The sequence below is a fragment of the Paralichthys olivaceus genome, chromosome 15 (assembly GCF_024713975.1).
Source record: "Paralichthys olivaceus isolate ysfri-2021 chromosome 15, ASM2471397v2, whole genome shotgun sequence".
Taxonomy (NCBI): Eukaryota; Metazoa; Chordata; class Actinopteri; order Pleuronectiformes; family Paralichthyidae; genus Paralichthys; species Paralichthys olivaceus.
This window is the reverse complement of record NC_091107.1, coordinates 19,890,710-19,999,595: the sequence shown is the minus strand read 5'-3', so window position 1 is coordinate 19,999,595 and position 108,886 is coordinate 19,890,710. Positions and strand designations below refer to the sequence as shown.

The 108,886-nt window shown below is 41.2% G+C and overlaps 8 protein-coding genes across 10 annotated transcripts; 6 read left to right on the top strand and 2 right to left on the bottom strand.

The window, feature by feature from the left end:
* Positions 1 to 5,647: 5,647 nt before the first annotated feature.
* Positions 5,648 to 28,884, top strand: b3gat1b (beta-1,3-glucuronyltransferase 1 (glucuronosyltransferase P) b). Of its 2 annotated transcripts, XM_069510002.1 has the most exons (9): positions 5,648 to 5,902; positions 17,003 to 17,253; positions 22,786 to 22,865; positions 23,653 to 23,744; positions 24,834 to 24,976; positions 25,152 to 25,663; positions 25,866 to 26,162; positions 26,444 to 26,549; positions 27,414 to 28,884. In XM_069510002.1, exons 5-8 carry the CDS (start codon positions 24,865 to 24,867, stop codon positions 26,528 to 26,530), a joined length of 1,008 nt encoding a protein of 335 aa, XP_069366103.1. In that variant the 5' UTR covers positions 5,648 to 5,902; positions 17,003 to 17,253; positions 22,786 to 22,865; positions 23,653 to 23,744; positions 24,834 to 24,864; the 3' UTR covers positions 26,531 to 26,549; positions 27,414 to 28,884. The 2 variants fall into 2 exon arrangements, with proteins under 2 accessions (XP_069366103.1, XP_019940894.2); XM_020085335.2 differs by lacking the exon at positions 23,653 to 23,744 and having other exon boundaries at positions 5,649 to 5,902.
* Positions 28,885 to 28,980: 96 nt separating this feature from the next.
* Positions 28,981 to 36,982, bottom strand: LOC109628303 (beta-galactosidase-1-like protein 2). Its single transcript, XM_020085336.2, has 19 exons — positions 36,311 to 36,982; positions 35,599 to 35,784; positions 35,455 to 35,523; positions 34,957 to 35,052; positions 34,376 to 34,484; positions 34,186 to 34,278; positions 33,989 to 34,070; positions 33,825 to 33,889; positions 33,637 to 33,721; positions 32,870 to 33,007; positions 32,594 to 32,674; positions 32,405 to 32,514; positions 32,161 to 32,307; positions 31,354 to 31,425; positions 31,142 to 31,220; positions 30,950 to 31,037; positions 30,752 to 30,863; positions 30,534 to 30,650; positions 28,981 to 29,120 (listed from the first exon to the last, which is right to left on the bottom strand). Exons 1-19 carry the CDS (start codon positions 36,538 to 36,540, stop codon positions 29,034 to 29,036), a joined length of 2,046 nt encoding a protein of 681 aa, XP_019940895.2. The 5' UTR covers positions 36,541 to 36,982; the 3' UTR covers positions 28,981 to 29,033.
* Positions 36,983 to 37,605: 623 nt separating this feature from the next.
* ei24 (EI24 autophagy associated transmembrane protein) lies at positions 37,606 to 45,177 on the top strand. The gene is made up of 11 exons (XM_020086248.2): positions 37,606 to 37,744; positions 38,922 to 39,058; positions 40,197 to 40,342; positions 40,760 to 40,820; positions 41,243 to 41,309; positions 41,394 to 41,518; positions 42,097 to 42,216; positions 42,781 to 42,892; positions 42,981 to 43,092; positions 43,916 to 43,990; positions 44,068 to 45,177. Exons 2-11 carry the CDS (start codon positions 39,017 to 39,019, stop codon positions 44,228 to 44,230), a joined length of 1,023 nt encoding a protein of 340 aa, XP_019941807.2. The 5' UTR covers positions 37,606 to 37,744; positions 38,922 to 39,016; the 3' UTR covers positions 44,231 to 45,177.
* Positions 45,178 to 45,755: 578 nt separating this feature from the next.
* stt3a (STT3 oligosaccharyltransferase complex catalytic subunit A) lies at positions 45,756 to 53,903 on the top strand. Of its 2 annotated transcripts, none has more exons than XM_020085731.2 (18): positions 45,756 to 45,885; positions 46,618 to 46,738; positions 46,841 to 46,901; positions 46,994 to 47,115; positions 47,303 to 47,448; positions 48,009 to 48,099; positions 48,185 to 48,291; positions 48,568 to 48,732; positions 48,949 to 49,129; positions 49,283 to 49,438; positions 49,842 to 49,933; positions 50,023 to 50,178; positions 50,765 to 50,953; positions 51,440 to 51,556; positions 51,634 to 51,736; positions 52,145 to 52,333; positions 53,051 to 53,166; positions 53,540 to 53,903. In XM_020085731.2, exons 2-18 carry the CDS (start codon positions 46,651 to 46,653, stop codon positions 53,576 to 53,578), a joined length of 2,118 nt encoding a protein of 705 aa, XP_019941290.1. In that variant the 5' UTR covers positions 45,756 to 45,885; positions 46,618 to 46,650; the 3' UTR covers positions 53,579 to 53,903. The 2 variants fall into 2 exon arrangements, with proteins under 2 accessions (XP_019941290.1, XP_019941291.1); XM_020085732.2 differs by having other exon boundaries at positions 45,846 to 46,053.
* Positions 53,904 to 54,742: 839 nt separating this feature from the next.
* LOC109628580 (cytoskeleton-associated protein 2) lies at positions 54,743 to 57,725 on the bottom strand. The gene is made up of 7 exons (XM_020085733.2): positions 57,590 to 57,725; positions 57,209 to 57,263; positions 56,287 to 57,095; positions 55,880 to 56,201; positions 55,722 to 55,782; positions 55,378 to 55,621; positions 54,743 to 55,258 (listed from the first exon to the last, which is right to left on the bottom strand). The coding sequence occupies exons 2-7, from the start codon at positions 57,248 to 57,250 to the stop codon at positions 55,000 to 55,002; spliced, it is 1,737 nt and encodes a 578-aa protein (XP_019941292.2). The 5' UTR covers positions 57,251 to 57,263; positions 57,590 to 57,725; the 3' UTR covers positions 54,743 to 54,999.
* Positions 57,726 to 59,036: 1,311 nt separating this feature from the next.
* thap12a (THAP domain containing 12a) lies at positions 59,037 to 62,847 on the top strand. Its single transcript, XM_020086150.2, has 5 exons — positions 59,037 to 59,237; positions 59,992 to 60,109; positions 60,336 to 60,434; positions 60,546 to 60,582; positions 60,688 to 62,847. The coding sequence occupies exons 1-5, from the start codon at positions 59,152 to 59,154 to the stop codon at positions 62,502 to 62,504; spliced, it is 2,157 nt and encodes a 718-aa protein (XP_019941709.2). The 5' UTR covers positions 59,037 to 59,151; the 3' UTR covers positions 62,505 to 62,847.
* Positions 62,848 to 63,378: 531 nt separating this feature from the next.
* On the top strand, positions 63,379 to 76,261 carry LOC109628567 (uncharacterized). The gene is made up of 11 exons (XM_020085712.2): positions 63,379 to 63,742; positions 65,940 to 66,060; positions 66,988 to 67,095; positions 67,181 to 67,217; positions 67,422 to 69,211; positions 69,292 to 69,322; positions 69,634 to 71,399; positions 71,519 to 71,567; positions 71,703 to 73,501; positions 73,911 to 73,947; positions 74,091 to 76,261. The coding sequence occupies exons 1-11, from the start codon at positions 63,654 to 63,656 to the stop codon at positions 75,620 to 75,622; spliced, it is 7,359 nt and encodes a 2,452-aa protein (XP_019941271.2). The 5' UTR covers positions 63,379 to 63,653; the 3' UTR covers positions 75,623 to 76,261.
* A 6,229-nt stretch (positions 76,262 to 82,490) lies between these two features.
* wnt11 (wingless-type MMTV integration site family, member 11) lies at positions 82,491 to 91,959 on the top strand. The gene is made up of 6 exons (XM_069510106.1): positions 82,491 to 82,714; positions 84,295 to 84,490; positions 86,194 to 86,438; positions 87,917 to 88,194; positions 88,362 to 88,654; positions 90,923 to 91,959. Exons 2-6 carry the CDS (start codon positions 84,408 to 84,410, stop codon positions 91,095 to 91,097), a joined length of 1,074 nt encoding a protein of 357 aa, XP_069366207.1. The 5' UTR covers positions 82,491 to 82,714; positions 84,295 to 84,407; the 3' UTR covers positions 91,098 to 91,959.
* The last annotated feature ends 16,927 nt before the right edge of the window (positions 91,960 to 108,886 follow it).

The following is a 108,886-nucleotide window of genomic DNA, read 5'->3' as shown; positions in this document are numbered from 1 at the left end:
GACCTCAGTTTGTCCGACTGGGCAGTGTTCTGTCTGATGTGGTGATGAGTACTACAGGAGCTCGACAGGGGACTGTACTGTCACCCTTCCTCTTCATACTGTACGCCTCCAACCTTCAGTACAACTCCACTTACAGAAGTTCTCTGATGACTCTGCAGTGGTTGGGTGTATAAGTAATCGGAGGGAGGGTGAGTACACAGCTGGTGGATGGTTTTGCAGAGTGGGCCGGTAAAAATCATCTGCTAAATGTGGATCAGGGAGATGGTGGTCGACTTCAGGAGGAAGAGGACTGTTTCACAGCCACTGCGTATTCTAAGAGAGGATGTTGCGACAGTGGAGAATTACAAGTACCTGGGCGTCCACATCGACAATGGACTGAAGTGGAAAACCAACATCGATGCTGTCTCAGTCTGTTGTAGCCAGCGTATTGTATTTTGCTGTGGTCTGCTGGGCGAGCAGCATCGGAGCCGGTGACACCAACAGACTGAACAAGCTGATTAAGAAGGCTGGCTCCGTCATTGGCTGCAAAACGGACACTTTTGAAGTGGTGGTGGAGAGGAGGGTGCTGAATAAGCTGTTACCTGGAGGACAGACAGCGGAGCACTTTCTCCAACAGACTGGTTCAGCTCCACTGCTGCAAGGACAGATACAGGAAGTCTCTCCTGCCCACAGCAATAAGACTGTACAATTCCCACCTCTGATAGTACTTACTAGTAATTACTGCTGCAATAACTGTCCATTTATTTATTTATTTTGCTCATATTATATTTATACTCATTTACTACATATAGTCATATGTATTATTTAGTCATGTCAAAACAAATACTTTAATTATAAAAGAATTTCCCAACTTGGATCAATAAAGTTCATCTATCTATCTATCTATCTATCTATCTATCTATCTATCTATCTATCTATCTATCTATCTATCTATCTATCTATCTATCTATCTATCTATCTATCTATCTATCTATCTATCTATCTATCTATCTATCTATACATAAACTGTTTTTGATGGATTTTAAAATGGACCCCCACCCATCCTCACATCTTCCTAATACTTCATGATGATAGATTCATTGTCAGGACATCAACTCTATCATGCTTCACCTTTTGACTTGAAGCAGAACAATAAATGGTCAAGTTTGATAAAATGCAATGTTTTGCTGAAGGGAAATCAGGTGCTAGAAAGATGAATTACAAGTGCATGAGGAAAAAAGTAATAAAACAGTTTACAGACCAAACACAGCTCACAATAAAGAGGAACGTTCTCTTCTCAGTTGTTTCCTTCAGTTAAATATTCATTGTCTCCAGTGACTGTTCTTACTAGATTCTTCCAGAACCCTTAACCACAACACATCAACTGAGACAGTTGTCTTGCCCCTTTGTTATTGAATAATGAAGCAAGGCCATTTGGTTCATTAATAATTCATACAACAATGTGAAATAACCTTGAGCCAAGACTTGGCTCAACATATGAAAATAAAGAAACATCTGAATGCTGGAATATGATTTTACCAATGTGGAGTTTAATTCGATTGCCCAGATTTGACATTTTTATATGCGAGTATCTTCTTTGAGAGTTTATTTGAAAAAAACAGTTTAGCTTGCTCTGCTATTACAAACATATTTAAAATAAAGTGCAAGGAAATTCAGAGACCATTGGACAAGATAGTCACTTGGAGGTTGAATTTCTAATTGACATTTTATTCATTTCGTAATTCCCTAACATCTAACCCTCGATGGCTTTGTATACTGGATATAAGTGATAATATATGTTAGTGTTTCTGTGATTGTGTACGCATCATAGCTGTCTTACTTGTTTTGCATCCGTTAAGTGCATTGGTTATGCACGTCCTCAAAAATTAACACTACTAGTCTGCAAGACACAATACACACATGAACAGTCAGCAGTGTAGAGGCTAATATTTGCCATTGACAGGATGTTGTTGATTCAAGGTCCTCTCATACAATCTGCAATGGTGCCATCAATTGCTTATTCTGGCATGGTCTCAGAAGAAACCACAGGTTAACCTCCTCCTATTATAGAATGCAAATTGGGATGTCCTGTGGTGTTCCCTCACATGTGTAAAACAGGAGTAGTACAGGGCAAGTATGTAAAGACGCTCAGAAAGCATCTTGTTTTCTACGTGAACGTGTGGCTAAAAAGTATAAGTCTGACCTAACTCTGCATCATCACACAGGTGATAAAGAAATTCTGATTTGTGATTTCATAACTAAATATATTACTACTGCTTTGTTATTGTCCTTGTCCTGACAACACACCACTGCCTAAACCACGGATAGGACTCTGGATATGAATCCCTCTGATGGGACAGTTGTGTGCTTTGTACGTCCAACTCCTGGTTACTGCTGCAGGTAAATCAAGGAGTGCTTCCTTCATTGTTTATGTTTTATTGTGTTATTGTTTTTGTGGCATTTGACATTGCATGTGTGTGTCTTTTTTTGTTGTCTTATTTTACAATACCTTAATAAAATTGGCTTGGATTGTTTTGCCAATGAACACAATCAAGTCAATAACCAATTTCCCTACAAACCCGCTGTATCCCTGGGGGAGACAAGGTTGTTCACAATGCATATAGGTACAAGAGTCACCTCTCAGTAAGTGAACTACACCTTCAACTTGAATCTGTTTGTTATTCCATGCGTTGATTTCACAACACAAAGACTGGAGAATCAGCCTTAGAATACCAATTGAGCTGGGGGAAGTGATTTGTTTGCCGGTTTGGGAAAGCCTCGTTTCAAGGCTCTTTGTGAAGAATGAATTAACACACATTGTAGGCCGCCCATTTAGACACCCAGAGACAAAACCCCCGACCATTCAGCTGAGCCGTTTTATTTCTTGCGACTTCCTCTGCCTTGTTCTCCCTCCCTCAGCCACCATTGCTAAGGTTTGTGCAGCTGTTGTCTGGAAACAGTGGCAGTGAAAAGGTAGATGATGGTTTCCCATGAGCCATCGGCTGCCATAACTGTACTGTGCTTCAGACAACCTATAAACCAAATAAGTTGAAATCATCTCATCTTCATCAAGCTCTCCTTTTATTATACAGTATATACACCATATCATATTCACAGTATTCATGTCTTATTAATATACAGTGTGTGTTTACATACTGTATATACTGCATATATTCATATTCACAGTTTTATGATGCAGTAGCTGGCAGGAAGGAGACGACTTTGCAAGCTTTGCCCTAAATATTGCCTCCACCCCTCTGGAGACTAACTTCCAGGAGATCTGGAAGTCTGTCAAAAGGCGTACAGGGTCCCCAGGCGCATTGACCTACTTGTTTCTTTTGCAAGGCAAACAGTGGAGACGTAGAGCAACAGAAAACTGTTCGCAACTGTAAAGCATCCAAACATACTGCCAACACTCGGATGGAACAGAGCGATGCAACGGCGTGTTATTTAGCAAAACACGAAATTCATTCCAACAATGGAGCACATGCTGTAAAATACAACTTCCCACAGCACAGGTTATATGCTGGTCAGTTATATATTGATTTACACTTACTTGCCACTTTATTAGGAGCATCTATACACCTGCTAATTCATGCAAATATCCAACCAGTTGATTGTGAAGCAGTCGTGCAATGAATACAGTAAAATCCCACTGCTACAGTTCAAGAGCTGATGTTCACATTAAACAGCTGAACGGGAGGGACGTTTGATAACAGATACCAGAGGCTTGGTCTCTGTTGTACATCATCATCATCATCTTTGTTAATTTCTTTCTTCCTTTGTTGTTTCACAGCATGAAATCTGATGTGGTTTGTGAAATACTGTCATGACTGTAACATTGATCCTAAAGTTGAAACATTCATGCGATTCCGTTTTGTAATGTAACTGTCAGAGGTTCGTTTGCTGAGACGTCACCTGTCACTCTCGGCTCTGCTCAGTGCTTCTGAAATAGGAATCTTTTAATTAGACTTTGGACGATCTTCAAGAGTCTGTCTGGCATTTCGTTAACAACTTTAAAAATACTGACACGAATGAAGAAGCAGTTTGATATATGAAAACATCTCACTCCTGAGTGATTCAGATAGAATAGAAGACACATATTTGTCACACCAGCGGAAAGTGTATTCATCTCATCATTAAAACGAACTAAAAGCTATCATTTAAAAAACAGAAAACATTACATCTATGCAACCTCTAAACAAAACAAGGAAAAGCATAATAATGCCGGCAGTTTCACTTACATATTCATTCTTTATAATATGCAACCTTTCTCTGAAAATAAACAAATAAAAGACAGCTTACATCCAGCCCTACCTATAAATTACTGTTATGGGGGACAAAATCTAAAGGTCACCATTTAAACTTTGAAAGGCCACAGCTGCAGCACCTTCGCGTCTCATCTTGATGAAGGTAGGAGGGAGGACGCATCTCATCGCTCACTGGCTCGAGGGCGTCTGCAGCATGAAGCATATCAATACAAAAACATGTTTATTTACACAAAAACTCTGCTTACACAAGCAGGCAATCGGAATATCTGCAGACACTGATCTTTCTAGTGCATCTGACATGCAATGTGCTATATACCTTTTTCTTAGCATTTGCTTTGTGCTATTATGATGGACTATACTTAAGATAATGACATGGGCTCTTAAAAGAGACGGGTATAAAGTGCCTCCAGCCTGTGGTGTGGAGGAGCATCGGCAAACAACTGGAGCAGAAGGATTCAAAGTATGATTGATGGCTTCAGGAGGTTGTTTCACTTCATCACTACTTGGCTGAGGTGCACGTCTGACTTAAAACAACACTGTTGTCTTACCATTAATCAGTGTAGTGCATTACAGAGCCTCCTAATGTGCACACATACTGTGGCTTTACTACTGCTGAGGTGTTAGATTTTCATATATTTTTCTCATTACTGAAAGTGTCACATGATGCGTATAGCCACAATCCATTATTAAGAAAAGGTTAGGCGCAAGTGTTGTGTGTTGCCCTAAGTAGCTTAGACTCTCTTTTAAATGTCACACCTTTCAAAAACAGGAAAAGTTGCACTTAATGGTTCCTGAGGGGTGATCACTCAGTGTCAAAATCTATAATTACGGCCCCACTTGTTTGGACGGCAATTTTGTGCTTATTTAAATCAGTGGCTTATTCTTTTGGCACGCTGCATATAGATGAGAGATTTGATCATCTCTCCTTAATCTATGTGTGTGTGTAAGAGAGAGAGAGAGAGAGAAAGGAAGTCACACACATGCTAAAATCTTTCCTCCTCATCCTTTTGTACCATGGAGGTTGTCAATTCCTCTCCAGTATGGGCCAGTGGCTGCTTGTTTCCCAGAGGATGGGGGTTGGTCCTGTCCTCAAAGCAGAGACTCCCTCAGTTCCATATAAATACACTCATAGTGTCTCTCTCTCTCACACACACACACACACACACACACACACACACACACACTCCTGCTGGAATCAGACAATTAACACAAACAGCAAGCAAAAGGAAGTCGATGGAGCTCGTTTGGTGCAAGAGCCTAACAGCAGCAGAAAAAATGGTTTAAGTGGAGTAAGAGGAGAGAAAGAGTGACGGAGAGAGGAAGAGCGAAGGGAGGAGAGTAGAATAGAGGGAGGGATGGAGGGAGGGTTTAGTGCCAAATAAGCTGCCCCCTCTTCTCCCACATCTCAGTCCGTGAGCACTGGAGAACAGCCCGAGCTCTGGTGTGCATTCCCGACATGTACACCTGTAAGCTCTATTCATTCATTCATTCAGTGGTCACGCAGTGTTCAGTTGTGAGTGGCAGACACACCATTGAGACGCTGACGGCAGCAGAGAGCATTTTCCATGTGTGCTGATGAGATCAGACTGAGCTCGGAGGCAGAGGCAGCAGAGGAGGAGGAGGAGACATGCACAGTCTACATCACAATTAAGGTCTGAACCTTTTCCTCTTCTTTCTTTCAGCACATTGGAACATTCAGGAGAGACAGACATGACACATTCTCTGCCTGACTGTTTTGTGCTTTGCTGGGTTTAACATCATACTGTAGTGCACGCAGACTCAAACTCAAGCTACAACAGGGGTGAGTTTGTCCATCCTGCTCTCTGTGGCACAACTACACAGAACTTTGATGCTGATTTATAGAAAAACTAGAATTGTGGGTTTCGCAGTTATGTTTAGTATCTTTTAAGCATGAAATCTGTTCTGGTTTGTAAAATGTTGCCTGTCGTTCTTGGCTCTGCTCAGCACTATAAACATGAAAATTTTTATCAAGCCTTTGGACGTTCTTCATCTGGCATCTTGTTACCAACTTCATACATAAAAACATCTCACTACTGTGTGATGAATGGAATAAACCTAAAAACATAAACCTAAGTCTATTCATCGTAGTATTAAAATGTTTGTTTGTTTTTTCTCTTAGGTCAGGTTTTTTTATTCTGTGAAGTTTAATATATATCTATAAATCTGCATAGATAGATAGATAGATCGATCGATCGATCGATCGATCGATCGATCGATCGATAGATAGATAGATAGATAGATAGATAGATAGATAGATATTTTAATAACAATTGACAATTTGTTGACTATTTGCACAGCCTACTCAGACAAATGCTTTTAGAGCATTAATTATATTCACAATATGTTAAGTGTTATGTTATGTTTGTCTTCATTTAACTATTTCTATATATATTAATTGACTATTTGCGCAGCCTCCATAGAAACACACTTTGAGCTATGCACAATATTCTTGGTTTTGGATTGGGATCAATCCATCCATCCATCTATCCATCCATCAAATCATCCATCCAATCATCCATCCATCCATCCATCCATCCATCCATCAAATCATCCATCCAATCATCCATCCATCCAATCATCCATCAAATCATCCATCCATCCATCCATCCATCCATCCATCCACCAATCTGCAACAACAATGTACTAATACTTCATCATTACGTTGATTCAACTTAATAACATCACCCAACAGTGAGTTATTCTAGGTGATGTTGTTTCAGTGGTACAGAGTGACACTGTGCAGTTTTGTACGTGGAGCTTTCAGAGTTTAAGAGCAACATTCATTCAACTGTTGAATCCACTAAAAGTCTCGCTGTTCACTTGCATATGAAGTATGATAAGTGAGTCAGTAGAGGTACTGAGATACTGTTTCTGGTGTGAAACATGAGTCTGTGGGGGAGTCACCTCAGTGTTTGTCAGATATATAATCTTTGACTGCTCCAGGAGTAGATCATAGCTAATTTATCTTTTATAGATTGTTAATAAAGTCTAAAGGAGTTGTCTGGTAATATGTTGCTCATAAATGCTTCCTGTTAAATAGTTTTAACTAGAAAGAAAACTTGTCTTGAGATTCATCAGAGGACTATTTCATTGAGAATTTGAAATCCTTCCCAAACATTTTGATTGCACATCAGTTCCTATGGAAACCAAGTCAAATGCATCAGAAGCTCCGAAGGAGGTTCAAGAGAAAAATCATCACACTTTGGACCAGCTCTGCGCTCTTGCCAATTTTTTTATCTGCATACTCTGCTGTGCACTTGATGTATGTTACAAAAAAGTGCCTTTGAGTCAAATTGTTTGAGGTTGTTTTTTGCCCACTTGAAAGCTGGTTAGAATCAGAGGCGAGCTCTCACTTTAAACGGAAGGAAAAGCTGTGTGAGCAGATCAATACACAGAGCGCGTCCTCGCTCAACCAGCATGAGCAGAAAGAAAGAGGAGTAAAGATTACACTGCATCAATCAGCATCGCACAATACAGGAGGCTGAGTGCTCTGAAGTCAACATCAACTCTGCTGCAGATAGACCGGGCACAGTTTGGAAACGCTGCTGGCCCTGTTCTGGTTTGAAAACTCCAGGCTGCATTTTAGTCTGGATGTGCAGAAACTGAGATGTTGAAAAAGAAAACTGTTTGATTGGGTCTTTTAGGTCAAGTAGTCATCACTGATTCATCAGGCTCCTATCACGTGACTTTCTTCCAGTGGAAAACAACCTGCATTAACCTCAAGTATAGCACACAACATAGATAATAAAGCACAAGCGTTGCTGGAATAGAATGGAATAGACAGTGAGTGTAAAAGATGCACTTCATACTGAATCTGTAGCGTGTATTAAACATTACATTAAATGTAACGTGCCTCCATTTTCATTTATATCAATTGATGATGAGATGATCGCCGGACGCACATTTTCAAAGACAGTATTTGGATAAACTGTAAACGTGTAAGTGTTTTCTTCTCACCTGAAAAAATTCTTATATACTGCGATCTGGGACCCCAAGTCCACACAAGCAAGCTAATGATGTATCTGCAATGAAAGAATGACACACAGGAAACTTCTGGAAGTTTAAAATGATCCAATCTGTTAAACTGAAGTTAACTTAAACATAATATATATAAATATTTAACCAGATTGCGAAGTGTGCTTTTGTTGAACTGATTTACATGTGTTCCAATTGCCGGGTGTTTGTGTGTGAATTGGATTTGACATGTGTCAGTACTCACAACTTTACAAATCATTGTAATCATTGAATATCTTCATTTTAAGTTGTAGATCAGAATCATGAATTACTGAGTTCTCAGGGAAGCTGACAGTTTCCCAACAGTAGTCCATGTTGGGAAATCTTTTTTCAACAATCGAGAATAATGTTACATTATGTGGATCAGATGTGTTGTTGTTTTTTTTACTTTAACACAAAGTATCTCAAGAAATAAACTGTACAACACCGATAATAAATATATATATATATATGCTATGTATTTCCTGTCTTCCAAATGTAGAGGCAAAAATATTCTGTGACTTCTAGGCAAAATGAGAAGCTGCTCCATTAGCTGTAACCACTTACACAGAATTGCTGTTTCTTGCTTTGATCATGAGAATAATTGGATTAAACTAATTACATGCCCAGCAGAATATTACACTTGTGCTCAGCAATCATGTATACACTGTGATTTTTGATGGAACTGATTGTCATTTGCCTCTGGCTGAATGCAGTGGTTACAACATAGCCGCATAAGCAACTTAACATAATTATTACTTTGATTATGGTCATATTTAGTGAATTGATACCAGGGTGAGACATGAATTTTGATGAATGTTGATATCCTCAAGGGAAACAAGCACGTAATTATTTACTCCATCAACAAATCCAATATGCAAAATAACAAGAAAAGGGTTAGGGTTAGGGGAATAGACTGATAAAGTCCATGTGCATGCAGTAATTAGATTATAATGTGCCCATAACCAAATCCAGAGAATGAGAATGTGGGCAGAATGTACCCCAGGTTATTTTTCAGGGTGTACTGGTTCATTTTCTGTTCCCAAGCAGTTATCTAAGTAGAAATTAATGATGTAAGTTTGACCTAAAGTTAAAAACTTTTAAGTGTATTCAATTAGTCTCTGGTGTTTACAAGTTTCAGTTGAGCGCACAAGATGGAAAATGGTGAAACAAACAATAATAAAGTCTAAATTTAACATTTAGATGACTTGGACGATGAAAGAAGATTTTATTGCGGAGAGATTGGACTCCTCATGCATGAAGAGAGTCAGGGTAGTTCAACGTCACATTGTGTTTACTTCACATTGATTTACAGTTTTTTAAAAGTAAAGGAACTTCATGATTTTACTGACCATCACTGACTGCATAGTAATGGCTCTGTATGGGTATTAGCTCATTTGAATAAAAATACAATTAATAAAATAGTTTTGCAGTATTTTCATTTTAGAAAATAATTGATCTGTTTTATGTAAGGTTTTTCAAAATCAAACTGAGCAGGGTTTTTGTGGTCAAAATGTGTTTGCCAAAGTTTATTTTCATTAATCTTTTGAATTGTTGTACATGTCAGTGTCCAGCTGATGTAGAGGCTGGGTGGCATTTGAAGATGAGGAGGCTGACAGTCAGCACGTTCATCGTTCTCACTCTGCTTCTGCTCCCACATGAAACATCTGCTCTCACTTTTCTCCTCTGCAGTTGGATTTTATTTTTGGGCTTGGATTTTTTTGTGTGTAGCAATAGAATGACAGGTGTAGTGTTGTCCCGCCCTTGTTATGGGTGTATATGTCTTAAGCTGTTTTCAGACATGACCTGTGGATAAATCATGAAGAATTAGCTCTGGATATTTTTTAACTTTGCATCTGTCTCACGTTTGAAGCGTCATTAACCCCCCTACTCGCTCCCAGTGAGTCCAAAGGGGGTTCCGATGATGTGTATTCACATCTAATTCTTTGGACTTTCTTCTGACCTTATACTAGGGGGCCAGGCAGAGAAAGTCCACATAATCCGAGAGGCTCTCACTTGGACATCTGTATTTACACACAGAATCTCTGGATCATTCGGTGCATGTCTGAAAGCAGCTTTAAAGTCGAAAAATAAGCAAAAAACATCCACAAACATGACATTTGGGTGTACAGAAGCAGATAGAGCAGGTGGAGAAGAAAAAAAAGGACCAAAAATATCTAATGCACAGTTTAAGAACAAGCAGGGGCTATTTGAGTGTGAGCACAGGGTTTTAAAGCATTAGAAAATCTGAATAGGAAATCATCATGCTCTGGAACTGAAAGACCAGGCTCTTGGATAAAGAAAACACGAATTAAAGGACACACATCTGATGCCAAATGCTCTACAGCAATCAATACAAGCTCTATTAATGAATGTGCTTGCACAGAAACACATGCTCTATCATTTGTCTTGTTATATTCTCCGACCTTCACTTACGTTTTTACTGGTCAGAATATTTAACACATTTTAAGTTTGAACCAAGGCTATGTTAGTTTCACTTAACAGCAGCCACTGACAGTGATGGAAGAATCTATGCATTTAAATGACCGTTTAGCATTTAGCTCAAGTACTAAACCATTGCAACAGCAGTGCAAATAGGGGAGTGTGTGTTTGTTAACATTAGCTAAGATTAGCCACAATTAGCTACCAGTCACACCACAATGGCATTAACTGCAAAACCCCTGAGTACACTGATGAGCAGGGGTGTGTTTCATGATTATTACTATAACTAAGACGAACATTTATTATTTCTTTACCAAGTCTATATTCATGCTTTAAGTTGTTGTTTTAGACTAAATAAAATATCCAGCTCATCATCATCATCATCATGGTTCCACAGTTATGTTTTTTTTTAATCAAGCCATATGTACACAAGACGATCATATTACAAATGCAAAGTGGTCTGTAGGTGGGTACATTTTCCATGTGGGAGCTGTGAAATGCTTTGTTGGCACAGTGCTATCTGGTACTCATTAACACATTCACTGAAATGACTTCACACCGTCTGTACTTGTGAATATCTTCACAGTAGAAAGCTGTAATTGCATATGCCCATATATTAAAATATTTAGCTATTTTTGACTTTAATTTAGTTTTTATTTCTCACAAAATATCTCTTTAAAGTCTGTGTATGTGTATCTATGTATTAGTTATCACGTTTACTTTTAAACCAAACTTTAAGCCACTCTGTCAAACAGTCTCCTCTGCAATTCTCATTGTGTTGCACACATGGAAGGGAACACAAATTGTTGTGTACAGAGCTGCCACTGATTAAATTGATGCCCCTTGGTAAATGTTGGCTGTTGCCTCTTCCATTATAGACACTCACCTTCATCATGTAACTTTTCACTTCAAGTAACTCCAAACATTGATGGTGCTGGGTCAGGAAGTCTAATGGGGAATGACGTACTGCAGCAAGAAACCCAGAATAACGTAATGTATTGTGTGTTTCCTGTTGCAGTTTCCCTATTAGTGTGATATATATTGTGAATTTTTTTTGCACATTTTAGACACAAGTATACAAGTATAGTCAACATTCATCTTTTAGATTTTCTCTCTGGTGCCCCTTTGGATCGATGATGCCCCCTAGCATTTGTTGATACAGTGCCACTGGATGTGTACTTTCTAAAAGTGAGTTAAATTCTTGTACCTGCACAACTGACCAATCACAGTGTCATGTGGTTCTGAGTTTCAGGTTCAACAGCAGAATGGGTGGAGATCTGTTAAATTGATTGAACAGGAAATAACATTACCTTTAACATTACTGACATTTGGGAATATAGACTCATCTCATTGTTGTGTTGTGTTTGTGGTTTTAAAGCAGGTGCAGATCTGATCAGGGATCAGAATAAAGACCACAGAAGCACCTGAATGTGACCCATTCCGTTCTGTGTCCACTAAGAGTTGTGTACTCGTTCTGGTCATATGTACATGTCCACAAGTTCCATTCATAATACAGTCATGATCTTAAACGCAGGAATGTTACTTGTGCTGAAGAAAATTTGCATTGATATTAGTGTCACCTACATAACAGGTTAGAACACTTCTCGCACCACTGAACATAAACCTATGCATAGAATAACTTAAGAAGTGACAAAGATGTCACATCATAATTCAATGTCCTCAAAGATATGAGGTTGCTAAGAGATAATAAGGGCTCAAGACAACGTAGTTAAGTGTCTGACCAATCAACCCAGCTGAGAAGTATCCTGACGATCTCATCCTCAACTGGTGGCTTAGAAACGGCAGCTGGGAGTATTATAATTAGAGCAAAATGGAAGACATGGAGCCCGCTGCTGCTGTGTGGTTCACCGTACAGCAAATCCAGAGAAATGTTCAAAGGAGGAGGGCACGACCACAGAGGCTCATGGCATTAATCTCAAAGGTCATGTATATTACACTATGTTTTTCTGTGAGATGCAAAATCTTTTAGCTGCCTCAGAAACCCCTCTATCCTCATGCTCAACAAGTTGCACTTAAAATTCAGGAACTTCTAGACCTACTCACCATGTATGACCTGGTGTTAAGACAAACTTACTGTCACAGAAAAGACATAATTTATTTTGAGTGTGCAACACATTTCATTCAGCAAATTAATAGCTTTGTATTTGACTCATTTTATGAGCACCACAGGGCAAGGATGAAACATTTATTTTATAAAAACATTTTTTTACAAGCTCTTCAAACAGATCCAGAAAATGTTTGTTCTGCTGCTAAGGCAGCGTCCCTTGCCTCCTCCTTTTCAGCCAGCCAGCATGCTGCCACCGTGCTTTGGCCTTTTAGTGCGGGGCTGGGACGAGGTAGAGTCCATGGGCTCTGGCTCCTCCTCACTATCTGTGTCCAGCTGTGCAGATGTAATTGAAGAGATTTCAGCAGCACTCTGGCCATGGTTTGGCACAGAGGACGAGGCAACAAGGGTGGGAGGCTGAATGGACGGCCGTTCCCCTAGTGCCTCATGCATGGCATCAAACCATGGCCAAGAAGCTGCTGTTGCCTCACCACTGTGTGTGCATGTGCCAGTAAATTTATTTTCCAAATAAACGGCAGACGTAGCCAATGTAAGCTTCTATTCACTCTTCACCATAGTATTTGCAGTACACAACCAAACAATGTACTTTACCTTGTATTTGGTTTTGAACTTCAAGAAAGTCGCCTGCCCCTCGAGCCCCATTTTCTTAACCACCTGCCTCTAGGTCTGAATCAGCTTGATGAGAAAACAACACTAAAAGTACTAACAACACGTTAGCTCACTGATGTACTTACTCCCAACCAGAAAGACTGCATTCCTCTTCCCACCGAAGAGATGATCCAGTTTAACCCTTACCTTTATGATATATGATATATATATATATATATATATATTAATGATTTTATATATAAAATGCTCTAAATATAGATGCAACTGATCACGTTGATCATTTTACATCAGCAGCATGACATTCATTGTTTTCCTGTGGGTGTGACATACTGTTCAAAGAAAAGGTCATTCAAGAAGGTAAATAAATTCTGGTAGCTTATGATGATCTTCTTTAAATGCTGCCACCACAATGAATTGTGGGGCGGCATTTTGTCCTTTCCTTACGTAAAGGATGGTCGATTGTTTCCTATGCTAAAGGAGATAAGTTACAAAGAAGCCTCTTTCCTTATCCTTTAGAAAATTCAAACAGCTCTTATTATGGCGGCTGCTGAAATACTTCCAGGTCATTTCACTCAGTCAGGAAGATTCCTAAGCAAAATTGACTTCCCGACAGCCACCCAGCTTACATGTTCTACGTCTTCTTCTTTTCTTTTTTGCAACACAACTATGAGTACCCCATCAACTGGACTGGAAAGTGTTGAATAACAAAATATATCCTTTACCCGAAACGTCCTTAGTCTCGACTTAGGGGTCCATGTGTAACCTGGCGGACATGGGTGCGTGGCGATATTTACGTCACAAGGACCATAGTGGACGCAGACTAACTGGTGTACACAAAAACTGAACTGAACTCCTTAAAAAATGAATGCAGCATGTGTCATCTTAATGTATTAACACCATTTCCAGTCTCCTAAGCTTAAAGCAAACACTCACATGTGAACAAGATGTATCCACAAAATTAAAATAGAAAATAAGTGAGAGAAATGACACCAGCGGAGATAGAGCTGTTGCAGTGAAGCCACTAATTATCACCAGACACATCTCACTTGAAAACACACAGTGTTTTCCCGACATACAAATTATGCTGCCAGATGAAGGAACTATTAATTCAATTTGAATCTTAATGATTAGCATATCGCACCTACGCTTCTGCATGTGGCACCTTTGAAACAACATCATTAATCACCCATCTGTCAAACAGTGAATAGCATTTCTCTGAGCCTCAGCACAGAAACAGAAACAGAATATTGATGGATTGACAGAGGTGATAGGTGTGAGGACAAGAGGAGCTACCAGAGGATGATGTTAAAGTCTTTCGTAGAGGGTGCACCAGAAAATCCAAATTTTTCCAAACGTTTCCCCAAACCTCTGCGGCATTTCAAGAAGTGCTGTTGTAACAATTCTTTCAGCGTATGTGGCCAACATGAAGCGTTCAGTAAGTCAGGTGAGGACCGGGCAGCATAATGACACGTTGTTTAGAGAGTATTCCTGTTTGCGGATGCTGGAACTGAGAGCAATTCTACTTCTACTATGAGTCTATTTACAAGCACACATTATTTCAAATAGCACTGCAGATAATAAAGCAGCTAATACTCTCGGCCACGAAAGGCTGTTTATATTATTCTGCTGCATATTAACATATGCACGGGTAAACAGCAGAGAATAGATTTTCTGGAGGGAAATGAGGCCAATGCAGGTGATCAGGTGCATACATATCCAAATAGTCTTTTTTTAATTTCTAGGAAACGTTCTAGATGACTGATCTGAATTATTCACTACTGAGATAATAATAACCCAGGAGAGAGAAGTAAAATGGGAAATGAAGGTTGGGCTGGTTCATGTGTGACAGCGAGTGGAAATTGAGCAGTAGATACATATAGTTGCATTTTAAGGATGAATGCTGTTCACTTCAGTCTGTTGTCTGATCCCTTTAGAAAGAGGCAGAATGTATTGATACCATTGTGGTTTGTTTAATTTATTTTTAAATTAGACCAGATTGGTTGATTACTGTGGGGGCAGAGCAGCTCAAGAGCAATATACAAACACACGCATTCACATCTATCTCCATAATATTACAGCAGTTATGTCTGTGCAGCAGCCCCTTGGATTCTCTTCAAGGTGGGTAATCGCTTCAGTAGACCTTTCCCTAAAACATCGTCAGACCCAATTTTACAAACACATGATGCATCACTGTTGAGAGCTGTTGACTGAATATATATAAAACATGTATAATATATTTTAGCTCAGTATCAGATTAAAGAATTAAAAGGTTATTTTTACAACATCGTTAGTTTAATGCCACATGAACACATTTTATGTTATAACAAGATATGTTCATAATAATACACTTTTCATCACATAAACAAATATGAGCCTTACTTGCTTTAACAATATACTATGTAGCTTTAATGAGGTGAGCTAAAGTTGTAAATTGGCTCAATTTCACCCACCCTGCTCACAGCAGGAGTTCACCATGTCTCTGACTGAGCAGAACATTATCATAGCATATTGAGTTTATTTCTCCATTGATCTGTTTTCTCTGCACCGTTTCCCTATTCAAACACGAGTAACAATGTAGAATAAGTATAAGTTATACTGTTGAATGTTTTTTTTAAAAACAAAAAAACTCCCCAAAAAATAAGCTTGAGTATGTTGTTATAACAAGGAATGCTCATTTCTGTATTGTGATAAGTTTATATATCATCATGTAAATGTATTTATTAAAACCTAAAACCCCTTGTTTTCTTTTTCTGGTGCAGCCACAATACACTTTGAGGTGATCACACATTCCAAGATGTTTCAGCCACTTACTTTCAGTTGGTGGACCGTATATATATAAGCCATCTCTGCTTTAAAACTGTAAATCAGAAGCTGACATGAATATGTTTTACCACATGTTGGAAAGATATGAGGTGAACACAGTGTTACATCTGTGATTTTAATTGTGAAGAGCTTTTAGTGGGTGGTTGTTAAGATTCGCCATATAGTTTATTTCCTAATGTCATTACGCTGGTCCGTGTAAATAAATAAATAAGAGTCTAGATTTGATCTTAACTAACACAGTTACATGCAAACTGCATAACAAGCAGTGTCATTCAGGGCCATTGCATTTCACCATCCAGCAACCTCCTTACTGGGTGACATTGTTATTCTACCTTTCACTGCTTCTTCTGCTAGCTCTATGAATGTCTTCTGATCAAGGCATATTTTCACCCTGCCCCATTATTAGGCTTTTCAAGCATTGGGGTCCATTCAGAATGTAGGCCTTTCACATGCCTTTCAGGAAATGAAAGCAAAGTGAATAGAAATGCTCTTACAGTCTGACTAGTGGACCATGTGACTTAGTGTTTATGACTCAGATAAACAACCCCCACGTTATGCATGGCTTTCTCAATTTCTCAAATCCTGCTTCATCCCCGAGCAAGAATTCCATTTGTGGGGCTGTGACATTTTTTATGTGATTTATTCTATTGTCCTGAGTCCTCCGGCCATGGCTGCCCCTCCACCCGTCCCCTTGCCATCAGCTTTGACAATCCCAGCCTTTGTTTTTGCAATGAGAAGCAGCATTCTTCCAGAGGGATGACCTCTTCTGTCTCTACAGGGGCTGGCACTGAGGACACAACCCTACCCAAGGATTGGATAGCACCCACCGGATGCAGTGAACAAAATCCGTCAGTCATCATCCCAACTCTGCGGCTCGTATGTTCACCAACCACGTTCTCCTTCACTAGGAAGACAACATGATGGATGCCTGCGTTCCTCCCAACTGACACATCGAGGCTCAGCACCTCCATCATTAACACAGGACAAAAGTATTAGACTGATGGGGAAAGTGGAGCATCCTTCATTTCTGTGAGTAACATTTCACTATTTTGACTGTAATTAACTGAATTAACATTGTAATTTAATTAGTTAAATTGAGAGGAAGTGCTCATTGATATTGTGATTGTTAAAATGCTGTCTAAGGAAAAAGGTAAAATAAAATAAACTTTTCCGTGACCAAAAAAGCACAAATACATTTTGAGGAGCACCTGCAGGAGTAGAGGCAGACATGAGAGGTACTGAAGTGAAAAACTATTTCAGAGAGATCTCATCCCTAAAATCCCTCCTGAATTTTAAAACTCCAAACCAGCAGAGCAGGGACGCCTTGCACCAGTTGAAAGTGGTTATGCATATGTATATAAAAGTCATATGGAAACAGAAACATTAACACATTAGACACGACCTGTAGCTGTCATATACAATCACATGCACCGGTAGGAGTTTGAGTTAATGCTAACAGCTGCCAGGATTGACAGGACATTTACAACATGCAGTTTATCTATCAAAGTTTATCATAAGCTTCTTGTGCAGGGAATTTAATTGCAGCAATAAATCTTATTTCTATCTTTGACAGAACAAAAATATATTTCAAAAGTTTGGTATTTATTTATTTATTTATTCAACAGCAATGACTTAATGTGTGTTTCTTTAATTATAAAATTGTAATTATTTGAAACTAAATTAATTATCTCCTTAATTGATGCTAATGTATCTTTAAGCACAGAAATCTCAGGAGCAGCTGAGAATCCTTTATACAGTTTCTCTCACATTAATCTTGATCTGCAAACTTTAATTAGTTTGTCTTCTAAACCAGCAACTTATCTTCTAGACTCTATTCCAACCAAGCCACTCAAAGGAATTGTGCCCTTTATAAATAGTACTTGAATAGAACTGAATACAATCAGTTATCATTATCATCATCATCATCAAGTCATCATCATCATCATCATTGACATCAGGTTATGTAGCTGAATATATATATATAGCTGTAATTAAAGCTCTTTCAGAAAGAACTCCTACTACTACTACAGACTAACCTCCCCTTTCTCTTTTAAAACCTTGAGAACATTGTTGCTAAGCAGCTGCCTGGCTTTCTCCAGAACAATAATGTATATGTATAATATATAATGTGTGTAATGTATGTATATGTTGTTATTTTGTTAATGTGCTCCACTATACGTGCCATCTATCTCACTTCTGTCCATCCTTAGAAAGGGAGCCCTCATTTGTGACTCTCTCTGATGTTTCTGTTTTTTCTCGGAGTTTTTCTTTGTGTAGTTGTTCCTCGCTGTAGTCGAGGATTAAGGGCAGAGGATGTCACACCTTGTATAGTCCGGTGAGGCAAATTGTGATTTGTGAATATGGGCTAGACAAATAAAAAGTGATTTTTTATTTATTATTTAGTTCTTTGTTTATTTCTTTGTTTGTCTGTCTGTGTCCACCACCAGCCTGGATGACTGTCCTTTGTAATGAGGATTTGCGCTGGACACAGTGTCAGAACAAGGGTTGGTTGAGCATAAAGAAAAAGAATGAAAAGATGGAGTCATTAGCGTTGAAGGTCGAGCCTAATTTATTGTTTTTACATTCCACATCAAAGGCCTTACCTATCTTTGGTTCTGCGCAGTGTTCTCCAGGCTTGTTGCTCTTTAAGTGAAGCATCTTTTATCAGCCTGCCCTCAGTTTGGATCTGCCTCATAGCCCCCAGCAGCCCCTGCCATTTGACTGTCAATAGCACCAACAACATTAGTATGGAATTCCCAGCTGAGACTGGATTTAAAAGACACGTCTCTGCGAGGTTTGATATATAGAGAGACCTCAGTTTCCACCAGCCAAGTCATTTTAAACAAGCAGTAAGGAACTTTCAATCTTTTTAGGTGTAAAGTGAGGTTGGCCGCACTTTTCACTCATCCTCCCTCCATCCTGCCTCTGTGCTTCAGATCTGTCGTCCCTGAGCACTTGCTGGGAATCATTAGATCTGTAATGTATACACCTGAGTCTGTTTCCAGCATTGCAGCAAGATCTGCAAGATGTCTATCTGGGTGTTTTCGCTCACACAGTATACTGCCCGTGATTTACAGACCTACAGATGTGTTTATTTATAGCTGCTTGGTCATTTCTTATGTCTGCTGCAGTAGAAATACCACATAAACAGAAAGACACACTGTGTGCCAAAGACACCAGCTTTGAAAAGCACAATCACGGCATTGTCGCCAAGTAGACACAAGTTCACTGTGCAGTCACAGTCAAATAATGATGCACAGTTAATGTGTAGAGGTCAGTTCTGTGCCATTTCCCTCTGGGCAAACAGGTTGTTGATTGTTGTTCTCATTATTAGACGCCTGTCTTTACTTGTGCTTTGTCAGCTGATGGGATAAGATAAGAAAAAACATCTCTAAACATAAATGGAGCTTCTGTATTTTCATGTGTGACTGTTTGACAACATATTCCCCTTTCCTGTTTATGTTTGAGCAATGAAAATGGAAGGACGAGTGATAGTGACTGGTCCTGTTTCATTAGCAGATTTGATGCTTGTGGATGTGTTCAATGAGCTTCTGCCATAAAATGTCAACCAATCAAATAATTGGTGTATAAAAAGCATTGACACGTTATATCATATAAAACTCAATGTTGCAGAATATTAACCAGACACATGGCATCATTACTATGTTTTCTCCATAAATACTCTAAACAAGTAACCAAGTCACTATCATCATATAAACTGTTTTGTAATTAGAGGTTTTGATTGGAATACACTACAGGGTCATTTTCAGATGACAAGGGATGTATGGATGTACTTATTAAAACAAATATATTTTCACTGTAATTCTAACACTGAATCTACAGAGGCAGCGTCCTGTATCTCAAACACATAATTAAAATTAATAATAATTCAGTTTGTTTTAAATGTATCTTTCATTGAAGGAACTGATTATGTCTCTTTTTACACTAATCTTACAGCATGTGCCATTATACTCCAAAAAAACACATCTCATCCAGCAGCAGAGATATGGATAATCAGCCAGACAATACAGTCTGCAAAGAACAATAGACATGAAACAAAGCAAGCTACATATGCTGCAAAAGAATGAAACAGATTTGCAGATGAAGAATAATATGTGGCGTTGAGTGTTTTTTATTATCAGCATTAGTACATACCATACCGGCATCAACATGATTGTAATCATTAGCCAGTTTGATGTGTTGTGACTTTAGGTTTATTTATAAATGTGTTAGGCGACTGGATGTGAAGAGAGTCACTGGTGCCCACCAGATATTCAGACAGCCAGACGTGACCAACTGTAACAATCAGCTCCAGTCAGAAAGTTCACTGCGTTTGATTGACAGGGAAAGTGGTGCTTCACTGCAGCACATCTGTCAGGACGACAGTTTAGTTCTTGTTTTTTTCTTCATTAATTCATTCCACCAAGAAGGTTTTGTTTTTGTTCCACTTTATCCGTTTCTTTCTTTGTCTTGTTAGATCGCAGGCTTTCTGTCAGAACAGATGGAGTTTGAAAGAAAAAAATGATGAACTGTTAAATGTAGTTAGACTTTATTTTGGCTCCAGACTAACGACAGTCAGTGGATGGAGGTATTGTGTTTTCTGATCGTCCATCCATTCATGTAACAGCAGGGGATTTCTTTAAATTTTGTACAAACATTCAGTTGGACTCAAAGATTAACTGATTCGATTTTTTCAAGGTCACATGTGGTTTGGAACGTGTTATACCAGGAACACGCAAACAGGAATTTGAGTACATCTGGCACAAACATTCCCTAGGACTAAAGGATGGCCTGATTACAATTTGAGGTCAAAAGTCAAGGTCACTGTGACCTCATAGATCTCTTCTTGCCTCATGAACACCTCAAGAGAATCCTTTCAATTTGGCACAAATATTCACTTCAATTCGTTCATTCTTTTACAGTGCAATATTCCCTGGGTTCCAAAAATCAGCTTAAGCCATTATGATACTATTCATAGTATCTTTATAGTACTTTATTTATATTGTTTAATTAAACTCTCTGTATTCACCTTACGTTACCTAGCCCAATGTCCTCCTGCGGTTTGTGGTGTTTGCTCCTCTTTATTGTCTGGCCTCATATTTGTTTGTGCTGCGGTTGCTAGCAGCCACACTGCTAATTCACCTTAAAATGCTGATGAAAAGACTGAGGAGGTGGAGAACACAATGCGCATGGATAATGAGCTTGTCTACACCAATGCCATGCTGTTTAAACATGACCCTATTACACCCATCCTGATGTGTTAATTATCCCGCACAACCTTTGATCGCAGACTGAGCTTGATCCTTTTTAATCAGGGATTAATTATGTCTATAGACGTGTGATTAACCAGCAGAGGATCTGCGAAAAAGCACACAGAGTGGTTCAAGCCTGTGTCATTGTGATCACAGATGACTGGCATGTAGACTGAGCGCTGAACGGCAGGGGCGGCGAGAAACAGTTGAGCAAATAGAGAATCAGTAAGCTGAGCAGGAACATGTATGTACATGTACATTGTGTCATATGTCTGCATTTCTTTTTAAAGAACCATCCAGAGAAACGAATATACGACATAAATATCAGCTGAATCTGGTTTTGTTGCTGTAATTCTTTTTTCAAGCAAAACATTTTTATCCCTTATTACAAATACTGATGTAGAAATGGTAGAAAGGTTTAATAATTAAGATGTCAAGCCTCAGTCATGGTGAAGCCACCACAAAAGTGCATTCAAATATGTTTAACATTTGAGTTGACTGTATCAGTTTATCACCACCTCGCCCCAGTCTCATTTATCTTCCCATCAACATATGTCTTGTACTTGACATTAGTTAATTAGATAATGCTCATCACAACTAGTACTTTATAAATCACATGTGAGGACAGTCTGCATGTCTGGTTCAGCTTTTATTAAAATAAAATATACTGTGTCCAGAACAATGCCACATATATTACCTAATGTCATCATTACTAAATCTGCACAGAGGTTTTTCTTCGAAAAAAAAAATAGAAAAGGAATTATAATATATGTATGTGATGAATAATAAATTCATCACATATATACCATATATCTCGAGGCATGCAGTTATAGTATCATCAGGATACACACTTTACCTCAAACTATGCATATATAGCACATAGCATTGATACTAATATTCATTATATACTTGCCTATACTTATAACAGTTTATACATAGCATATATGTGGATACATTTATTTCAACATAACTTATACTAATGCACAAATACTTTATGCATCCTTGTATAATCATCCTGTGCCACTACACTTTAGTGAAGTATGATTCTCTACGATTAATAATATTCTTCCCCTTGTAGTGAAAGGTTTATATTGTGCACATATTCTCTGCATTTTTATTTTATTTTTTTATTTCATTCTATTGCCTATTTCATTTCTTTGTTTACCTCACTCTGACTATCTGCCGCCGTAACAAGGGGATTTCTGGCAGGTCAGATGACCAGCAGAGCAGCTTCAATAGTCTCTACACCCTGAGATACATGACAAGCTGTCTAATGGATTCTCTTCTTTCATATGTTTTCTCTCTGCAGGGAGAATCGAGTGAAGTGAAGGTGCCTTTGTACAAAGTATCGACCCCCGGAATGGCCATGTCTGCTGGGTATAAACTTAGGTAAGATGGAATGGAAATAAGACTCCATTTATACATATTACTCTAGTATTTTTATCCAAAACTTCTCTACTTTCTGTATCTCAGGTCATCACACACACACACACACACAATCACTCAGGTTATTGCAGCTATCCTATTAGTACTTTGCACTGACTTCCATAAAAAATGCATCCCGAACCTTAACCATGACCAATTCATGCATAACTACAATCCACATCTTACCCCGAACCTAACCAAGACCTCAGAAATGACATCTAGTCTCATTAGGACCAGGCTTTGGTCCTTGTGAGGTCTACTGGTTGTGACAAGTTCAGTGTTTATGCTGATCAAAGTCCTAAAGAGGTAGCAGGAGAAAATACGTACACATACACACAAACACACACCAGGCTGGTTTGACCAATGGGATAAATTTGCTGAAGGACACTTTAATATGTTGAGGACGTACTGGAGACGGAATCTGCCACCTGAGCCATAGCAAGAAAAAAACCATGACTGTCAGTAATTCATCAAGCAAGTCAGTGATGATAAGAAAACATGGAGGTGGCTGGAATCATCTGTACCCAACTGTAGCAGCTCACATGGTAAAGACATATAATGTCTCTGACCATCTTTCTTATTCCAAAAAGTTTTTCGTCTTCTACTTAATCTCCTTCATCTCTTCTTTGGTGTACTCCTGGTCGACGATAATCTACTGTCAGAACAGGTTTTTCACTAGGCCTTTTTCCGTAAAGACAATGCTGAATGTGAATATTCTGTTTTCAATTTTTTTAAATTCTAAATAATTCAGGGAAACACTGATGGAGTTCAAGCTGTGTAAATGGACTGAATTCCACATCTTTACTTGGAGGATTTAACAATAAAGCTCTGACCATCTCTGAGGTAAATAAAGCTCAGTATAGAATATATGGACGTCCTTCAAGTAGCAGGATACTTTAATCTATAAAAGTCTATGTCTGTTTCAACTATTTACATGCAGAAAAGGGCCCAACCCTTTCAACCACACTGTAGCCTTTATCCAATCATGAGCTCAAACACCAGCATGCTTTCAAATGAGACAAAAAAGAAAGCTCAGAGCACTTTCTGACCTATTTTCTGTTTAGAAGCAGCTCCAGCAGGCGGAGACTGCTTCTGGACAAAATGCCTCCTCCATTGTTGGATGAGCCTTGCAGCTACCGCATGTTGCTGTTCATAGAGGTCCTTCAACATGCAATTCACATTATTTGAAAATTCAATAAACAAGCTCATTCACAATTTTAAGATATATACTAAAAGCCTGTTCCATTTAGAGATTAAGCTCTAAATGGAGTGTGGTGCAGACTTCCTTTTATCACCCTGTATCTCTCTGTCTGAGAGCAAAAACAACATCTATTTTACATTAGTCTAAACATGGAGAAGCAGCTTTTACTCACTCTGCAGCTAAGCACTGAAACCAACCAACTGAAGGTCTTAGTAATGCTCCATTCATTGCAATTCATAAAACCATGTAGAAAACTTTTTTCCCAAATGCCTTAACTAAATCATTTTATACGGTCATGCCATCGTTCACAAATGTATTATTTAATTCTTTTTCCTCTTCTAATCTCATTACCTTCTCTTATTCAACTTTTTTTAATCTCTTTTTTACATTTGCTTGTACAGCACCTTGAATCGGCCTCTGTGTTTGAAATGTGCTTTATAAATAAAAAATGCCTTGCCTTAATATATAGACGATGAATAAAGTTCCTAAAAATGCATTCATTTAATTGATTGTATTGAGAAAATAATGAAAAATATAAAAAAATAAAGTAAGAAAACTGTAAAAGTAAAAATGTGTATACATGAAACACAGAAAAGTGTGTCCAGCTGCATTTAAAACGTGATTTCAGAAGACTGGCTTGTTCTCTTCTGGGAGATGTGAAGCTGCAGCAGCTCATTTCACAGCTCTCCTCCTTGTGATTGTGCAGCCTGTCATGTGTTCATGTCTCACAGGTAGTGACATGACTCAGGCCTGACCCTGGAGATGCCGAAGAGACGTGACATTGTCGCAATTGTGTTGATCGTGTTGCCTTGGACTCTGCTCATTACTGTGTGGCACCAGAGCAACATCACTCCTCTGCTCGCCGCTCGAAACGGTGAGAGTTTCTTCCATCAATATTCATCATGGCTGCAGGATGAAACCAGAGGCCCTTCTGTTACCTGCAGCATAAGCACGTGTTTCTTATCTTAGGGGAAAATGCCACATGACGATGAAATGCGATGTGGCCGTGTGTAATTAATTCTCGCATATGATAATTATTTTCCCACTAGATGACAGACGAGACGGTCGCTCCAACTCCAGGAATACTTTTGCTTTCAAGGAGTCCTGCTCTCTGCAGAACCGGGACATTGTGGAGGTGGTGCGCACCGAGTACGTCTACAGTCGACCTCCCCCCTGGTCCGACTTCCTGCCCACGATCCACGTCATCACTCCCACTTACAGCCGGCCGGTGCAGAAGGCGGAGCTGACACGTCTGGCCAACACCTTGCTCCACGTGCCCAACCTGCACTGGATCCTGGTGGAGGACTCTCAGAGGAGGACCCCTCTGGTCAGCCGTCTCCTCCTAGAGACAGGACTGAACTACACCCACCTCAACGTTGAGACGCCCAGGAACTACAAGGTACGTGGGGACACGAGGGACCCCAGAATACCACGTGGCACCATACAGAGGAACCTGGCCCTGCGGTGGCTCCGGGAGACCTTCAGCGTAAATAACAGCCTGTCTGGGATTGTCTACTTTGCAGATGATGACAACACGTACAGTCTGGAGCTGTTTGATGAGGTGAGGAGTCTAATGATAATAACATTTTTTATATAGCACCTTTAAAAACATGGTTTGCAAAGACATATGCTTGAGTGTTTCTTCCTCCTTTTCCTTTCTCTCTACTTGTTGTGTGTTTTAGATGAATCTACATTTATGGAGCTTAAAAAAGACTTAACATGAGTGACTTGTATTTCTCTATGTCTGTGTTTCTAACTGACAGATGCGTTCCACCCGTAAGGTGTCGGTGTGGCCCGTGGCTTTTGTGGGCGGCCTTCGGTATGAGTCCCCTAAAGTGAACTCTTTGGGCAAGGTTTACGGCTGGAAGACTGTATTCGACCCTCACCGGCCCTTCGCCATCGACATGGCCGGGTTCGCGGTGAACCTGCGCCTCATTCTGTCCAAACCTCAGGCTTATTTCAAGTTACGCGGGGTGAAGGGAGGATACCAGGAGAGCAGTTTATTAAAGGAGCTGGTGACTCTCGGCGACTTGGAGCCTAAAGCCGCAAACTGCACTAAAGTAAGGGAAGGAGTCTCTCTGTGTCTGTAACCTCTGTTACATGTGTAAATGCTGGTTGTGTATGGAGGACTTGTCTTGAGGTACCTGGCTGTCATTACAATTTGTTCTTAAAGTCAGTAAACTGTCAGCTTACAGTCAACCCTGTACCCTTACAGCTCACATTCTGCCTCCAGATATTATTTTAGCACCGCAAAACCTTTCAAACCAAAATTTCTGTCTTAGTATGTCATCACACGACTGAATTTCTTTTTGTCTCCATCCTCGTCTTCCCATACCCACAGGTATTAGTATGGCACACGCGGACAGAGAAGCCTGTGCTGGTAAATGAGGGCAAGAAAGGATTTACAGACTCTAACGTGGAGATATGACATACTTCATCTCACGCAGGTAATAACAGAGATTTAGAAATGCAAATTACAGCCTTTCCAGACTCCAGTGATTATTTTGGGATGGTTGTTCAAAGGAGAGCACACATGTGCACCATGAGATATGGACCTTACTTCAAACAGATGACTGACCTTGTATGAAATGTGAAATGAGTTTGCCATGAAAAGTTGAAGACAGAAGTGTTCGTTCGAATATTGAAACAGCTATTGGATGGATTTTCTAGTTGATGTTTTTGTAAATTTTTGAGTAAATGTTCCTGGTTCAACTTAACCTAAATCCAAGGTGCATGAGAAAGGGAAATTAATTATTGTAGTTTGTGTTTTGTGCAGATATGCACATGTTAGCCTGTTTTACAAATGTGGCTTTGCAATAGCATGTTGATATTTTCATTGTGAGCATGTTTGAAGAGCATTTAGCTCAAAGCACCCCTGAGTCGTTGCTGCATTCACATTATAATGATGGGTAAGAGTCCCATGTCTTGATACCATCAGGACTATTTTATTATTATTATTATTATTAGTAGTAGTAGTAGTAGTAGTAGTAGTAGTAGTAGTAGCAGTATTGTTATTCTAATTAATTTGTTATAATTGTTGTTGTTTGAAGATTACAATACTGTGCAAATAACACTATATCCATTCAATTTTAGTTAAATTGATTTAAAATTTAAAATAGTAATACTTGTCCTTATTTGTTTTGTGTTCAGGTACATCCATATCCAAATCCATGTTGTAATTAAGAGTTAGAGTTGACATGATTTATAATTTCAGACTTTGCAATTACGATAACTCCAATATGAAAGGAAGGGATCATTTGCACAGCCTTGTTCTTTGTTTGCACTGATTAAATGTAAACTTGTTGTTTCAGGGGACTCCAGGGGATTCTACTTGGACTCAAACCAACCTCTGAGCTCATAGGAGCTATGGCCAGAGTTGAGAATATTATCACAGCACAGTAGCTGTTGTTCAGTGCAGCCTAGAAATGGAGGATACACCCGTCCACCCCAGGAGGCAGCACAAAGCCATGTGCGTGTACCGACCAGAGTATCAAAGCACAACTGCACAAAAACAAGCCTGCCTGTTCTGTCTGGAGCACTGGCCGATGTGAGACCCCGGTGGTACTTGCCAAAAGGAGCCCAGCGAGGCCTGCCAGGACAAAGGATGTTACATGATTTAAACTTCAAGAAGAGACGGCACAACGAGCAATAAAGAGCCCTCTCAGCACAGACAACACCAGCCAACCCTCCAATCAGCATCAAACAGGGCCCTTTTGTTCCGAGGCAAGCTGGCTGTCAGGCACAGGGCTGCACAGAGGAATAAAGGGGTTTCTTGTCATAAGTGAGTCAGCACTGACTGACAGACTGCACTGGGGGATCTGAGCCCTCCCCGTTTGTACTGTACAACACTGAGCTATTTAGATAGCACCCTGAACCCAGCACTAATGAGGACTGGTACTCCTCAACATACATTAAACATGCTCAACTGCACATTATTAGCACACAGACACACATGCACTCAAAAACAAAGTGATTTATTATTGTGCAAAAACAATGCCATTCCACACAGTCTTTTTTCTTATTTTCTTTTTTCCTGATATGCTGTGGTACTACTGAGCTCTACTCATTTTAAAAGAGGTTTCAGTATTCACTATACAAGCTTTCTTAATAAGCTAATACAAAAAAGTGAACTGAATGTTTCAGTGCAGAATTATTTATTGTTTCAGGATAACTGGTACTGTTTACTTGTGAGTTGTGAGACAATGGGATATGAAGCCATTAGCCTAAAAACTGGATGTGCATCCTTTCAAATATTACAATGTATAATTATTCCCACCATGGATGGCTGGCTAACAAGTGAAGATTTCATACCCCACTGACTTGCAGCAGCACTGCTCACAAATACTAATTGTTCTCTCAGACTGACTGTTCAGTTTGGTCAGTTATCGATGTGGCGAGCATCTAAAACCTTGAGCTTGTCACTTTAAAGTAAGGGTCTGATGTCACCACATTGCTTCTTGTGTCTCATTTGAAAGCTGTTCACACCACGTCTGCCTCAACCCCATGTTGTTCCACAAACCTTTTTTGGGTTGTAGTTGTTGTTTTACAGGCTGAGATGTTTTCTGTTCAGTAACTGGTACACCACACATTCTACAGAATATTCACACAAGCAATACAAATCTAATTCTATAACATATAACAGCCATCCTCAAACAGAAACTATCACCCTTTATTGGGAATCCACAGGAAACGTGATGTCCACAGTGATTCTGCTCTATAGAATATGTCACTGGAACTTAAGGTACTGTATGTACATAGCTATAAACTGCTCCCATACAAATATGTCTCACTCTGTCTTTGATACGTGAAGTTAAATGTTTGGCTGCGTGTATATGTACATTTTAAAGTATTATATAAGAAAAAGAAGAATGACTGAAACAGTTTCGATGTTTCTGAATTGGAAGGTTCGATCATACAGGCGGTGATGACGATCACTGGATGTCTGCTGCCATGCCAAGATCAGGTGTGTCCTCAAATTGGACCTTGTAGTCTCCCTCTTGCTCCTCAAACACAATGACCTTATTTATTTGAACACAAAGTACAAAGTATGGGACAAAGGGCCTGCTGTGTTCAAACACTGATAATGTCTAATTCATCTTCTAAATCATTTTTTTTTTTAAACTTCAGAGGAATAGTTTTGCATTTTGGGTTATGCAAGATCAATATCATTTTCATGTCTGTACACAAAAAAAGCAGATAGCTTTTAGAGATAGAAATATGAACATTATTTTTCCTTGCTCAAGGACAAAATACATGAATGCATTATAGCCTATTTGGCGGTGTGAGGACTTCTCCACATTAGTGAATTATAATTCCAATTTCCTGCAGCGCCTGCTAAATGTCTGAAAAACAGTCCTTTTAAATTAAAACACTCCTGCTGACTTGAAGGATTGTTGAGGCTGCAACAAAATGTCAGTTCTGTTATTATTCCATTACTTTATAGTGATAATGGGCACAATAATAGATACACTTTGTGGCTACGATGGAGCAATAGGGCCTTAAAGGGGAAAATCTGAGATTCCAAGAATACAGGTTTAATATAACTAGAAAAAGCCATACATTTATGAGAATAAAGACGTATCATTACATTATCATAAGTATCAGGACTTGCACAAAACACCTATTCTGAAGAAACACACAGACTTGGAGGAAATTTCCTCTTCTGTGGAGGATGACATTTTTGTTGAAATGTGTTCTATTCCAAGAGATTTCCTAGTTTCTTGAGAAACAATGAGATTGGGAACTAAGATTTTAGATCCAGAAGGAGTGAAATTCCAGCCGAGCATGAGTTCTCCTTGCTGCTTAAATCCTAAAAACTGATTTGTTTTCTCATGAAAAAATTATGATTTTTTTTCTCATTAAATTACAACTTTATTCCCATCTTATTGTGTCTTTTTTCTCATTGAATGTATGACATTTTCTTGAAATATTACAACTTTATTTCTGAAATCTCAGATATGTTTTTTGCCATTAAGTGGCCCTTATGCTCTGTCATAGTGCCACACTCTCAGCAACACTAAAATATCATCATTGTTCTTTATGAGCAGATTAAAGTCATTTAAAAGTTACTTTTCCTATACTTTTGAGGCACTAATCTGTGCAGCAACTCAATTACTTAATTTTTTTTTTCTTTTCAAACTGATAATGTAACAGGGTATTTCTGAGCCTGACACAGTAACCATCGATTAAATCAATGACATAAAATATATATATAAAATGTTAATTAGTGATTTCTCAAGGTGCTGTTGCAGAGGTTTTGTTATGAGAGAGTGAGGCTGCATCTTCCCTTACGTTTCCAGTCTTTACGTCATGCTAAGCTAATGGTAACTTAATGTGTGGACATGAGAACAATATCAATCTTTTCATCTAATTGTTGTCAGGAAAGCAAATCAGTGTATTTCCGAAAAGTCAAACTGTTCCTCTAACTGTACCTGGTTGATTCCACTGTTGAGAAAGGGACTGGGGAGGTAGAGACCCTGCTGGGGTCCAATGGACCAGTATCGGCCAAGATTCAGCCCATTGATAAACACAACACCTTTCTCCCAGCCCTGTGGACCCAAAGACAAGGTCACTGCTTCACAATGCATGGATGAAGTCATTCTCATACAAACATTTACAAAAAACACCTCATGTATTTGCTGTGACTTACTGGCAGCTTCACAAAAGTGTCACTGGGATACCCGTATGCAAACATCCTCCCCATGAAAAATCCAGGGAAACTGGGATTTTCAGGAAGAGATTTCCATGGTGCCTGATAAAGACTGGAACAAGGCATATAATTCAAACAGACTATTACAATAAAATGAAAGTGATATGCAGCATGTTAGATTTAATAAAGCATACGAACCTATCAATAAAGCTGGGTTTCATATCCAGACTGTATATTGTAAAATCCCGCAAGGGGATATTGTTTAATAAAATGTCTCCCAGAAGGCCTGTAAAAAGCATGAATCAAAATTGACTTGTATACTACCCACTGAGTGCTTGAGTGGTTTAATGGCATGCAATAGCAATGAACCACATATTGTCTGTCAATCACCTTTATGTTGTTTGTCAAGGTCCCTTCCCTGGTGAACTCGTCCACAGTTCTCCACCAGTAAACTCAGGGTACGCTGCTCCTGTAGGGATTGTTTGCTTTTATGTCTTTTACAAGTTTCAACAGCCAGCATTTCAGCATCCATCACCTCTAATAAAACACTGTGAATGACGTTTATGGTACATCTGCCTTCAGTGACCAACTTGATGCCATACCTTACCATCAGGAACCGCCAGCTCCACGTGCTGGCGCTTGAAAAGGCCAATGTAGTTTCTGTCAACGAACACCTAGGAAGAAAAATATCGCTGTAGATGACATTGTTTTATAGTAAAGAACAGAAAGTCTGCTTTGATTAAATGGAATTTCTCAAGACTGGTCTTGGGCCTGCGAGATACATTTTGGCAACTGGCTGCATCATGAACGTTCATGTTTTTACGCACTTGCCTAGATGTTACTGGAGGTTCCCATAGAGGGCATGCCACAGAACTCAGACTAAAGATTGTTGGGCTCTCGGTTCTATAATCTTTGACTCAGACTGAACATTCTGCCATTACACAAACAAAGATAGCGACACTCAAGAAGATCTATATTTGGCTAATGTTAAGTTCAACACAGAAAGAGCAACGGTTGTGCATTCGTAGGTGTCACACCCCTAAATCAGACACCCTATGTATACGACAAGTTTACTTCTCTCGTTCTGCGAATGCAGCTCCACCCTTCCTGTTGCTGATGCCGTCCCTGTTGAGGACTCGCTCCAGCCCGAAACCTTTATGTTGGTATTACATCTTGCGTATGTATCACATTCATTTTCTGAGGACCTGCACAGCCTACACACCAAATGTGACACTAAGCAGCCATCATGTGCATGCCTTAACTGTTAAGGGAACATATTTTCCAACGTGTAAAACTGTTTCTTTGAATTTTGTTGCAACAGCTGCAGATATATCAATGATCATAATGTATGAAATTGCAGGCCACCACAGGCCAGTGAAATCATGCCTTCATGCACAGCGAGGACTCACTAATGCTCGGTCTCGGACGTTGTCTTCAGACCTCAAGAATCCTCCACTGGTGATGGTGGTCTCATACAGCGTGTACCCAAACGACTGGCCGTTCCCGTTGTTCACAGGGAGACTCTCCATGTTTACTGGCCCGGCTGACTTAAATGGCTGTCGAGAAAATTGAAACAATTAAGATAACTTGACGGAGAAGCAACATTCTTTTCATTACACATGTAGGCTACAGATAATCTTACATAGAACATACTCCCTCAGTGAAGCTCAGAGCATCCCATAATGACAGGTGCTGGTACATGATAGCTGGTTCATAAGCCTCTCTGTAATGCAGGGTTGGCAGGTCAGGGAAACTCTCCCCTCCTGAACAGAGAGGTCACAGACAATATCAAACAGGGGGGTGAGACACATCATCACTGTTTTCTCATCCATATCAACTTACTGTTGAAGCGATGAAGTAGATCTCTAAGGAGATGATACTTTGGAGTGTACTCCCCAGCTTCAGACAAGGGAGCATCATAATCTGGAAAACATGGTTGACAAACTGTAGATTAACTATCATGCACTGCCACCTGCTGGGTGTTGAGTGCAGCGCTGTTCTCTTGACAAGACGGAACACACGTCAGTGCTACATCAATATAATCAAATTTTTTTAACATTTGCATAAAAGACACCACTGATTTGTTTGTGACAGAGCATAGGACACAAAGGAACCCACCATAGCTGGGGACCAGTGCTTTGTAGGACGGATCAGCGAGTGCTCCGCTCATGAAGCCAAAGCTGGATCCTCCATGGAACATGTAGAGGTTGACCGACATGCCTCGTCTCAGGATTTCCCTGATGGTGGACACCATGTCTGACAACAAGTTTAACATGTACGCTGTAAACAAAGGTCCCTGCAGCAGGGAAAACGTTGCATCACATTTGTACCTTGAATAAAGTTTTGTGCTATTGAAGCCGTTCAGATCCTGGCTGTAATGATTCATGCAAACGTAAGTCAGCCCTGTTTTTATAAGCTGTACTTGTATCGTTGCCAAGTAGCTGATGTTCCATAAAGTAATGTTTACAGGAGATGAGAATGACTAGTGGTTAGGGTCAAACACAGAAAAATATCACTGGAGAATGAACAAAGGATTTAAGTGATAGCTAAGTATATCTGTTCAGGTACAGAACTGGATTCAGCTCATACATACATACATTAAAAATATGAATCTGCTGTGTAGTTTGTGTCAAAGTTTACAAGAAATCATAACAGCGTTTAGACAAATGGGTACTAATTTTGTCAATAGAATTGTTACTTGGATCAATAGATTTCAGGTTCTAAAGGTTGCAGCTGCACACGAGTCAAAATTGCACTTTAGGACTCCTCAGCAAAGACCTGATATTTAATAAAATGTTCAATGTCAATATGTCAAATCCAAACCAATAGTATTCTTGATTTTCATTTATCTTGGGTGAAATATTGTATTATGTAAAAAGTCCTACCCTCCGGAGGAAGCACATGGTGGAGGTCACCCCACCAGTCATACCAGCCAGTCCAATAGTCCATGACGATAGCAGGGCTGTTGGGCTGACAGGCAGAAAACACTCAAACCGTTAACTTACACTGCTGATTAGTCCACATTTAACTGTGTCGTGTCCTTTGTAACAATGTAGACGGGGGAGATACACACCTGGATAGCATTCAGATCCTGGATGTCTCTTTGACTTAGCTTCTGTAGCTTCACTGATCTGATGGCTACAAAATAAGAGATCACAAGTTGAGCTGTGTGTGTGTGTGTGTGTGTGTGTGTGTGTGTGCGTGCGTGTGTGCGTGCGTGTGTGTGTGTGTGTGTACCTCCAACAACACCCCCCGACTTCAATGCATTGCGGTTGTCTGACGTAAGTAGGAGCTCGCTGATCCCTCTGGACTGTAAAGCCTTTCAAAATAAAAAGGATGTCAAGCCCTGGGTTACGAACATCATCAGATGTATCCTACATGTGAGTTCATATATGACTGAAGGGTATTTTAAATAAGCCAAACTATCACATTACCTCTTTGATGAAAAGCATGTAACTTTCATCCTTTGCATAGGATCCATACTCATTTTCCACCTGCACTGCGATAATGGGACCTCCTTTCTTAAACTAAATCCAAATCGCAAGCAAATATCTTATTATAAGAATGTCAAGTGGCACAACAAAACACATATTTCTAGCACTGATTTAAAAAAAAAACATGGACCTGCAGTGGAACCACTTTTGGTATAAGTTTGTCAAAGAAAGTGTTGACAGCCTGAGTGAAGCCTGGGTAAGTGGTCCTCAGTCTCATGCTGTCGTCTTGGAGCAGCCAGCTGCAAAGAAGCAGACAAAGAGATGCTTATAGGTATGTGGAAAACCACAGAGCTGCAGGGACAATGGAGGAACAGTACATCTAGTATACTGAAGAAAGATGTGCATACTGGACCAGTCCTCCCTTTAAGCAAGATGTGACTTTTTCACCCTGGTTGCACTTAATTGGCACATTGTGGTTCAGATTAAGTTGCTTTTGTGCTGTCGGGTAAATTCCCATACAAATTTAATTCTATTTAATCGGGGACATAAAGACTTCGAAGCTCTACCAATAAAGTATTACACAAGCTTTGATTTTAAATCTGCATCATACATACATAGGGTTCATCCATTTACTTGACAGAAGGAGATACAGCAACAAAGATTCCAGGGTTGAACCTTGTGGTACATGCATTTACCATGGGACAACAGAGGCAGCAAGTCTATATACACGAATGTACTTTTTTACTCAAATATTTAGAACACAAGCATTACCTCGGCAGTCCTCCAAGGTCCAGCTCTGAGGAAATGTACGGCCCTGGACGTAAAATTACCCACAATTCCAATTCAGCAGCAAGACTGATGTAGGCTCTGCAACCAAGACAGGAAAATTAAACAAGAAGTTTATATTTACATCAATCGTTCATCAACCAGTGTGTGCTCTGCAACAGCAGCAGTATTTTGTGCCTCTTCACTCATCCCCACTGTGTGGTTGATTGCTTGACAAATTGCTGTTGCCGTGGAGATCCCACTGTTGTCAGTTGGGACTGTGGCATCTAGCTTCTCCCCAGAGCACCAGGGCAGATGATGGGAGGGAAGCGAGAGTATTCCCAATTCACCTTGGGGCAGTTAATATTGTTGTGTTCTTTCTTTCGGTCTTTCTAAGGTGAATATTTGCATCTATGAAAGTATGATCTACAGATACAGGACCAGTACGTGCTGCAGTGATGAATGTGTGCTTTGTCTTCAAGTCAGATTCAAACTACTCCTTACACCAAATCCAGCTGTGTGTGGAAGTTGAAGGCTCCTCTCTCTGGTTGGTGCAGATTCCATGGCACATACCTGCAGGGATATTATTGTTAGTGCTCAAATGTTGGCCAGACGTGTGACACAAAACACATGTAGCGGGATTCCTACGTAGTGAGTGTGTTGATGCCACAGGCCTTCATTTTCGTCAGCCGGTCCCTCCAGTAGGCCCTGGGCACACGGAAATAGTGGATGGATCCCCCGATGATCTGGAAGGGCTGTCCCCCCAGGGTGAACTGCGAGGCGTTGGCGCTCAAGCCCATTTTCCTGCTTATCCTCCATCCCCCTGCTGGCACTCTGGAGGGGGAGTTGTTGTTTATTGTAGCACAGAGGCTATTGTATGTGAACTGACCACATGACATGCTTGATAGGAATTTGTGAATGCTTGTGTTGGTAAGAAGCAGGAGAATATTGAATTTTAGTGGGAGGACACACAGCATAATTCTGTATTTGTCCCTTAATAACGGGAATATAAAAGATAATAAAATTCTTCTTTATTAATGTCCCCCAAGGCAAAAACAATGTGAGCAATATTTAGAAACAGAGTAATATTATTGCACTTAATAATAGCTTAAATAACCCATGCTGCCATATATTCCTGTCCTGTTTATAGAGATGAATTGTAGTATCTGCAGTGCTTAGTGTCGCAAAGTATTTTCATCACATTTATGGTGAAATATCACACTCTGATGTATATAATATTCTAATACTGCATTGACAAAGGAATGGGTTATCCATTCACAATAAGGTATAACATTTCCACACAATGCCTCATAACAACTCTGACTGAAACCTACTGAACAATAGTGAGAACTTTACTTACCTGAGGTATCTGTAGTACATGATGAGTCCAACAACGCACAGACAGATAAGTGCATATTTCCGTTTGTGCACATTCGTTATCCTCAGGGCAACCATGGTGTTTGACATGGACAGTGGCAGCAGGGTTAAGTTTACAGCAGCATCTGAGCACAGATGAACGCATGATGGAGGCGTGATGCACCGCCTCGTGGGAGTGACCCTGCACTGCCATAGAAATCTGATACACCTCATTAACAGGGTGCTGACTTCGTCTGTGTCTCTATCGGTTTCACAGAACTACTAACTACATCCAGTGTACACTGGTAATAATCTTGCTTTATTCAAACTTTGGCATTTCAGCTTTTTTTTTTATTTGGAAAAGTTGTCTTCAAATCAAAAATATTCTAAATCAGTCTTATAACATGGCATCATCAAAATATACATCTAATAATGGAAAGGATTTTCGCAATGTAGTGCACTTCATAATGAAATTACCCATCAGGGATTATGAAAACAAAAATCCCTGTCACATGGCAGAGCCTAAGTGATTGATAGATTTTATCAAAAAGACCTGGGGCTGTGCCCTCAGCAGAGCAACTGGAACTGATTTTATGTTCCACCTTGCTTTAAATGAAAACACCAACAACTTACTCAATCTGTGAAATTACAATGTAACTTTACCATAAAACATTAAACCTTGTGAACGATTACTCCTCTCTATTTGCTTCAGCAGTTACTAAGCTGTAAGAAACCGTTTAGGGGCCACAAAATATCTGCGGGCAAGCACACAGTTTGAGCACAAGCAGAGAAAATAAGCACAAGAGTTTGAGTGGAGGGTTTTGAGGGAAAGCATTTCAAGATCTGAGCGTGAAATCAATAAATCCTACTCTGAAACGGAAAGAGCACGCTCTTGAATCAAGTAAATGTCCTCTGTGATCCAAACGTGAATGTGGCTCTGCAGGATAACAGAGGACATTTAGTCTAAAAACATGGTGTGAAGTCAAATTTGACAACTACAGGAGCAGTACAGAGACACCTAATGTTTTTTTGAAGAGTTGGTCACCATTTACTTCAATTATATTGGATTTGGCTGAAACACTTTTTACCCCTGAAACTCCAAAAGTGTTCTGTGGACTCAAACACTTCACCCTCGGCACAGTGGTGAGTAAATAAGGTGATTTATCCATTTAACACCGGGGATCAGAGACAAACTTCACTTCCTTCTAGATCCTGATCTACTGGCTGAATTGACAACAGAGGCTTTGAGACGCTCCCCTCCATCTTTCGCTCTCCAGTCAGGAGGACTACACCTCCCATGCTCCTTAGCGCGCGGCGCTTGCGCAATATGTTTTCCACGGCCCTGGCTGCTGGTTGTAGTGTTGTTGTTGTTGTGACATTAAAGGGGCTAAAAGAAAGAACCGACGAAGTGAATCCAAGCCCGAGCCCGTCGCATGAGGTAAGAACCCCGCCGCGGGGGAGTGTGTGCTCTGCCGCAGACTCTGCTCGCTGTGCTCGGTGTTGTCCTGGAGGAACAACTGTTATTGGAGTTGTTGAGCGTTCACAGTTAGCAACACTGGTGGGCTAACACAGCACTGAGCTCACCAGCAGGCACATAATATGAGAGTGGAGGCGTTTCACTGACCAGAGCAGACACACAGTTTGAATACCACACTGTTTTTTCTAACGATACGCCCGAGTGTCCGGAGAGCTAACACAGTTTACCTCCCTGAGCTAACACTGAGTCAGCCCTGCTAACAAACAGTCCCTGAGCTGAGGCAGCTCTTCACTTCACCCTCTTATAGAACGACTGAGAGGCAGAGCTGGGGAGTTAGCATGTAAAGAACCAGTGTGTCTGTGTGAACTACACAGTAAGTATGACAATAGCAGTATTCATTAAACATACAGTTAATTAGCTTCCATGTTATCAGTTAGTTAATAACTACAGCAAATCCTGTTCGATTCACCCTCTTCAGTGTCAATGAAGTTGTTTTCTGTTTCACACACTGTTTACATCAAGAACTATTCATGTGGAGTCATGGGATTGTCTTCAATCAACATATATCCATGTGTTCCTTGTCCAGGACAAAGAAAAGACTCTTTGACATTAAAATAGATAATACTATTTTAGTAAGTAAGTAGTAAGTGACAAATCATACATTGATATGACTTTTTTTTTTACCAAACGTGGTGGGTTGATAAAGTATTCCTCAAAAATAAAGTTAAATCACACATGAATCAGCACAAATTGGCTATCAAATACTGAAAACATGTCAGAACAGCCCTGATCATTGAACTGTTTCAAAGCTTCCAAGTGTATAAAATGCCAAGATCACTGTTTTTAAAACCACACAGAGGCCTAAATAAGCCATTACACAAAGAGCTGATTTTCTAAGTAAGTGAAATCACTTGGCTGTTTTGTATAAATACAGTAAATGAATCTGATTGATAAAGCTGCTCTTGGTGGGTAACTACTGTGTATTGCAAGCAGATTCACTACAGACTGTATCCATGCATTTAGCTGCTGGTCTCTCAGCATTTCAGAGTCTAGCGGTGTCGAACTCGACTGTAATTTGCTCGCTCCACCCAATAGCTCTTGTTGTCACTTTGTTTCTGTGGTGTTTGGGTGTTCGCAGGTTACTGGGTGAGCCCCTCCCTGCCATGACAGCTGACCACCAGGTCACCAGCCCCCCCTCCTTCTGCAGTTGATGGATCTGCAGCTGGTCCAGAGATGACAGACAGCGTCAGGGCCTTCCTCCGCAATGTTGCGACGGTCAGCACAGACACACACACACACACACTCATTTCTGATATTTGTTAAAGATATTTCATTGCAAAGCTGATTTATTGTATTGCATTAGAATGAATCTAATAATTTGGTAAGGGAGTGCGGTAGGTTTGTTCAGCTGAGCAGACACATTATAATCAGGAAACACTGACATGTGATACATTCAAGGAAACAGGCGTATGTTCAGACCTCCACACGACCCAATTTCATGGTATTAATAACTCTACAGTAGATGCTGCCTTAATGGAGCCTGTAATGTATTCAGTACAAAAACATCCCACTCTCTGACTGAGATACAGTGTTGTGCAAATGTTCAAGGTGCCAGAATTAAAGTGAGGATGGCATGAATAGTTCCTATTCACTACTCAATTTATTGTGGACCCTCAGCTTCAACGTGAGCTGGCTGTACTCCTAACAAGTCCAAAGATAATATTTGTCTTTGGAATAATTCCAGGTATTTCTTTTCTGACCCCAGCAATGTTCTCTCTGCTACCTGCAAAGAAGAAACAGACTTTGCCTTTTCAATAAACAATGTACATTAACTATTGGTCAATACTATATTTATCACTTTTACTAAAAATTGGACTTCAGCATAATTGTCCTTTCATCATGCAGCCTCCATTAGCCACCTTTCATGCTGGAGGCATATAATAGAAGGTTGAACAAGGGAACATAACATTCTGGGGGAGCATTTCTCTAAATAGCTTCAGGGTTAGCATTGTTAAATTTGAGATAATAACAGCTAGTCACAAATCCAGCAAATTCTGTTAGATTCGTCCTCCTCAGTGTGTAGGAAGTTGTCTCCTGTTCTTCTTTCATGTTATACACACTTTTTTTTAAACATTAATGACCATTCATGGAGTCACAGGAGTGTTATAATATATAATATATGTGACCTGAGCATTTCACTAAATAGTTTCATGGTTAGCATTGTTTTCAACTTAAGTAAATCTAATTACTGACATAAATTTCACATGAAGATGAATATTAAACTAAAGTATTAGTTACAGTATAGACAGCTTTGTATGTCTTGTGCTCAACAGGCACTTGCTGACATATCTTCAGAGTTCCTTTCAACAGATTAGAAACATCATGTGTGTCTCTCCTGCTCTGTGCTGTCTAGGGGATCAAGGACTCCATATTGGGGATTGGAACAATCTCCAAGCTGGATGCCCGCATCCAGCAGAAAAGGGAAGAGCAGCGGAGGAGAAGGGCTAGCGGGGCCCTGGCACAGAGAAGGGCACAGAGTGAAGAGCGCAAACCAGACAAGTAAGCCTTGGCTTGAACCTCAAGAGCTTAGCTTTTTACACTGCAAAGATTCTCACAGATAAACTTTTGTTTACTTTTCCCATAAACTCTATCAATCAGTGAAAATGTGTCTACCTGAAGATAAGGGGTGTTTTGGGTTGGTACCCAACAAACTATGCAAAAAAGCTTTACACAGCTTGAAAGGAAGTGCCTCATGTCAGCAAAATCCTCCTAGCATCCATTCTGACTCTTTAGTCTTAAAAACAACATGTGGTTGGGTATTTATCATTATACGTTGATAAAAATTAAATGAGAGTAAATAGTTGCTAAAGTTTTTTTATTTAAGTGTATTAGTCAAAGTAAAATTAGTGAAACAACACTATCATTTTAATAATCTACTGTGATTGTCATTGTCATGATTTGTTATTTCTCTTTCAGTGACCCCAAAGTAGCCAGCAGGATTTTTCAATGCTGTGCCTGGAATGGAGGAGTGTTCTGGGTAAGATATATAACCTCGTGTAACAGTACAGCCTTGTCTCTAGGACATGCACTGAACTCTGGACATTTTCCTGAAATAATCTGGAGGAAATGTGTGTGAGGATGCAAATTTCAGAGTCAATTGCTCTGGAATTTTTTTTGCTCATTTTCTGCCAGCTCCCCAGTAAAAAGTTCAAGTTAACCTATGTGAGAATAGCTAAAGTGTCCTGAATGGGATTATATACATGCGAAGCTTTTATTTAAATATCCTGGTTGTTAAGTGGATTTAGACTTGTGTTCATGAACCTATGTAGTGTGAAGAAGCACTTCTCGGTTATAACTTTATATTTATATTTTTGTTGTTGCTGGACACATTGTAGTTCTCAACACAGCCTCAAATATTATGAGTGAAAGAGTAATTGTAGCTTTTTATCTCCTCTCCAGCTCAGTCTGTTTCTCTTCTACCGGGTGTTTATCCCATTGCTGCAGACTCTCACTGCAAAAATCATCGGTATGTATTGATGCTAGTTAATGTGGGGCAGGGTCTCTGTCCTGTGGTGGGAACCAGTCAGCCAACAAGCTGTTTTTTCTCTAGGTGACCCCTCCCTCCACGGCAGTGTGTGGTCCTGGTTAGAGTTCATCCTGACCTCCGTCTTCAGCGCTCTCTGGGTTCTCCCTCTGTTCGTCCTCAGCAAGATAGTCAACGCCATCTGGTTCCAGGTTAGGCCCTGTTTTGTTATGATGTCATGATGTGATGTCACATACTGATGTGTCATATTATCCAGAAAGTTATCAAAGTTGTCATCTTTTCAAGGGTCTGGAATTACTTGTTACACGCTGTCTACAGCTGCATCATATAACATATGTTGTCGTCAATGGTGTTTACATTAGAATTACAGCTACCGTTGACTTCACAATGGGCTGCTCTGCTTCTCCGATACCTTACAATGATGCTGTTATTTCACAATAATGTTTGAGGCTGATTCTTTATCAAATCATATCTTTATCTTTGATACAAATGGCTAAACAGACAGTAGTTTACTAATGTTTATGTTGGAGCATCATGGTAAAAATTGTGATATTAAAATGATTTGATTGCACAGTGTGTCTTTATTCATGGTCTCTACAAGCACAAGTTTGTTTTATTTCTTGTCATCTCATATTTCAATGCAAAGCAACAGCTAAGTGCATTCTCATTCCTAATTTTTCTATTTTTTTTGTGCTTTGCTTTATTGCAGTTTGTGTTTGTGTTTACAGGGACACAAATACACTGAGTGTGCGATTCCTTTCTTTTGCAGGATATTGCTGACCTTGCATTTGAAGTGTCCGGCTGTAAAGCTCAGCCATTCCCCAGCGTCAGTAAGATCATCGCAGACATGCTCTTTAACCTCCTCCTCCAGGCACTCTTCCTCATTCAGGTACATTTAAAACACAAACATGAAACATGATCAGAGGATTTTATTGAACGTACAGAGACACTGATACGTTGTGTTTCTTTCAAAATCCTCCCATAGTGAAGACAGACACAACTTCTGTCTCTGAGTCTCCTCTCAGTTGTAGCTGTGGTGTGTCATTGCCGGCCCAGATTCACTGAATGTTTAGACAAGTGTGCACTTTTCTGTGTGAGTCATGCTGTACAGGAACAATGTGCCAGGATGCCTAATTTCAATCTGCCCAAACATTACTGTCATTCTGAACAGCTCTTATCAGTAGCAAATTGGCCTCGAGTCAGTTCGGAGAAATTTCAAAATATAAAGAAGCTTAATGTTGTCACACATAATGAGGCTGTGTTTGTTCTAAGGATGTTTGAGTGATGAGATATGTTGTTACTTGTTTCGCACCACAACCTGATCTGCATCATTGTCGACACAAATTAGCTGAGACGTTTCTTCTTCCTAAGATGAAGCGAGTGAGAGCACAACCTGCCCTGTACGTGCAGTCACAGTGAATATAATTGTGTTGTGTTTTGTGTGGTCCTCCAGGGTATGATCGTTAGCCTCTTCCCAATCGATGCCATTGGACAGATGGTGAGCCTCCTGCACATGTCTCTGCTCTACTCCCTGTACTGCTTTGAGTATCGCTGGTTCAACCATGGTGAGATACTGACTTTATACTTCACATTCAAAAGAATTCATCTGCATTGAATGAAGATCTCAGACGTGTCTGTTTGTGTTTGTTTCAGGCATCGAGATGCACCAACGACTGTCCAACATTGAGAGGAACTGGCCCTATTACTTTGGCTTTGGTTTACCTATGGCTCTGCTGACAGCCCTGCCCTCCTCATACATCATTAGGTAAAACTGCAAACTCACTCACTAAAAAACTGCAAGGTAATAATGAAAAATCCTGTTTGCAGCACTACCTTAGTTTGCAACATGCAATTTCAACACTAGATATCAGAACATTCTACACACTGTACCTTTAAGACTGAAGGAGAAGAAATTAAGAATGACCACTGGTTCTGAAGTAACATTTTTGTTTAACAGTTATGATTCTACACATGTTGTATTTCTTTAAGGACACTCTCCAGTGGCCTGGGAGTCATCAACAAAGTCGTGCATGAGTATTTTCCATGTGTCTGACTCTGCATCACTAACTGCTCTTCAACAACACTGTAAGAAGTTACTGATGTGATGCCAGACCAAACTTTGTGGAGGTCTACATGACATTATAAACTAACTTGGCCAAGTTTAAAATATAGATATTTTGCAATTGAACTTCAACTATAACAACAACTTTATAATCAGTCCTAGGGCTGTTATTTTTTACATCGAGTATAGCAGACTGTTTAGATAAATATGGAGCTGGGATAGAGCTTTGAAAATATATAATCTTTTCTCTTTGACCGATATTAAAGGAGATATGACCATTCAAAAAGTTAGCTCATGCTTTCTTAATTAGGCAGACACTAGACAACCTACACACATGAAATTTTGGTTCCACTTTGATGATTTGACACGGAACAACCTAAGATTCCTCTGTATACGGATAAACACACAACATATGGGAATTGGTGATGAGAGAAAAAGATGAAGATGAGAAACTCATGTTGTCGGTGAATTATTCTTTCCTGCCTTTCAGTTGCGATTTATTTCTTGTTTTTTCATTTCTCCATAGTGGCTGCTTGTTCTCCATCCTTTTCCCTCTGTTCATCATCAGCGCTAATGAAGCTAAGACGCCAACTAAGCTGTAGTAAGTGAATAGTAAAACTTTTTTTGAATGGTTCCCTTTCAGTGGACGAGTCCCTGATCACATTTCCTCTCTTTCAGCCACTTCCAGCTGCGTCTCTTCTCCCTGGTCGTGCTGATCAGCAACAAGCTTTTCCACAAGACGGTCCACCTGCAGTCGTCCCTGACGTCGTCCACCTCCTCAGAGAGGCTGTCCTCCCCTCACACTTCCCCGAGCCGCCAGAGACTCGTGCCCACCCAGTGATGGAGCTACTTTGAAGGAGACGAAATGGCAAAACAGCAGAGTGGCTTCACTCAGTGTGAAGAAAAGGGATTCTTCCCGATGGATTTCCCCTGAAGATGATGATACGCGGTTTAAGACGAAGGGTTTCCATGTTTTTAATCTAATATCTGGCCCTTTGGTTTTTCATTTGAAGTAAAACCACCAGACACATTTTCAGTGTGACACCAAAATCGACTGCCCTGTGCCTCACACTCGAAACACGTAATATACCCAACTCTCGACTTTTTTCTGTGAATTTCATTGTTTTTTTGTATAATGTGCCATTTTAGTGAATCTCCTTTAATAAATTACAGCACAATAAATCACCTAGTTTTAATATGTTGGAGCAAACTTGTGACTAGAGGATTTATTTTACTTTTAATGAGCTTGTTTGCATTCAGGAGCAAAGCACACTCCTGTTTTACCTGTTGACAACTATCATTTCTTCATGTTGCGATTCACATTCCTTCCTCTCGGGTTGAATGCTTTCTTGCACATGGATCCGTGTCCCTTTGTCAAATGATGGTGTCCAAGCAGTTCCAGGAATCACTTTGTATGGTTGATGGGGAAACTGTATTTTTATCCTGTTACAGCTTTGTTCTTAGTAGAATTCACAAATCAAATCTATATCAAGTCAATCTAAAAAGAACAGATGAGTAGTATAAACCAAACTTTCTTCCTCAAACTCTTGTTGTGTGTTAACTAAAGGTTTGCCTGGTGTCTCATCCCAATGAGATTTACATTTTGCAAACGACAATGTGACACCAGCAAAGAAGAAGAAGCTGCCTCAGTGTTTTCAGTCTGTATGAATTCAGTAGATGATAGTTGAGATAAACACTGCCAAACTGCGATGTCTTTGTTTTGTTTGACCACTACAGTGCTACACTCTGTAATAAAGGAAGGAGCCTTATATCAGGTATTCAACCTTATCCTGCTTGCGTTAGTTTTTTCCCCCAGAAAACACATCCTGAATGTTCAGCCAGAAGCCCTCCACCACCACGCAGCAGCCCAGTCCCCGTGTTTTCACTCACTCATCAGAGGGAATGCTCTGATTTTAACATGATGTGCAATATTGTAATGTCTAATAATAAAAAAAAACTGGGCCATATTCAATATTTTAAACATTAGGATGGGCAATCCCCCAAAAATCTAAATTATGTGTATCATCATTACCATCAGTCTCATGTGATCACAAGGAGAAGCAGACAACACACTTCTTTTTTAAATTAAGAGCATTATTATATCGTTGTTATATATTCAGTAATAAACATATTTTATCATACTAAATTAACTGTTAATTTATTATTGTATAATTTGATATAAGTCTCTGAAACCTTTAATATATTTACTGGATTTCTGTGACAAGTAATGACACTAGTGGCATTTTCTGGTCGTGCGTGTTCTCAACCAGCAGGGGGCGACACGTGTCCTCACACTAAGGACACGTCACTACACCACAGTTACAATGCAGGGAAGAGGCTTTGAGCAGCAGGTCGAGGAGCCAATCAGATGGGCGCGGGTTTCCTGTTGACTGACGCTCGACCAATAAACGCGCCCAGTGGCGCGGCAGGGGGGGCGGGACGGTGCTGGCCGTGAAGCTTGTGTGAGAGACGCGTCGGAGTGCAGGAGCGGAGCGGGTGAGTCTGAATGAGCCTTTTCTCCTAAACAGCGCGGAGTTGTGGAGCAGCGGCCTTTAATTCAAACTGCTCCGCCGCTGACGTGTGAGATGGAGGCTCCGGGGTTTCACTGAGCACGTTCGCGACGAGACGCGGAGCAGGAGGGGTCCATTATACTGCGGCTAGCAGGTTAGCATCGCTAGCCGCTCACACATTTGTGCCTGGATGTGAGCAGCAGCAGCACGAACCGGCCTGATGCTGACGATCCGTAGCGATGCGTGTGTTTGTGTATCGTACAAGTGTGTGGGGACGTGTAGTTAGCACATGCTAGCTGCCGCTGGTGCCTTGCTCTGAGGTGCCGGGAAGCTGACAGCACTTCTAATGCCCCCTGTTTGAAAGTGCTGCCTCCAGAGTGAGCTTTAACCCCGGCTCTGTCAGTCTGAGTTGTTGGGTTTGTACATTGGAAACGGATTTATTTAAATATCAAATCTGGAGAGACGCACAGAGATACGAGTTACTGCAGAAGTTTTCCACACTGGCTGCTTCCTGGTTCCTGACGCTGGATCTAAGTGCGTGGCCTTATCTGGTTGGGCTGGACGTGGAGGTTGCCTCCTTTGAGTGGTCCTCTGAACACGCGGCTTGTTTCTTTAGGATCGTGAAAACATGTCCCCAGGACAAGTCAGTGTGGGACCACAGACGTCATTTCAGTGCTTTTGTCCACAGTTGTCACAGTGTTGGTCTTCCTCCCTGCAGGTTGTACGGTGAGCTGTCCCTAACCTCGCCAAAATGACCAAGTTGGGCTTCTTGCGTTTGTCCTACGAGAAACAGGACACGCTGCTGAAGCTGCTCATCCTGTCTATGGCTGCTGTCCTCTGTGAGTCCCCTGCTAAGTTCTGACACACATCACTGTTATCTGTCTCTGGGATGGTTAAAAATAAACATCTGGATCCACTGTGTGCTTCTCTTCCCCCCCCAGCATTCTCCACCAGGCTGTTTTCTGTCTTGAGGTTTGAAAGCGTCATCCATGAGTTTGATCCGTAAGTTCTTCTTGTATCACAGTTATCTTAAATCGTTAGATGTTGTTCCTCATAGACTGACTATCTCACTTTAATCTTTATCTCATCACAAGGTACTTCAACTACCGTACCACCCGCTTCCTGGCAGAAGAAGGATTTTATAAGTTTCACAACTGGTTTGATGACAGAGCATGGTATCCTCTGGGCAGGATCATCGGTGGTACCATCTATCCAGGTAGGAACCAGAGAAAAGTACAAGTCAACAATCAGCCTATTTTCCAAGGTTGTTTATTATCAGGTACAAAAGCTCCAAAGTTGCATGAGGTTCAGATGAAGAGATGTCATTGTTGTTCCGGACATTTGTGGCAGTGAAGCGAGTTTATTTCAATACGCCCTGTATCTCCCCTCTTCTCTCCCACCAGGACTCATGATCACTTCTGCTGTCCTGTACCATGTCCTTCATTTCTTCCACATCACCATCGACATCCGTAACGTCTGCGTCTTCCTGGCTCCCTTGTTCTCCTCTTTCACCGCCATTGTTACCTACCACTTCACCAAGGAGCTGAAGGTAAAACACATACTAAGATACAACATGAAATAAATTGTGTCAATTTATATATTCTTAATGACATATAGCTTCCCTTTTATCTGGAGCTTCATACCATAGATTCTTTGCATTGAGAGGAGTACATAGGCCTACTTTTATACAAAGAAATAAAGTAATCATACCAGATCACGCGGCACAGAGACGCAGCAAAGCAAAGCAGCTATCACGTGCTACATAGTCGGCCAGTGCGGCCCAAACACTTGGCTTATAAATATCCACATCTTTTAAACTCCACACCCCCAGTTTGTAACCCAGATTTTCCTTGAAACACTTCAGTCTCAAGCCAGATACAGCACAGCCCAAATAACTTAAGACAGCTCCCATCAGAGCCAGAGAGGACTTTATATAAGGGATTGCATTGAGTGAGTGATAATCATTGCAACAAGTAAAAATATAAAGAGTGCCCCTTTAAACTCCCATTAGTAGCCTCACTTAAAAGTGAACAGTCTAGTCTCTGCTGAGTTTCATATTTTTTTCTTTCTATAAATTTACTTCCACTGAATAGTTGCTTGTCTCTGCAGGATGCAGGTGCAGGGCTCCTGGCTGCTGCCATGATCGCCGTGGTGCCGGGTTATATCTCTCGGTCTGTTGCTGGCTCATATGATAATGAAGGTATGTGCATGACTTGCACAATAATGTTAGAAAAATATATCTGAAAAAGATTGTTAATCTAATCCCCCTGTGCTTTATTACACAGGAATTGCGATCTTCTGCATGCTGCTGACCTATTACATGTGGATCAAGGCTGTCAAAACTGGGTCAGTGTACTGGTCGTCTGTGTGTGCACTGGCCTACTTCTACATGGTGAGGAGATCTAAAAATCGACATGTTTGTAGGTTCAGTGTGTAGAATTTGGTGACATCTAGAGGTGAAGTTGCAGCTGAATACCCCTCACCCCACCCTCCAAACCAAACATGGCGGCCTCCATAACAACAGTTCTTACAATTTAAAAGATTGCACACTAGTGAAAACATCACTAGGATTATTTTATATTCAATATCACCTAAATCTTACACACTGAACCTTTAATTGAATGAATTGAAAGTAAACAAGGATCAACAAGTGTTTGTGTGTATGTAGGTTTCCTCCTGGGGTGGCTACGTGTTCCTGATCAACCTTATCCCCCTCCACGTCCTGGTGCTGATGCTCACAGGCCGATTCTCTCACCGCATATATGTAGCTTACTGCACAGTCTACTGCCTGGGCACCATCCTCTCCATGCAGATCTCTTTTGTTGGATTCCAGGTGAGGAGAAAAGAAACTTCGTCTAATGTCACATCAGTTCATCTGGTTCTTGTGCCTAAGCTTGAAGGACATCTTCAGACAAAGAAAAGAACAGAAGTTGTCCTAATCAAAACATTCAAAGAGGATAAAACAGTAACAGTTATGTGATTTGACAATGAGGTTTCCCCCTGTGTGATTCACATGGTTCACCCGTGTCTCTCCTCTCTCGTACACCAGCCGGTGCAGTCTTCAGAGCACATGGCAGCCTTCGGCGTGTTTGGGTTGTGCCAGATTCACGCCTTTGTGGACTACCTGCGCAGCAAACTCAATGCCCAGCAATTTGAGGTGCTGTTCAAGAGCGTCATCTCCCTGGTGGGCTTCATCCTGCTGTCTGTGGGCACAGTGCTCATGCTTACAGGTAAGAGTTGGGTATGGTGACATGGGGGATAGAATTAAGGATTGAAATGTTGGCTTCAGCCCGTCCCTGTGTTCTTCTTTCCCTTTTTTTGCAAAACCGATTTGTTCTCTTGATTTGGACCATGACTAACAACCTGAACTATGTTTTCCTCAGGTAAAATCTCTCCGTGGACCGGCCGTTTCTATTCCCTGCTGGACCCCTCCTATGCTAAGAACAACATCCCCATCATCGCGTCCGTCTCTGAGCATCAACCCACAACCTGGTCCTCATATTACTTTGACCTCCAGCTTCTGGTCTTCATGTTCCCAGGCAAGTGTGCACTCGGGCATAAACTGTTCACTTTATGGGAACTCGGGTCCTTTGGTACTAAGTTTTTTTGACATTAATTTATAACATCTATCTACAATTTTATGTCTCAATATTTTTGTGGGTGTTTTTTTAAACCAATTTTGATCTTTACTTCTTTTCCTCTATTTATCATACATTTTTTTATTTAATTTATTTACTTTTAAAATCAATTTTAGGAAATATGACTGTCTGCTTTTTTTGTTGTGTCAACTCTTGGCTCATCGGTCAATTGTGAAGCCTTTTGAAATGCACCTACCTTCAGGAAAGGTACAATGCAAAAGTTTGACTGATTAAAATCTATCTTGGATAAAAATGAACACAGCTTACTTTGTTTTACTGACTGTTTCCTTTGCTTTCCTCACAGTTGGTCTGTACTACTGTTTCAACAACCTGTCTGACGCCAGGATCTTCATCATCATGTATGGAGTGACCAGCATGTACTTCTCAGCTGTCATGGTGCGTCTGTACATGCTGTACATCAGAGAGCCAGTTATTTTAGTTTACATGGATTCAGGGCTTTATATGTAACATGGGTTGATCCTCAGGTCCGTCTGATGTTGGTGCTGGCCCCAGTTATGTGCATCCTCTCTGGCATCGGCGTGTCCCAGGTGCTTACCACTTACATGAAGAATCTGGACGTGAGCCGGCCAGACAAGAAGAGCAAGAAGCAGCAGGACTCCACCTACCCCATCAAAAATGAGGTAGGAGGTCTGAGGGACTGGTTAGTGGTGGTGTAGCTGTTGGAGGGTGGTGTCAGCTACAGTGAAACATGGACCGTAACTGTTATTTTCTCTTTCCAGTGATGGTCATTTAGTTTTTAGTAACTTGTATTCTACTTGAATATTTCTGCTACTTCATGTTTTCAGCTTTGTCTGTTTTAAATGTTGAGGCTTAAGTAAAAACTACTGAACCGATTTTCACCAGACTTGAGAAGGGATGGGACATGAGCCAGGGAAGAACCTGTTACATTTGACTAAAGATCAAGGACGTTTTTTTATCACTTCTCTTAACATTGCAATATTCTCATGTGAATTATTCTGTGAATAATGTGGATCTTCATATACAAAATCAGACATATTAATCATGGTGAGATCTATGAGGTTGAACAATGTTATTTGGATTATTGGACCACTTCCGTTTTCCTTTATCTCTTCATTATAAGATCTGGACAGATGTTTGGATTGTTTGGCCCTGGGAGAGGTATTTGAGTACCAATCCAGTTGATTTCAGTTGTCAGAATAAAAGCAGACATACAGAAACCGTAACCCTGTGTTTCTTACCCACCAGGTTGCCAGTGGAATGATTCTGGTCATGGCCTTCTTCCTCATCACATACACCTTCCACTCTACCTGGGTGACCAGCGAAGCCTACTCCTCCCCGTCAATTGTCTTGTCCGCCCGTGGAGGTGACGGCAGCCGTATCATCTTTGATGACTTCAGAGAGGCTTACTACTGGCTCCGCCACAACACCCCTGAGGTCAGTCATAGCCAAAGAAATAAAGAAGTCCTTAAAGTTGTACTGCACTTTTAAATGTTTGAGCTATAAACTAAATTATGACTGTAATACGTTAATGCTGGTTTTAATATCACATTTATTACCAAATTTATAAAAAAAAATCTACCTTAATGGTTTGAACATGTCTCAGAACCAAACCCAGTGTTTCAAACCTTCTTGGACCTTGCAGGGCCAGTGCTTACGTAGAGTCAACAGTTTGAGATGTCTCTTCATCATGACGTTTTATATATATATATTTAAAAAGGTTAACACCCTCTAATCAAAGGTCGACAGCCTGCCACAGCGCAACTTGTAAATGGAAAAGCTGTGCTCGTTTTCACGCAGGGATGAAGTTACACTTTACATCAGGATGCTGACCTATCTGACTCGTGTAGAGATTACACAGTCAAAGCCGTAATGTCGAAGTGTTTCCATTCAAATACTTGAGTTTGATTTTTGTGCTTCCAGGATGCTAAAGTTATGTCATGGTGGGATTACGGCTATCAGATTACTGCCATGGCCAATCGAACCATTCTAGTGGACAACAATACATGGAACAACACTCACATCTCCAGAGTTGGACAGGTGAGCTGGGTAACCTTCAGGGTACCTGTGTTTGTGAAGTGCTGCTGTATTGACCGGGGCTGTTGTTTGTTCTGTAGGCCATGGCATCCACAGAGGAGCGGGCCTATGAGATCATGAGGGAGCTGGATGTCAGTTACGTCCTGGTCATCTTTGGAGGACTGACAGGCTATTCCTCAGATGGTACGTACTAAGTGTCAGTAGTTCAGAGAGTGAAAACAATTTGGATCATTATGAAACTGTGATGTAAATGTTGTAGGTGTGTCAAATTAAAATTATTCCCCTAGCCATAACAACTCTTGTACATATATAGTTTCTGCTGCATTGACCCCACAGTTTTACATACGTTTATATATATAAATACGCACACAGACACCTCCCATTCTTTTAGTTTACTGCGTATTAATTATGGATTTGTACAAATTTGCCGTACTAGAAATTGGTCCACATCAGTAGGATTTAGTAATGACAGCTATTTCACAAATATTGTATTGCTTTGTCATTGAAAATGTCATTGTAAAGTAAAAATATAATTATTTCTAAAGGCATTTTTATAAATACTCATATAATCCATTTTTTTTTTCATCACAGACATCAACAAGTTCTTGTGGATGGTCAGAATTGGTGGAAGCACAGACACAGGCAAACACATCAAGGAGCACGACTACTACACTCCCACTGGAGAGTTCAGAGTGGACCGCGAGGGCTCGCCTGTCCTGCTCAACTGCCTAATGTACAAGATGTGCTACTACCGCTTCGGCCAGGTCTACACAGAAGCCAGTGAGTGACTCTACAGCCTGTTTGTCATTGTGCATTAGCCATTTTATTTTCTCGCTGTCAAGTATGTATTGAGAGTTAACCCTGTGTTAAGTTAATAAGGCTGATGAGTGCAGCTCCCAGACATGCACTGAACCCGGGATAATCCCCTGACGTTTTCTTGAGGGGCTGTATGTGAGAAGACAAATGTTTGAGTCGGTTGCTGCAGACTCTCACCAGAGTTTCTCCAGGCCTCTTCATTAAAACGTTTCTAACACAAGACAGACGTGAAAAAAACAACAACAAATATCTCAGACGAAGATGTCAAGAGAGCTTTTGGTGACGCCAGTTTTGATGTGCTTCAAATGCATCTCCTCAGCAGAAGTTATATTTTACATCCTGCATGCTGCGTCACCTCTCACCTGAACGCTCCAGAGTTTTCTGTGCTGTCGTGAACGGAGAATTTACTGCTTTGTTCATGTGTGAAAGGCAAACTCCGGAGAAAGCCATGACCCGATTTTGCAAACAGTTCAGTTCATGTCTGAAAACGGCTTCAGTGGAAACTACTGTATGAAAGATTTCCAAGACCAGGCACTGCTGTATCAGCTCCTGAGCTGACTGCACCCTCGGCAGAAACAACATCAGATAATGCATTAACATGAACTTTGATTGTTTTTCTCATTCAGTGTAATTGGTGTCAGAATGAATTTTGTGCTTTAATTGTGATGATTTTCTCTGCAGAGCGTCCACCTGGTTATGACAGAGTGAGGAACGCTGAAATCGGAAACAAAGACTTTGAGCTGGATGTGTTGGAGGAGGCCTACACGACAGAGCACTGGCTGGTTAGGATATACAAGGTAATGCTGCCGGTCTCCTTTCTTTACTTGTTTAAGATCAGGACTTTTGAAACATTTGGGAAATGTACGTAATCACAAGTAACACACAGTAATGTACAGATTGAAGGATCAACACAAGTTTAAATTATAGCATTAATTTACATTACAAACCTGGAATTAGGTTGGCAACAATTTGTCCATTAATACATTGGGAACATAAAAAATGTCTATACTTATCTAATTATTTCTATACTACACTTATCTTGGTAATTGATTAATCGAGTGAATAAAGTTTTCAATAAAGAATCTGAACAACTGTCTTTATGCAAAAACATTGTGAGTAAGATGCATTTCAACAGAACTTTATAACCTTGTCCTGTGTTCCACCTTGTAGGTGAAAGATCTGGACAACCGAGGTCTCTCAAGAACATAAAACCTTCAGATGGCAGTGAAGAGTCTTTTAGCGCACAGCACTGAACACCTTCCCCTGTGGTCTGCAGATGAGTGGGAAAAGAGTACTTTTTTATACTTTTTGTTTCGGGGAAGAAAATTGCATCAGAGATTTTGTTTTGTGGATGATTTTTTTTTTTCTTTTGTTATAATGAAATGTCTCATCTGGGATCAGAGGAAGCTAGTGTCAAAACATCCAGTCTGATGTCAGGAGTTCGCCATGAAGCGGTCAAAAGAAAGTGCTGTTCATTTGAGCACTTTAGATTTTTATAATCTGGTCAATTAAAGTGGGATTAAACGTGAAAAAATGTGATTTGTTGTCTTTTGTTTTTCCTCACAAAAGAAATGTACTGAATAATTTGGAACATCTGAAGCTGATATTCTGTCGTTTAATCACAATAGTGAAATATTGTTATTGGGAAATAGTTTTTTGGAAAATCTGTACTCATCTCCTGATTATTGGAGTTGACTAAATCTCAGAGCCCATCATCATTTTATGATGAATTAGTCTCAGGAGGCGACGGCCAATATTTGGGGCTTCAGGTGCAATGAAAGCACAGAATGCTAAATAATGCCATAAATACAGTTAAGGATTCTGTGATAGCCCATGTGCTATATTTAGTTAATTAAATCCACATTCTTTGGTTCATTTTTCCAGTGTAGACAGCAGATGTCCACACCAAGACACCATCCTCTCATTTGTTTCATCAAACAAAACAGTGACACTCTGATTCAGGTCCAGATGCATTTAGGCTAATCTATAAACAGCTACAGCTCATATGAATATTGATGAATGAGAAATCATATAGTTGATTCATTCCTGTTCTGCTCTGAACATTTACCTGTGACAACCAAAGCCTGCTCAAATGTGATTGGTCAAACTAGAAACTGAATCCAGAGGACCTTTCCTACAGATCCTTCATATTCACCTGCAGAATCTGTGCAGAGCCCAGGGCTGACTAAAATCAAGTGGCTGCTTTCTCCACTTAGTGTTTTTTTTATACTTGTGTTGTCGGCCATTTTGCCTCACCCACTCCTGGAAAAATAGTTTAGTGAGGAAAAAAATATCTTATGTTTCTGGATCCTCACCTCTTGATATTTCCACATTTATCAAAAGTTCAGAAGGCTAATATGAAAGCGCAACTGATTATAATAAGGCAATACTTTATTGTAGTGCATTTTGCAAAATGTATATCAACTTTACATTAAAGTAAAAGATATTAGAATTAAGTCTTTACAGAATAATTAGACATGAGCGGTGTGTTTGCACCTCAGTATAATAGAATTCAATGAGTGTTAAAATTCCTTCAACAAATGCATATTAGTAACACAATCTTAACATTAGTATTTAATGTCCATTAGCCCCCGTCTCTTCTTTTAGTAACAGTTAAAGTACAGAGCTCCTCACAGCCTGGGATGGTCTGGCAGATCTTCTAGAAGAGCAGGGTTCTTTCTGTAGATGTAGGCATTGGGATCATCGTCCAGCTTCACCAGCTCTGCCAGTGATGACACGCAGGGGTCACGGTCGACCAGCATCATTGGCAGGTGGGAGGATTTGCGCTGGATGCGCGTGGATCGACGAACCGGTGTCAGAAACTTCAGATCTTTGATGTTGCCCTTATTCCTGGACGAACTGACCTCACCTTCGATTGTCCTCTTGACACTACACGAAGAAGATATTTTACGGGTGAAACAAAATACTATCACAAGTGAAAACGAATCACCTTTTGGCAATTTGATGAAACAGCTGAGTAAAATGATTTGACTAAGGAATATTCTCACCTTTGCAAGTATGGAGTTGTCTTCACACTGTATTTTACTACTGAAGCATCCTGCATCTGTGGTGTGGTCTCCACCACGTCATCATTATCAGTTTCGTCATCGTCGTCACTTTCTAATTCCTCTTCATCCGTCTCCACTTTGTGTTGAACTCTTTCTTCTGCGTCATTCTTCACCTCTTCTTTACATTTATCTGTCACTTCACCGTCCTCTGTTACATCAGTACACTCCTCTGTCACCTGTGAGGCTTCGTATGGAAACAAAAAATAAGTCTGTAAATTTGCACATCTGTGTAGAACTGAATTTACTCAACAAGTGTGAGACTGAACAGCAAAACATAAACTTACCTTCACTGCATCTGGAGGGAGTGGCCATTGCCTCCAGAGCATCACACAGGTTCACAACAATCTGTCATTACAGAAAATAAAGAAAAGATGCAGGTGTGTGACTGGGGGTGAGGTAATATTTTAAAATGCAGCTAAAGCAGCAGAAACTGTTGCCTTACATCATCCACACTGTCCTGTGGGTCGACAGGCAGATCTACGTCTGACATCAGCAGCTCCAGTGTGGCGTTGATGATCTTGGGAGTTTGGTTGCATGTTGTCATCGCTGCTTCCTGTGTATCTGTGCAGTCAGCTGCAGTGGAGTCTGCTTTAGGTGCTTGGGTTTCAGGTTTGCACTGTGCAGCGGGCCGAGGTTCAGCACGAGACTGGGATGTGAGATCAGCTCCGGGTTTGGAGGCGTTGGTTTTAGGAGGTGCTGCTGTGGTCATGGCCGGTCTCTTGAACGTCTTGCCCTTGGAAGCCAGCCACTCAGCCAGTTTTGCTCTGCAGACAAAACACAAAACATTTTTATGCTGTTTCCGATGCACAGGGCAGACATGAAGTGCGTGCGTGGAATGTAAAATGTTACCTTCTTTCCTCAGTGGTCTCCGTGGTTAATCGGTACTGACTGAGGTTGCTTGAGACTGCAGGTTTGTTGACCTTGTCTTTCACTGGAATCTTTGGCTTGGAGCTCAGTGACCCACTTCCCTTGGCGGCGGTCACAGTGGGGTTTCTGGATCTGGTGGCTGGGACGGTTCTGGTAGAAGGGCGGGCAGAGTAGAATCCAGCAGGAGGGCGGCTGGTGACAGCAGGCCTGGACACCTGGGCAGGTCTATTGAACGCTGACTTGGACACGGTTGGTGCGGGTTTTTTTGTGCCAGGTGCAGGTAAGTCAGAAACAGATTTGGACCTTATTTTTTTCACATTCTCAACCCTTTGTCTCTCAGCTTTTGGCACCAATGGTTTGATGTCTGCCCTGTCCAGACTAGTAGTTGACTTCCAAATGGATCCTATCTTCGACTCAACAATCTTTCCTTTGTACATGCCAGGAGCCGATCTGGAGGACAGCGCTGCAGCTGGTCGCTTTGGAGCTTCTGCAGCTATTTTTTTCTGCTTCACAGCCTGCTCTGAGAGGAAGGCCCGGCTGAGAGTTTGTCGTCGTGCAACATCAGAAGCAGCAGCTCCTCTCCCGTCTTTCTGCGCAGTCTTTGACTTTTTTAGAGCATCACTGCATGTGGACCTTGTGTCCGCCGGTTTGGCCTTGGGTTTAAGAGGACCATGATTTGCTGAGATCTCCTCTTTTCCGTTGATTTTCAGATGAAAGGGAGCCACAGGCTTTTTATCTCTCTTGATGAGGGATTTGCTTCCATGTGCAGGCTGAGCATTCTCCTTGTTTCCCTAATGAATGTCAAACAATGACACGATTATGCAGGCAGGGGACACCCTGAAGTACTCATTGATCAACACACCATGACAATCTTTTAATGTGATGTTCACTGACATAAACTTACTTTATTTGTGCACTTTCGACTTGAAACTGCGACGTTTTCCATTCTGGAGCGTTTTCTGGAAAATGAAGAAGGCAATAAATACGATAAAACTACAACTGTGAATGAACCGAGTCATTTAGCATGTCATGATTATAGTTGAAAAATATATTGTAATCTAAAAGTTCAAATTGTGCCGATATTAAGCAGCTGATCGCGATTTTTTTCAACGAAAGAATAAATAAAGCAATGGGCGATTGGGCGAAACGTTATCGTTGCTCCCAGCGTAGAATTAACGGACATGAAGGGAAACAGGGAGTGTTGTCGGTACGGAGCATTAGCTGTTATCACCTGTATTACTTATACATCCAGTACATTCACGTTAACGACAGAGTGTTAACTTACCGGCTGTGGTTGTCTGTAGGACAGCACGAGGAGGCAGCTCCGGATCAGTGACACTCGCTCCTCTGATCGCGGAAAAACAAAACTTCGATTTGACTTGGCGCTGCTGCGCTGCGATTGGCCACACTAGTATCGCGAGAGAGCGGGGGTGACCAATAGGATGTCTCCACAGAGAGGACGAGAGTGGGAGAACAGGCGCATTTCTCATGATCGCACAACTTTTCACTGCTTCTGTTCAAATGTTTGAAAGCAAATAGGATTCCAGTGATACCGGTCCCTTGCTCACAGCTCCACCCAGGGTGTGACCGCCGGGACTCGGCCTCAGCTCTCAGTAAACACCGCTGGAACCTCCATCAGCGGTGATTCTCAGGATCCATCACGTGTTCGTTTCACGATGCTTTATGAAGGGAGAGAAGCAGAAGACGAAGAAAATGTTGATGAGAAATATCAAGTAGAATATTCCTCTATTATTATAAAATGTTGAAAATATCAAGTAGAATATTCTTCTATTATTTTAAAATGTTGAAAATATCAAGTAGAATATTCCTCTAATTATTATTTGTAATATTATTATTACATATCGTTTATCAGTAGCACAAGTATAACACGACGTGATATACTAATGAATCATTGATTTTAAAAATAAGGCCACACCAAATAAACTGTTGAAAATATCAAGTAGAAAAATGCAACACTGCTATGATAATTATTATTGTTTGTATTATTAGTATAGATCAGTTATCATTAAGTAGTATAACACAATCGTGAGCCATTGTTTAGCTTAGTTTTAAAGTAAAGATATGTAACATAGTGTGTTTCTATCACTTAAGTTTGGAAAAAATATATATGAATAACACTAATATCACATAAACGATCATAATAAATACACTGAAATGATATATACATGTATATATCACATACAAGGATCTTTAGTGCACACAAATATTCAATTCAATATTCAATATTATTATTTATCACTAATAGTAAAGCAAGACGTGATCACATCCGTACATCAGTGATTGGTGGATCACTGATATCACGTCGTGTAACAAACATGCGATGACATGTTCCTGGAGAATTTGTCCTGACATGTTTTCATCAGGTTTCTATCCTTCGCATTTGAAAAGACCGCTAAGGATTGTGGGAGCAGACCGAAACTCGCGCGCTCCTCGTTACGTCAAGCTCCAGAGATCTTTTTAAACAAGGAAGCCGCTTTCCCTTCAAAATAAACGTATAAACTACTATTTGTCTCCACAGACACTTAGAAATGGGGACAAGTGAACCAATGTGGATTCTGTGGAGTTGTTTGATGGGAAAAGCCCCGATGTTATGTTTATGACTTACATTTGACAAGTAAAACAATACATAGTTGCAATGACGTTATCAAGACGTAGTGTGAAATTCTTTATTAGCTGCGTTGTGGTTGTGCCGCTCGTGCATTTTATTTTGAAATTAATAATCGGAAGCCATCTTGTTTCAAGTGACATCACAGCTAGCGTTAGCAGTTGGCTACTCACAGTAGCCTCACAGCCAAACACACGTACGATTGAGACTGTGTAACAACAATGCAGAGCCGCTGCGCTGCACCGAGCTGCACGAGTAGTAAATCAGACAATCAGCCACTCTTCAGGTTCCCTCACGATGCAGAAAGGTAACTCATGCTAACACCGTGCTAAAGCTAATGCTAGTTGTAGCTGCCCGCTGAGAACGTTCTGTTATTACTTTTATTAAAGCTGCTCCACGCTCACACGCAGCTCGTAACTTTACAACGTGCTAACGTAATATACATATAAGTGTCACCTGCTCGTGATCTAAATGTTTGCGCATTAGAATGTATTTTGTTAAAGTGAAGCCACGGAGAGTTGATCAGTTGTGTAGCGTGTCGTTCCAGAGAAGACATTTGTAACCATGTGGGTATTTACAGTTAGTCACAAGGGGATGATCGAATAATAATATAATAAGAGTAATATTGAATTGACCTGGAATAATGAAGACGGAAAAACAACAACATCCAAACCCTGGTATAAGAAAACCATGCGAAGAAAAAATATAACACTTATATATAAATATGTACATATATACATACATATACATATATTAAAACGAATATACCTATATGTATAGAAAAAACTTTGCATTGAATATTTAGAAGTTGACAGCTATACAACCAGTGACTTAACAAAATATATCTCGCAAGTAGATGCAAATGAGACAATTATTTGATATGATTAGAGGTTGATGGGTAACCTTTCGTCACATTGTGAGGTTCATACTGGCTTAATCATTTCCATGAGTGTGTATCAGTCATTCTAATAAGTTAGGAGGATGCTTTGTATATTTGATCCTTTTGACATGTGTTAATGTATTGTATTTGCCCCCCCCCCCCCCCCCCCCCCCCCCCCCAGGTCCAAGAAGTGGGTAGAGAAATGCCAGAGGAAAGACCTGGCAGACAGATCAGCAGATCATCTGTACAGATACTACAGACTGTGTGGAAAACATTTTGAAACGTCTTTGATTGACAGTGTAAGTGATTTCTTCGAGTTGCACATGATTTCTGGCCATTGTGGACAAATTGACCAAAGACACTGCAGTACTTTTAATTTACTTGCCAGTCATTCAGCCAGAATTCAGCCCTGCATATGATTTAACCAATTGTCAGTTAAATACACCGATTTTGTTGTGCATTTGCATTATTCTGAAGTCTACATATGTGTTATGTGATGAGCCTTTTTGTCTTAACTGCTTTCAGGATGCACAAGGTACAGTGTTGAAGGATGATGCCATACCGACTATCTTCGACACGACAAGCCAGTCTCAAAATGGACAGGTGAAGCGGAACAAAGAGACGGTGGGTAAAATGAATCGTTTTGAACAGGGGAAAAGGTTTTGTTCTATTTGATTTTTGGCGTTTACATGTAAAAATATTTCTAATTTATCTCTTGTCTCTTTAATTCTGTAGACCAAAACTGATGAGACAGAAACTAGGGGGAGAAAAAGTAAGAAGAAATGTCAACAAATACACACTAATGTATTTCTTGAAACTGAAAATGAGAAATAATCATTTGGTTTCTGTCCTGCAACTGTTTCTGTTTCCCTTTCAGAAATGAAGAAGTCTCAAACAGATGCAGCAAAGGAAGATATCCCGACTGTGACTGAGGAAGATGAACACAAGGAGTATCTTAAGTCGTTATTTGAAGTTCTTGTGCTTTTGGGAGAGCAGAGCATTCCTCCTACAGGGCCCGGTGATGTGAAACAAGATGGTGTTGGGTCAAGCAACTTTCAGGCATTGTTAGAATATCGCATGAATAGTGGAGATGAAGTCCTGAAGAAGAGGTACAATGAGAATAGGGAGGGTTGCTCCTCAGCTCAGCTCAGTCAGTTGATTGAGGTGTGTGAAAAATGCATCCGCAGTAAGCTGGTGGAGGAAGTAAAACAAAACGGCTCCTTCTCATTACTCACTGATGATGTCGTGAAGATCTCAGGAGAATGGTTCCTCCCTGTGTTTGTCCGTTTTGTGGACCAGTCTAACTACCGGCGGGAGAGGTTCTTTGGATTCCTGGGCTTTGAAGGAGATGGAGATGCCCTGGCAGAGAAACTGCTGTCTGAGATGACTGACAAGTGGGGCCTGGATATGGAACAGTGTCGAGGTCAAGCACACTCCTACTCTGGGACACATTTTAGCAAAATAAAAGCCTTTTCTACCAAACTGATTGAGAAATATCCATTGGCAGTAGTTGCACTGAGATCTACTCAAACACTGAATGTGGCACTTGCCAGTAGTATGGCTTTGTCTGGGGTTCAGCTCGTTATGTCGATCTTTAAGAAAATTGAGTCATTCTTCAGTCAGTCCGAGTTACTCCAACTGGAGTTGGAGCATGCTATTTCGATTTTCTACCCAGACAAGGAGGAGAAAGCTAATGAACTGAAGGAGATCTGTGGCTCCAACTGGACCAGACAACACGATGCGTTTGAGGTGGCGGTGGACATCGTAGAGGCACTGCTATTATGTGTGGACAGCGTGCACGATAACGAAGACATGAGGTGGAACGACCAAGTCGCACACAGCGCCTTAGAGATTTCGAAAGCACTAACTGACTTTGAGTTCATCATTGCGCTGGTCGTGCTGAAAAACACGATGACTCTTACTCGAGCATTTGGGAAGAACGTGCAGGGGAACGAACCAGACGCCCATTTTGCTGCGAGCAGTTTAAAAGCTGTATCGCACTCCCTGAAGGAAGTGTTGGACAACATCGATGTGTATCACGAGTTCTGGAATGATGAGGCCGTTAACCTAGCCGCTGCGATGGAGATCCCGGTTAAGCTTCCTCGTGCATTCTTGAGGAAGTATCAGTCAGAATCAGGAACCATTCAACCAGACAGTTACTACAAGAACCACCTGTCTGTTCCCGTGGTGAACCACATCATCAAAGAAATGGACGAGCTGTTTAGTGAGGACCACCTGAAGACCCTGAAGTGTCTGTCGCTGATCCCCACCATCATAGAGCTGCACAAGTCCAGTGAACCTGAGGAGGAGAGCATACAGGCGTTTAAAAATCTGATCCCTAATGCAGCAACCCTCTCTGCCGAGCTCCACTGCTGGTGGGTTAAGTGGAGCAAAAAGGTCAAAGGTGAGACGTCGCCATCCAGCCTTCAAGAAACGCTGCAGCTGGCCGATGTGAAGTTCTTCCCAAACGTGCTTGCGGTCCTGAGACAGATTGGCGTCCTACCTACCTTGGCTCTGGAGGACAGCTGCAATGTGGCATTCAAGTGCTTCAGGACGTACATGGAGAACACGCCTGACCAGTTCAAATCAAAAAGTCTGGCTGTTTTGAACATGAATTATGATGTTGGGTATGATCTGGATTCGATGGTTGAGGTCTACATGAACACACACCCTACCAGAGAGGAGCAGGTGTGAATGAAATCAGTCGTGATGTGGTTCAGCCTCTGGACACATTATCCACTGCTTTGTTAGTATGCGCAGGTTGTGTTATCTTTAATGTGAGGTAGATGTAAGTTTTGTGTGTGTCTCTTTCTCCCTAGCCCATAAACGGATGTTTTTTTATATAATGTAAATAAATGAACAAACACTTGGACAGCAGTGACTGTTGTCTTCAGTAATGTTCCTTCTCTTCACTGCTCAAATCAGTTGCAAACGATTTAGTTTGGGTTTAGAGTTATAAATGTTATCAGTGTGTCTATCACCAGTGGATTTGCTGACCTTCACTGAACATGTAAATAAAGAGATCAATTCTTTGGAATAATAAGTGTTTGTGTTTCTTCTCCCCTATACATTTATACACAACATAGAGTATATAAAACATTAATATATTATGACTGGGTGGATGGATAGATAAACAAGAAGTTTGTAAGTTTATTATATATGTTTTTGATCAGGCACAGTACAGTACGTTTCGTATATTTCTTCTGTCGGTCAAATTATTCTTTGTCACATATAGGAGGCTGATGAAAATATTTGAGAGGAAGATTTTTGCCAAGTGAACCGAGAATGGAACCATTATCTGGTGCTGCATGTGACAAAATAATGAAAAAGAAAAACCTGCTTGAAATCATAATTATGATTAAATATACTCATGTTTTATTTATTATTGAATAGTGTGTTGCTGTCATCTGGAGCAGGCTGGCACAAGCATTTCCCTGAATAAAACCCCATCTTGATAAAAAGGTGTGTTGCTGGATCATGCTCCCACAGTGGAGCACTCTTCATCTCTTCACCCTGGACCTCTGCTCAGGCCTGTTGGAGCCACTCCGCCCTCTGCTGGGGAACACGTGTTACTGCCCGGTGTAGTTCCTGGTTGATGGGATAACACGCTTTCGGCGACTCACCGCGCAACATCAACTTTTGGAAGCATGGACTTAGTCGGTTCTTAGTTCGCCGAAGAGACGCTGCGCGTAAACAACAGTGAGACTCGACAGGCCGGGCTGCAGGTTGCTCCCACGGCATGAGCCTGTAGACTCTGCTGCAGGTTTGCTCAGAGTAGGCTAGCCCGCTTGCAACCGCCTGCTAAGCTAGCTAACTTACTAGCTAGCTACATTGCAGTCCAAAATGACTGACTGCTGCGCCGCGGTGAGCTGTGATTACCAGCGAGGGGACTCGACCACTACACTTTTCAGCTTCCCTGCGGACCCGGAGCGGTAAGAGCCGCGTTTATTTCACTGAACTCGGGGTTTGAAAACGAGCCGCGAGCCTGCACAATGAATGCGTTAGCTCCCAACTGTTAGCACTGGTAGCGTTAGCTTCGCAGCATGTTGGCTAACAGTGACACAACTCCGTCGAAAATGGCGCAGACTAGTTACACTTGAGAGGAGGAAAAAAACGAGTGAAATAGGCTCCGATCGGTCCTTCAGAGCCGGAGACGGACGCTGCTGATCGTTAATGTTTCTGTCCGCGTGTCTTTGTGTCCGGTGGCTTCACAAACAACAAGAAACCGTAGTTAAAAACTTTTTTTGTGTTGTAATCTAAATCGCCATCGGTGCACGACACCTACCGCCTCAGAGGTGTGTGACTGACGTTAGCCCAGGGAAATGAAACCGCCTCAGCCACAGAGCGGTGGTTGTGCTTGTTTCTGCTCGAACTAAGACACGGAGCATTTACATGGATGTCAATTGAGACCGAGTTTTGCGTGATTTTAACAGGTGATGAATAAATAACACCGTAGCGCCTCCTGCATCCTGTGGCCGCTCCGCAACTCAGGTCAATCCACTGAGATCAGGCTCATTCTGCACGATTATGCTCAGTGTTTGCGATTAAACAATGAAAAGTCAGATGAGTTCAAGAAGTGCGTTTGAGTAGCAGCTGCAGTTCTGACTCACAGGAAATCTAACCTCAGAACCAGAGCCACCACCGACTAATACATCACACCCCTGCAGTGAGTGAGTGCTTTCTAAACCAGCATTCTGCTCCGCGTGCTCGTCTTCGAACTAGCACCCTGCTAATGTTGCTGTGAGGTGAAGCCCATTCCCCCTCAGGCGTTCTAATCCACCCGTATTTTCTCCGTGCGTTAATGACACACAGCACGAGAGAAAGAAGAGAATGAATGATGGAAGACAGGGCAAAAATGAAGGGACCGTGTAAAGTGGAGGGTCAGTAATAAATCGCGATTAAGTTGTGGTATCACCGAGGCAGGGTTGTTGTGATGCAGCTAACCGGAGCGGGTCTGCATGAGTCAGGTGAGTCTGACAGATCCCCGCAGGAGCTGCAGACGTGACTTCACCTGTGCACGTGTAAAACACACCAAGAGCTTCTGATGTCACGTTCGTGTGCGTTCACCCGGCGATGAAGTCATCAATCATCACCACTGGCTTTTTTAGTGGCCCAAGTATTGTCTTGCTTGCTTCTTTTCGTGGCTGTGTTGAAAAAGTCGACCCACTTCTGAGGTGCCAAAGAATGACAGTCACTGACCTCAAGGTGGTGCTGTAACAATTAGTTTTCCATTTTCCCAATTATCAAGAAAATAACTTGGTCTGGAGTCAAAATGCATTCGTCATTTAGCCTCTTTATTCAAAAAGGTGAAAGCACAACAAACTAGTTTGAGGTGGATCAACCAACTCTCGCACAATTAAACATCAATGGATGAAACAAGTTATTTAATATTTGTTAATTGTGTCTATAAATCGAAATTAAAGCTCTAGTAACTAAACAACATGTTTGGATGAGAGGTAATAGCTTTGCTAGGTTGTTTTGGGATATTTTACCACCAGGAGGCGCCATGAATAAAGAACTATCTAACCCAATTTGTAAATAAAACTTGTTTTGCACGATCTACTGTGACTCAGTCCATGCATAAGAGCTGGTAATGATTGATTAAAATGGTAGCCCAATTTAATAATAGTGTTTATCTATACTGTAAAACAAACATTAATATCCAGTTTTTCACTCAGTGTGCATGTTTAATGCTCTCAGATAAAAAAAAGTGTAAATTTCTAATAAGTAACAAATAATACAAGTTGCTATTTTGGATGCAACTTATGTGTGTGTCACAGACCAGTTAACCAGATCAAGACAGTAGCCTCGATCGAGCAGTTCTGCTGATTGCTGTCTATATTGATGTAAAGTGTCACCTTGCTCATCATTATTTAACTGGTGCATCACAATAGACCATGCTATACTGTTTCACAGCAATAAGTAGAAAGGCACCCATTAGAGTGCATGTCATTGCCAAGGCCCAACAGTCCCCTTATAAAACCACATTTAAATCCACTACATTCAAATTTTTAATTTGTATCTGCACCACTTTCCATACAGGCAGTACTATGTAGAGTACAGAAGAAAATAAATGTGCGTTTGTTTGTGACCTCAATGATTTATATCTGTCCCTTCTGTATTTTTCAGCTGTAAACAATGGCTGATCAACACCGGTCGCCAGGACTTGTCATCAGAACCTGCTGAGCAGTTGCATAAACTCTACAGACTTTGTGCAAAGCACTTTGAGCCCTCAATGATCTCCCAACAGGTAAGACACCAATCTTATTTGGTTTGTTATTATAGTACCAGTATATCACTGTTGTGTTGTTCTTGGTGAGTCAGTACTCAAACGTTTATTAAAACCTGAACACATTATTCTATTGTCACAACTTAACCAGGGCAACCAGAATTACCAGTTTAGAAGGCACAACTGAACAGCCAAATTCAATTTGATACAACAGTAGCAGCTCTAATTCCTGTCTTTGTGACGCTTATAATGTTACAACAAATGTTGTTTGCAAAATGCAAGAAGTTTGGAAACACCAGGGCTTGATATAAAGATGGCTATCCATCCAAAATGAGTAACCAGGTAAAAAGAGACACTGACAACCCAAAAGTCACTCTGAGCTTGAGTGTAAGCTTCAAGCTCTGAGTCTATAGTAGGTCTTCCAGTTTTAGTCAGCGTCTAACCTGCAGGAGGTTACGACTATAAACGAGTCAATGGCATGTCCTTTTGGCTTCACTGCAGAAATAAACCAGGGAGAATGTCTGTCAAGCAGAGTGAAAGATTACAGATGTCGAGCTCAAACCTGAAATATTCTTTCAGAGAAAATGATTTTGAAAGAGGAATGACAGACTTTCTGTGAGCTTCAGTGGAATCAGAAAGGAACAAATATGGGGAAGATATACACTTTACAAATATAATTAACAAAGTAAAATACTGTATATAAGAGACAATAAGCATTTATTTGTCAAAAATATCAAGGTCATTTGAAGAATTACACCAACTTACATTGCAAACAACACATTGGTTACTTTTTTTAAGGTATTCATCAGACTATGTTGATTAAGAGTTCCTATAATAATTAGATTTAATAAAATGTGTCATGCAGTATAATTTGATTTAGTTTTAATATCACATGGTCTGAAGTTGATGATTGAAGCTTTGCATAAAGGTCTGTTCTTGTTTTTTCAGAGCGCCTCTAGTTGTGTCCTAAGTGATGATGCTGTTCCAACAATATTTGACTTAACGACACTGGAGAATAATCAACTGCCCTGCAACAGGAAACGAGCTAGAGATCCTGTAAGTGCTTCAATTTTTAAAATGGCTGCTTTTGTAATGATACATGAAAACTGCAAGTATATAATTACCCTTTTCATTTTCCTAGTCGGAAGAGGAACCTTCTTCTGTGAAGAAAACAAAAGGTACTGCATTAATTCATCCTTAAAAAGTTCCACATTAAAGCCTCTTGAGATATAAATTTGAATAAGACTTGAGTTTTAGTCTATGTTCAAATGTATTCACCCTTGTTTTAAGTAATTATTATAAGTAATTATTCACTGACTGAATTTGCAATTTCAAAAAATCATCTTCCTAATTCAATTAGTTGTATTTGTCTTTCCTACTAGAAAACACAGCAGAAGTGACAGAGGAGACAAAAGAATTTTGTGGAGAGCAGAGTGCCATGCCTGAACTGCAAAACGATAACCAAACCCAAGAGGATGTGACCAGCTCTAAAGCAAAAGAGACTCTAAAAGTGTATTTTAAGGAAATTCTGGCACTGACTGGTTTCAGCATCAATGGTGCAAATGCAGATGAGTCGATTGGTAGCGCTAGGGGTCAGCAAGCACTCAATCGTATCTGTGTGGAGAAAATTGACAAGAGAGAAATCCTGCAGTTCAGCGAAGACCTCATGCGGGAGGAGATCCAAAATAGCCTCATACAGGCACGATTCTTCTCCATTCTGCTTCAGGATGTGACGAGCATAGAAGGAAAAGAGCAGATTCCGGTTTTCATCAGGTCTGTCACCGTTGATGGGTTCCCACAAAAGCACCTCATTGGGTTCCTACCATGTGACGTGGATGCAGAGAATCTGTTTTACATGCTTCTCTCTGAGTTGAGAAACAAGTGGGGGCTGAGGATGGAGCACTGCAGGGGACTCACTTATTTGGTTACAGGCAGCATGTGTCAGAAAATGCGAGACCTTACCAGCAGAATTCTGCAGGAGTTTCCTCAAGTAGTCCTGTCGCCAAGTGACCCATATGCCTTCAACATATGGATTATTCGCTGCATGCCCATGTCCTCCACCCAGAAGGCTGCAGACACCGTGGAAGAGGTAGCCTCGTTACTCAGGAGAACACCAGAGCTTTCCAAAAGACTGGAAGGAAAGATCCAGATAACATATGGGCATTTAAAAGGAGAAGTGGATCGGATCAAAGCAGCTGTCAGTGTGAATTGGGAACATAGCACTGATGCCTTCCAGACCATGTTGGATATTCTGGAGCCATTCCTGAACTGCATCAATGAGATGATTTCAAAGGTAGACGAAGACACTGCCGAACAGATGGCCAAGCTCAAGCCAGTGCTGAAGAATTTTAATTTCATTATCACGCTTGTTGCTCTGAAGAACACTCTCTGTTGTGTGAGCATACTCAACTCAAGTCTCAGGGGAATAATTAGCATCAGCAGTACCTTGCAGTACACAATCTCCAATGCCTTAAAGCTGGTAAACAAATATCAACAGGAGCTTGCAATATTCCACAGGAAATGGTTTTCAGATGCAGTCGGCCGAGCCAAGAAGCTGGGAGTTGAGGTCACCAAACCAGAGATGGACCAAGGGGACACAGCTGAAACACCACTGGAGGACTTTTACAGAGAAACTCTGAGCCGACCTATCTTGCAGTATCTTGTTGCAGAGGTGAAGAGAGTGTTCAGCACTGAGATGGTGAGGATTCTACGATGGCTCTCATTAGTGCCGTCTTACATGGCTGACCACAATTTCAGCATTCGCAGGGATAAAGTAGCAGATGCCAACCTGAACAACCTTGCAAGGCCTGACACATTTTACGAAGAGCTTGGTTGCTGGGAAGTGAAATGGAGACATGCAAGCAAGCGCAGAATCCTACCAACCACAGTGTTTGCTACCCTCAAGATCCCAGACATTGGGTTTTACCCGAATGTGCAGAGCTTGCTGAGAGTATTAGGCACTGTTCCATGTGTAAATGCAGAGGCAGATGTGTATGGCCAATATCATATGGTTCTGGAGCGCTGCCACTCCTACCTGAGAGCCACACCAGAAGACCAAAGACAGTGCAGCATGGCATATGTCTATGTAAACCAAGACGTGCACTTCAATGTAGAGCAAATGGTGGATTCATATGTCCAGAAGCACCCAGACATCCTGCACATTCTGCAAATGGTGAGTCGACTATAAGCAGAATTCGGTTTAAAATGTGTACGTGTGTTTTGTGTGTGTTTTAACATTTGTGTGTGTTACAGGATGATGACACAAAAGAGAAGCCAACCAAAGGTGAGAAATGTTTAAAATCTGTTTCCCAATTCAACATGCTGCCGCTTGTGGTTAATGACAAGTCTATTCTATCACATATGATCACAGTTAAAAATATTAGGTTTGTTGTCACTCACAAAGATTCAAGAATGAAGGCTATAGTGCATTTTGAACAAAAAGAAAAGTAAATGTACAAGTTTTAGAAATATTTGAATTGTGGAAGTGAAAAATAAATTTTTTCAAAGTTTTTTTGATTTCTCCCCAGTATGCCCCACACTGACTAATGATGAAGTAATCTCTGCTTACAAAACCATTCCCGCTTTTCATTTCAGTGGCAGCTCATGGAAACAACGCTGAAAAGGACACTGAGGAGGAAATACAACTCATAAACCTAGAGATGGATGCGGAAAGGCTTGTGGAATTGAAGTGTGCCGAGACTGACAGAGAAGCGCTCAAATCTGCTTTGCAATCTGCAGTGATTGCTGCATACAGCAGTCAAAGCAGGCTACAGAGGGACACTTCTGCTCAAGATGGAGAGGTCGACTATGTGACCAAGTCTGAAATGAAAGAGGTTCTCACTGTGTGCGAGAACTCGGTCAGGGCAGGAATCCTCACAGAAGTGGGGAGTTCGTTCTTTTCCTTGTTCATTGACAGTGTTGTGAAACTGGGGGAGAGAGATTTTCTCCCTCTTTTCCTTCGGTTTGTGGATAGTTTTGATGTCATGCGTCTGGAGTTGATGGGATTCCTGGAGGCTGATCTTGATTGTGATCTCATGGTGCTGCGTCTCTTGGAAATGGTTACTGTCGAGTGGCGTCTTGATTTGAATAACTGCAGAGGTCAAGCATACCTAGGCTCTGGTGATGTCTCCTACAAGCTGAAAGCCTTTGCCTGCAAAGTCCAGGAGAAATATCCTCTCGCTATAAGCACACACTGCTCTACCTACTCTTTCAACACATGGTGGTCAAAATCCATCCCAGTGCCTGCTATTAAAAGAGCCCTGGATACATTTGAAGAGGTTTTGATGCTTTTTGGCAGCAGTGCTACTTTAGAAAAACAGCTTGACCATGTGATAGCGTTTGGTCTTAGAGAGAGCTATGAAAAGGTCCAGGAGTTACAAGGGAAGTTCTGTGGCCATTGGCAAGAGAAGCATGATTCTTATGAGGTGTTTGTGCAGATGCTGGAGCCCCTGGTCGAATGTCTGGAGAAAATTAAAAACAACCCACAGAGATGGAAATCCTCTGTGTCTACACAGGCTGGGGCCCTTCTCTGCAAGTTAATGGAGTTTGATTTCATCATTGCCATGGTGGTCTTAAAGAATGCATCCTCTTTTACCAGAGAGCTGAGTGCAGGTCTCCAGAAGGACCACTTCAGTGCCGCATCCCAGCTTTGCCAAATCAGTGGTATTGTGTCCACTCTGAACCGAGTAAAGACAAATATGAAGGTGTTTCATCAGAACTGGTTTGATGAGGCTTGTGCAATGGCACAGAGCCTAAGAGTGCAGATTGAAGTGCCTGAAAACTCTTTGCCAAGAGACGCAATGATAAAGCCAGTTGGGTTTTACAAAGATGGCTTAAGTGTGCCCCTGGTAGACAACTTGATCAATGCTGTGAAGGATCATTTTTCAGAAGACCACAAAGAGGCTCTCAACTTCCTCTCCCTGGTTCCTTGCTCAGTCACAGTGAGCTACATGTTTGAGAGCTTGAAGTCAAAGCCTCCTCTCTACAGCAGTGATCTTCCCGATGCTGACAACTTCTCCACAGAGCTCTGCTGTTGGAGAGTAACCTGGAAGACCAAAGTGGCATCTGTGACCATCCCAAGCTCCATATTTCACACCCTCCGTCTGCCCCTCATGCAGTACTTTGGGAACATCAATGCACTGCTGAGGATTATGTCTGTGCTACCCAGCACAGCACTGGAGGACTGTGGTGTTGTAATGCGCCACAAGACTTTCCAAGAGTACCTGAGAAATACAAACCCTAAAGACAGGTCCCCGTGTTTGGCTATGCTGCAGGTGGGCACCGACTTCAGCAGAGACCTTGACCGCATGGTGACCCAGTGTTTGAAGGTTACACCACAAGCCTTGGAGGGTATCTGTCTGGTATGTATTTGTATTCTTTAATTAAAGTGATAGTGTGTAAAGTTATTTTCTTATTCTTATTTTATTCTCTTTTTCTATTAATTATATGAATGACAAATTTTCCTGTGTATACTCAACAGGACAAGGAATCCAAAAGTTTAATCAGGGGTTCTGAAAATAATATGGAAGGTATGGCTGTTCAAATAAAAATTTTAACTTCATATTTATAGTAATAAGAGTACAAAATGTAACTGTTGTCATTACATTATTTGAATGTTAGCCCTAACAGCTCGCTTACGTTGTCTGATGTTCTCTCTGATTTAGTTGATTCTATAAAGGAGGAGGCAGAGCAGCCCAAAATTGAGCAATCACCTGACAAGATGGAGGACCAAGACATGAAACCTGCAGATGAGAATGGACACACAGGAGATAATCGTCAAAGTCTGGCGACAGTGTTCAGACTGGCTGCACTACTGGGAAAAAAGAATAGCAGTCTCTCTGACCTGTCAGAAGAAGAGAAAGATCTTTTCATCCAGGAGCTAAGCATGTGCCACTGGTTTGGAAGAGAGAACAAATGCATGCCCTCTATAGGTGATGGTGAAATGGTGAACCTCCTCATAAATGGAATCAGGGATGTCATACTCAAGGAAATACAGGAATCTCCATTCTTCTCACTCATCACAGACAAACCTGTGAGGATCGCTGACAAGACGCACCTACCTGTTTTTGTCAGGTATGTTGGAGAATCAGCCCCGAAAGTGGAGCTCATGGGTTTCTTACCATTTGATGAAAACTGTCATGTTGACTCGCAAGCAAATAACCTCGCAAAGATTCTCACTGAAGACTGGGGCTTACCGATGTCTCAGTGTCGAGGGCAAGCATTCATGCATTTGGGCTCAGGTTACCAAAGTCTGAAGAAAATGTCTTTGGATGTCTTGAAGAATTATCCACTCTCTGTTGTAACGCCCAGCGAGTCGTGTGGCCTTGCCCACTGGCTGGCAGGAAGTGTGCCTTGCCCTTCAGTAGCTAAAATGTTGGATATCACAGAAGACTTGATGCTGTTTTTTGATGACTCTCCTATTCTGGAGGGACAGTTAGCACAGGCCGTTGATGGGCTTTTAAATATGCCAAGAGAGGCCCTGGAGGAAATTCCAGAAACATGTTGCTCAAGGTGGAAAAAGAGAGAGGACTTCTTTGACATACTCACTGACACATTAGAGGGTGTTCTCAGCTGCCTAGATGCTGTTAGCTCTACTGCCACAGGAGCCAAGTCGATGCATGCACAAGTTCTCTCTACCGCTCTAAGAAACATGGACTTCATTGTCACCCTTGTGATTTTGAAGAACGCTTGTGCTCCTCTTCGTAACTGTAGCACTGTCTTCCGCTGTGGAAACCCTGCTGACATTCTCTGTGAAGTTGAAAAAATCCCCTCAATCATAGAGACTCTTAACAAAATGTTAGAGAATGTGAGCTTTCTACACACTACCTGGTTTGAACAGGCCTTCCAGCTAGCAACCAAGGTAGCTCCTGAGCAAGTGTGCTTCTCAGAGGAAGCCCAGAGCTATGAGTCTCCTGAGTTATATTACAGAGAAAATCTGAGTGTTCCTCTCCTCAGAAGTCTTGTTGATGAGATGAAGTACAGTTTCTCAGACAGCCACTTAAAGGCCCTGTCGGTCCTGTCATTGCTGCCCTCCTGCAATCCACAACCGATTTTGGCGGATTCCACAGACAAGCCGTTCAGCATCTATCTTACAGAGCTTCCTGAGCCAGAAGTAGCTGAGCAGGAAATCAACATCTGGGCAACTGTGTGGAGCGAGAAATACCAGGATGTTGCTCCTCCATCATCCATAGCTGAAACTCTATTGCATCCTGAGTCAAAGAGCCACCCAACTGTTACCTTACTGCTGAGGCTTGTCGCTGTCCTGCCCAGTGTCAGTATGGAGTGTGATCTGATGAAGACAACGCTGAATTCCATGAGGGATCTGTTAAGAAACACTCTATGCAAAGGCAGCAGAATGGATCATGTGATGCTCCGGTCTCACTGCACAACACTGCAGAGACTACCGGAGGTCATTCAGAAGTGTATGGAGGTGGATCCAGAGAGCAGTCCATGCCTTTCCCAGGTAAATTAAGAATTTGTTTCCTTAACATTACAAAAGAGCTGCAACAGTTAGTTAATAGAATGACCAACAATTGTTAACAATTTTCATTGTCAAGGTGATTTTCCTGGCAAGAACTGTTTACCCAAATGGAAATCTAATAGAAAATGTTGGTAGTATATAGAATATATTTTGAGTTTAGGGGTATATGAGATAAAACTAACCTTTGATTATTGGGCCTTATATTGGACAGTTTTTCCTCAGTTGATATTTTAGACTCCAAACAATTAATAAAGAAAATACTAAGTGATAATGGATAGATTGTAGCCCTAGATTATACTTTGCCTTTGCACTGTGTAGGAAATATAAACATAATTATTTTTATAGCCTTTGTCGACATTAAATAAGCAAAGTTGTTTGTCTTATTTTATAGGTAATGGGAACTTTGCAAGGACTAAAGTTGGACAGTGGTAAGTACATTCATGCCAACCAGATAATAAAGGTACCAATATGTAAAGTTCTGATTATTAAAAAGACAATGAGCAGTTAATCAGCTCAATGTTTGCTGAGTTTGAAGTTGTGTTATTGACTTTTTTTTTATTGTTGCCATCAGGAGTCTTTGAATTAAATCAAGGGACACCAACAGAATTGCAGGCATCCAGTGAAGCAAAGCCTGCAGATGGAGAGGGGAATCTGGCTAATAATGAAGAGATACTAGAGGTCGCTCAGGAACCAAGAACAGCAGTGTCCTTCTATGAGCCACAGCTGCGTGAACAAATCCTCAAGGAACTCTGGGACTCTCAGTTCTTCACAATCATAACTGAGCAAGCTGTTGAAATTGACAGGGAGCTCTATGTCCCCCTGTGCATCAGGTACCTAAACAAAGAGGATGTCCAGTGTGAGGAAACACTGGCTTTCATCCCTTTCAGTGAAGACCATGCTGCTCTTGCAGATGCTATTGTGACTACCCTGTCTGAGAAGTGGGGGCTCAACATGGAGTACTGTAGAGGACAGGCCTTGCTGAGTGTAGGTGAAGTAGGAACTCAGATGAAGGCTGTAAGTTTAGCTATAGCTGAGAAATTTCCTCGGGCTGTAAGAAGTTTTAGCTCTTCTTTGTCTCTTAATGTATGGCTGGCTAAATCCTCTCCTTCTCAAGAAGTAGCTGATGGAGCAGTTCTCATTAGTAAAATATTACATTGGCTCACAGAGGATGCAGAACGCCAGAACAAACTGGAAGACACCATCATTCACGTGTTCCAGGATGACGAAGGAAAGGGCAACGAGCTGCGGGACAAACTCATCAAGAGCTGGGAGAAGAGTCATGACATGCACGAAGTGATGGTAGAGATTTTAGAGTCAGTCATGCTCTGCTTGAATGAGCTGAAAGGAGAGGGAAGTGTTTCAAACCAGCAGCAAGCATCACAGTTCTTCAATGAAATCAGAAACTTTGAGTTCATCCTATCAACAGTTGCGCAGAAAAACGCCCTGAGTGTAACGAAGAAGCTAAGCCAGTCTCTTCAGGGCAAACCATTAGACATGCTACTTGCTGTGAATAATTTGTCTGATCTCAAAGCATGCCTTAGTAAACTGAAGAGTGATGTTGACAGCCATCACAAGGCCTGGTTTGAGGAAGCTGTCGCACTGGCTTCTAAGCTCCATGTCACAATGTTGCATTCAGTGCTCCTAGAGCCATTGAGTGAGTTTTACAAAGAATCAGTAAGCATGGGAGTTATAGAGCACTCAATAGCAGAGATTGATGACCTCTTCACAGAAAAGGTATTGGATACTTTGAGGTGTCTGGAGATTGTGCCTTACGCAATGTCCAAATTAGAAACCAGCATTCTCAGTGGTCTCGTGTTCCGCCTGTACAAGGAGGACTTGCCAGACGAGGCCTCCCTTCAGTCCGAGATGAAATCATGGAAGGAAAAATGGTTGGATCCCCTAGCCGGTTATCTTCCTACTACTGTGCTCGACACCCTGAAGACGTCACAGATTAGAAGTTTTAGTAACATTGAGACTCTCCTCAGACTCCAGGTCATCTTGCCGTTTTCCAGGAAGGAGAGCAACTTCAGGCAAGGAAAAAGAAGCCTCCAGGAGTTCATCCAGCAGGAGAAGAGGTCTCTCTCTGAGCTCCATGCACTGTAAGAGTTGAAGGTCTTCCATCACGGTTAGCAGGATTGAATAATGCTTTTGAGATGTCATGACAAACATATTCAAGAACTATAGTGTCTCAATCCAAATTGAGGTCCTAAGTTCTGAACTCAATCTTTCTGTGTACATTATGATCTAAAATCTTTTCCTTTTGTTTTCCTGCAAACCAAACCCCATGTTATGTTTTTTTTTTTTTATTCTGTAGTTTGTACAGTTGTACTGCCCAATGGGACCAATATCTTGGCAAAAGAAAGCAATGCTCCACTGACAGTAATCAATGCTTGTGTGCCTTGATGCAAAACTAATAATTCACCCCATGTATTATGATAATACACTTGTTTAAAAATGTCCCATTGGCTGTGAAACAACTCTATTTTTATCATTACCAAAATGACAAGACTGACTTGTGTATCCCTGTCATAAATTCATTATAATTATGAAATTGCACCCTTTACCTTTCCTGGGCACAAATAGCAGAGTTAGTTCGATCATGTCCTCTGATGATTTCCCAAGTTTCCTGTCTCTCTGCAGGAATTAATTTGCTGTAAACGTATCTTTGAAAGAATGTTTCCTTGATAGGAAAACCTTCGTATATATATTTGTCAGAAAAGTAATAAAATGCTCCAAAAATAAGTTATTGGCTTTTGACTTTTTCCTCAAGTTAGATAAACGTTCATGTGTCAAATGTGTAGTCATGTGTATGAGTCAACACTAGATGGTGCAGTGAGGCTGTGATTTGCCTACAGGAGTAAACTGAATGTAGTTGGACTTTTAAACAGGAAGAATTCAAATGTTTGATTTGTTTATCAGGTCCAGCCAGACAGAATGACGTTCTAGAGTTTGATTGTCTACAGCTGCTTGAACTACATTCACACTTATGCTCGTATCACTGTTTTGGGGTAAAAAATAATAATACGTTGCTACAAAAGATCTATATGATTTAATTTGAATAGTTAAGATATTTTTCCATACTGACTGCCAGTGCTGTAGGTATGTCTCACTTCAATTATGCTCTCTAATAAAAGTCTGTCAATTTGCATAACAGTATTCCGTGTTAATGATTACAGACTTGTAGGCATTCCACCGACTAGTTCAGGTCAGGATGTATTGAATAAAAAATTCCTCCCATGATTCCATAACAACAAGAGTGTGAGTTTAGAGTAAGGGTATAAGGTCATATAACCTCATTATCTTTAGACACTGATTAATATTTATTTCATCACTCTGTTTTTTCAAGCATATGGCCGAGACAATGCTGAGACAGGTTTAACTTGTATTTGCCAGTCATGCAAATGGAGGTTTTGGAGCGCCATTGTTTCAGCTGTGGGTTAGTTAATATGTAATTCTTAGGGACAAGTGTATTCAGTGGGTCTTCTGTCGAATGGTGTCTGTCTCTCTTGTCAATCATTTGCCATTTGGTGATCCAAACTCAACAAGGAGTTTCAGTCACAGCTACTGTGCTGACAGTTAGAAGAGCTTGGTTCTATGGTTGTACCATTTATAGGGTAACTGACCAGTCACAGTTCAGTTTGTATACTAAATGTAAAACCTGTAATAAACTAGATTTTGTTTAAAAGCCTGACTAAATGCTGCTGTTAAAAGTCCACGCACATAATGTGTTCGTTGACATGAAGCCACCTGATCTTTAACACTGATAACCCCACAGTGCACATTTTTAAAGAGACGTGTATTCTTCCTGTGAGCTGTAACAGCAGATGCCTGCCTGACAAAGCTCTGATTGTCAGTGCTCAGCTCAGTGTGAAAGGAGCATCTCCGCGTCCCCACTCAGCTGCTGAGCAAACGGATCTGTCTCCGCTGTGGGCCGCATCGAGCGCTCACATGCGGGCCTCGCCGCAGCCATGTGCAGGGCAGCACCACGCCATCATCGTCTCACAATAACCCCACGTCTATGCTTTCTGCCAAGAGTAAAACACTTCCTGCAAGCTGTGTTTTATTTATTTACATGGACGTTGCTACAGTTGAAATCTCAGGTGCAGCTTGTGTGTCTGAGCATGGAGAACATCCTCCATCTTTAAGCAAAACAAGGTATAGACGTAATTGACCCGTGCACCAGGTTTCCTGCTGGAAGTCAAGGTTCTGCACTGATGTAAAACCTGTGGCACTCCGTAATCATGTCCATACACAGCCAGGGTTTAACTACACTCTGGAGGGGAAGACAGAGGGCTTAAGTGGGTTTTATTTCAAGGTTCTCTTTCAGGGAAAATTGGCAGCACAGGCCTGAACTCAGATTCTCCTCATACTACGAGCAAAACGTTTGGTTTGAATTATTTAGAAGTCGACTTGTTGATTGTAGCTTTAAATAACATTTTTACTTACCATGATAAAGCTAAAGAAATTTTAACTGTGTGACACGCTAACCTGTGCTTAGATTCATCCAATCAGCAGGCAGTGAATCAAATTGAATTCATAATTGCTCACAAACTTAACCTGATAGTCTGAAATGGCTGCTGTCAAATCAGTGCTCAGCTCTGACCTGTGCAAAAGTCTCCATTTCTTTTCACAGAACAATGGACATGGAGCTTGGAATTCAAGATTCTTCTCTTTTGTAAAGAATTAAGCCTTAATCGTTTATAACAATGCTCTGGAGCTCTGATTTTTCTGCCAACCCAAAAAATCTAAAGGGCTGAACTCATGAGAACCAGATGTATCTGCACAATTTATCTATTGTTGTGTTTAAAGGCCTGCAGCTGGGCTGGTGCTGATGATTCCTCTACCACTCTTCTGCCTTGTGCTCACCAGGAGGAGTGGGTGGTGCTATATCTGTAGATGAACGGATCCAAACCAGACGCTGCTGAAGACATGTAGACATTGCCCCTTCCAAGTTGTCCAACCGAGACACCCTGCGCTCTCAGCACTTTCTGCTCCTCTTCAGCAGAACCTCTTTAGACGCTGTGATAAAGCGACCTGTGTGAGTCAGCGCTGCCGCCCTTCATGGTGGAGGAAGTGGCTCTTTTCAGAGAGTAAATCCAACCACAAAAAAAGACCAAATATTTGCATGTTGATTCTTTAGTGATGTATAGCTGAGTCTATGAGCAGCTGAGAAGTAAAGAGATAGACTGTGGTGATGATGTCATGAGAGAAATCCTGCAGCTGCTCATGTGGACAGTAAATAATGGAAGGATAATGGTTCTATTCACAGGACTAAGTGCTGCTCTACATTCAAATATAACTCAACCTGGACTACAAGAAGTACTAGTCAAATCATTCACTCACTATTTCTGTCGATGAAACCAATCTCCTGTCACCTGATGATGACATCATCAGTCAGTGGCTTCAGCTTCTAAGATCCATTTTGGGTTACACAGTCTCCAAAACTCACTAGAGTAGAAAATGGATGCAAAGGTCAGTTGGAACTTGTTGTTGGAGCTCATTTAACTCAGATTTATGATGCTTTAATATGTCAGGACTGTATCACTCCCCTCTCGGCTGGTTAACCTGTAATGCAGGCAACTGTCATACTCTCCGCCCACACCAGAGCAGGCATGGTGATTTTGTTTTTTCGAGACTGACTCTCCTGTCCAGGGTATTTTTCCGCAAGTTTCATGAGCACATGCATCACTCGTGGTGTGATGTACGCTCCTGGAGGACCACATGACGTGTTCAAAGGTGCCACCCATCTGTCACTTGAAAGAGCTCCGTCCTCAAAGCACAATAGAGACAGAGGTTATAAACAAATGGTACACAAAAGATGTGGGTCCGGTCAGACAGACTGGACGGAGCTTGTTGTTTCTGTGAGGATCCCCGCTGTGAAGTACGGCGGCCTTCACAGAGGGGACACCGGAGGGTGATGGGATTTTCACATGGCCACTCTGAAGCTGTGACTGTCCCTCTGCAGGTCTGACAGTTCTTCCCCTGTCAGATCAGTAGCCATGATTAACACAATGTTCGTATTATTGGTAAAAAATCAGCTGGCAGCAGAGCTCAGGCCCACTCAGCATTTAGTTGGAGATAAGAGGCCAAAGAGAGCGTTACAGTTAAGGTTCACTGATTGTTTCCATAAAAACAATTCTTTTAACTCGCAGCTCTACTGCTTTTATGATGGCTGCTAATCAAACTGCTGGTTTTGATTTTGATTGGGACGTTATCTATGGTCAGATTGCTTTACTTGGTAATGAAGAGCAGGCTGAATAGTCAGAAATGAACATAGCTCATCAGAGAGTTAATCTTTTATTAATTTATCTTTGTGGTTTAAATATTTCTTCTATTCTTTATGGAATGAGGGTTTGGCATCAAAACTGAACTGAAGTTCAGAACATACCATTCACTTTATTGTGTTTATCTCCCTTTCAAATCACCTTGAAACATTTAAAACAGTCAGGAAATCATCGCAGTGGACTGCTGCACCAGTTCCAGCCCAGTTTAGTTTTATCTGCACCCTGCTCAGAGCATGGGGTAATTTTCCAGGGGCATAATAGTAACTCTGCACCCATTCAGACTCTGATCCTCGTGGGTGAAAGTTGAGTGTCCTGACTTCCCCCTCCACCCCCAGTGAGCCTCCAGATTCATGATAATGGCTCGATCCTCTGGAGATTGGAAGAACAATGGTCCGGTGCTCTGAGCCCGAGGACAAATATTGACGCTGCTTTCATTCGAGGCAGAAATAACTCCACTGTTCATCCAGCTAATCAAGAAATGTCATATTTTTGGGGGATTTTAACTATGACACTAATTTTGCAACACAAAACATGTGATATAAAATTGCACACAAGCCTGTTTTCTATATGTGCATTTAAATTTTGAGTTTTTAAAATATTTTTGTGTTTCTAAATCATTGAAAATGATTTATCAATTTACTGATGGAAACTAATTTGACAATACTCCAAACCACATCTGGGTTAAACAATAAAGTTTCCTAAAAAGATATCATAGCACATCTTTACAGAGCTTTTTTTTTTAAACCATGTCACAAGCTGATTACATTGACAGAGTAACATTATCTCCGGGAGGCTGTTTCTGATCCTACATGTGGATTATCTATCATAACTCAACTCTGATTCTGCTGTCGTGTGACATGAGTTATTTCATTATCATGAACTCCAGCGGTCGTCTCATCCCCCGCCTCTGTCTCCCTGTGAAGGTGTCCTCCCTCCTCTGTGCTGCTTGGAAGGTGAGACGTGAGGATCAAGGGGCTGCGTGTTGATCCTAGCTCAGGAATGGAGAGCCTGCGTGTAAAAACGTTTGTCTGCAGACGGGTCCGGTCCTGCTGGAAGCTCCACGACTCCCACACACACTCCAACCTGTGCCCATTCACAGTTGAGTGCCATGTAAAACACATGGTGTGTCTCTGGATACACCATCATGGCCCCACTACAAATAAGATACATGTACATATGGGGCTATCACAGGCCGTAGAAGTTATTGCAGTGGACCCTGTTTGGCAAACAGATTTAGACACAGGATCCGGGTGTTCCCAGAGGAAGAGAGCTTGTTGTGGTCTGTAAATGTGTCTGCTCCAGAGACAGCATGACAACACCTGATCTGCTGCTCCCAGCGGAGCAGCCAGCAGTGCACGAGGTCAGCCATGTTAGCTATACCAGTTGCAAGGTCAAGGTCTGGACAACAGCTCACTATTGCCTTTGTCTGAGTGCTGGAGGTGCTGCAGATTCTCAGGGAAACTATACCTTTCCTTTCCACAGCTGGCTCGGAAACGTATCACTTACAGTGTGGTTAATATTTGAAGGAATCAGCCAGTCCAGGAGAACTGTACTGTTTAACATCAGGAAGGTTTTATTTGATTTGATTTTAAAAGACGTACAATGTTTGTGAATAGCAGTTTGTGAGTACTCACATTGTTTAATAAAATAAGTTTAGAGTCATTGTGAAGTCAGAACATCATTTACCTTTCAATTAGAATTTTTGCCTGTTTCAAATTTAATCAAAAAGTACATTATATTTGACTGTGAGTGTGATGAACATTACTTTTACCTTTTGTCACAGATAAGGGACAGTGCAGATCGACCACAGCTGAATTCTTATGATGAATTTTGGTGGCACTTCTCTTTTGGTCGGCTTGAGTGCACAGAAAACAAGCGAAAAAGATACACGACAACAACTGGATGTAAAACATTGTTTCTACATGGATTTTTATATTAACTTAAGTGTAATTATGAAATTAAAATGAATAGATACATTGCATTTGTTAAATTGCTGAGTTTGGAGCACTAATGTTTGCCGTTTAAAAGTTTGCATATCATCCTAAGTTATATAATATATTTGAAATAAAATCATTGTCATATGTGAATTTTATATCACTAAAACGGATTTTGTCACTTCAAAACACGTAACAGTTTGAGTCTCAGCAGTGCATCGTGTAAAACAAGGGAGAAACACGGCATTTAGCTGTTGCTGAAATAAAAACTGTAATCCAAGAGCACATTTTACAAAGACACAGATAGATTATTTTATTCTAGTACCATCTTCATCTGACTCTGATTTAACATGTCACAGCCTGCATATCCTTTACAGAATAATTGGTGACATGAGACTATATAAGTTTAATCATTTTAAGGTCGCTACTAAAGTGTCCTGAGGGAGTTTGAGGAATGTTTAAAGGAGTATAAGATAATGACACCAGAGGAACTATATGAATGCCTTTAAAATAAGGTCAGTGCGGACTATTCATCATCACAGACACACAGTAACTCACTTCAGCTCCCTGTGGGAATATCATTGGACTTTTGCAGAGCACCTTACAGTGAGATATCAATCCAACGCGCAGTGTTTCCGAGTGGCTGCGCTCTGGTCCCGGTGCAGGGAGCTTTCTTATGTTAATGCTGGTCTGACATCAGCAGTGAGATCAAAGCAGGGCAGGGGTACTTTAGAGCCGAGGCTGCCCCCACTCACACTCACTCACACTCACTCACTCACACTCCTCTGCTCTCAGCTCTCACACTCTCTCTCTCTCACACACACCATGCGTACCTGTCCGGATCTACTCTACCACCCCGTGCTGGATTTTACTCATGCGTCAGGCTGACAACAACACTCTCAAAGGATATTTCACTCCTTTCTTTTCCCCCTCGTCGCTTTATTGAGCGCTGAGAAGTGACCGGCGCCGCAGCAAAGGTGAGTGGAAACTTGCTTGACTGCACGGAGGAGAAAGTCAGAGCGCGCAGGCTGCTGCTCCACTGGCAGTAGCCTGGTTTTTACGCACAATGGATGCGTTTAGAGTGCAGGGTTATTCAGTGAATGCAAAGCTGATTGCTTTGTTTGGAGACACGGTCCGTCTCCAGAGGTGTGACTGAAAAATAAATATGGAAAGAAATGTAACAAAGATCGCTCTAAGATAGGAGAAGTCGTGTGAACTTCCTTTAATTCAGTTTCCACTACATTACAATAATACCTTATTCTAACTTCATGTTTCTGTGAATACATTTTCCTCGGGTGATTCCGATCGGTTTTGAAAGTAAAAGGAGATTTATTTTCTGCAGAGTAACAGTATTATTAGGCTGCTTATAAATGATCCTTGTTAGTAACATCCGTGCTGATGTTTAGGAAGTGTGATGTGTCCTGGTTGATCCAGCTTATCTGTGGCTGATGACAGACTCACATCGGACGATGTGTGAGTCTGTCGCTCTCTATCTGGTCGGGGGAAACTGGAGCTGAAGACCAGTGTAAATTCAAGCACTAAAGGCCGCGACTGGTTTAAACAGATCTGACAGTAAAACTGTAGAAATGTTCAGGAAAACAATTTCAGCTCTATTATGAGTTAGTGTCTTTATTGTTTTTACGCACAGGTCAGACTTGTGTAGTGGGTGAAAAGCAGTTTAACACACAATAGTAAAGTGGTGGGTTTCACTCAGCTCATTTCAATAATTAATAGCAGGGATTTAACACACTTTCGGGTGCGTCTCCTCCAATCAGCGCCGAGCTGATGAAAAGGCGCCTTATCTGCTCCCTGCGGTTTTTACGCGCTCTTCAAAGACGCACAGCTCGGAGCTGATCAGATATAGAGTCTGTGATGCTCTGCCCCTGTCCCCTGACTGCAGATTACTGCTGATCTCCCCTGATGCCTCTGACGCTTTACCTTTCTCCAAGGGGCGCAGAGGTGCCACCAACCGGGGCTGAAATAAAAGAGCTTGGATCGTGTTGAATAGGCCCCGAACGTGTTTGTCTCTATAGGATATAACAAGGCAAATAGTTCATCCAATGTGGAACTAACTATAACTGAAAAAGTTAAATAGGAAAGTAAGTATTGTGATGAGGATGTTACACAGATTAAGGATAGTCCTCTTATTATTTAGGATGTGACTTTGTCTTAAAGGTTACATAGCAATTGTCTTGTCTTCTCTTCCTATGTAGCAGGAAGTTGAACTTTATTATAATATTGTGAGTCAATTAACAAGGAACTACATCAACTATTAAAGAATTTCAGTCTTTTTTCTGTCAGTATTCAATGTGAGAAATAATCAGTAATTGTTAAAGGTGAATAAAATTATCCTCCTTTAATGTTGTTCTCATTCACTCTCCACATTCGCATTTGATTTGTTTTTAAATTATCTCTGCAACATCTAAACCTTGTGAAGTTTCAGAGCTCACTATGCCTCAGGATACATCAGCGCATCCAGTAAAAACACTCACAATCTGAAGCTGGGCCGCTGTTGCACAGCCAAAGTCACTGACAATGTTTATTGTATTTATTGCAGGGTTTAGAGGAGGAGGCCGTGCCATGAGCGCTGACTTTTGAGTCTGAACCGAGAAGCCGAACAAACCCTTTGTATTTTTTTCGTCTCGTGTGAACTGGAGCCACAGTCCAACCATGAGGAGCAGCTCTCATGTCCTGCCTCTCAGTGTGCTCACGGTTCTGCTGCTGTCTCAGGTCTGCTCTGGCATCAAATGGCTGTAAGTATTCTCACCATCGCCGCCATTTCCATTCATCCATTTCACAACGTGTTGTCCTGAAGATGCATTATGTTTGTGTGGCTCTTTGTTGTGTTTTATGGCGTGAAGGGCCCATGGCAGATTTGAAATGGGCCCCAATATTCAGGTTGCTTCTGGTTAAGGGGAAGTGTTGTGTACACGTCTATCTGATGGAGCAGACAGTAGATAACCAGGCAGTACTTCACCTTATGAATGTTTTACTCTTTGTTTTATTAACTTTGATGCAGCTTCAATAAAATAAAATGTTTCAGTCATAAGATCTCACACTGAATTGACCTCCTGCTGTATAAATGTAAAAAGATGAGAACAGAAAATAAGACGACGAGGCGTCACGGTGCCGCAGACAGCGCCAGTGATGTCACTGCTCACTGTGTGCAGTCTGGTCAGGCCTCACATCCGTGTAAATATAGTGGCTGCAGAAGGAAGCTATGACACAAAGGCTGATTGCTCATACTGAACACCACACTGTTTTTATGGTGCAGCAAAAGTAAGCGATCATTTGCACAATAATTTTGGAAAGTACATAAGGTTGCCAAGTTGCTATTTTGGAATTTGTTTTTACTTTGGTTTTTTACTTTTGGTTTAGTATTCTCATAAACCCCTGGAGGTCTCCCTTACAATTTGCTTGTTCTGTTCTTTATTTTTTTATCAGATTTTTTGTGTCGATCACTGTGAAAACACGACTTTCTTTACCTCAACCATGCATGGCGCCTCATCAGCGTGAGTGGTGCATGGAAGACTTAAGCAGATGTGCCATGAGCTCTGGGATGGCATGTGCTAAATCTAAGCGAGAAGTCTTACAGTTCGGATGATGCCGAAAAGCGCAATGCAAAGCAGATGCAGTTGTAAACACCTGTGAGTGCTGGGTTACCTCAAGCCCCGTGGAGTCACAGCTTATCGTTGGGCACAGAGTCGCGGCCCCTCGGCCCCTAATGCAAAACAGGCCAGGGTGCAGTGGTTCTCACGAACTCTCAGCAGAGTGCAGGACGCAGAAAGCAGAGATCAGAGCTAACCTGTTCGCCTTGTGGTTTCTCTATTAAGTTAATCCCCAATAAATTCTAACGGTTTGAATTAAGTCAAATGTGAGCAGCCTTTAATAGTGTAAACACATGATTCGTGTCAAACTGAGGCCACAGAGCAAGATGCTTCCTGTGGTGGAAAACGTGAGACATCTATGTATTTTTTCATCTGCCTGTGGATCAAAACTTGGAGGGTTTTTATATATGTTTTTATCTTGAGGCCTCTTCTATGCTTTAACAAAAGAAAAGCCTTCTGCCAAGAAGGTGTCACTGATATTTTATGAATCCACAGCTGATGTTCCCTTGGGATCTTCACTTTGATAAGATGGTTCTTTTCTGTGATTGAGGCCAAAATATTTCCCTGCCTGAAGCATTATCTGTTCCGAATCCTTCAGCGTTTGTCCGATGCTGATGCGTCTCACAGGCTTGAAAAATGTGCACAGATGAAACTCAAATCACTAACACACCTTTGTAAATAAAACTCACAGCATGCGTTGGTATTCCCGTAAATGTAACAGTTTCACAACACATAAAGCGAAGGACATGTTATTAAGCAATTATCACCACTGCAAATAAGCAGACTACATATATTGTTTCACCCAAAATGACCTATTCCCCTGTGTTGTTATCTCTCCCCTCTTGTAGAGCTCTGTCGCACGCTCCTACATCTTTACACATCAACCAGACCCAACACTGTAAGATGCTGCCCGGCCTTGTGTCTTCCCAAGCTCAGCTGTGCCGCAGCAACCTGGAGCTCATGCAGACCATCATCCAAGCTGCCCGTGAAGTCAAGAAAACGTGTCAGAAGACCTTTGCTGATATGCGTTGGAACTGCTCCTCCATCGATGTCCCCATCGATGCCCCAAAGTATCGTCCTGACCTCGACCGAGGTACAGTCATAAACAGATTGGAATGATAAACTATTGTTTCCAAAGAGCCATTCCAAGTTTTTTTTCTTCCAAAAGAGTCTGATGTTTATACTCACACTCAACATTCAGTGAATATCCAAAAGCAGGGTCACTGAGTACTGCTTTGCGGTTCAGTTTATAGTAAATGGTGTCTGTGCTCCGACGCCACAATCAATTTCTGATATTTATTAACACGACTGCTTTCTAAAGAATTTTGATACTTACAAAATCGTGTGCCTTTTCAAAAATTATTTCTGGTTTTACGATGACATCTGGCCTCATTGTTCCGTTTATTCCAACATTTATTCCTGAGGAGCCGTCACAGGGGATTTGTACTGAAGCTGTTATTTGAGAATACCCCCTTTCACTACCTGCGTATATTCTGGGTGATTTAATAATTGGCTTGTTATTTCTGAAATATACAGCATCACTGTATCTGACCACACAGCTCTTTGCGCCGCAGTCTGGCTCTGTTGCCTTAAGGACCTTGAATGAGCTGGAGTCAGTTTGCTGGGGGAGCCGTGCAGAGAAATGACGTAGCTGCCTTTTGCCAAATGAACAGTCTCTGAACAGGAAATGGCTCATCTCTGTCCCGGCACAGCTTTGATCTAACCAGCCCTCGGTCATGCATGATTTTTCCCTTTACTTTGAATTGCTCCATGGCCTTTAACATATGTGCTTTCAGTGTAGCACATCACCCCCGATTAATTCGGGGCTCACTCTGCAATACAGCACGGCCACTGATGGACTGTGTTTGATTGATACACTTTGTGCAGGCAGTACGTTTTCTTTTGAGACAATAGAAAAGCTAAGGGGGAGATTTGTAAATACAATAGATGGACAGCAGGGAGGTAGATTCTTGCCTCCTCTAAATCTAAATAAAAATATCAGAATTTACATATATTATTCTACTAATTATAATTAGTACAGCTGAAATTATTCATTGATAAAGTGTTTAGCTAGAAACCAAAAAGAGAACCAGCAACTATTAATCATTAATAGACCAAAGTCCTAAACAGCCTTTTTGCAAATTCCAGCTTGGCTAATTTATACTGTACTATACTTATACTATATAAAAACTATACTATACTAATTTATAGACTGACACATGTACAATTCCTGATTCAGCAAGGTGAACATTTAATTTGTTCCTTGTTCACTGTTAACTCTATTGCTTTGAGCAAAGACGCTCAAACACACATTAAATATATTTAAAACTTTCCTTGTTCTAGCACATTATATATTTCAAAAAAGCTTAGAAAATAAAATGTTTAAATGGTCATATTTACTTAGTACTGACAGGACAGGGGCACTTCAGGGGCCAATCAGGTTTCAGTTGGGGCCAGTGACTGTATTTGCAGACAAAATTATCTTAAATTGATTTCATTGTTGCAGGCCCATGGCCGACAAAAACCCTGGATACTTTTCGCACCTTAATAATTTGATGTCTGTTCTGGCAGGAACAAGAGAGGCTGCTTTTGTCTACGCCCTCTCCGCCGCGACCATCAGCCACACCATAGCGCGGGCGTGCACTTCTGGAGATCTGCGCCTCTGTTCGTGCGGTCCCATCCCAGCGGAGATCCCCGAGCCTGGCTATCGCTGGGGAGGCTGTGGCGACAACCTGCACTACGGATTGCTCATGGGCTCCAAATTCTCTGATGCTCCCATGAAGATGAAGCGCCCGGGCTCACATGCCAACAAACTAATGCACCTGCACAACAGTGAGGTCGGCAGACAGGTGAGAATTTTCAGCATAAGTGGAAAAATGCAAACACCTTGTTTCCTTTGAAACGTCTCAATTTTAATTCTATTTATGTCAGTTTTGCGTACATTGCTTGCACTCTATCTTACTTGCACACACTGTAGTCCCTAACTAACCTCCTTGTCTTCTGTCTTCATATAAAGGTTCTGAGAGAAGCTCTGGTGATGAAATGTAAATGTCATGGTGTGTCCGGCTCCTGCTCCATAAGAACCTGCTGGAGAGGCCTGCAGGACCTGAGGGAAATCGCCATGGACCTGAAGACCAAGTACCTGTCTGCCACCAAAGTGGTCCACAGGCCGACGGGAACACGCAAGCAGCTGGTACCTAAAGATATCGACATCAGGCCGGTGAGGGAGAACGAGCTGGTCTACCTGCAGAGCTCCCCGGACTTCTGCAGCAAAAATGAAAAGCAAGGCTCTGTCGGCACACAGGACAGGTGAGACCGTCACGTCAACTGGGTTTGACCATGAGTGCATGAGATGAAACAGGGTTTTTGGTGGTAATGATCTATTGTTTGGGGTTTGATTTGCTGGCATGACTGCCATTGTTGACAGACCCACACAGCTGAAAAACAGGAAATGACCAATCCTGGATGTCTGCTCATCCAGGATGTTGACTCTAGTGAAGTGCCGCCCTACGTGGTGGCACCGTTTAGTTTGCAGACTGGCTGATAACAACCAGTGGCCCCTGAGAGTGCTCCGTCTGTGGCTTGTCTGAGCATGTGTCAGTGAAAAGGCCACTGTGACTGGAGTGTTTGTCCTGTTATCTGAAACAATGACTAATGAAGTTATTCTTAGGGCTGAGTGCACCAGAGCTGATATTGATTGGAGAGGGCCACACAAATGGGGAAACAGTTAATGGTCCCCAAAGATAAAGCAAACATACTTACACCACTCAGATCCAGTGTGTGGTCTGTGAGAAGGTAGTGGGCAGTAAGTCAACCCTTTGTCAAAGGGTCAGAATATACTTGCTGTTAATTATGTGTACACAAGATGGCTGCTTCGCGTATCCTGCGTCTATTTGCTGAATAGGTTCTGCACGTCCTTAGAAATTAATGCGACGTGTGTGCAAGACGCAATAGCACCACGTAAAGCTGTGAGTCCATGACAGGGTCAGTGGGCATGTTATCAGAAATGGTGAAGAGTTTTGGAGACAAGCTGTGTGACCAGGTCCAGAATTATCCATTTACAAATTGGTGATTGTTGTTTTTTTCTGTCTCTATAACATCAAAGGTTATAAAGCTGACCACTCTTCAGGTTATAGTCTAACTTCTGTTGTGTGCCCTCTATTGTAATCCTCCAGTAGTATCCTCTGCTTTTCTAAGCAAGTATGTGATCAATAACATGAACAGTAACTTTCACAACGCTGTTGCCTGCATGTAACGTGGTTAAACAGTTAGAACATTGTGGGAATAAGGGTCTGCCTCATGGTGAGTTCTGGCTGACCGCACAGTACCTTAACCTTTAACATCAGACGCCTGCAGATGTGTGGATTTGTTACTTGCACTGTTCAAACTAATTTATACTGTACTATACTCATTTATAGACTGATACTGAAGGTGCAGCTCTGTCACGTAGCCGACTCTACGATGAGCTCCACCGAATGGCACGTGGTGGTGTTGTATGTTGTAAATGTCATGCATCGTGGGACTGGCTACATTACGTGTCCCTCGGCCTGAGGCCGCTCTACAGATAACCAGGAGACATGCCTCATGTCAGGGACACTCACTGAGCCTGATGTGTCCCTTGCATGATAACACAACAGCCATGCACAGTCTGCAACCTTTGGGCTTTTGCCAAATGACGAGTCACCCGTCATGACATGAACGTGTTTCGGTTTGAGTAACTGTGAGTGAGTGTGTGTGTGTTTGTTCTAGTGCATGGGTTTCAATGTCGTGCTCTGGAGTCACATCTTTGGTCTAATGAGAGTATGTGGAGCAGGGAAAGTGAGTTTTAGCAGCAGGTTCTGATGAACAAAGTGTGATCAGTTGTGCAACAAAGAGATGTCATGGCCCTGGGAAGGGAATTTTGTCCTTTAGTCCTAAATTACATTATTGGGTCTCTGCCTCTATAGCGGTAGATGTGAGCTACAGAATGTACAGTCCCGTCCGCTTGCTCACTTTCCAGCACAGCAGTGACATAACAAGTTGTTGCTCCTGACAAACCATGACTGTGTGGGAGTTTCTGTCTATTTCCAAGCACTCAGCAATGTAATAAACCTGTCTCACACCCAGTCCCTCCTCCTCCTCCACCTCCTTCACTCCCACAGGAGCCATCAGCTCAGCTTTGCTCTCAGCACACTGGTCATTAACACTCTGCCATCGTAAAACAATGCAATTATGTGAAGAGGGCAAGCTAAAGAGAGGGAGGGCAGCCCTGTGCATTCAGTGTGATTTACGGCGGGGCTATTCTCTCTCTCATTTAAGATGCCCCTGGCTTCTGGAACGAGAGGTTCCATAGCTTCCACTGCCTAAAGACGACGAGACAAAAAGCAAATGAATGAAAAACATGTTTGGAGGAAGGAGTGCACGAAAGGTTAAGGCACGCCGGTCGGTCGAGCACTTTTAAGGGACTATTGTGGTCTCTCTATAGGCTGCGAGATTGTGCAAAATGTTTTAGAACGAGGCTGTAAAGTTCATTGTGTTAGGCAGGAAACATTAGCTCCACGTCTTATTTAATATCTTCTTTTTCTATGCTAATTTCAGGCAGTGCAACAAAACGTCCCTCGGCAGTGACAGCTGTGACCTGATGTGTTGCGGCCGTGGCTACAACCCGTACAGCGAGAAGCTGGTGGAGCGCTGCCACTGCAAGTATCACTGGTGCTGCTACGTGACCTGCAAGAAGTGCGAGCGGATCGTGGAGCGATACGTCTGTAAATGATTCCGCTGACGGCCACACCATCAGTCCTCTGCATGTAGTCAGCCACCCGGGGGCAAGCAGATTAACCAAAGCACTACCAATTCCGAGAAGGCTCGATCTGGCCTTCAGCTTTAGCATGTGTATCTCAACGAACAAGTCGTCTATTCTTGTCAGTATCATTTTTGTATTGAATGTCCGAGCTGCCAATCGGGCTTCTAAACCTTTTCGCGTCACAAACCTGGATGTGGAGAGTGTGGCAACAGAGTCAGTGGGCTTGCGTGAAGACCGCCGTCCTCTTGGGTTCTTTTTCTTTAGTTTTTCCATTTTAATGATCATAAATTCCCAACCAGGGATATTGAAAGTCTATTTTATTATATCTCTATTAAAAAGAAATAATATTGGATTTTATGCTGGAGGAGAGGACTTTGTGTTTTTTCTTCACTCGACCAAGACTAATGTTTGACTTCATTCCACGGGATTCGAACGGTTCTGTTGGAACCACGTGGTACTTTTTTTTAGGTACTATTAAAACTTTTTCCGCTGCAGAGAAATGGACTATTGAGGAAAAAGAGAACATAAAGGGAACTTTTCAATCATGGACATTCTTTTATGGTTGATGTTTTTGGACTCTCACCGTGGGTCCTGTGTGGGGATCCTGACTCGCCTGCATCCCTGTGGATTTAGAGGGGACTATTAAAGAACTTTTTGAAATGATGCATTATCTCCTCCATGTCTGACTGACGTGCAGTCAATTCAAAAATATATTCTATTTTTAGAGCATATGAGCTGAACTCATGGATTTTGTAAACCACTTCTGTGTGGATGTACATACTGTTATTTTGTATACTGAAATAAAGAAAGAAGTATTTATAAAATAATTAAATGATCTTCACCATGATCTTTACTTTTAATATCACATGTTTTTGTCCTTTTCCTTTAAGAACATATTATAAAGCTTTTCTTACAGAACCTATAACCTCTAAAGCTAATTATTTTCTAAGTAACATTTAGTATAATTCACAGCCTTATAAAATAGCGGTTTACCACCACAGTGACTGTAAATCAGCTCAGCACAGTCAGTAATGAGTTGCAGGGTTCAACCTGACAGCCTATTGGGCTTGTTCTCTGAATCACCCAAACCCTGGGAAAGTGTTTGTTTGGACATTCCACCTCTTCACAAAGGCCATCACAAAGGGTGTTTTGTCACTCCTATCCCGGCTCTACCTCTCAAACATTCATCTGTGTTAGAGCCAGACCTCCAGTGGACAAACATCAAATAAAAAAAAAGGTAGAAATCTAATTTATTTAGAACATAAAGCCAGACTGTAGTTCTGTCAGAGGGAACAGACTTGGCGCTGTGAGGAACTGAGATATCACCCTCTGACCAGCCTTGTGTTGGTTAAAGTGGTTCTCATGATTTTACACCGACAGAAATAGCTGTGGAAGATATAGGCCCCATGCTGTGAGCTCACATGATACATCGCAGCGCCGAGCCGCACACTCACTGGAGCTGTAACACTTCTTGACCCGAGCCTGTGGACGTACACATAGAAACTGCCAAAACAACCACACATACTAAAGCTCGGGCTGTGGAGGGAGTGTTACCACGAGTCGTTCAGACATTTTGTGATGCTGGGCTTGTCTCACAGTTGACCTTTTCATCCAATTTTATTTTTGGATACGGACTTAGGTTATGCAGAGTTGATTAGGCTCATCTATTTCAGATAATGAGGAGAAATGTGACTCCGGCACGAAAGCCAAGATGCAAGATAAACAAACTTTAACACTTTAATGTTCTAGCTGGAGGAGCAAAGATGATGCACGACTTTGGGAAGTAAATGAATAAGGAAATCTAAATCTTCTTTAATAAGCTTGGTGCACTCCTGTTGGTGTTTAGTGGCAGTTCAAAAACAGGAGCAGTGAGTGAGGATGGCACAGAGGTTCTGCTGTGTGCAGGTGAGCGGGGGTCTGCACACAGGCCTGTCCGTCGACAGCCTTAAGGACTCCTCAGTCACTGGCATTCCTCAGCCTGGCAGTTGGGCTCAATAGGGAGTCCATTTGTGTGTGTGTGTGTGTGTGTGTGTGTGTATACGAGTCCACACACTGCTGTCTGTCAGTGAGTTCATTGGTGTAGAAGCCTCACCTGCTGATTGAGGACGTGCACACTGTCTCACACCAGAGCACGAGGATGGAAAAAGTACTTATGAGGACACCAGAGTCGATTAGTGCGTCTGAGTGTATGTGTGAGAATTGTGCAGATTCCACTCTAAAAAATCAAGACGTGCTTTTCTTTTTTTTTCTTTAAATACGTATTTAAAACACATCAAATACTCTGTGGAATGTTTAGAGCAGTTCTGAAAGAAGGGTCTGACAATGAGGTGAACTCTTGACCCTCTAAAGTGCCGAGCTAAGACCAAGGGTATGTCTCACAAAATGATCCTCAGTCACGTCTAAGAATTCACTAACGTCAAGAAATTGTGCTAAAAAAAGGTAAATGTTTAATTCAAATTGAGAAATTCGTTGCCACACACCGAAGCCACGTGAAACAATCCCAACCAAAAGCAAAGCATGACATTTGTAATTTCAGGAGTAATTTCATCATGCCTGTGGAGATTAGATAGGGCCTCCAGTTTGACCTGTTCAGTCTGGAAATGCTGAACCTGGCCAACTGCAACCGCTGTTATCATGATGCCGTGCGACTATACAGCTGACCCCCGTCTAACCCCTCTGAAATATCTCACTTGGAAATACCGTGGTCTGCACAACCAAAGATTTCATGTGAGGAATGAATGGGCCAACAATCGGAACATGCTGTTAAACATGAATTTCCTCCACATTCTTCTGTTTTCTGTCTGTCAACACAACATGGCTGTGATGCAGCGGAACAGTGGCCGCATGAGTGAACGGGACATGAATGGGCCGCCATTTTGGGCAGGGTCAGGTAAAAAAGGGCTTTAGAGCGGCCCTCATCCGGGCTGTGCAGACCTTTGTGTCCGAGGCGAAGACCAAACAAAAGTAAAGACAACAAAAAAACGGAACTAATCGCCTCCACAGAATACGTTCCTTCTTTTTTTCTTTCTGTCTTTGTCAGAAAGTATATAAGTATCTCTCAGTGGTTGGTGTGACCCCACGCTCTGTGGGAATTGCCTGGTAATAGAGAAGGAAAAGAGGAGTTTAATGGAGAGCAGTGAAAATATCAGGGGTTAATGTCGGCCCGGACAATATAAAGCCAATTGCCTTTGTGTCGCCTGCAGTCGAGATAACCTCGCTGTGAATGAGGGAGACAAAGAATTTGGCAGGAGTGGTAAAGGCTTTCAGATGAACTGACCCGTACTGTAAATGGACTTTAGTGGACACCACCCCTACCCTCACCCTCCAGCCTTTAAATAGGAACCAAAGTAGTATATGCTGTTTAAGGCCATTTTTTTTGTTTTGGTGTGTGTGTGTGTGTGTGTGTCTGTGTTGCTGGGAGATAGCAGATCATGAAAAGCATGCACCTCTCTAGATAAAGACAAACTGGCAAATGACTGAGGAGAGGACTGACACACCTCCAGGTTTTTTATGGTGTTTAGTCGGAAACTAGTTTGTCCGAAGATCTTTAAGCCAATCCAAATAACAATAATAGTAAAAACAATAAATTGAAGTCTTTTTGTTATACATCATCCTTTAATTATCTGCCAACATCTTGTTTGTGTTTCATACTCTACAGATTGTTTTCTTTTTTTTTCATTTGATATTTTTTGTCTCTGAATGTCCAGGTCCATGTGTCTTTAATTTATTTTTTCTTCTTTTTTTTTGTTATGTGAATATTTACACATGTCTAGGATGACAATGACTGAATAGAACCAAACTTTAAGTACATTTTGAGTGATCCTACTCTTTAAGATTAAATTACACTGAACCCAAACCCTGGAACAGATGTCATATTAATGACAAAAAAATTAACAAATCTTTTATCCACTCTTTGTATTCTTTTTTATTTATCTGAGACTAATTCTGTAACATCAGAGAAACAAAAAGCAATATAGTAAACATGGACCATATGTCAACATGTGAAAGCAATCATTTGTAATCCTTTTTGCTTGAGGTGGCATCACTTTTTCATTTTTGTTGCGATCAGACATTTCAAACAGGACAATACAATTCCAGCACAAGGTAATTGCAATATGCCTATAATTTAACACACCACACAAAGCAAGAGAGTATGTTTGTTAGTAAGGTCGGGGCAGTGAGTTGAAAAGCTTGGCCATATATAAGCACATTAAGTCAACTCAAGTTGTAAAACTTTACTAGCAAAGTTAAATGATTTTAAATGATCCCCATAGTTGACCTTTTTAAATATAAACATCTGTATTATATTCTTATGTTTGTGTCTAAAAAGTATTTCGAGTTTACACCCCTCCTATGAGTAGAAGCTATTTTTATAAGCTAAATAAAGTGGTGCATTCTTCGGGATAAAAACTAATTTAAAAGGCTGCAACAAATAAATGTATAATTTCATGACATTACAGTGAATGGGGGCCTATCTGGAGGGCAGACCCTCAGTTCAATCTGTGAAAGGCAGGATAGATGAAAAGAGAGTGAGACTGAATTAATATGGATCAAAGACACAGCAAGCTAAGTACTCTGGGAAAAGCAAACACGGCTCCGTGTAATCACAGTAAATCTGGCCGAGGAGCCGACTGAGCGAGCTGCGCCCTCAGTCAAGGAGTCAACAAACCCAAAGGAAGAAAATAGCTAACTAACTAACATTACTGAGGGGTTAAAGAGGGTAGCGGCACGGCTTCATTCATATGAAGATTAGTGAAATGCCGCCGTGTTTGCCCGCTGTCTGGCTGACTTAAACAAAGTAAACTTTATCAAATAATTCAAGGAAAGACATCAGGTCACAAAAGTTAAGATGACTTCAGTCACAGTTTTTTATTGTGTGTGAGTCCTGTGGAGAGCGTGGTGGCGGATACTATTTTAACCACCCCTGACGTGAAACCTCCCACTGTTTAAGGCCCGAGCGAGAGGGCCAATGATGAAAAACATTCACGTAGCCAAGATCAGCTGTGATGATCCGATAAATGGAGCGGCCCGGCCCCCCGCACAACCACAGATCAGTTAAGGCGTCAGGTCAATTGCCTTTGCATTTCATCACCCTGCGTGAAGTATTTTTTCCCTCTGCTTTGTCCTAATCCAACAGTCAGCAGCCGTGTGCTGCCGAGTTGACTGACGTCACGCAAACACATCAAAGGAAACTGGTTGATGGTAGATATGAAAGAATGCTGGGATATGAAGGAAACATTAGAACAGGGACTTGATGTTTCACAAGAATTAATATTATTACTTTTCTGTTTGTAAAGGTTTCACTTTTTTCATTTGTTCTTAGATGCAAGATGCTCAGATGTTCATGGTTAATTCACTTATTCTATTTTCAATGTTTCTATAAACGGAGGAACAGATTTTTTTCGTTCATTGTTAAATGAGAAAAAAATTTGGAAACATTTAGAGCGGGACAATAAAAGCGTCCCACGCTGTACTGATTTCTGGATCTTCATTTGAAACACGGCAAACCTCGAGCGTTCTTTTGTTTCACTGTCCACTTTTATAAAGAAATGCATAAGCAGATATTGTTGGGAGAGGACTTTGTTTGTCATATATATTGACATATTGAAAACAGATGTGAGTTCTGTTTATTTCAAAAAAAAAGTTCACCCTGACTGTGACCCGAAGGTTGAATTTGAAAATCATTCTTCTTGGAGGTTTTTTATTTCACGAGGCTGCCGATCACTATAACATGAGGAAGAGTATAAGCCTAAGTGCTAAAATTGCTCCTCCGCTTCCTTTGACAGCCACAGTCGCTGAGTGGCTGGAACGTACACACACAGCCTCGGCTTAAAACAGACGCACCATGTGAGCTCAGTGCACGGCTCAAATCCCCCATGATGTGGTTAAATGCCGCAGCTCTCTAAAGTTGTCCGAATGAACGGCTCAGCCATGAAATTCAGATATTTCTCCTCTTGCTGCAACTCAAGCGCGACACAGTAAATCAATCTTTCGCCCTCACAAATCTTTCAACTCGAGCTCTCGTTTAAAAGAGACGTTTTTTACAGGGAGAGAGAGCGATAGATGTGAGGAGGGAAACAACTTTATACACATGCATATTTGTTCCAATCTCTTCTACATTTCCAACACGAGGGTCATTTTGAGTGGTAGCCAGATTACCCCCCTGCTATGTAATTGCTTCCATATTCCCTAGCCTGAATGAGGTAAAAACTTTTATTTACTGAGATGGGCAGCCAGCAGAGCCATTATGTGTGATTTGCACTGTTCAATGCATTGGTTTGACGGGGGAGAAAAAAGTTTAAAACATTTAAAATAGGGATACCCAACTGGAAACTAACTGCTCCTGACATTTTCCTTGGTGCTGAAATATTTAGATCCAGCTTGTCAACAATTCCAAGCACCAGCTGCACTCACCTGAGGATTCAGTTCCTGTAACTGTGAGGAAACACTACTTACTTACAAAGAAATGATTACTTACTGATCGCCTGGAACAAGTAACACTACTTTAACTATTAGTGCCAAGATGTCTTAACTTTATATATCTACTTAAATTTTCTTAATTTTGTCAAATGACAAGTAAACTTATATCAGTTCTGATGACATTGTCGTCTCCATGTTAACTTTTGATTGAAGGCGTGTTGCTACGATGGAATCCAGAGCAAAGGCAGAATAAGACAGAAAGCATTTTTTTCACTGTCAAAAGAAATGATGCTCCTAACTATAAAAAAAAAAACAGAATTATACTAAAATAATTTAGCAACAATAACTTTACTGAATAAAAATAAATTGAGTATATTTACTAAGATATTGCTTCTAAATGAGTTAATAGTTTACAAAGGATACATTACACACTAATGCATTTGTATTTGAAAACTCATCATTACTACAACAGATATTAAGCTTTACAGCTGCTAAAACAGAGAAGTTGAGAAACACTACTGGCCCAGTGTACACAAGTGTTTTTAGGTGTGTTAGAAGATGGGGATTCAAACTGATTTGGAGCCATAAGGACACAGATCAGAGTTGTATGGATGTGGCCTCTGTTTTCTCCACCCTTATTTTTCACAGGTGAGTGACTAAAATAACTATTTGACTTCTTTGGTTTTGTCCTGTTCTTATGGGTGGAGACCTGAGGAACGCTGATGGTGCAGAAAACCATCCGCTGTGCTGTGTTTGACCTGGAGACCTCAGCCACAGGCCACAGGTCCACTATATTATACCTGCCGCCTGACGCCAGACTGATTTACTGGCCTGCATTAGAGCTGGAATGGACTCAACCCTCGGCTGGGCTGTAAAATCTACACGCTGGTGTAGCCAAGAGGGGAGCAGCCACTGCGGCTCCACCTCCAGATACCCCCTGCTCACTTACCTGTTTCACCTAACAATGGTGGATCGATAAAAACTCCTGCAGAGGCTGTCTTTAAAACTCACACACACAGAAACACAACAGTGGCTCTGTGCAGTGACAACCACACACAGGTGTAAATATACAGGTGTGAACACAATCAAGATGCAGAGAGAATTTGCCCACACAAATCATATGTGGAGTTGGTCACGCATGGTCATAAACGACTGTAAAGGCAGAATGAAAGCATCAAGGATTTCCTGCCTACATTAGACACACATATGTCAGGGTTAGGGTTAGATCAACACCCAATAATGGATAAGTAGACGGAGCAACAGAGAACTTCAGAAGTAGCATGGAAAAAGTTCATAATGCAACAAAGTTTTGGCAAATTTTCCAGGTTTGGGATGAGATGGACAGTTTGATCATTTATACAAGCAACGAAGACAAGGGCCAAATCAATCAGATGTAGTTTCAGGATTTAAAGATGCATGTTTAAACTAGGACTACACACAAATACATGATGTGTTCTCATCAATCTCGGAGCCCATCGGCTATCGTCTGATGACGACTGACTGTGCTATCATGTGCTTCTCAGAAGTTGCAATGTGCGGCATTGTTCAGACTTTAATGTGTTCATGTGCTTCTCAGAAGTTGTGATGTGACGTGTGTTTATGACACTTTAGTGTGTTCATGTGCTTCAAAGTCTGAATGTGGAATAAAAATGGAGGTTGAAAACTAAATGTGTTGTATTCATGTGTTCGGCATTTAAACATTGTTACCTCTTTCTAATATTTTTTAAATAACGGGCAAGGAAAACGGCATCAGGACGGACACATAAAAAACTTTAAATGTGTGGAAGAATATCTGTATTCGTTAAAAACTTTGAGAGAAATGTGTAACAGTTGACATTTGAAGGTACTTTAGGTGATTATAAAGTCATGTAAATTGTTTTTGTCAGTGATGATGTCAGCAACTTGTGTACCAACATTTTCTCAGAATTTCCAAGTTGTTCTTTGGCCTTGAGATGGCGTTCACATGAATTCTCCCAGTCAGGAACAATTTTTTCTAATTATCACCATAACAAATGAACGCACACTTAGCCACTGGGGACAACAGCAAATATTTATAAGCTTCTAATGTAGACATCTGGACTCTGTCTTCTGTTCATCGTACACTGCTTACACTCATTTTTTTTTAAATTTAATTCATTAAATGAGTCAAACTTTTCTGTACGTGTTTTAGGTCCTGACAACAATTTCTCTAATATCTATTAAAAACTGTTTGCATATGAATGTAACGCCCATAGCATTCCCGTCAATGTGTTCAGCCTCTCCTGCTCTTCACACGGACTGTTTGTATGCTCAAACGTGATTGGTCAAACTAGAAACGGTCAGCAGACATCCTGGCCTCACCCCTCACCAACACAGTCTACATATTCACATGCAGAATCTGTTTATAGAGCTTATGTTCTTATTAGCAGAGACAATAATGTTTGCTGTGGTTAAGCATTGGCCTGTTTAGCTGGCTCTTACCAGAGGACAAATTCTTCATGCACGACAGTAAGATGACAATCTGCAGTTGCTTGAGTTTGCCTAAGGAACAGATGTTATAAAAACACAACATACCTTCATCACTTTTCTGTTCTCAGAGTTGGCTAATTACATTCTTATTACACTGAAACAAATGTCATATGTGTGCCAGAGAGGCCAGCTTCATCTCATTTGAAGAGGGATAACTGGAGGGCCATTACATGGAGCAAGTAAGTGTGAAGGGTTAAAGCAATTAGCACACATCTCTGTCACATCCTGCTGTTGAGCAGATTTCTGATGTTCTGCCAGTGGAGCTGCTCATTTCTCCTGCTGCCCCTCTCATGGCCCTGCTGTGGGCTGCACTCTTCCAGCTCTTTCTAAATAGTCAAGTCCTAATATTTACTTCTCGCTTTCAAGCCCAGGCAGAGCGGGAGCTGGGTGCAGTTTGTCGGTGCAGGAGAGCGGAGGTGGCAGGAACTGATGCCCTCATTAATTCTGCTGGGGGAAACAAACATTTGTCCTTTCAGGGCCTTGTGTGACTTTGTGGAGGGGTGCGGCTATAGACTGACAGGAGCGGTCTTATTTGATGGGTTCATGTTTGAGTCTGTGTGTGTGTGTGTGTGTGTGTGTGTGAGCCAATCCTGACTGTTATCCAATGGCAGACTTACAATACAAAAAATACAAAGTATTGTAAAATTCTTTACAATAAAATTAATGTTTTGGTTTTATTTGGCTGTAATTTCATACAAACTGATTTCTACTACACCCAACACATAGATCACACATTTACACATTATTATTTTTTATTATTATTTAATATTCAAGTACAATAACAGAGCTTTCCCACATAGCAAAATAGTTTTGGCCCAGATTCGGCCCACACTGAACACTGTCATCTGGCCCACACACCGAATACCATAGCAACACCACATAAACTAGAACTGGCCTGAAACTGGGCCACACTCTTTTTTAGTCTCGCCCAGATTTGGTCCACATTCCATATCCTTATCTGGCCCACAATTTGTGTTGAATGATGGCACTTGTTCGGTCCACTGCTGTTTGCCAGTTCTGAGCAAGATAAAAATTTCATTGTGGCCAAGATTCAGGCCATAGTACATTTTTGAACTGGACCATATCTAGCCCACTATTCATATTCTATCTTCATCCGGCCCACAAACCAAATGGAATGATTGCACTTGGGTGATCCGCTCCTGTTTGCCAGATCTGGGCCACATGTAAGCCATAGTAATACCTCATGTCAACCAAGAAGAAACCACATAAACTAGAACTGGCCCAGATATGTTTTAAGAAAGGTGGGACACAATTGCGGCTTTGTTATATTTGCCATGTCAAATGTTGGTCATGTTAGGCTCACTCTCTGATTAGCCAGTGGTGACTGTGCCATATGTTTGCCAAAAGTGGACAAATATTTGTTTTTTTTATAACATGACCACATTTGTTGCATTATATGTGGACCACTTTAAGCTCCATGTCTGATTAACTAGTGGTGACTGTGCCATATTTATACCCAAAGTGGCCCAATACTATTAATACTATTGATATTAATATTTGGGCCTTATTTGTTGTTATATGTAGACCATTAAGGCTCACAGCCAGATACTGTTCAACAATATTCATGCCATATGTCTCATGTCATATGTGGGCCAAGTTAGGCTCACTGTCTGATCAGCCAGTGGTGACTGTGTCATATATTTGCCAAAGGTGGCCCAAATTTGTTTTGCGTTGTTTAGGCCACATTCATCATAAACCACACAGGCCACTTTAGGTTCACATTCCGATTAGACCTTCCCTAGCCTGCATGTTTGCCAAAAAGTCCCAAAATTGTTTTGCAATATTTGGGCCACATTTTACAAGTGGACCACTTTAGGCTCACATCCATTTTGTCCGGGTCACAAGAAGGCCCGAAGTAATACTTTTAAGCCTGAAGTGGCCCACATCTGTATACTATCTGGGTCGTGTCAGTGTAAAAATCTGTAGTTGTGTTGCATTGTCTTTTCTTTCTATCTTGTATGTTTCTAACTGTTCTTGTTTAAAGAGCACTGTGACCTCGGAGTAACATTTTTTTTGTGTCCCAGTAAAATGACAATAACAATGGATTGAACATAACTGAATTTCCATAACCACTGTTTAGTGTGGGGGCAGCAATGAAGGCACATTTAATGTTTATCCTACGTCAAGTAAATGATTAAGGAAGCTTTCTTTTCTCTCTGTCAGCACTAATGTCTCATGAACAAACAAAGACATCAACAATCTGCAGTGTGGAACAGTTCACAGCGAGATATCTGATCAACGCTGCCTCCACTCTCTCACTGGAGGTGTGTTTATGTCATTGTCCAGCACATTATAAATGATGTACAGTTTTGTCATGTTATGTTTATTACTGCAGTTTGTCCTTCCTCTTCCCATCAGGCCATTTCACAAATCAAGATGAAGATGTACAACAGATTGTTTCCTCTCATTTTCCATTATTCTTCATCCCTCTCTTTGGTTTATTGACTGGGTGGTTAGATAACATTGCATTCCTATGTGAAAATGTCTCCTGGAGAATGTCCATGGAAGTGTTTGTTCCAATGTGCACCACAATTTATAGCTGAGCTGGTTGGGCAGCTGTGATCACAGATTCTAATGGCAGTGACTTGGCTTGTCACAGAACCAAGTAAATGACTGGCTATGTTTGGGGTCGTTGTCATGCTGCAGAAAATTGGCATGGATCAGAATCCTCTCCTGATGATATTGTGTAATGGAACCAGTGCTTACTTAAAAAAATAATGTGAATATGTATAATTTACTAACTAACTTTCTTTTCATTTCATGAGTAAAAACATGAAGTTGATATAAAAAAATAATGCAAACTTTTATTTGAGTATTAAAGCTGAAATGAGCTTGAAACTTTTGACATCACATTATAACCAACTCTACAGTTTCCCTTTCCTCTTAGTTGCTAATCTCAGTTGCTAATCTGCGATGAAATTAGATGTATCTGACCCTCTCCATCAGTGGACTCCTCGTTGTGTCTCAACCCAGAGTCAAGGCAGAAACACCCCTCACTCCTTAAGTGTGTTTGACAGAAAGGATGCAGGGCACTTCACGGTGACAGATGGCCTCTGCAGCATAGAGGCCCTCACACTTCTCCTTAGCCTGCCAATTGGGGATTAGCGCTGCAGCCTCGGCTGCTGGCCCCAAATCCCCTACCCAAATCCTCCGCTAACCTCGGCGGTTCCCCACCACTGTCCTCCAACCACTGACCCGTCCCCCTCCCTCCCTTCGACCCAGTGTTGGCCTCCAGCATTCCTCTGTGCGTCACATGGCCCACGAGCTCCGCCGGTGCTGCCCTGGGCCGAGAGATTCGAGTACCAGCGCAGTGCCAACATTCCAGCCTGGCGGGTGTTTTGTTGAAGGGATTTCCTGTGGGCTTTCATGCCAGCGTGGTACAATTACTGCTGCTCAACCATCCCTGGCTGTGACAGGTGGATACAGCGCCAGGGGGTGTCCCACCCTTCACCTGGCTCTGGTTTGGAAATGCCACTTTGAGCTGAATGCTCACTACAAGGCCATCTGTATTAGCATACTTTTTTTTCAAAGAATTTGATTGAGCAGGGAAGAACTATCCTTGTTAGTGAGTAAACAAAAATGAACAGACTAAGGCCCATCCAGACTACATTTCCGTGTGAAATTGCATCAACTCTGCTTCAGAATACACTGTCCACAAGACAAACAATGACTTATACGACTGCTCTCTGATTGGACAAGATGTTTTCATTGAAGATGTAGCCTTAACTGATTTGTCAGGCTCCTATCACTTGACCCTTTTGCAGAAGAAAACAATCATCATTAACCTTGACTACCAGTGTAGAACGCAACATGGACCCTGTTGTCATTGTGTATTTAAATTTTGCAGTACTGTTTACATTGGAAATGAACTGTTATTCGAGCAATTTCTGTTTACACTGGCATGTGCACACCCCATGTACATAAGTGGTCAAGTGATATATGTTTTCAGGTGTGTTAGAATGGAGCGGGATAAAAACTGCCTAAATGCTTGTGTGGACATAGATTGTTTTAGTTTGGAAACGCCAAAATGAAAGAAAGAAAACTTTGAAGTATGGATGTAGCCAATGATACAAAAGTGACAGGTAATCCATCATGGAGAATGAAAAGGCCCCTGGGGGCCTGGAAGAGCCTGCAGAAAGTGTCCTTCTTTGACAGAGGTCACCTCTTCTTATCAGTTTGATAGGCAGAAGTTGTGCTGCACTTCGACCACACAAGGGCCTTATTAGCTTTAAATTAGATCATGTTTAGCACAGATTAAATCAACCCAGCTCCTCAACAAGGTGCAGCTGTGTGTCCAGCTTTATTTTGGCTGGGGTAGTTGAGGAGGCTTTGATGAGAACTTTGAAATGAGTCTCCTCGCAGCATTTTTCCTCTGTGCCTCTGGCCAATCAGAACGACTTAGTCAGACGTTGATTCTGTGTATTCACATTCTTGACCTTGGCTGCATTTTGGGTGTGTGTTGGCGTGAGAGCTGTTTCAAAGAATGGAAATTGTTAAATGTCCATATTTTGCCTGTGTAACGTTTTCTGTCATACACACACACACATTCACATGTGCACACAGTTTCAATCGGCTGGTTTCTATTGAGGTGAGGGTCGCAGCACATATGTCCCTTCAACAGCCCTAATAGAGGCTGATGAACAGAAGACAAACGGAGGACTGGAGGTGATTTGGACTGCCTGAGAACTAGAAATCCCGCCCTTTGTTCATGCATATTCTGCCTCAGCTCTCCATTATGTCGTCGTCCTTAATTTCAACAGAATCTGTAAAGTTTTTATTCATTCTGAGTTCTCCTGCTTAACTCTTTCAGCTGCGACTGTGTCACTATCCATTTGTCGCAATTTGTAAAAATTTGATTCAAACATCTGCAACCAAAACCTTGGCAAAGGAAGTCCTTCTTCCTTTAGCTGCAAGTCAGAGAGAGCAGGTCGGAAATCTTCTCTGGGTCATAATTCTGGAAAGTGCCAAGACCCTCAATTGCTCTCAGATTTGTCTGTCTCTCTGCCAAACACGACCAGGGTTACTGAGGTATTTTAACTGTGGCAGCGCCGGAACAAGGGAAACTAATTATTTGCAATGAGACTTTTGGAGCTGAGCTAAACTTTGGGTTGGGGGGTGCAGCGGAAGAAATTATCTGTCTGTGTTGCCGCCAGTCAGAAGGAAGAAATGTTTTGGCCTTGAAAGCGGGAGGGGCACTCAAGATGGTCCCCACATGAAAGACCCCGCCAGGCTCTTTCCTTTGATCACTGCTCACCCTGACTGGGAGGAACCATTTCATGTGTGTTTTAGTGATCTCAGGCTGCATCTTTGTTTGTTTGTGTCCCACTTTTGTTTTGACAGATGATAGTTTTCTCGCGGCTGTTTTCACTTCTTCTCGCTCATCATGTCGGACGTGGCCTGGATGCATTTGTTCGAGTGAGCTGAAACTGGATTGGCTGAAACGACACAGACCAGGGGACCATCTCTTGATTTTCTGTTATTGGAGTGGCACTGATCCTTTTAATGGCCGTATCAGGTAATAAAGACATTCCACATTAGCTACGTTCCATTTCTTTACATTTAGATGTTGGTCTCACTGCAAACCAGAGCTCCTCTGCCAGAATCAATTAGCACCTTCAGAACTTGCGGCTGCTGCTAATAAAAGCTCAATGAGTCAGAAAACCTCTCTGTTCTACACGGACTGCCGTGCCGGGGAATCAAACTAGCGTACTTCCTCCTTCTCCACATGCCTGGGCAATGTGTCTGAGCAGCAATCAGCAGCACACACATATGATTTATGAGCAACTATGCAGTGATCTCCCCTGTCCGACCCTGTGCTGCCCAGAGGACAAGGTTACTTAACAAATCAAAATTCTAACCCGTTAAATGTAAAAACTGAACATTCTCTCGTCCATGAAGCCCTAGAGTGTGCGACTGTTTTTCTTTTCTCAACTTCTTTCCTCTCTGCACGTGTTGGACTCCCTGAGTGTTTCTCTTGTGGGTGTGTTCGGCCTCTCTCTCTGAACACTCTCCTGACCTTGCACATACTGGGCTGCAGCAGCTGGACTCGTGGCCCTGGCCTCTGACTTTCCTCCATGGGGCCACGATCGTTTCCTGTGCCCCTCTGCCCTTTCTCTCGCTGAAAGTGCCTCTAGTCCCCTGACTGCAAAATTAGAACCTGATGAACATCACTTTTTTTCTCCATGTTTGTTTTTTTACCAAGAAATAAATAAAAACCTCATATTGTGGTAAGTGCTTTTGGTTCTGTAAAATTAAATGTTATGCAGTGAAATGAGTAAGTAAATAAAATTAACAAGCACCATGTGGATGTTGCAGGAATGACAGTAGTCTAAATAATATCACAATTAGTTTCAGTGGCCGCTCTGTAAAACATGCAGACATTGACACAACCCAGGTGGAGTCACGGTCTACAGAGTGAAAATATTACGACAAATGATGAAAAGATGATATATAATGAAATTATTATAGTATGTCTCCTGCTGCTAATGTTCTAAAACAGACTCTACTACAAGGAGGGAAATATTGTATTTTTACCTCATTAAATTGATTTCCTTTAGTACACATACAAAAATACTGAGCAAATGAGGATTTTACAGAGAAAACATAAAATTCATCATAAAATATAATTATTTTGGATTATTGTTAATTATATAACAGTTCAGTAATTACCCAGCAAGTGTCAAAATTGATTAAATTAAGGGTCCTTTTGTAAATTTTCTCTAAATGTGGATTCTTGATGGAAGTGGGTTGATGGTCACTTAAGACGCTGTTACATTTACAAGAGAAGAAGTAATAATATGCACTAGCAGTGCTACCTCTTCAGCCTGGACACTCCAGTGAGCTACTAGCAGAATCTGGCGATTTGGTTATTATGTTGACTTCAGTAGAAACATGAAAGAGGAGTTAATATTGATGTTGGTTTCCAATGCTGGGGATGACTCTTGTAATGAACAAATGCTTAAATCACAATATTCCTGTTAGAAATGTAAGTAGCTGGTAATACTTATGTTGACTATAAAGCAATTTAATTCAAATCCAATTTAATTTAATTTGTATGTTCCAAATCATAACACACATTAAAGTTTAGTTTACATAGTAAAGTCGAGATCTAAAACATTTGAGAGAAACACAACAGTTCCTACAATGAGGAAGCATTTTAGAGAGCAATAACTCCCTCAAAAACAATAGGAAAAACTTGAAATCAAATTAGCAATAATAACCCAACAATAAACTATATTTAATAATAAAACACATAACAGAAGTTTTTTAGCGCTGAGTATTTTTACTTTTGATACTTTAATCTAATCTTTTGCACACAATACATGTTTTTACTTACTTTTCATTATTTAAAAAGCAGCACATGTAACTTGAGTGTATTATTTTGTTGTATTTTTAGCCTGCACAGCCTCACAATAACTATGTGTCTGTAATCCATGAGAATGCATTAGAATAGAATAGAAAATAATATATAATTGTGTAATGCAAAAGTAAGTGCAAAAGTAAAAGATATATTGCTGTCCCATAATTCCTTGCAACACTTACAGAATGATTCCATGTCAACAACATCTGCCACGGCACAATTATGTTGCCCAGTTTGCGTGCAGTCAGATTTGTTTCACACCACAGTTGTCTTTTGCTCAGCCCTTATGAATTCTCCTTTGTATCTTTCCTTTGACATCATGATTTTTCCATTGAGGTGGAGGAGAAATGGTTTGAACCGTCCATTCTTTCGACCGCGGCTCTGGAAACTTGTGTTTGTACAGTGTGCGCTCCTTTTCTGTCTAACACGCACATCTCCTTACTGTTTTTATTCTACGACAGACAGAAAACACATGTTTCACCTGTAGATTAAAACAATAGGTGTGTGTATTATGAAAAATGGGTGTAGTATCTTTAGTTTTAATTATCAGATTAAATCCAGTTTTACTCTTAATTCTGAAAGTAGTCTCAGAAAGCAGACTGGAGCAGCAGAGTTTAAATGAGAGTTGTATTTTTTCTGGCTTTAACCTACTGTTTATTTAGGCTTCTTAAAATTTTAATTAAATGAGAAATTGTGAATTGTGATTGGTCATGAGCTGGTATCTGAATCTTTTAATTCTAATTAAAATCTCCTGCAACAGAAACAATCTGTATGCACATATAAAACAACCATGGTAATTTATAATGCAAGTTGTTTCTTTCATGCCACTTGTACCTTTAATATCAAAACGAGGAACAAATGTAGATGTTATTACTGACAGTAATCTGAGCGCTCCTGTGGTTCCCCACATGCTCATGGAAATAACTCCACATTTCTGGGAACATAAAAACTTGGAACACGCCAGAAGCTACACGGCTAGAAATGCATATGCAAAGAAGGTGTTTGAACACATCTGGACGTGGTGTCAGTGTGTCTATGAGTGTGTGTGGGAGAGGTCAGCCCACAGGACAGAGCATCTGATATCAGGGTGTTCACTTCTCTGTGCTGTTTAGAAATATATATATCACACATATTTAAATTTGTTTTTCATTTTTTAAAATTTCAGTTTAAAGGGGTTGGTCCTGACTATTCTTATGTGTTAATTAATAATGTGAAAGTAAATTTGGGTTATTGTATCATCTTTATAATAAACAAGAACAAAACAGTAACAGGGAGATTTTAAATTCAAATTTAAACATGATTTATATTTTTAATTTGCTGTTACTTGAGTTCATAATTTCATTTATGAGTTTTTATATTTTGTTAAAACTCAGCAGACAGTAGAAGAATAAGACAGCAGAAGTAATACTGCTTGCATGTTTCATCAAAGCAGTATTACTTCTTCATAATT

Bases quoted from the DNA above. Each gene is read 5' to 3' on its own strand.
- LOC109628303 (XM_020085336.2), bottom strand. From the start codon at position 36,540: ATGAGGTGTATCAGATTTCTATGGCAGTGCAGGGTCACTCCCACGAGG. The intron at 34,485-34,956 runs GTAATGCTTGTG...GCTTCTTTGCAG, and splicing joins GACCTTGGAGGACTGCCGAG to CTGGCTGCTCCAAGACGACA. The intron at 32,308-32,404 runs GTATGTTCTATG...TTTTCTCGACAG, and splicing joins CTCTGAGCTTCACTGAGGGA to CCATTTAAGTCAGCCGGGCC.
- b3gat1b (XM_069510002.1), top strand. From the start codon at position 24,865: ATGCCGAAGAGACGTGACATTGTCGCAATTGTGTTGATCGTGTTGCCT. The intron at 25,664-25,865 runs GTGAGGAGTCTA...TCTAACTGACAG, and splicing joins GTCTGGAGCTGTTTGATGAG to ATGCGTTCCACCCGTAAGGT. The intron at 26,163-26,443 runs GTAAGGGAAGGA...CCATACCCACAG, and splicing joins AAGCCGCAAACTGCACTAAA to GTATTAGTATGGCACACGCG.
- wnt11 (XM_069510106.1), top strand. From the start codon at position 84,408: ATGAGGAGCAGCTCTCATGTCCTGCCTCTCAGTGTGCTCACGGTTCTG. The intron at 84,491-86,193 runs GTAAGTATTCTC...CCCCTCTTGTAG, and splicing joins TGCTCTGGCATCAAATGGCT to AGCTCTGTCGCACGCTCCTA. The intron at 88,655-90,922 runs GTGAGACCGTCA...TGCTAATTTCAG, and splicing joins TCTGTCGGCACACAGGACAG to GCAGTGCAACAAAACGTCCC.
- LOC109628580 (XM_020085733.2), bottom strand. From the start codon at position 57,250: ATGGAAAACGTCGCAGTTTCAAGTCGAAAGTGCACAAATAAA. The intron at 57,096-57,208 runs GTAAGTTTATGT...GACATTCATTAG, and splicing joins GTCGAAAGTGCACAAATAAA to GGAAACAAGGAGAATGCTCA. The intron at 55,259-55,377 runs GTGAGAATATTC...TTCTTCGTGTAG, and splicing joins ACAACTCCATACTTGCAAAG to TGTCAAGAGGACAATCGAAG.
- ei24 (XM_020086248.2), top strand. From the start codon at position 39,017: ATGACAGACAGCGTCAGGGCCTTCCTCCGCAATGTTGCGACG. The intron at 41,519-42,096 runs GTTAGGCCCTGT...TTTCTTTTGCAG, and splicing joins TCAACGCCATCTGGTTCCAG to GATATTGCTGACCTTGCATT. The intron at 42,893-42,980 runs GTGAGATACTGA...TGTTTGTTTCAG, and splicing joins GTATCGCTGGTTCAACCATG to GCATCGAGATGCACCAACGA.
- thap12a (XM_020086150.2), top strand. From the start codon at position 59,152: ATGCAGAGCCGCTGCGCTGCACCGAGCTGCACGAGTAGTAAATCAGAC. The intron at 59,238-59,991 runs GTAACTCATGCT...CCCCCCCCCCAG, and splicing joins TTCCCTCACGATGCAGAAAG to GTCCAAGAAGTGGGTAGAGA. The intron at 60,110-60,335 runs GTAAGTGATTTC...AACTGCTTTCAG, and splicing joins AAACGTCTTTGATTGACAGT to GATGCACAAGGTACAGTGTT.
- LOC109628567 (XM_020085712.2), top strand. From the start codon at position 63,654: ATGACTGACTGCTGCGCCGCGGTGAGCTGTGATTACCAGCGAGGGGAC. The intron at 69,212-69,291 runs GTGAGTCGACTA...TGTGTGTTACAG, and splicing joins TCCTGCACATTCTGCAAATG to GATGATGACACAAAAGAGAA. The intron at 73,948-74,090 runs GTAAGTACATTC...TGTTGCCATCAG, and splicing joins AGGACTAAAGTTGGACAGTG to GAGTCTTTGAATTAAATCAA.
- stt3a (XM_020085731.2), top strand. From the start codon at position 46,651: ATGACCAAGTTGGGCTTCTTGCGTTTGTCCTACGAGAAACAGGACACG. The intron at 48,733-48,948 runs GTGAGGAGAAAA...CTCGTACACCAG, and splicing joins TCTCTTTTGTTGGATTCCAG to CCGGTGCAGTCTTCAGAGCA. The intron at 49,934-50,022 runs GTGCGTCTGTAC...GTTGATCCTCAG, and splicing joins TGTACTTCTCAGCTGTCATG to GTCCGTCTGATGTTGGTGCT.